This window comes from Aulonocara sp. 'chitande type north' Nkhata Bay, linkage group LG14, assembly GCF_057382095.1.
Source record: "Aulonocara sp. 'chitande type north' Nkhata Bay isolate Kocher_YH1m ecotype deep benthic linkage group LG14, A_spYH_male_GT1.1, whole genome shotgun sequence".
NCBI classification, from domain to species: domain Eukaryota; kingdom Metazoa; phylum Chordata; class Actinopteri; order Cichliformes; family Cichlidae; genus Aulonocara; species Aulonocara sp. 'chitande type north' Nkhata Bay.
Window position 1 is genome coordinate 14,156,230 of NC_141357.1, and position 144,179 is coordinate 14,300,408.

Below are 144,179 nucleotides of genomic sequence, written 5' to 3' on the forward strand. Positions count from 1 at the left end.
AGTTCTGTTGACCCACTGTAAGAGGCATCATTTAAGAAACACCAGGACCACTGAAGCTCATCACACTGATTAAGCAGGACTCATGATCTTTACCAGCAGCTCCCTCACAGGGAAATCTTCAGCACTCCTCTGTAGGCCCGCCCCAGGAGATGGATGAACCCAGCATTTCATGAACACTGTGATGGAGACCTTTGGTTTGTGTAATATTATAAATACTCGGATACTCCCCAGAGGCTCCAGTCTTTTACATAAAGATATTATATTCAGTCCTGTAGAAAGTTATATATTTAAAAATATATTATTCTCTCTGGTTACTCTGGTATGAATAACTCTGAATCACTTTATGGTAAATAACACACCATCTGCAAAAAACTGTGAAAGAATTCCAGATGACAAGTTTGTAGTTCAACATACAAGTGACGACCTTTGACCTTCATCAGGTTTTATTTAATTGTGTCAGAGAAACTCAAACGTGCTCTTCATGCAGCTGAGTACATCAAGCGTTTAAAACAGAAGCTTTGCAGGTCTGAGATTAGCAGCTCTGTGAAACACCAAACTGAGGTCCTGTTAATGCTAGTGACACAGTTACATGGATGATTAATCCTTTTATTTTTTTGTCCTTAACTTTATCAATAAAACAGCTGCAGCTTTCACTACAGCACATGTGGTACTTTAACCTTTGTACTGTTTTCATCAGTTCATTTTGCAGTTAACATGTGAACATGTTGGATGATCTGTCTGCTGTCATTGGGTGGTGCTGAGGTCTGAATCTGAGGGCAGCCCTTGTAATCACAAAGAGAACAGAACCATCAAACTTAAATATAAATTTTATCCCTCAAAGTTGAAATAAAGCTGATTCTTCTGTCCTCACACACTCAGGATCTGAAGTTCTTTTACATTTTTTCAGTATTACAGTACACTACAGTACTTTAATCCATAGTTCCTGATTAATGAGTTACTGAAGTACAAGCTTTTAAAAAAATGTTACTGTCTTTACAGATGTGGCAAGAGACTGAAAACATGCCGTTTTTTGCACATCTTTAATATTCAGCTCTGCACAGGAACTGAAGCAGGGTGCAGCCTGTTGCTTTTACAGTATAATACTTGTAATAAAAGTACAGTAACAGTAATTAGTGACTGAGTAGCCCGGAGCGTTTCTCTTGATTTCTTTAGTCAGGGTAAATTCATTCACCTGCACGGGTTAGCTAAACGAACCACCACAGCCGAGTGCTCATTTTAGCTAGCTAGGTCTCAGGACCTAGCTAAGGACGGTAGTTACAGATTAGCTTACAAACACGTTTAACTTACCGAAAAAGTGCAGCGGGGCCTCGGGTCCTTCTGTCGGGTAGTCCAGTTTACTGAAGAACACCTCAGGCTGTCAGGTTAAAACACTCGGTCGTGTTTTCGTAGAGTAAATGCTGGCCCTCCTCTCAGAGCCTACATTCTATCTGCTATTCCCGAACAGAGATACGCAAGTTTCTCCGTGACTGCAGCTGTCAGTCAAAGCTGTTATGATGACGTTTCACCCCAATTTAACATCACCGCGGTAGGAATTAGAATCAAACTTATGGGAAAGGAGACCCCTTTGGACATCAATCAGCATGATGAGAACTATTGAAAACAAAAGAAAGAATCTTTGGAAAAATATTATCTGAGGAGAATAAATTTATTTTAGTCGGACCCCGACTAACATGGAGGAGGCGGGGTTTATGACCTATACTGCAGCCAGACACCAGGGAGCGATAGAGACGTTTCAGCTTCATTTTTGGGGATATATACCAAGTATCAGACTGTTATAAAAATATTGTAAAATTGGACTGTTAACAAGGGAAACTTGCATTTGATTATTTTTTTTATTTTTATTTTTTACAAAAATCTATACAGGCTGAACTTTTGTAAAGCACATACAGAACCAGAAACACCTTGTCTCAGCAACATGTCAGCTAGTTTCTTGATGTTTAGATTTCCTTTGATCTCTTCTTCTTTGAGTTTGTTTGGCAGGCAGAGAAGATGAGTGAGTGAAGCTGTGGGTGTTTTATAAGGCTGAAGCTGCCAAAAGTAACTGTTCTACAAGTCTCTCTGTACTTGGCAAGATCACACACAAATATAGTATTACATGTATTATTACGTGCCGTATTACATCTTCTGAAGAAAACTGTATGCAAGAAAGCATAATTAGTTTTAACATATAAATATATTAGATAAAAGCAATTTACTGTATATGTAAAATTCCCTTTCTTCAGTTTAATCAAATATGTGTTTGTCCAAACCTACTTTCAAACTCTTTCATTTGCATTCCAACTACACACATGTAAAGTTTTGCTAATCTTTGCTTGTCTACCACATTAGCAAAATCATCCATAAAGGATTTCAAAAGTACTTCTCCCTACATTAGATGTCTTTAAGACCTGCATTTTGGCAGAATGACAGATTTCAGTCATAGAGTGAATACAATACCAGCCTTACAGTTGCAGTTAATGGTTATAACCATCATTCTCTATCACCAATGAAGATATGCTTTCATCTTTTTACAGGTGAGATGAAGGACAGGATCAACAGCACAGCCACACCTCCAGATGAATGATTTTTACAGGGAGTCATGTATGTTATTCCAGTAAAGGTATCTCAAGTGAATGGTGGTCTTTTGTAACAACCACTATAGGCAATGTGCATTCTTCGTATTACACTCATTTCAGATGTTTAAGTTTTGATTACACCAAATATTAACTCACACTGATTAACTGATTTCATGATGCATAAAACAAGCTTTATTTAAATTTAGCGTTATTTAATTTTGGGTGCCAAAATAGCGCTCTTTAGATATTATTGAAAACCTCATAGATGAAGAATTTTGATGTGAGATTAAGTATGCTAAGTATGCATGCTCAATTTAGGTTAGTATAACGATTATACTATCTTCTGGTATCTGACAACTAAACTGGGGAAACTGACAGAGCAGTCTAAGTCCTAAAGAGTATTTTATATGCACATACATAGGAGCCATAAATATACACAACACTTTCCTCCTCTCCTGAAGAAAACAGATATTAAATAATGAAACTCTGCTGATACTCCACAGAAGAGCAGTGTATCAGCAGTAAATAAATCTCAGCAGAGAACACAAACTTTTTCTGTATTTTTCAACTTTTCTAGTTTCTGTATAATATCCTTATATTCCACTGAACCTCAGGTCTCCTCAACTTTATAAAGTCACTAGCAGGTTTTATAGGACTGTATAAGACTTACAGGGAGAGGAAGGATATTCACACTTTGACCATTTTCATACTCGATACCAGCATCTGGTGATCTTTCCATCCAACCATCAGTCACACAAACATCCACACCAAGATAGCGGTTAATCATTATGCAGCAGTTAAAATAACTGTCACGCTGCACACTGACAGCTGCTGTCATACTCTTGTTTTATAAGCACGGGTGTCTACACGTGGACAAAACACCCCTGCTGTTTTAGAGAAATGGCACATATTAGCCTAAGATATGATGCAGCAGAAGCTTGGCTTGTGTGTGTGTGCATGTGCGTGTGCACACACTCATATATAGTTAAAGTCACACATATGGGTTGTTCTCCTCATTTACTTTGCTGTTTGTTCCCCCACAGGGGTGTAACATCTGTGCCATGCTTATGGGGGAAAACGGCATAATGGGAGCACTTAGATAGGCCACCTGCATATTACGGCTTGTGCGGCCATTTGTGGAATAACAGCTACAGACATATGCACGCCGACAATCACACAGTGAGAACAACCACAACACCACAGTCTAATTGCTTGATGACTTTGTCTCCCAGGAGGTTGAATAACTATATCAACATGGGCAGTTCTTTGTCATGCCACAATTTAGTGGGCCTGATTTCAGTGAGACAAACAAAACAAAACAATATAAAGATTTCTTTTCGATCACTAAAAACAAATGCGTTATCCCTTTGGCAAAGGAACACAACATAGTGTGGGTAAGGTAGATGTTTTGGGAAACACGGCACAGATTATCACAGTCAATTGCGTTTATTGTTTATTAGAAAAGTTTAGCAATTTTGACCAGGATTCATAATTTTTTCTATTTAATTAGCCTGTTGTAACTCAGCAGCACATGGGATCTATAAGACTGTTGCCACTATTTAACAAACAAGCTGAGTTGTATTGGAAAATTACATTATTGCTTTGTGCCATAGTTGACTTCAGCACCTTGGAGACATTCTAGTTATGCAACAGTGGGATTACTCAACAATGGAAAAAGACAGAGAAACTGTGGCACCAACAACATTATGAGTCCAATACATATAATTAGCTGTGTTGGTAAACTTTTATCTGCCTGCTATTGACACTTTTTTTCTTAAATGACAGTAGGGATAACATAACTACTGGAGTGAGTGTGACTCAGGAGGTAGCACAGGTCATCTAATAATCTGAAAGGTTGGTGGCTTGATGCCTGTCTGCTGCAGTGTGCATGCCAAATATCAAATGTAGTGCTAAGCAGAATAATAATGCACTATAATAATATTTTATTACAAAAAAGTAAAAATGGTACTTTGAAAGGTTTCTGTTGGGTTTTACCAACACTATCTTCCACCTGACTTAGGTATCACTAAGACTTTCATTTTAAATGCAAAAATCTAGGACAACAGGTTAATTATTGGTGCTGCTGTCTGAGTGCTCAGTACCATGTTTGCATGGACTGTGATTATATCGCACCTTTAAGCTACCAACTGAATGTAGGTACTTGTTAGGGAGGCAGACCCACATTAAAGTAAGCAAAGTGGTAAACTGTGGAGTCCTTAAGAGCTTCTGTGTCACAGGAGTTACGTTGAGTGTGAATGTATAAAGGTACTTGTTGAAAACATTAAAACAATGGTTATATTATAGTAAGCATAATGATGGTAAGTAGCAGGATCATAAAAAGGTGTTCACAAAGGCCACTCTGCACTCAGTGGAATATTATTTTTACCACCTGGTATTAATAATACCCAACACTACAACAAGGTATTTTGCCAATTGTACATATGCGTGTAAGAGTATGTTGTAATAGCATATACAAAATGCAACTGGCTATGAAGACTGAGAAAATTCATGACTGTTTAGAAAATCTCTCAATCTAAGAAACTCCACAGAAGGATTTTGACAAATGGAACCCTGCTAAGAAGAATCAACAACCACATCCACTCTCACAACAAAACTTAACAACATTCAACCCATGTGCACATACTACATGACAATATTTGGAGAGAGCTCATTTGGTAGAAGCAGAGATACAGAATTCAGTTAAGCTATTTGGCAGAAAGAAATCCGAATTTGATAAGAATTAGGACATGACTCCCAGGAATCTAGATGTTGGTGGTGGTGAATATGAAGATGGAAGCTAGAATGGAGCTCTGAGTGACTGGGATCAGGCAGAGATGCAGGGGAGGCAGGCAACTTTATAAAGTCACTAGCAGGCTGCCTGAAAGGAAGAATTACAGAAGGGCACTGAGATTTAAACTACGCAGAATGAAGGCTGATTGGCTCAGGAGGTAAGAAAAAGATTAGACTAGAGCACGGGTCGGCAAACCTGGGCACGTGTACCACAGCTGGCACACGAAGGGTTAACTGGCACAACATTAGCTGGACTGGCTATCTGGGCCGATGGTGATTTTTCGTTTTTATGGGCCGAAGATTTTTATTTATTTATTTTAAATTTAGTAACGGTATAAACAATGAAAGGTGGTGGATTGGCCAGATGCTGGCAGATGTGTAAAAATAACTCTGTTGTTTGGTGGTGACTATGGCGGAGCTTCCACAGAGGCCAGCAGGTGGATGAGGGAAAGAGGAGGCAGGAGGCAGAGACCCGAGGCAGCTGTCAGTCCGAGTGTCAGGTGAACTGAACTTCAGGTAAGAAGTTATGACCTGCAGTCTATCTGGGTCAGATATAAACCAAGTTTAGGTGGAGTTTATTTTTGTTGTGCTGACTTTTTACAATCAGTTACAATAACTTGTCCTGCTTACTAGCTAGCATGACAGAGTTTCTATACAGCTGGGTGGGTGCTGTGATGTTACTGATAGTGAACTTTATTTTATTCATAAGCTTAGTTAGTAGAGTTGCCAACCGCCCCTTAAAAAATGGAATGGTCCCGTATTCAGAGAAAATATGTGTTTTGTTTTGAGCTGAAAAGGAAAGCAGTTTATCCCTTACTTCAGCTAGAATGGAAAAAGACACAAAGCTGGAGATATTGTGCATCTTAAGCTGCACAGCTGTCTCTTCTTCTCTCATTCTCTCCCCCTCCCTCTCCTGTTGCTAGAGGAGATCATAAAACTGATCAATGATCAGCTGATCGGCTTTTCTCTCTTGTTTGTTTATCGCCCACTTTGCGCCAGAAAGAGGAAATGCTAAACAACAGCAGCACGTTTAAGCTTAATTAGCTGTTTGAAAAAACAGCGGCCGACAGCGCTGTAAACAACGGTAGACTTGTGTGTAACAAGCAAGCGAATAATGCAGAAAACAGATTTTTAGACGAGAAACTGTTCTTGAAGTACACAGAGAATGCGAGAGAGAGAGAGAGAGCTGTGCATGAAGTGTGGTGGAAGCAAAACAGCAAAGTAAGAGGGAATTCGTGACGATGTTTTTGTGAAGCGTAGTTTGGATCTTCTTTTGCTGCTGGTTCGGTCAATAATGTTTGGAGAGAGATAAAACTAACAGCTTTAGAATCAGCGCAAAAAGGGCGTAAACACAAAGCGCAGACCGGTGAAACATCGGAATCAGCGAGCTGTCGGCTTTCAGCCCCGACCGTGTCCGTGCCGTCGGGTGAGAAAGGCGACATCTAACTGATTCTGATCCGTCGGTGGGTCTGAGCTTTGTGTTTACATCTTTGTGCAGAATCTGTGTATCTGCTCTCATTTACTGTTTTAGCTGTTTGGTGGTTCTTGAAATTTTCTAAGGTTTAACCTGAGATTCTGGCGTTTCCGGCAAAATAAATTAATATTAAAAAAATCGAGTCAGGATTTTAATGAATCGATATCATGTTATCCAAGCCAGAATCGATTTTAATCGATAAATCGATTATCAAAACCCACCCCTATTTTCGAAGTAGCTGAAAACTGGTAACTGTGAAGGGGCGGGTCTAGCAAAGTTTTGCCAGGGGGCCAGGTAGGGCATTAACAGGGAAAGGGGGGCACAAAGAAATACCTTTCTTTCTTGTTCTCATTTAAAATGTCTAGCTTTTAATAAATAATTATCTGAAGCTTATAACCAAAGTTTTTATCTGATGTAAAATGTATAGAAATCATGCATATACCAACAAGACTGTACATCACTGTCACAACAGCATTTGTTTTCATTCAAAGGCTTTATGGCTTTTCCTATAATACCTGGTGGGCCGGTCCCTAGTCAAAATGCCCGGGTCGATTTTTTGTCCCAGTCCAGCTCTGGGCACGACACGCAGTGAATTAATCTAAGGAGGTGCATTAAAAAATAAATGGCCGGGCCAGCGGTGCACATCGCAAATTAGCTCGCATAGACACATTAGTTGTGCCGCTTCTTAATGACGGTTCAACTTGTAATTGGCTAAAAATCACTGAGAGGGATGTTGCTAGCTGGCAGTTTTTTCAAGCGATGTTGAAATTTCCACATTCCAACTCTTCAAATGCTTCAGGAGCTCTCCGCTCAGCGCAGCATCAGCACCGCGGAAATACACGGATACATCCATAGACTCGAGACAGAATTCACTATGCGTCTTCGGGACTTTCTGTCACGGTCCGCTGTGACGGACTGAGTGGAGAATGCGTGTAATGGACCCAGGTGCGTACACAAGTGAACAGACGGGAGTGCGCTTTAACAGAAGGCGAGCCTTTAATATAGCTGAAAACAAGGTGTGCAAATACAGCAGGGATGGCGTGGCTAAACAAAAACCTAAACTGGGAACAAACTATGGTGAGGCTATGGCTTGGAAGACACCAGACCAGGCATGGAAACACGGAGGGTGGGAACACAGACGACGCGACACAGACTGTAAGAAACACAGAGACTAAATACACATGAGGGATGATCAGGGGAAGTGGCCATACATGGGAACGCAGCTGACACACATGAACTTAACAACAGGACAGGAGGAGTGAGCTGAATACACTGACAGTGAATGCAGGCCTTCAAAGTAAAACAGGAAACATGAGACATGAACCGGGGAGACGTAGTACAGGGGGAGGTGACATAACTGACAGCATGAACTTGACAGTACAAGACACACAGACATAAACACATGAAGGGCAAGGGAGACGTAATGCAAGGGTAATATAATTACAAAAAGGACTGGACTACCTTAAAGAACCTAAGCAAACAATAAACATCAAAATAGGTTAAGCATAACACACTGGGTCACACGACCCAGGACCATGACACTTTCAGGTGTATGGACCAATGTATTCTTTTCTGATCAAACCAGAAAGCTTTAATGAGCAGCTGGATTTGTCTCGCATTAACTGGCTGGACACAGATGACATCGAAATGCAGCTGATTGAACTGAAAAGCTCGACTCTGTGGGGGTCAAAGTTTGCAGAACTATGAACGCAGCTGGAATCCACAGCTGTGCGTGTTCATGGAGCTTGCATTTTCACCTGCTGGACATCACTACCTGACAAGTTTAACTGCTTTCAGAACATTGCAGAGACCTTATTGACAGTTGGCTCTACATATCTGTGTGAGCAGATTTTCTCTCACACAAAGAGTGTCCTCAGGTAGCCGTCTGAATGCTGGACACTCGGAGACCTGTGTCTCTGAGTGGGAGACCAGAGATCACATTAACGTGTATCTCTGTATTAACAAACATGCCATATTGGCCCAGTTTATTTTTCTTATCATTGCTGTGAGGAGACAATAAATAGCATTTGGATTTTCTGTTGTACAGTTTATTTGCTGTTATGGAGTTCTTGTTATGAATAAAAAAAATGTCTTTTTTTGTTTCAAAATAGCTGAAAACTATTCGCTGATAGCTGCCAACATCTGCGAACAAATATAATTCGATAAAGTTGTTCTATATAGTGTGTAACTGTTAATATAGAGCGTTATTAAATTTATTGCTAATGCAATCATATGGCACATTGACTTCTGATGAAATTTTAGATGGCACTCATCATCAGAAAGGTTGCCTACCCCTGGACTAGAGCAATGACATCATCATTGAGTTTGTCAGTGTTGTAAGGAGTAAGCAATGTAAAGAATACACTAATAGGTAATTAAGTAAAGTTACCTCCAAATGTGGTGCCATGATAACTAATAAAAATACACAATAATACACAATAAAATAAAGAGGTGGTTTAAAAAAAAATAAAACTATGCCACAGAGTCAGTTAAATGTAGTTGTAGTGGTAAACTGTTCCACAGCTTTGGTGCCACAGACCGACAGAGGTTCTGTCCCTCTTAGTCTTTAGTACAAGGAACAACTAACAAAAACAGCTTTCTTGGTGTATAAGAAAGTAAATACAAGAATTTAAAAATGAATCCTAAATCTGTTGGGAGTACCTGTTAAGAGTACAAAATTGAACTGATGAGAACTCACTTGCTAGCAGCCAAACAGCCCGGAAAACAGGCAGATGAGTGATTAAAGATCTTGCTTGATGAACTTGTGCGATCAGTGCATGAAAACTCCATACAGCTCCTCGTCTGCTTTGTACTTTTTATATTGTCAGTACTGCCGTTGTTTCACTGCATAACACAGCAGCATGTGAACACAGCCATGGTTAGCAAGTACAATACAGAAGAAAACATCAAAGGAATACTGAAATAAAAATGTATAAATAAGTTAGATAAGAAATGGCACATTGTGCACATGAAAAAATACAAAACTTTATCCTCATGAAAAAGTAAATTAAAAAAAAAGATGTAACACACCAGTTACAGGAGTTTTTACATTTCAGCAACAGTCCATATGGTGTCATGCAATATATGTAACAGACAGTTTCTGGTATATGAAAGTGTTCCAGTTCTTCTGTTGATCATTATGCTCCTGGGGATGAGTTGAGTCATTGTATTAGAACAGCAAAATCAAATCAAATGAAGACTATAACAGCACACATTAAACAGAGAAAACATATTAGTCTGAGTGGTATATTATTTCGGTCAATTAATTTTAACTGGAATTTATTGTTGGTGAGAATACCTTATTATAGAAACATTATCAGAGAACTGATGCCGTATCTGAAACCGTATTACTGTGTTTATAATATTGAGACCTTGAGTGTTTTATTGTGTCCTGAGAAAACAGGTTGGCTGCGAAATATCAACAGCAAAATGTACAAGCACACACGTTCATATCTACACACGCACACAAGGTCTTGGTCGTCAGATATGCTGTACAGGTTTCCTTTCTAGACCCACAAGCAAACAAAAAGAAACACAGGTATACATGAACCCCATATATAACTTGGTTGGTTGGCAGCTCTCAATGTTGAGTGCCTAGTTTTAAAGTGACTGGATCGATACAGGGGAGTGAATTGCCAATTTCAGTTTGTTCTATTGAAATTGGCTGGCAGTGCATTCTTGAGGGAGAGCACCAGATATTGGCAGTGACAGAGTGGAATTGGATTTGTAAGGAGAGAAAGACCAAGAGGGAGCATAATGATCAACAGAAGAACTTGAACACTTTCATCCCCCAGCATGTACTACATGCAAGCTAAATATGCTCTTATGTATTTGCTGGACAGTTAAATTATGGCGACAGGGATAGAAGCCTCTCCTGCTTGAATGATTACACACAGAATGGCTCATTGCATTGTTTATTACCATCGAGCTCTATGTTGGAAGACTACTGTGCCACTACGTGATAAATACCTCATGTTCTTCCTCACTATTCTGCTTTGCAATGGTATAGAATAAATTTACTACTAAAGTATAACATGAAATGGCATAGATTATGTCTTGGATGTCACGTTTGGGATGAGCTAAATCAAGCAGCACTTGATCATGGAATAACTTTTCTTGGTCTCATGAATACGAGACCAGGGAAACTTCATAGTCATGAAATTATGTGGAAAGGAAGCCCCCTGTCAAAAACGGGACTGCATCTTAACAAGGAAAATCATGAAACTCATCAACAAGGAGTGCATCATACAACTCCTTAGGATAATACTTAGGAAGTGCTTTTATAATGCCAAGATAAAAATGAGCAATGCTGGCAACATGTAGCTCTCTTATTTCAAGTAGAGCTCTGTAGTATGTTGACATAATTCAGAAATTCTCATCCTCGAATGTAAATATCCACTTGCAGCCAGCTGTGGGGGGTTCTCCAAATTGAATTATTGGATTTGTTGACCCTTTATTTGCTAAACTGATATAACCTGAGAGTAATGTCCTCACATTTACACAAACAATTATTTCCCAATAAATTAAATTTTTTTACATAATATTCTATGTTCTAAAAGTTCCTAAAAAGTTTCTTCTTCCTGGTATAAAAATTCAGTTTTCTACTACCAACTGAGTGAATTTGAATCTGTACATGTGTTGACTACTGCGTTGAAGTGCTACAGCAACAATGGTGTAAAGATTGCTCTCTCTAAGTCACATCTTACGTAAACCATTGAAAATGCACAGTAATCTTTAGTTAAACTATAACCATACAAGCATAAACATGCAGACACACCCATACAGACTCCGTGACTGTGGTAAATGAATGATTTTAACACCCAGATGAGGGGATTTGGGGTTTCACTTCTTCTCTCAAACAGTGGAGACACAGCCCTGCACACACACAACCATTCATGGAACAGTAAAGGGGGCTGAGCCTCCTTGTCCATGTGCAACACTTCCACATCCTGTGGATTGAAAAGCTGTTATCTCTCTTGAACGGGGCACACTTTGCTCCAATCTCCAAAGAGAGCCAAGGTAAGATTACAGAGGCAGGCAGTTTCAGTCAAAAACTAATAACAATACCTTACAGTGTATATTACAGTCTTTTGATTGTACTGCACGAATTATGATTTTGCTGAATAATGATATATAAACAGAAAAGACAATTTTACATTCAAAGATCTTTCTTGTTATGACTACATACCTACAAGAAGCTGATGTTCAGTGGGAATTTTCTTCATTTTTTAACATTTTGTAGATTGTAGGCGCTTAAATTATATAATTATACTCACATTAATGTGGACAAAGAAAGACTGCATTAATGATTATGTTGGTTATATGAAGCTCTTTGCCAGTGGCATAAAAGCATAGTGTAAACTATATTGCGGTTCCATTGAACAGATATCTTATGAGGGTTCTTTGATGCTGATTTTCTTTTCTTTTTTTTTGTTGTTGTTGTTACGATGCACATCACATATGCAATTTTTATGCTAGTCTTAAACTTAATTACAGGTAGCTAACTGCCTCCTGGTCTGTCATTGAGTTTAATAAAAGTTCTATTTAAATATAATATTTTAAACTTGCTGTACTCAGGGAACCTCAAAAGTGCAGCTGTAAAACAGTGTTAGTTTCAGGATTTCTGTGTGTTGGAAGATTTAGTGAAACCTACTTTTATGTATTCAGTGGAAGCCAAAAGGAGGAGTAGAGAGCCTAAAGAATTTGTACTTTAAACATACACTATGTTTGTGTATTTTTTTCTCTGTGCCTTACATTGCATGTTTGCAGGTGCTTTTCAGTGTTTCTCTATAATGTGCAGCTGATTGCTAACACACAGGGGCATGCAGACATTTGGCTCTCTGTCTCTCTCTACGCCCTCACCTGCTCTTCACAGCACATTAAACAGGATAGCTATAAGCTTCTCACACACCCAAACAGACACATAGCCACACACACACACACACACACACACACACACACACACACACACACACACACACACACATCCAGATATTCACCTTGTTTTTGTCTACAAGAGTAGACTATACTGGAGTGAAGCCTAATTGCTTGAGCTGTATGTTGGGTGCCTTTGCAAAGAGTAGGCTAAGCCTGTTGGACAGCTTTCCTTTCCAGATTCTTTTTCAGTCTCACTCCACTCTCCTTCTCGTTTATAGTTTTATTTTATTGAATTTAATACCTATCCCACCTTTGTAAGACTTGTTGCCAAAAAATCAAGGTTAATGGAAGGAAAATGTATGTGTGTGTTAAATATGTTTTTATTTATTTTTATTTTTTTGCACGTCTGTGAGTGTGCCTCCTGCCAATGGGCATCATTACGCAGCTAAAGGTTTTTGTACCTCTGAGACCTTGCCTGTAGTAAACTTGCTATCATTAACGAGTGTTAATGATGCTGGCCTTTGTAATCACTGTGTACGTATGAATATTTTGTTCTTGTGCATTTTTTCTCTGTTAGATGGCAAAAAAACACTTCTCTAAGTTGGAGGTGATGTTAATGGTGATGTTTACGATTATGAGTGTTATATCAATCGCATTCATAGTTCTTTTTGCCACGGGACAATCTGGTGTGAAAGAAGGTAGGTGGACCACAGAGAAATACACATCTAAGTTTTAAGCAACATAAAATCACTTCCTCCTTTACTTTTCTTTTGCTCACATGATTATCATTTCTAAACCAGAGAATAATCTGCACACTAATGTCAGTTTGTAAAATTACAAGGTTTACCCTTTATAATTGTGACTTAGTTATATTGTTCTTTTCTCAGAAATTACAGATACATTTGTGCCAACATGTCCCAGCATGCCTCTGGGTGAGAGAGTAGATTGCTTCCCTGATTCTGGAGCATCACAGGTAAACTAATTTCCTAAAGTGTAAAGTGTATGTATGGGGATTTTGTTTATTTATTAATTTATGAATAATTAAATAAATAAATATTATTTACACAATTTAAGCATTTGCTATTGTGACAAAAATCACTTCTAATAGTAACAGTAATGACACTACAAATAATTATATTGGCAACAATACTCTTAACAGGAGATATGTCAGGAACGTGGCTGTTGTTGGAGTCCACGGGATGAGAGTAATGTTCCCTGGTGTTTCTTCCCAACCAACTATGGATATACTGTGGAATCACAGGAGACACCAAATTCTTATGGTAAAACCTTAAACCCCCTCTGTATTCTTTAATTCAGAGTCATGTGCTCACTAACTGATAAAAATATGCACATAAATAGAAAGAAGTCTGTATGTGCTTGGACTCAGTAGAATATTCAAAAACAGTCATGAATATATATATATATAAGCCCAGCCTGAGATTTGTATGTGTTGGGAATTGAACCAACACATAAAAATGAAAGCATTCCTTTTTTTTATCCATATCTAATTTAAAATGTAATACCATTTGGCAAAGGTATTGCTTAAGGATACTATGGAAATTAGTACAACAGAGCCAACTAAGTACTCTGTAACCTTTTATCATGGAGGTAAAAGAAGTTGGCAATACATATTGTTTAAATAAAGTCCAGTCTAAGTTCACCTGAAGATTTTAATGTGGTGCTACACCTGAATTGAACGACTGACCCTGACGAATGTTTGCTCACACAGTTTCTCTTTATAATAAAATATAACAAAACTGAATTGTTGTTTTGTTTTCATTTTTTAAACTTATGTTTCTTATGTAACTGATTTCTACATTATGTAAATATATTGTATTATGTGGATGATATATTAAACTTCTTGCCATCTTACTGTCATCTGTTTATTTTTGCAGCTATAAAGGCAAAACTGACAAGAATGGAATCTCCACCTCTATTTGGTCAACACATAAAGGAACTGGCAATTGACGCAGAAATGCAGACAAAGAATCGACTCAGATTTAAGGTGAACATTGACACCATTCTGGGTTTATATTCTTGTATGCATGTTTGCAGGGCCAGATTTTACAGCAAAGTAATAAATTATGAGATACACTATTCATTTCAGAAGCAGTTTAATCAAAGTATCTTTAATATAAAAGATCGTGGCTCAAGAGTTGGCAGTTCATCTTGTAATCGGAAGGTTGCCGTTTCGAGCCCCGGCTCGGACAGTCTCGGTCGTTGTGTCCTTGGGCAAGACACTTCACCCGTTGCCTACTGGTGGTGGTCAGAGGGCCCGGTGGCGCCAGTGTCCGGCAGCCTCGCCTCTGTCAGTGCGCCCCAGGGCAGCCGTGGCTACAATGTAGCTTGCCATGACCAGTGTGTGAATGTGTGTGTGAATGGGTGAATGACTGAATGTAGTGTAAAGCGCTTTGGGGTCCTTAGGGACTAAGTACAGCGCTATACAAATACAGGCCATTTACCATTTACCATAAAAGCTGTTGAGAATGAAGAATAGAAATATACACAACTGAGTATTACTGAGACAGCGAGAGTTCTGTCTAACTGCCTAAAATGACTGTTTCCTTTCCCTCAGATTTATGATCCCAACAATAAGAGGTTTGAAGTCCCCCATGAGCACATCCTTAGCCTCAACCCTACACCATCCAGTCCCATCAACAACACACTGCAGATCACACAGAAACCCTTTGGCCTTACTGTACGCAGAGAGGAGAACCAAAACGTTGTGTAAGTGCTCATTGTGTGTATATACCATGTATATTTGCTGTTTCAGATTGGATATACAAAAGATATCAGACTATTCAAACTGTGTGTATTCATTAAAAAAAACACGATTCACATGAAGGTAATTGTTATTATAATTTCTTATGTACTTTATACATTTTTTTTTATATACTATGGTTGCGCTAGTAAAGAGGGATGAGGGCATTTCTGAGTTAAAGCATGTATAGCAGCAGAGGATTGCGTAGTGTGGAGGAGATTTTCCATAATAATGCTAAGATGCCATGGTACTGAAATTTTAATATAAGATAAATTGACTTATTAAATATTTATTTAGAATTACAAGTATTACTTATCAGAACTGTCCCCTTAAACATTTGACACTGGAAATTCGGAACCACAGGTTATGTGCATCACTTGAAGCAGATGTGTAAGGAAGCCACAAAGGTGGTCTCAGCAGCACACCAACTCGCTGTCATGCAAAACTGGCAGGTGACACCATTCCATGTTACAAGACAGTTTCTCAAACAATAAGTCATTATTTTCGTGTTGATTCAGTGCATGCTTTGTTGGCCCTGTGTGACATTGCAGTGACAAACTCCTCCACAGAACACACAAACACAGATAAATAGAGCAAAACAACAATTGCATACATTAGTGCTAATGGTGTTTTGTACATCATTATTGGCTTTTATGGTGCATGACAAATTTCCCTACTAGGTAAATGTGGATTTATTTACAGGAAAAGTGAAAGCCAAAGCAACCTTTGAAAATGTTTAATTTATAGTAGGGGTGCAAATTGTGTGGATGTCATCGATATAGGTATCACTGCGGCTTATCAGTCTTCCTGGATGTAACGATAATGAAATTTACAACCAGGCGCCAGTCAATGCGCCCTTTGTAATAATAATTATTATTATCATTGGTGGGTAAAGGTTAAAAGGAGGTTTTTATCATTTCATTCAATGTAGGAAAATATATTTATTTTTAATAAATTCCATTGGTATAAAAAATAGCTTGTAGACAGAGGTCCACAATTATTTCATGAAAAAAATAGGATGTCCATTTTTCTGATTCAAACTCTCTACAGTGTACGGGGATTTCTTTGGTTGATTGCAAATGTTCAATACTTAGAATAATCTCTGTGCTCTAAAATACTGATAACGATAGTTTACACTCCTGTAGTTGATCTTTGCTCTTGGCAGAAAGTGGTGAAACAAAAGTTACACTGCCAATAGAGAATTCATATTGCTCAGACATGCCAACACATTTCAAAATGACAAAACATGTACAACAGTCATTTTATCTAATCCTTTGCTTTTAGTGTTTTGTCTTTTATTGGCTTTCTTTCATTGTTGAGTTATGTTTCTATAAGAAAAAAAAGAGTCAGTTAATTATTTTCTTCAACACTCTTTACTTACAAAAAACAAATAATGAAAGACAAAGTTAAAGTCACAGTTACATAAAATGAAAGCTGTTGGTTTGACCTGCTTTTAAAAGTTGCATTTATCTTTCTCAACACTGCACACAACTTTTAGTCACAGGCCTTTAAAATTATTTTCAAGATAAATTTTAAGATAAGCAGATGAAGATTATTTGTGATTTAGCAACCAAACTGATCCTTTTTGGCACTGTGGGTGAAGCATAGCTACAGAGACAACCATTGTGGGATTTTTAAGCACATGGAATGTTTACCAAGATCTAAATTGTTATAATGTAATTATAGTTTGATAAGAATATGAGAATAAGCAGGCCATGAACTGTAAAAAGTCCATAAAATACAGTGATAACAATATTTACATATTTACTTTTAAATCATAAAAATTGCAGGAGGTTACCCCAGGTATTTATTATGGCATTAAATTCCACTGACATCTGTTATTTATTTACTATATAGATAAATGGACAATGTTGCTCATAATCATTCTATTAAGCCTGTGTGCCTGTCATGTGGAAATGATCTTTTTGAACAGAATTAGGGTTAAGATGTTAAATGAAAATAATATCATATATTTACAGCATTTAAAACCTTTACTTGTAATATCTGACAGCTGTTTGAAAGTTCAGCAGGCTTGGTATTTCAGTAACCAGTGTATGTCTTGTTTTGAAGACTACAGAAATGTTACCCAGAGGGCTTATTACAGCTTGATGGGATGGCCTGTCTACTCGCTGTTTTTTTTTTCCTGCAACTCAATTTGTCAAAATGTCTCTGCTCCAGAAGCTCCAGAAGCTAGGTGAGGCTAGACTCTGAGTAGGCAGGACTTGGGAGAGGGTTGGTAGAATTTTAGTTAATGGTTGTCTTGATACAACACATTTTATTTCGCCTGTTTTTGGTTGTGTAGTGAAGGTGTTGTGTGGCCCTTGAGTGGTTAGCTTGTGTTTTGCGGGCCGTTATGAGTTTCATGGCCACTTTTGATATTGCTGGATTTATGGCAAAGCCGTCGCTTGCCCTGCTGGATGTTTGTAGGAAGAGGGATATGCATGAGGTGGCAACATATTACGGGATCAGTGTCTCCACTGGTCTACGCAAAGCGGAGCTGAAGGCCGCTCTGGTGTCTGGGCTGTTGGAGAAGGGGGTGGTTGTAATGCAAGAACCCCCGAGCACACCCAGTCTGGTTGGACTTAGTACCTACAGCGCCTCATGTTCCAGGCCAGGTCGTAGAACCTCCAGTGTCTACACCTGTGGGCCAATGACACTGCCCCATTTTGATCCGCTCTCCACCCAGTCATCGGAGGGTTCTAAGCAGGATGCTAGGCTCAGAGTCCGTCTGGCTCATCTCCAACTGGGAAAGGAGGAGCGTGAGTTCCAGCTGAAAAAGGAGTTAGAGCTTAGGCGTTTGGAGGCGGAGCTGGGTAGCGCTAGGGAGGTCGAGCTGAAGAAGGTGGAGTTGGAGGCGGAGACTAAGGTCAAGCTGCGACAGCTGGAACTCCAGCAGGCCTCCTCCCCTCCTGTGGCGGCCTTGCTGTCACAGACAGAGGTACAGTTTGATGTAGGCAGTAATAGTCATCTGGTCCCTGTGTTTCGTGACACTGAGGTGGAGGTTTACTTTGAATCATTTGAACGGATAGTGACAGCCTTGCGTTGGCCGCGGGATGCGTGGGCCATCCTGCTGCAGTGCAAGCTGGTGGGCAAGGCACAGGAAGTTTGTTCCTCGTTGTCCGCTGAGTGCAGTTTGGATTACGACAAACTGAAAAGTACTATCCTGTTAGCCTACGAACTAGTCCCCGAGGCTTATAGGCAGCGATTTCGGGAGTTGAAAAAGGTGCAGGGTCAATCCTTCCTGGATTTTGCAAGGGAAAAGAGTGTCCTCTTTGACCGATGGTGTATGGCCTGTAAAGCTGCAGACCTAGTTTCGGTATGGGAGTTAATTCTCATTGAGGAATTTAAAAACTGCATGTCCGAGCGGATGGCAGTACATCTGAACGAACAGAAGGTCTCCACGTTGCAGCAGGGCCGCGACACTGGCTGACGAGTTAAGCATGAGCGACGCGGCACCCTAGCGAAGGCTAGCGGTGCTAGTGGTGAGCAAGACACAAGGGGAGAGGTACCTGTGCCTCGTCCCAGGTAAGACCGGAAATGTTTTTACTGTTTTAAATCTGGCCATTTAATAGAGGACTGCGAGGCCTACAGACAGCCAGCCTCAACACCACGTAAGCCAAAAGGGATGGGGCTGTTTAAAATCGCTTCTCCTGTTAACAGGTGGACCTCAAAGCCAGGGGAGGACTAGAGTGTAGTCCAACAGATAGTGGTCCCGTCTAGTTTGCGTCAGCATGTGCTACAATTAGCCCATGATCATTCATGGTCAGGACATTTGGGGGTAACTAAAACGTATGACCGTATTCTGCAGCACTTCTTCTGGCCAGCAATGAAGGCAGATGTTACAAGGTATTGTAATACCTGTCGCTGGGTTTCGGGCAGGTTCACCCGGTAGAGGCAAAAGTCGAGGCTGTCCTCAGCTACCCAGCCCCAGCCACTAGGCGGGAGCTAAAGCGGTTCCTGGGCATGAGTGGATACTATCGCTGTTTTTGTAAGAACTTTGCGGTAGTTGTGGCCCCTTTGACAAAGCTATGTAGCCCCAAAATCGCTTTTGAGTGGTCAGGGGAATGCCAGCATGCATTTGAGTCTGCAAAATCTCTCCTTTGCAGCGCCCCGGTTCTGGCAGCCCCCAACTTCTCTCAGCCTTTCAAACTGGAAGTTGACGCCAGTGCCACCGGAGCTGGTGTGGTACTGTTACAGGACGACACAGAGGGTGTGTGTCACCCAGTCTGCTGCTATTCTACAAAGTTCAAGCGTCATCAGCTAAACTATTCCACCATAGAAAAAGAAGCTCTAGCGCTGCTGATGGCCTTGCAGCACTTCACTGTGTATGTGGGCTCTAGCTCCTTTCCAGTTACGTTGTATACAGATCACAATCCCTTTACATTCCTCCAACGTATGTACAACCACAACCAGCAACTAATGCGCTGGGCATTGCTGGTGCAGGATTATGATCTGGTTATCCAACACAAGAAAAGGACTGAGAATCTGGTGGCTGATGCACTCTCGCGCAGCGCATAGTGATGGGTTTGCTCTGTGTTTTGTATAGTGTGAATGTAAGGTCTAGGTGTGGAAAAGGCCTGCTGCGTGCGTGCGTGCGTGCGTGCGTGCAACTGGGCAGTGGTTTTGCTTAAATGACGGCAGCCTCCATTTCTTGGCCTGCCTGGTTATTCCTAATAGCAGCGTTGCTGTCTTATTCTATTGAAGCCTTATAGTTGTTTTCTTAGTTGAAGCGGTCGCCATCTCTTTGGGTTGGCCTGTCAGATTTGTCATTAAAGCAGCGTTGCTGTCTCTTTCTGTTGTTACTGCTTATATGATTATTGGGTTAATTAATTATAATAAAGATTTATTTTGTGTTAAACACCTCTGCCTGGCATCCTTTTCATTTCAACCCGGATCCAACTGTTACTGTCCCCCTCCCTCTTCGTCTAGCTTTCATGTGGGGACGTAACAGTCTCTGTCTCATTCCCACTCTCTTCTTGCTCCATCTCATGCTCATTTTCTTTATTTTTGTGTCTCACACAAATTCACTCTTATCTGCTCTCCCTTATTCCACATCCCAGTGCATCAGTGTGTCTCTTCACTTCCTACTTAACTTTACTTTTTTTCTGGTTTGACATTCAGGTTTGACACTAGAATGGCTCCAATTGTGTTTGAAGACCAGTACATACAGCTGTCTGCTAAGCTCCCATCCCATAATATTTATGGCCTGGGGGAGCATGTCCATAGGCAATATCGGCATGACACAAACTGGAGAACCTGGCCAATTTTCACAAGAGATGCTTTTCCTAATGGGGTAAACACAGCACACACACACACACAAACACAAAGAGACATATGTGCTTAAAATAAGGCCTGCTCAAATCAGGCCTGCTTAGTTGTGTGTGTGTGGCATGTTTACATGTGTGTCTTACATGTGCATTTGCCTTCGCAAAAGGCTTATAATTGAATGCCTTGTAAGCTGATTATGCCGTGTAGGCACCCCCTCAGTTTCAGTAAGTCTCCCACATGGTGGTCTCACAAGGCACCAATGCCCTATATTCATTTGTCTCCTCCTTTCTTCTCTACAGGGAACACATAACCTCTATGGACACTATCCCTTTTTCCTCTGTCTGGAAGATAATAGTGGGAAGTCATTTGGGGTGTTTCTCCTGAACAGCAATGCTATGGGTAAAGTTACGCTAACACAAATGCAAGAACACTTGTTGGTACTTGGATAAAAGCAAATACACATGGGTTCGAGCACGCAAACAAATGCACACGTACGCATAAAAAAACATTTGAGCAGCACTGTGTTTAAAAACTACAGAATGTATGTGCACAAGCACTCTCATACATACTGCCAAAAAAGTACAAACATATCGTATGTTTACACTGATACATGTAACATCGGGACAAGAAAATCATCTCTAAATGGTTCAAGGGCATACGAACCGCCAGTTAATCCTCATCCCCCAACACAAAAGGAGCTACTGTTGCATCAATCAAAGAATTGTGCTGACAAATCAAAGAGAATATTTCATGACTGCTTTATTCTGAGAAGGAGATGACTGAAAGCATTAGTGATTCCCACTGACATGTTTCTGTCGCTTATGCTTACAGTTGCTTCATGTAAGTTTTTTTAATATATTGATTTCCATAGAAATTGACGGATACGTCCTCCTTATACAATTGTGTTTAGGTCTAAAGTAATAATTCTCTGAAGAATTAAAACAACAAGAAAGTTGGTTTATCAAAACAGAGGACCGGTGGTACACAATGGTTTACAATCAATTTGGGGTTGTAATTTATTTTTAAACATAATACTGATACTTATACGTTTTGTCTCTGTGTTTTCACCAGATGTGACACTGCAGCCCGCCCCAGCTGTGACCTACAGGACAATTGGAGGGGTGCTTGACTTCTACATTTTCTTTGGTGACACACCAGAACAAGTGGTGCATGAATTCCTCGAGGTGATTTTCTAAATTCAGAAATATGTCTGGCAGGTTTTCTGGTTAATACTGTTGGGTGAAGTGGGTTTTGTGTTGCCTTGACGTGGTAATTACATTAAAAGTATTTCCAATCATGCTATTCAGCTCATTGGCAAGCCTGTCATTCCTGCCTACTGGTCACTGGGATTCCAGCTTTCTCGGTGGAACTATGGCAACCTCAGTATAGTCAAGGAAACAGTGGAGAGGAACCGTGCTGTGGATCTTCCATATGTAAGATTCTGTCTGCTTGGTTTTTATTCCTTATTTGTCTTTCATAAAATGCATATTTTAGAAAAACATTTTCTTCAGACTATCTAAAATTGCTGTCAGAGCTACTGCCGCCCCCTTAAACATCTGTGATTTTGTCCTTATGATATTTTGATAACATGTTGAACAACTTTGCTTACATATTTTACCTCCATTATATCACAATATCATGCATTGTATGTAATAAATGTAGGTTCCATTTACATACCACTGTTACTGACCATGTGGCCATGATGAACATTCTGGAAATGGAAAACATGTGACTTGGTGTCACTGACATCACCTAGCCTTTTACTTCTTCCTAGTTCTTTGTTTCTTCCTTAGAAAACATGCATTTTAAAACTCGAGTGTGTGAAATGTAGTGGCAATGCATGGTTTTTATAGAGAGGGAATCCTTTGACTACTACCACAATTGTAAAGCTTTCAGAGGTCGGGGAATGTGGGGAATCAATACTTCACCTTGTGCACCCCTTGTTAAATTTGAAGCACTCATGCACCACTGTGTGGTTCCGGAGGCAAGAGCCTTAACCACTACACTATCTGTGGAGACGTGATACGAAGGTGGAAACAGGAATTCGACAGACAGACACAATGATAGGGATGGCCTTTAACTTACACAGGGTAATCCAGCTTTCTGTCAAATAATGGCGAGTCTGCTGGGCTATATAGGTTCAATCCTGGGATCACTATTTTTCATACGTCACTGAATGTTAGTGGTGATCAAAGATCAATCAATCGACTTCCTTTCATTATCTCATTCACGCTGAACTGAATGCTAAAACTACTCCAGTGCCTATTCCTTTCTGAGACATTTGGTAAATATCAATTCTAGTTGGCATTTTCTTTGGAATGAGCCCTACTGCTTATCTTTGTCGAGCCATGAGAGGTAACTGCTAAGAGTCTTTTCGATACCGAGTCTTTTGCAATGCTGTACATTTTTGTCTTTAATTACTAAGGTAGACTCCTATCCATGTTCTTTATGTGTCCCAATAAAACATTTTAACTCTATCACAACTCAGCAGTGATGGCAACAGTCGAGGATGTCATTTGAACTCTGTTTTATCTAACGCTCAAATGCAAACAAATTTCCAACCCATCTCAATATTTCACTCTTATAATCTCCAATCTCTTTTTTCATATCCAAAGACATTAGGATGCAGCTGCTTTCTCTCCGGCTGTACTCAGGGACATGTTTGATAACCATTAGATAGACCACAGAGGGTATTATCACATTCTCCCTAATATGTCTGGAGCTGATTACCATTAGAGGAAGGATCTGGCAGAGCCTTCCAAACCATCTGCTCCATCGATATGAAGTAGATTTTGGCAGGCAACAGACAGAGAGCAAGCATAAAGTCACACCCTGGCAAAAAAGGAAGACTGTGTTAACATTGCTATTGTCCTCCCAAGGTTTAGCAGCACATTACCAAAGTTGTTTGCACTCACATTAGGTCTCCAAAAGTCCATCAGAGGTCTTTCTGTTAGTAAGACTCTATGCAAATGTTCAATATTTCTTTTGCTAGCTATGTTAAGATGAAAATATACAGTGTGAAAGACACATTTAAGTAATGCTGAAAATGATGATTCTTTTTAGCAGATGTGCCAAAATTAAGCCCAAAAAGAAAAAAAAACACGAGTGGGTACATTTAGGAGGCATTATGAGACATTTGGAATCTATTACACTGCAATCCAAGATGCAAATTTAATTTTAATAAATAGAAGCCATGCCAAAAGTTTTGTATTTCAAAAGAAGCTTTGAATATCTAATGCCCATTTCTAAAACTCATTTGAAATTAACTCACAAGGGTCAATGCATATATAAAACTTGGTAAATTAACTTCATATGCTATTAGATTTAGAGCTTTTTTTGAAAGACAAAGATTTTGGCTATGCTAGCCTATATAATTTCTGAAGTAAAAAAATGCATGCACATCACATACCAATGCAGCATTTTTCTTTACCCTATGCAGGACATTCAATATACTGACATAGACTACATGGAGGATAAAAAGGATTTCACCTATGACAAGGTGAAGTTTGCAGAACTTCCACAGTTTGCTGAATTCCTCCATGAGAAGGGGCAGAAATATATCCTTATCCTGGTAAGAAATACTTTGCTGTTCACAAAATAATTTGTGTAATGGACATGTTAACAAATATTACTACATGAACTTATTCTTGTATTACAAGCAATTTTGTGATATGAGTTCTGTATATAATGTGTGATGATACAATAATACAGTACACAGTAACATCTTTGTAACATCAGATACAACAAATAACAATTGAAACTCATGCCAATGGTGCTGTGTAATTTTTATGTATTTACTGATTTGTTTTCAACTTATATTATTATGACAGGATCCAGCAATAGCCACCAGTAAGAGGGTTGGGGATGCTCTGTATGAGTCCTATGACCGTGGAACTGCGAAAAATGCTTGGGTCACTGAATCAGATGGAGTGACTCCTCTAATAGGAGAGGTGAGCCACATTTGTGCACAAACCTAATTTAAATAATTACATGCACACAACAAACAAGAGGAAACTCACTTAAAAAGAAAATTACTTAATTAACTTTGAAACTTCAGCTGTGCTTTCAATCAAACTTAAACACAGGAATGAATGGGAACTATTTTCAAACAGTTTAGAGTCCGCTACTTTTAAGGCTTATGAAATTAGAGGTTATATATTAGCATATTCTTTCAGTTATCAAATTTGGCTTTTTAAGATAAAGCCTTTCAAACCTTTTAGCTGCTTAACCCAAAACATAAAAAAGCATAACAGATTTTGATCAAATCAGACAGTCAAACAGTTTGACTGGCATCCAAATGACTCATCATGGTCTGTTATTTATTTAACCTTGGGGGACTCATAAAGGGTTAACTAATAATAAAATTAACAAAACTATGTGAACTATAACTATATAAACTTTTATTTTACTATATAAACTTTTATGAACAATTTAAAACAGTTGTAAAAAATAAAGGACTTTATGCAGCCATGTGAAAAACTAAATATAAGCATCAGTAGATATACCAGTAGGGTTGTGTGTGGTATGGTTCCCACTATATAGATTCAGTCTGGTTTAATTCCTGAAAGGCACGCAATGATGCAAAATAATCGATACCCCCCCCCCCCCTAGAGGTAATGAATCTTTTTTGAAAATGTAAGCAGTACAAATATCTTTACTTCATCTACAGTTTGTAGCTCTGTTGACTAGTAGCTCCTTCCTGCTACTTATCCTCTTAATTTCTATTGAAGCAATAATAGCACACATAGCTCTTTACAGGACTGCTTATATTACTGACACAATCAGCTGATATTTGATGCAAGGTCACAGGTTTGTTCTCATGGAAAATAATTTTCCATAGAACAATCATAGAACATAAATATATTCATTGAGAGATCTTTTTCCCCGTTGAGAACATTTTTTAAAAAAGAGAGTGGAAGTGCAGAGTAAAATGTCTTGCTCAATACTTTCTTTAGTGTTGCTTTTGATTATGCACACAGCGAGACCCTGCCCCACTGTTAATAGTTTTTCCATCCTGTTTATAACAGGTCAAACATATGCATTGATTCTGCATTAGTGCTTAATCTTAAAAAGTTCTGCATCACCACATCACACATTAGCCATGGGTCTGTGCGTGTGTGTGTGTGTGTAGGCCTGTGTGTGAATGTGTAATGGCGAGAAATACAGAGAAAGGTAGAAAGAAAAGACCCATAGTCCCCGCGTTCATTTATATGCATCCAGCTGTGTGGGTTAAAAAAAACTTTTTTGTAATTTGTGGTTTGTTTCTGCACACAAGTGTGGCCATACTTGTGTGCAGTTTATTTACATATGCAGTTCTATGTATTCTCATTGTGAACATTCAAGTGTCTCTGCCAACAACCTCTGCTGTTGCTGCCTCTGTAATCAGGTAGGCACTGAAACAGACCTGGTATATATTCTGCTTTTAAAATAGAGAATAATTGCTGAGAAATATGTAGATAAAAGCTTTTCCTGGCACCCATGTTGGAGTGCCTGAGTAAAATCATAGCAGGACCTCATTCAAACAGGTGGACATTTCTGTTCATACCACAAAAGTAAAGCTAGATGAGAGTTAAAATAAAGGGCAGTGGGGAGAGCTAAAAGAAACCTATGTGGATTTAAAGGAAGGTTTAACTGTTGACAGAAACATGCACAGAGAAAGGGGTATGTGCAGACAGTCAGAGAAACACAAATAATGGATTAGATGAAAATGTAAAGGGAAACAGACTGGCTGTCTTACTGTGGCATGGTGACAGAGACATGCACAAGAAGCAAAGAGACAGAAGAGACAAAATAGATAGGTTATCAGATACAGACAAAAAAGGAGGGGGTAGACGATATGCGAGGTAGAAAGAGACTTTGGAAAGAAGGTAGGCAGAGGGACTGATACCGGTAGAAGAGAAGAGAGACAGGTGGATAACAACTTCGAGAGACAGACTGGCAGACAAAAGACCATAAAAACAGTAAAAGAAACAGTGAGATATGCAGCTACAAATGACAGCACATTCCATATCCTGTTGTCAGAATTACTACGCAGCTGGAGATGACAAAATCTGGCCTTGAAGGAAGGAAGGGCTCAAAAAAAGATGCAAGGGAAAGCATCTGCAAGGGACTATCAATGAGCTTTGACCTTGGATTTCTGACCATCTGCCAAAAACATCTGCCTATAAATCTTTGTGTTTGTGTGTGTGTGTGTGTGTGGGGGGGGGGGGGGGGGGGGGGTGTCTGTGTGCGTGTCTGCAAGCACATGAGCGTACATAAGTATGATTCATGTCTTTGCTGAAAACGAGGTTGTAATGTTATTGCCCATGGAAGTAAAGGTAAAAGATAGCTAGAGTGGAGCAACCTTGAGATTTAATATCTAGTGTGCTCTTCAAGAGTGTTCACATACAGAAATACAGCCACATACACACACACAAATATACACACACAAACGCACAAAAACTCTGTCTTTCTCAGTGGATTAATCATTTTTCTCAATACATGTCATTAAGGATGACTTCTAACACACAGTCACGTCTGGAGATTTCTATTGCATTATCGATTTCTCCTCTCCTTTCTACTCTTCCTCAACTCATTTGTCTCTTTATCCCTTTTCTCCTTAGCCATCTCTCTCTCATCAATCCCTCTTCTCCTGTATTTCATCTGTCCTCTATTTTCTGTCATTGCCACTTCCCTAAACTGGTCCTGCAACATCTACATAGGAACATTTATATTTTTCCTGCAGAGCTCATAATTTTGACTGATCGTGCCCTGTTATGTTGATTGGTGATGTTGTGTTATGTTGATATAGATTATTTTGCAGACTAAATTGCTGCTTTGTTTCAGACATGTTTCACATCCATATATGTTAAGTGCATAAAAAATGAGCACATAAATAAAAAAATTTGTACTTACACCTACACAGAACCAGAATTGTAAACTGTGAGTGATGATAACTAATGTAGACTAGTCAAGGTTTTTTTTCTCACATTCTCTCCCTCAAAGGTGTGGCCAGGAGAGGCTGTATTTCCAGATTACACCAGCCAAGCCTGCATAGATTGGTGGGTGGATGAGTATGAGCGATTCTACAGGGAGGTCAAACATGATGCACTGTGGATTGTAAGTCAGTTTTGAATACAGAAAACGGAGGTATGAATAGTTGTGGCCTGACCGAAAATTGTCAAAATGGCCAAGGGCCAAGAAAGAGCATTAATAATAAGAATTGTGTTAACTTAACAAACATGGAAAAAAATTTACTTCATAACCGTCTTTAAACAAAACAAGAGTCCTCTCACTGAAATCTACTGTATGTCCTTGCAGGACATGAATGAGGTCTCTAATTTCAAGCAAGGATCAGCAAAGGGCTGTGCTTCAAACAACCTCAACTACCCTCCATTCATTCCAAGTAAGAGATGTTGTTTTTTATCTTCTGAGCCATGATCATGCTAATCATTTGACGTACATGGCTGTTCTTATAGCTGTAAATTGTGGCTTTTAGAAGAAAAAAAAGAAAAAAAGAAATCCAGAAAAAGCTGGGCAGTCATTTAAAATGCAAACTGAATATTATGCTACTAAAATACCAAAGAAGAGGCCCTGAACTATAGAAATTATATTTCAATAAAGAGTAGAAAATGATTTACTATGGCAACTACAGGGAGAACAGAATTATTAGGCAAGTTGTATTTTTGAGGAATTTTATTATTGAACAACAACCATGTTCTCAATGAACCCAAAAAACTCATTAATATCAAAGCTGAATGTTTCTGGAAGTAGTTTTTAGTTTGTTTTTAGTTTTAGCCATTTTAGGGGGATATCTGTGTGTGCAGGTGACTATTACTGTGCATAATTATTAGGCAACTTAACAAAAAACAAATATATACCCATTTCAATTATTTATTTTTACCAGTGAAACCAATATAACATCTCCACATTCACAAATATACATTTCTGACATTCAAAAACAAAACAAAAACAAATCAGCGACCAATATAGCCACCTTTCTTTGCAAGGACACTCAAAAGCCTGCCATCCATGGATTCAGTCAGTGTTTTGATCTGTTCACCATCAACATTGCATGCAGCAGCAACCACAGCCTCCCAGACACTGTTCAGAGAGGTGTACTGTTTTCCCTCCTTGTAAATCTCACATTTGATGATGGACCACAGGTTCTCAATGGGGTTCAGATCAGGTGAACAAGGTGGCCATGTCATTAGTTTTTCTTCTTTTATACCCTTTCTTGCCAGCCACGCTGTGGAGTACTTGGACGCGTGTCATGGAGCATTGTCCTGCATGAAAATCATGTTTTTCTTGAAGGATGCAGACTTCTTCCTGTACCACTGCTTGAAGAAGGTGTCTTCCAGAAACTGGCAGTAGGACTGGGAGTTGAGCTTGACTCCATCCTCAACCCGAAAAGGCCCCACAAGCTCATCTTTGATGATACCAGCCCAAACCAGTACTCCACCTCCACCTTGCTGGTGTCTGAGTCGGACTGGGCCCATCCATCTGGCCCATCAAGACTCACTCTCATTTCATCAGTCCATAAAACCTTAGAAAAACCAGTCTTGAGATATTTCTTGGCCCAGTCTTGACGTTTCAGCTTGTGTGTCTTGTTCAGTGGTGGTCGTCTTTCAGCCTTTCTTACCTTGGCCATGTCTCTGAGTATTGCACACCTTGTGCTTTTGGGCACTCCAGTGATATTGCAGCTCTGAAATATGGCCAAACTGGTGGCAAGTGGCATCTTGGCAGCTGCACGCTTGACTTTTCTCAGTTCATGGGCAGTTATTTTGCGCCTTGGTTTTTCCACACGCTTCTTGCGACCCTGTTGACTATTTTGAATGAAACGCTTGATTGTTCGATGATCACGCTTCAGAAGCTTTGCAATTTTGAGACTGCTGCATCCCTCTGCAAGATATCTCACTATTTTTGACTTTTCTGAGCCTGTCAAGTCCTTCTTTTGACCCATTTTGGCAAAGGAAAGGAAGTTGCCTACTAATTATGCACACCTGATATAGGGTGTTGATGTCATTAGACCACACCCCTTCTCATTACAGAGATGCACATCACCTAATATGCTTACTACCAAGGCTTTCGAGCCTATACAGCTTGGAGTAAGACAACATGCATGAAGAGGATGATGTGGACAAAATACTAATTTGTCTAATAATTCTGCACTCCCTATAAACTCTGCAGTTATAATTAATTATAATAATTTTTAATTAGTAATCTATTAAATATTAGTATTATTATTAATTAAGTTAATTATTTATTTATTTTGTGGCTACCTAATTCAAAATGGGCACCTGTCAGTAAAAGATGCAAGTTTTAATGATTTTCATTTTTTCCCCATTTTCTGCCTTTTCTGTGAAAACTAGTCATACTGGTATGCATTTAATACAAAGAAACAAAGGATACCATAGAAATGCAGGTCATCGCCCAAATATTGTACACAACTTGATAAATTAGCTACACTAGCACACATAATAATAGAAAAGCCCTTTATTGTCATCGTACATGCACAGTGTATCCTAGATGGTTTTCTAGAAAACTCATCTAGAATCATAGATCCCTTAAGAAGAATTTTGAAAATGACTCTTCTGCCATGTCTTTTATTCTGACTGTGTCCCAGATAGGATGATCATAACTGGAAAAGGCACGCTCCCCTGATGCCATCCTTGTTATTGCCCTCCTCCTTAGTCATCTTCCTGCATTGCTCTCTTTTCTGTCATTTCCTCATTGCTCTGACATCCTATAGGAGTATACATCAATGTCTATCTCATTCTTTCTGTCCTTTTACTTCATCGCAACACCATCACTGTTTTTTCGTATTCTCTTCATGCCTCCTCACCCCTTGTTCCAGCTCTTCACTCCTTTATCTTTTCTCTCCCTCAGACATTCTCGACAACTTGATGTACAGTAAGACTCTGTGTATGGATGCCAAGCAGTCTTGGGGAAACCATTATGATGTCCACAGTCTGTACGGGTACTCTATGGTGCTGGCTAGTGAAAAGTGAGTACATCAATAATCAATGACAGGAAGAGTTCAGGTTGTGCTACGAAGGCCAACTTTCTGCCACCCATTCAGTATATTGAGACTCTGGGAAACTCAAAATACACAATGTAATATACATACTGGTGGTGGTCAGAGGGCCCGGTGGCACCTGTGTCCGGCAGCCTCGCCTCTGTCAGTGCGCCCCAGGGCAGCTGTGGCTACAATGTAGCTTGCTATCGCCAGTGTGTGAATGTGTGTGTGAATGGGTGAATGACTGAATGTAGTGTAAAGCGCTTTGGGGTCCTTAAGGACTAGAAAAGCGCTATACAAATGCAGGCCATTTACCATTACCATTTACATAATTTTCTAAATGAATAGTTGTAGAATCAGATGTTACTGACCCATTGTGCTAAAGTCCAGAGCAGTTGACTTGACTTCAATGTGTTAAATCCGAAAACTTGTTTTAATGAGTCTAGCTTCCAGTGTGTTTGAATGAATTTCTCATTGGAGTCTGGCGCTGAAACAGTTTAGTGACCCATTATGTGCACAAACTTAGAAAGGAGTATTAAATATATTGTCGGTGCCAGCAATCTGTTGAGGAGGGATAAAAAAGTGCTTCACCATACTCAGGTTTATTATTATTAATGTTTTATACTTGCTAACCAGTTAGCATTGGTTCATCTTATTTCCTTATCTGAATGCTGTTGAAGGGCTCCAATTCCATTGTCTTGAACTACAGTAGTCCTTGTTCTCAGCAACCTTGCTGAATTTGGCATAGATGTGTATGAGCCATTTTTTGGCCTACTGCAATTTCTTATTACAGTGGCCTCTGAGCCCATTGCTGATCCTCCAGAGAGCATAACAAGGCCTACCATCACTACCTGCAGTCCAACGCAATGCAGTGGGAGTTCTTCTTAGAGACAACATACTCAGCAAATCCCGGTAGCTCTGCAACCAAGTAAGCTAGCGCAATAATTTTTTTTGCATATGAAACTGGAGGAGTTGTACTTACATCTTATGCCATCAGCTTGTCCTAGGTCACAGTTTCCTTCCACATATAGCTTTGCAAAAACTGCATAAAAATCACTTGCAGCAACAAAAACATGATATTCCAGAAACAGCTTCGCCGATCCATCAGCTGTTTGTAACACTTCCTACGTCCATCAGCGCGAACTATCACATGACCGCATGACCTGCCCGAAACCGGAAGTGACGTCATTTTGCGGAAATGTAGTTTTTTACGATCGGGGCCTTATGAGCTTGTGTTTTACTTGTTATGTGTTTTAAAAAGTTATGTTTGACTTTATGACTTTTTGTGTCGTTTCTGGGATGCTTAAGACTCATATTGCACTGCTGGAAATAGTTTATTTTGATGCATATGCTGTTATTTTGCAAATTTGCACTATAATATTTATTTTCGTTTTTCCTGCAGTATATAAAAATTGGTGTATTTCAAAAATAAAACTATGAAGACACTCAAAATAAATTTCCTGTGGTGGGAAACTAGTTTGTGTAACTTTTTTGTATTTACAGTTTTGAGGGATAAGCCTCTTAAATTTCTCTAACTAGAAATATATGTTAAAAAAACAAAAACGATTTTCAATTTTTTTGTAGTTTATTGCACTTTTTGCAATTTATGTAATTATTATGCACCTAATGCAGACATATTATTAAAGTTTGGGCTATAATGGTTGTATTGATGTATAGCAACTTGAAATGCTCCCAAAAATGGCTCCACAGCATGTAAAAATATAATATAAGCTCTGGCGAACTTGGTTCTATGGTAGGTCTTAAAGGGTTAATGTTTAAACTCTGCTCATGTCAATTCTCCGAAGTTACATCACTACCCTCGTAACCACATTTACACTCGAAAGAAACAATCTGCCTATATATGGTAACACACACATACACAGACACAGCCCACTCAAGACCATGAAATACAAGCTCCCTGAAGTGAGCTTGCTGACGCACTGTTTTGGTATTAAAGCTAGCTCATCATTCTTTTGTCAGCTTTCCTACTCATTTCTTTTCTTCTTTCTTAGTCTACTAATTAAAATGTATTACTGGCAGGAGACACATTTTGTAAACATCATCAGGGCTTTATATTGTCGTGGAGATTGATAATGCTTCGATTTTGTTTGAATAAAATATTAATGTGTAGTGGTAAATCAATTCAATCTTTCTCTCTGATCATTTGTGTTTGTGCATATGCATGCGATATCTGTTTCTCCCTTGTGCTCTCTCTGGCTCTCTTTTTTGTCCCATTGTCCTTTTATCTTAATGACCCTGTATCATCTGCTTGTCTTCTTGTTAAATTCTCTGCCACAGAGCTCTGCAGCGTGTTTTTGGAGCAAACCGTACCCTGTTGCTGACCCGCTCCTCCTTTCCAGGTGTGGGAAAATATTCAGGTCACTGGCTGGGGGACAATGGTGCCAACTGGAATGACATAAAATGGGCTATCCCTGGCATGCTAGAGTTTGGCCTCTTTGGAATACCCTATGTGAGTAGCAAACATTCAGAGAAGGTCATGTAATGGTCATATAATTTTTAGAGATGGCACGATACCACTTTTTTATGTCCGATACCGATACCGATATCATAAATTTGGATATCTGCCGATACCGATATGAATCCGATATAGTGTTTTTTAATCAACAAAACTGTTTTTTTAAATATCTTGCTGCATTTTGTATAAGTTCATACTCAAGTTTAAAACAACAACTACACTAAAGCTATTCTGTTATACCTGTATGCAAAAAAAAATATTTCATAGTTCAGCAATACTGATCAATCTAATAAACTTAGACCTACACCATCCTCCCTATTCTGGTATTTTAAAGAGTACTTAGCATAAATATTAAGCAACCTAACTAATAGGGTTCCAACTCCCAGCAACAACAAAAATAAATAAATAAAAAATAGGGAACCACCCCTCACGCTCCACCTCATGATGCTTAATCGACGTAATCAACCTTAATTTGATGCAGTGTGAAAAAAAATGCACAGAAATCAATTATTTTTTTCAATATATTAAAATATTAAATAGATTCAACATCTTTCTTCAACAAAATTGCAGACTGCACAGATGGTACCTTCCCAAAGGAAAAAGTACTATAGCTTACTAGGGTATATTAGACTTAATAGTCACTATATACAGTAATTGACTTCTATTCATTTTACATCAAATTAAAACTTTGGCTGTCAGATAATTATTTATTAAAAGCTCGACATTTTAAATGAGAATAAGAAAGAAAAGTATGTCTTTGTGCCCCTTTTCCCTGTTCATGCCCTATCGGCCCCCCTGGCTAAACTTTGCTAGATCCGCCCCTGCACAGTTACCAGCGTCAGCTATGTAGAAAAAGATCCTCGAGTAGAAAGTAATATTAAATAAATTCTAACAACAGCTTATCGAGCTTAAACGTGCTGCTGTTGTTCAGCCGCTGGTTTCCTCTTTCTGGTGCAAAGTGGGCCAAAAACAAACAAGAGACAGGGACTCGCGACAGAAAAGCCGGTCAGCTGATCATTAAGCAGTTTCATGATTGAAGTAGCAGCAAGAGGAGGAAGTCGCTCCATATATCGCTTGTTAAGCTTAACGCAGGAATGCTTTACAAACATTCAGAGATGGACTTACACACTTGCTTTACTTCTCTCGGGATAACTTTGTCGGAGATGAAATGCCGGGTTGCTAGCGAAGCTCCAAATGCTATCCAGACCACTGACAGGTCCCCACGCCACAGCCGCTCTATCACGTGATGCATACTGCTCTGATGTGCTAACGTTCTGAGGTGAGTTACGGTGTGTTGCAAGTTTTGTGAGGCGCTTTCGTGATATTTAATGGATCGGATTACATTTTTTATTTTTCTCCGATATCCGATCCAGTAATTTAGGTCAGTATCGGACCGATACCGATACGTAATATCGGATCGGTCCATCTCTAATAATTTTTAAAATAGCTAAAATCATTTGATAAGACAAATAAATATGACCATTCAAGTTTTTATTTTCACTTCAGCAAAGCATTGAAGAATGAAAACATATATATCTATATCTATATCTATATATATCTATATATATATATATATATATATATCATTTGTACTCTACAGAAAGCTCCAGAACCAGGCATAGAACTTAATCTGTTTGTTAGCGTGTGTTTCTGGCACTTGGATGGTTCTCTCTTTTGCTTTTTTTAAAGAAGATTTAGTTGTCATTGGGATGTATGCTCCGTCATAATTTCAAACAGCAGACAAGAAGAAGTGTGTCTTGAATAAGATCCATTAAAATGTCTGCACCAACAGCAGTTTTCTTTCCTGGAACAACACCATGTTCAGAAAACACACTCCTAGCCAGTAACCGAGTGGACCTTGTACTTGCTTGTGTGTATCGCTAGTTTGCAGATTTCAAACAGCAGTAAGAAAACGACAGGGAGTCCAGTGCACATGCAAACACACACATGCACACTCCTCCAGCTGTGCACAGCAGGTAGTCATATATACATGCCAACTTCTCCTGCTGGGACTGTGTCAAGCAGATTTTGGGTTCCTCAGTAGACACACGCTCACACGAACGCAGAGAGAAAGACGGAAAGAAAGCAGGAGAAATAGGATTTGGATCGATTCCCTCCCATTGAGGCTGTTGTAAAATGTGGCCGGTAGTAAACAATAGAAAGCAAACAGTCTCTGCAGACTGGCCTTTGACTGAAGTCTCTTTCTTGGACTCCATGAAAGCAATTAATGTAAATAAAGATTACAACCCACATCTACTGTTTGCCAGTAAATCCTCACTAAATGGAGCCAGCATGAAGAGAGGCATTTTAGAAGATAAATATAAAGGCAGTTATCACACTGGTGCTACAAGAGATTTGTTAACCTTACAGTTGGACCATTTTTTAACCAGGCCATAATGAAACATTAGTAATCTAGAGATCTTTTGTTTTCAAGTTCAAGTTTTCTCAGAGTTTGTCAAATGTTATTCCAGTTTGATTTTTCCGATATAACAATATTAGGATGTTGTTAGAATTGAACCTGTAGGTTTTGGCTAAATGTCATTGTAAATGTTTTTCAGATTGGAGCTGACATCTGCGGTTTCTTTGATGACTCCACTGAGGAGTTGTGTCGTCGCTGGATGCAGGTCGGGGCTTTCTACCCCTTCAGTCGGAACCACAACGCTGAGGGGTACAAGGTACTCCCAGATTTATTATATTAGATTGTCAATCTATATATTACAACTTTGCTGTTTGGTGCAAAGTACTGCAGGGTATACACATTATTCTATAACATTGTATAGGTGCTATGAAATCCGAGCAGTTAAAAACTTTTTGTAGCCGTGGAGATTATCACCTCACTGGTGCAAGTACAGCTGAATCTGTGTTTAACACTGAGGATGCAAGCTGCTGAAAAACACAACATTTGAGTCTGAAATAAAATATTACTCACAATCTCAATGGTGCAATGAAATTTAAAGGAATTGATATTGATATACATAAAGTTATTGCAATATGGTGGATTCTCCACATCAGCTGCAGTATTGCACTGACTGCCTTTCTTAACTTTCTGACTGGACAATCGCTCTTCAAGAAGAGAGTCAGTATTCATTTTCAGTGACAATGATTTTCAACAGGTGGTAATATTAACAGAGTAAAAATTATGTTTATATTTAACAAGCAGGCTAAAACGTTAAATGTCACAGGTCAGATCAGTGGCTTAATGTCACTGAGAAACACAGGGAAGGCGCCTGCTGAGCCTAGAAGAGTGCTTATATTGCCACTGAGCTATTTATACAGATGAACACAAATGGCTTATGCGAAAAATCATTCTACACTATTGAATCGCATGAAAACTGATGCTCCCACAACATTTTCCGTTTGGGGTGGGGGTTGGTGATAGTACTTGCTTGAAGACAGGGACACGATGATGATGAATCTGATGTACAATTTCCACTAAACAAGACAGCTAAAGTGTGACCTTTGCTTTGCCCTAATCATGGCGCTCATCACATCCCATACAGATAGTCCAAACACACACACAGACACAAATGAGTTTTCATCAGACTGTCAGAGTTGCTGGAGGCATAAATGATTAGCCAGATGAGAGGACCACGGCCTGTAAGCAGCTAATCACCCTCACACTTACCACACTTACCACTGTCATCAAATTAACATCATACCTCTGTTTCTTTCTCTCACTTTTTCATTTATTTTTTTCTTTTGCTCTTTGTCTTTATAAACTGTACTTTTAGATTGCTCCAATGTAAAGGTAATTTTGTGGTTATTCATTATGATTAAGGTTAATGTGTATTTGCTCATGGTAATTTTCCACTTTCTCATCCCTCCTCTTTACTGCTTTATCGTCACTCACTTCCTTTAATTTCAGCGATTTTCTTTCCTTCTCTTGCTCAAACATATTCCCTCGTTCCCATTGTTTTTCAGTAACTAATGGACAAATATGTGTTTTATTTTCTCTATTATTTCTTGTTCATTAACACCATTCCCTTACTCCATCTTTCTGTCTCCAGCCTCAGGATCCAGCTGTATATGGTGCTGACTCAGCACTGGTCCGGAGTTCCAAACATTACCTGAACATACGTTATACACTTCTGCCTTACCTCTACACGCTATTCTACAAAGCCCACACTGCAGGAGAGACTGTTGTACGTCCTGTTCTGCATGAGTAAGTCCCATCTACTATTGAGTTAAGTCATTATGCTACCAATTCAAACAGCGACACAAATAAACTGCAGTTGCTTCGATTCACCTGTGGACATAACTCATAAACACCTATTCCTAACCACCAAAACCTTAAATCTTCCAAAAGTATTTCTCATGTACTTCATACTGTGTATTGCTGGAGACCTCAGTAAGTGCAGTACTAAACCGGGGCGTTCTGAGGAGTGGATGTCTTTTCATCTCAGCTAGGTCACTTTGGCATCATCTGACAGATCACAGATGATATTACACTGCTGTGACCTCCTAATGACCAGATCACACAACATAGTTGATAAATCAACCTCCAACGATGGTGACATCCATATTTGTTGATGTCCTTGTGATTCCTGTGACAGTGGGCACTGTGCTAGTTGCATACAAGCAAAGTAATTTATTCAATAATAGGGCATTTGTCTTGGTCACTACCATCATTCTGATGCCACAGAAGAGTGTGACATTATCATCTGCAAGGTCATAGGTGATGTCACAGTACCTCTGAAGGTGTATCTAGGAGCAAAGAGAAGACTAGCATCATGTTGTTTGGATAACTCCCTGGTTATCCAAACAACCTGATGCTATACTATACCATAACTCTGTCCACAAATACTCCCACCAAGACGGAAATAGACAGTATAAACAACTGTCAAGGCAGGCAAAAACAAAAATTCCTTGATTTCCTTTTTTTCCTAAAGAAAGAAAATGAGCAATTTTACATAGTGAAAAGCTCTGTTCCAAGTGCCTGAAAGCTAGTAGCTGAAACCTGGCAACCCTGGCCTATAAACTAAAAAGTGATGTCACTGGCAATGAATGAAAGGACAACATGCCAACAGAAACTAAGACCTTGGCAAGACAGCAATTCCAAATCGAGTGAATACACTCCTGTTTGAGTGGTTTTATTTTTAAAAAGCACAAGAAAAATTAAATGTTTTGGCAATCAGACAACTAGCAAACCACATGATAAACAGATAGCGAGAAGCACAAGGACCGTGTTGCAGTACAACTGTTCATCCCTTTCACCATTCAAAAAGACACCAAGGGCATTAACAAAACATAATGGCATCCAAGTGACAAGTTGTAAAGTATATGCATGACTCTACGAAAGAAAGAAACGGATTGGAGATTAGTAGCCACACAGCTTAAATGAGCCAGCCAGGGTAAAACATGGAAAATGTGATCTAGTAAGACATGAACTAATAAATTGGAAAAATCAAAGGGTGAACATTAATTTAATGTTAAGATAAAGTTTAGAATTGTAACAAAGCATAGACATCCTAAAGCTTTTCTAAACCATAAACTGGAAAATAAAATGTACGGTCTGTAGTTTAATTACATTTTGGCTGGACACAACATAATGACAAAGATGCCTAATTTAATATATATTCTTCCTTGCCCAAGGTTCTATTCTGACAGCGCAACCTGGACAGTAGATCGCCAGTTCCTCTGGGGAAAATACCTGCTCATCACACCTGTATTGGATCCAGTAAGTTAAAACACACAGAGAGAGACATATCAGAAACAGAATACATATACATATGAAGATACTTTGGTCAAAATGACATCATACACATTACTTAAAGAAATGTACATAGAAAATGGAGAAACATGTCTTGCAGCTGAACAGCTACTCACTCACACAGTCACACACACGCACACAGCGTGACCTCCACTGGGAAAACATGACATGGGATTTTCTTTGTTGCCCTCCCCTACTCTCATCCCTCTTTCTTCTCTCTTCCATACCCTCCCTCTTTTCTCTGAGCTCTAATGAGAGCACTGACCTCATTACGAGCAGATTAGAAGTGTAGATAGAGTGTGTACTCTTGTGTTTGTTTCAGTGTGTGTGTGTGTGTGTGTCTGTGCGCTTGGGTTTTGGTGTGTGCGTGTGTGTGTGTGTGTGTGTGTGTGTGTGTGTGTGTGTGTGCATGCGTGCAGCTGCCTGCATATGTAAATGTGTGTGCCTGTAGGCACATATGTATGTGTGCATATGCAGTGATTGCGGTCATGTCAAAGTGGCCTGAATAATAAGCAATTTAGTGCGGCCTCTCGTGAATTACAGAATAGTGGAAAGCGAATTGGATTCATTGTCGGGCTGAGGATGAAGTAACTTCAATCAGTGTAATTGTGAAAAAAGTTTCTAATACAAGAACTGTGTGTGTGTGTGGGGGGGGGGGCTTTGTGATGCTTTAGAGTTTACGTCTTACAGAGTATAGGGAAAGGAAAGGAAGAAGCATGAGGCAACTGTGCTGGATGTTATTTTTGTGAACCAAGACAAATGCACCTATTTGGGATGCCTTCACAGCCAGAGACACAATTCAACTGCTGTTGTGCAGTTGGAAACAGGATAGGATAAAAAGACATCCATTATCAGTGGGTGTGTTGGGGCATCAATTATGACTCACTGCTCATTTCCCTTCTCTTTAAAAGCAATGTGCTTTCCATCAAAGTGCCCTGATAATTGAACAGAGAGAAATGTTTAGAAGTCCTCCAAGGAGGGGAAAATATGACCTTCCTTGTGATGGTGAAGACATGCCCTTGAATAAATTTACAGTAGGTAAAGTTATTCAGGAGTTGGATTAAACATTTGCTTTACAATGTTGTCTTTGTCTGTAGGTGGCATTGGGAAGAACTGCAGGGTTACTTTGGGTAAATAGGGTCATCTTCCAGAGCCTGACCTATAGAGGTCATGCGTTTAAACGTACACGCTATACCAGCGGTCCCCAACCTTTTTTGCGCCACGGACCGGTTTATGCCCGACAATATTTTCATGGACCAGCCTTTAAGGTGTCGCAGATTAATACAAAAAAAAAACTATTACCGGTACCGAAAAAAAGAAAATTTATTCATAACATGCGTGAAAAGACCCAGGAAAACCGAGTAAACAATAAAAACGGCAACAAAATAACGCTGAAAACCGATAAAAACCCTGAAAACTATACATTTCACACCTGAGCCTCAACTGTGAGCCCGGTACCAAACGACTCACGGACCGGCACCGGTCCGAGGCCCGGGGGTTGGGGGCCACTGCTCTATACCCAAACGTATTTGCTTATCTGGCTTCATATGTATATGTATTTGAGTGATGTCGCATCTTAATCCATAGGGTTTAATATGATGTCGGCCCACCCTTTGCAGTTATAACAGCTTCAACTCTTCTGGGGGGGCTTTCCACAAGGTTTGAGAGCTTACCATTATTCCAGGAGAGCATTTGGGAGGTCAGACACTGATGTTGGAGGCCTGGTTCACAGTCTGTGCTCTAATTCATCCCAAAGGTGTTCTATTAGGTTGAGGTCAGGACTCTGTGGAGACCAGTCAAGATCTTCAACACCAAACCTGCTCATCTATGTCTTTATGGACCTTGCTTTGTGCAATGGTGAGCAATCATGTTGGCACAATGCAGTTAGACAAGTATTGGTCTCTGACAACCACCAAATCCAGACTCAGAAGTGTGACTCGTTACTCCAAAGAACACTTCTCAATGCGCCCTAGTCCAGTGGCAGCATGCTTTACACCACAGCATCTGATATGTTGCATGGCGCTTGGTGATATAAGGCTTGGCTGTAGCTGCTCAGCCATGGAAATCCATTCCACTGTTCTTTAGATCAGCGGTCCCCAACCTTTTTTGCGCCACGGACCGGTTTATGCCCGACAATATTTTCACAGACCGGCCTTTAAGGCGTTGCGGAAAAATACAACAAAATAAAACCAGTACCGGTAACGAAAAAAAGATTTATTCATAACACATGTGAAAAGACCCATGAAGACCGAGTTAAAGATAAAAACGATAACAAAATAACGCTGAAAACTGATAAACACCCTGAAAACCATACATTTCACACCTGAGCCTCAACTCTCGCGGCCCGGTACCAAATGACTCACGGACCGGTACCGGTCCGAGGCCCGGGAGTTGGGGACCGCTGCTTTAGATAATCTGAAGGCCACATGAAGTCTGGAGGTCGGTAGCGATTTACTCTACAGAAAGTTGGTGACCTCTGCACACTGTGCACCTCAGCATCTGTGATTCTACATGGCCTACCGCTTCATGGTTGAATTGCTGTAGTTCCCATTTGGTTCCACTTTGTTTTAAATCCATTAACAGTTGACTGTGTAATATTTTATAGTGAGTGAAATTTCACTACAGGACTTGCTGTACAGGTGGCATCCTTTCACAGTACGCTGGAATTTACTGAGCTTCTTAGAGCAACCCATCCTTTCACAAATATTTGTAGAGTTAGTCAGCATGCATAGGTGGCCACTTGTGGCCATGGAGGGGATTGGAGCACCTGAATTCAGTCATTTGGATGTGTAAGTGAAAACATTTGGCAATATAGTGTATGATCCTGACCAGTCTGCATAGTTATTTATGCATACATGGACATTAAAACTTTTGTACTATCATTTATGTAAGGTTATGACTTTTACAAAAGGGTCTAAATTTTCGTTTCACCATTTTGGAAAACAATGCCATGCAAATAATGTTCAGGTACAGAGCCCGGCGCCTTAATGGATGCCCCTGTTTCTGTCTGTTTAGACAAAAACAGTAAATTTTCTTTTACCATGAAAATTGTTTTCATGTGATTAATCAGCTTAAGAAGGGTTATATTGCAGTGTCGTCGAAGTGTTTTTGTCCTCTTGTATGCAATTTCAAAAGGATTCGGGTGGCAAGAGTATGCTCACTATATGTGACGGCTGTGTCATGCTCTGAAGGGCAATATAAAGAGATATCATCAAGGGTCAAAGGATGATCTTTAACAACCCTTGATATTCTACACTCACCTTTTTAACTATTCTCTACTATACTCTATCTGTTCTTTATTTATTCCTTTGTCTACTTGCCTATCCATTTCTCTAATGATGCTTTCTCCATCATGCAGATCAATCAATGCTTTAACCTTGATCTCTGTGATAAACTGAAGAGATCTCCTGCACTCTATCTCTGTCATCCCCTCTGGTCTTCATCCATACTTCTACTCTCATGCCCGTTTCTCCCTTTTTCTTTTCAGCTCATCCTTTCATCAAACGTTGGCTCCCTCGTCTCATCTGCATTCTCTTAATCAGCTGCTGTCTACTCACCCTTGTGATCCCATTTCATTTCATCCCACTTCTCTTTCACTCTGTGTGTCATACTCTCCCTCTCTTTCTCTCTCTCTCTCTGCTGCTCTCATTTAATTCAGCTGCCATCTGATCATTCTGCCAGCATGAATCTTTGGCTCACCTGATCAAATCTTACCTTATAGCTAACTGAGATTCAGTGCTCCAAATAAGGATACAGGCGTCGTGCTGTTTCCCTATCAAACGCAGTTAGCAACCATGCTAAGTCCTGCAGTCCCTTCCCGTTAGTCAGTGGTGTGAGTGATAGGAGCCGCGAGCAAATCCGACACCAGAAAACGAGGTATAGGGGGAGCATCCATTTCCCCAGGCTGTCATCCTACAGGCTGTGCAGCAGTTGTGGCTGGTGATTTACGTCAAAGTGTGAATCTGTGGCCCTTAAGGGGGTGTTAAGTCATTTAATTTGGTTAGCAGGCCATTATTTTTATATATTTGATCATATTTTAGTCTTTCTTCTTTTACTATGTCCTGTTTTTTTCTTTTACTTCTCAAATTTAATAATTTGGTGTTATTTGTCATTGTTTAAATATGCCTCGCCACTATTCTTCTTGTCCTCCTGAATCCCCTATTTCATGTTCCTAATGACAGACCTTAACAGTCCACAAAAAGGACAGCGTGAGAGAGACAGAGAGAGAGAGAGAGGAGGTGAGAGAGTAATTGGAAGGGAGATGCTTTTGCCATCAGTGCCTGTGACAGGCCTTGGCCTGTGCAGTTGTCACACTGTATTTCACAATATAGAATTTTTTTGAGAAGGACCTGTAGTTTGCGCTTTCTTTAGCTGTGCCCCCTGTGAATGTCTCTCTCTCTCTCCCTCTGTTCTGCACTGTCACAAAGAACAGGGAAGTGACAATGCTATCAAAGGCTTGGTGCTCGTCTATTGATTGCCCCCGTCTGTCCACCACCTTAAGCCATCAAAGGCTGTCACCTATCAGTTGTTGCTTGATGCCGTCTTTCCCATCGTCTCTTACATCATAGTATTGTAGACTGAAATGTCACAAGGCCTGTGTGGAAACTTTGTATTGGATGATAGGCAATTTAAGAACATGTTTACTTGATGGGGACATTTTATCTTCATTTTTACAATTAAGTTGCAGTTATATATAGCAGAAAGGGCTATCCTCACTTTATCCTCACTTTATTCGAGGCACTTTCTCTGGAGATGCAAATAGATAGTCATGCAAGTGTTGTGTTCTTGTGTTTTTTGTAGGGTGTGGATAAGGTGTCGGCATATCTACCTGATGCTCGGTGGTACGACTACGAGACGGTAAGGATATTTTTTCCTCATTGGAAATGTTTCCTCTAAAGTAGCACAACTATCTGTTAGATGTATGGGTCTGTAACTGTATTTGTAAATTAGCACAACTACTGCCTTTAATGGAGTTGTATACATTAATTTACACACTTGTAGAAACCACAATTCTTTAAATTCTTGCTGAAATGTTCACTTTACTTAATAGCAAAGGTAACTACCAGAGGCTTACTGGAGGTTGTCCAAGTTAAGTGCAAATTCATAAATTGCACTCTTTTTATGGTTTGATGGTCATAAAACTGTGTATAACCCACAATGCAGGAAAGCTGGGTTTTAACTTCAGACATCACAGTATAGGCAGTTTTTAAATCCCATTTAGGGAAGCAAAATAATAGAATATCTTCAATATAATACACTCTCAATCAAAAACAGCTTCCTTAAAAATCTCATTGAGCTGAATTAACATAATAAGCCTTGTAATCAAAATAAATCAGATAGATTTGGGGGGGGGGGGCTATCACTATCATGTTATATTTGTCACAAAAACATGTAAAGCACAACCTGTCACATGAAAGTTGATGCCTCAAGTTGTTGCTTGAGACTGAGAGACTAAAGTGATAAGACAGAGTAGGAATGAGGACAAAGAGTGTGAGAGGGGACAAGGAAGAAAAGAGAGAGACTATCTCCCTGACAGAGAGATAAAAGAGGTGTTAAGTTCCTTTGGGACCTTATTTAGCCGTCACAGTGGCGATGTAAAGCGCCCACTGATCAGATGAACGATTAGATTGGCTGTCTTACTGCCGGCCCCTTGTCCTGGTTGGTCCCCTGTGATTATCTGGGTAGGAGGATAGAAGGGTGGGGGAGCAATGATGTAGTGAAAATGACCATGAAAAACAAGTTACAGAGCAAAGAAATACTGGAGAAGCACTCGGATGAGAACAAAACAGATGGGATGGGAGTTGAATGAAAAGAAAGGGGAAAGGATGGCTAGCGCAATTACACAGAGATAGAGGAAAGCATAAACAATAGAGAGGATGAGAAAGAGGCAACAGAAATGAAAATTACAGTATGCAGAAAAGAGGAAGATTGCAAGACTAAGAGGAGAAAGAGAAGAGAGGGCTAGAGAAGACCTCCTTAAGGCAGACAGTGAGGGGGAGATAAGATCTGAAATTGCTTATAGATGCTCCACTAACTCTAGCCCACACACACGCCCATATTGTACTGCATAAAATGACACACACGCACACACAGAAACTGACACATGCACACCCGGACACACCCTCACATAGAGCTCAGTGGGAATGGAGGAAACAGGATAAAAAAAAAAGAATTAGAGCATCACAAGAGAAAAAACAGGACACGGTGAAGGAAGGAAGTAAAAAGGAGAAAAGGAAGAGATTTTTGTTGTTAAATAGTTTTAGGCTGCTCTGAGGATTTAGTCCTCAGGGGATCAAACAGCTGAGCTCTAACTGGACCAGAGATGAATGGAGGGACACGTTTAAAAAGAGAGAGACAGAGAGAAATGTGAAGTTTATCATTATAATATTTTGAAAGCCAGTTTAACATCCAGATTTCATAAGGCCTGTTGTCAAGGGTGAGACAGGAGAACACCCTCACAAAAGGCCCAGTGTTAGTTTGTTTCCAAATCAGTTGTCTTTTATAAATTACAGGGTGGTCACCTCATAATTGTTGCATGTGTTTACATACTCATTTGTGAATACCCCCCCCGCGCTCTGCTTATAGTATGAGACTAGAGTTTGATTAACAATTACTGATGATGACTAACTGATTTAAAAGATCGGTGAACTCTGATTAAATACGATGAAGTAAAAAGTGATTAAAATTACATACCCTACATATGTATGGTATAAAAATAATTATATTTTTTCAGTAAAAAGGAAAAACAGTCTGCATCGCATAGATTCTTTTGCCCACAAGAGGGAATTCAGTTAAATTAATATTTTATTCTGCTATCCTTCTGATCAGATGGAACAAGTGGGAGACCGCAAAAGGCATGTTGAAATGTACCTACCAGCAGAGAAGCTTGGATTACACATCAGGGGTGGAGCAATCCTCCCAACACAGAAGCCTAATGTCACCACAACATACAGGTACACACACACACACACACACACACACACACACACACACACACACACACACACACAGAGATTATCACAAACATGTACATAATGGCAAACGTTGTATTCTTACATTTGGTGCATTTGTTTTATTCATGTGAACGCTATTTGTAATTTTATGTGTGTTTATGTATATTTAACTAGTCGGCGTAATCCCATGGGTTTGATCATTGCTCTTGATGACCATGACAGCGCAGCTGGAGAGCTATTTTGGGATGACGGTGATTCCCGAGGTATTGTCTCCTTTTTTCTTTTTTTCTTTTTTTTTGTCTGTTTGCTAGTATGTTGTGTATTGCTATTACCACTGACTGGATTCTGGATACGTTTTTTTTTTCATCAAATGAAAGTTCTTATCTTTTTGAGTACAAAAAAAGGATATTAGCCAATCACTTTCAGTTAGCTCATACGTATCAACAAGCTGAAGCTGTTACACTTTGCTGTGTAACTATGCATCATTTGTGTTCAAGTGCTGTGACAAAGATAAAGCTCTGTGTGTGCTTCTCTTTACAGACACAGTTAAGAATAGCAACTACATCCACTACAAGTTCACTGTTACCCAGGTAACTTCCCACACAAGTTCATACATCCTTTCTTTCAAATTGAGCCAAAATATTTCTTTCAATCTGAGCTTAAGTCTAAAGTTCAAAACCACCCAAGAATTTTGACTTTTTCATTCCACTTTACCACTCATGGTTGACCAATGTTGGGATGCTAAAGTATTGCTGGATCAAACGTTTTTTATGCTTTAAACTGCACTGAGGACTAAATTGGATGTTTAATGTATACATTACGTTACATTACATTACTCTGGGGTGCATGGCACTAAACTTAGTGTGTGTTTTCAATTTGCAAATCTGGGATCATTTTTAGAAGGTCAAATTATGTGACTGTGTCATAATCATAGTCTGCTGTCTTGTAGGGAACACTGACGATGCAGGTGACCAACAATGGTTACAATGACCCAAACAACCTTAAGTTTGACAACATTATTATCCTTGGGGTACCTACTGTCCCCGCATCCGTCTCTGTGACTGATGTTGATGCTACAAACACTACTACAATATTAGATAACAACAATATAGACTACGATGGAGCCAAGAAGGTAAATACAAGCATGTTTCTAGACATAATTATGCAAAAAAAGAAGCAACCTTTGTTTTTTTTCTTGTTTGTGTTTGTCACACAGTCTTTATTTATAACACACGTGAATGTAGATTTTGTCAGACTATAGGTGATCTGCAGCAGCAGAAACCATTTTTTGAGTAAAAAAATCAAATATAGGAATAATAAAAAGAAAATCTCTAATCTAATATCGACAAACAAGCAACATATATGACAGATATATTTAGTGAGTAGTTAATGGAAACAATCAATATCAATATTATCAATCAATGAATTAATATAATAATAAGAAGAAGAAAGCACAGACTCTAGTATTGCATGACTGATGCAGAATGGATGACTTCTACAGCAGCCACACTTCTGTCATTTGTTTCAGTTTGACCAGGAATGAAACCATTATTGTTCACTTCAAGGTTAGCCTCTAAGTGTAACAAATGTTAACAATTTACATTGGGTGAAAATCATAAAAAAAAAAAAAACATCTGTGAGAGTGTGTGGGGGCATGTCATTACGAGAAAGAGAAAAAAAGAGTGAAAATGAACAACTAAGAGCAATGATTCTACAATAAGTGCCCAGGATTAGGAGCAAAAAGGCAAGAGTCTGTAAAGTGTTGAGAGACGCTTTAAGCAGTACTTTTTAGATTTGTTGTGTGTGTGTGTGTGTGTGTGTGTGTGTGTGTGTGTGTAAGTAACTGCATGTACATACACTATGTTACGTTCCCCTGGGGGGGGGGGGGGGGGGGGGGGTCTAGGCGTTAAGGGGGAAGCAACAAAAGTGACCGGGTCAGAAAAAGGAGTCAGGGAGGCAAAACAGTTAAATAAAACAGACGGACAAGCCGTTATCACCATAAAACACCAACAAAACACAAACAAAACTCAGGCGTTGGTCAAATAAAGCAAAAAGTCAAAAGGAAAGCGCAGCTCACTAGCTGGAAACCACACTACACAGCTCACTAGCTGGACAACACACTACACAGCTCACTAGCTGGAAACTACCGCAGAAACACTCAGCTCACTAGCTGTACCCACACAAAATGGCACTCTGGCCCAGAGCTCACCCTGCTCTGGGCTTAAATACCTTTAATTGCTGATGGGAGTCAGCTGTACAGGAGGGAAAGGTGGCATCTCAGGTAGGAGGTAGTGGGACACGCCCACACAGGCACCTTCAGGAGGAGGCCCTGCTAGGGCCGTAACAACTATCAAGTATATGTAGCTGTGGCAGTGTTTGTGTAAATCCTTGAGGTCTCCTTGGTCACGGGCACAACCTTACATTTATCACAAGACACTGAGTTGTAATAATTTTCTGCGTGTTAAAGGCATCTGTGCTGTTAAACCTAAATTCTGGTTTGTCATGTTCATCAGTCTCCTTTTGCCTAGTCTGACCAATGAACATAGCTCACAGCTGCTAAAGATCATTAGTTTCATACACACTAAAATATAAATCAATATTAAACAAGTCAGCCTGGAAGCTAAAATGTGTTTTATTTGATTACTTTATTTGATTTTTAAACAATTCATTCTTACTGTATGTTAGGGATGTTCTTGGTGACTAACTTGTTAGTGATGTAAAGAAGAGAAAAAAATAGACATAATAGACAAAAAATAGAAAAAAAAAAGTGTGGACACTTTGGCTAACTTTAGCAATGCTAGCAGCGGTGATGCTGTCCACATCCCGATGTGTCATAAAGATGACACAGTCACATCGCCAGGCAGATCTGGGCTTTGTTCTCAATGGCTTCTGTAATCCCTGCACAAACACTTTCCTTCCTTAAAATTTATCCAATCCACAGGTGCTGACCCTGCAGAACCTTGACTTGATCTTGGGGGAGACGTATGTGGTAGAGTGGAAAGTACTACGTATTAACTGTCATCCAGAGGACAATGCAGATCAGGCTAAGTGCGAGGCCAGAGGCTGTATCTGGGATGTAAGTAGCCTACTGAATTTCTCATGTCGTAGGCTAATATACACATATCATTTAATTTTTTCTATCAAATAGTTGGAATTCCGTGTTAAAGGTAAATGATGAAAAGTGCAAATGCTTTCATTATATGGCAAATACTACTATGCAGACCAGCAGAAATCCAAATGAAGCATATTTGGATAAACATTTTGCTTTCAAAACTGCAGTAAATGAGCATCATCAATGCCCAAACACTTACACTTACCCAGCTTCTTTGAAACCTGTTGCTGGCATCAAATTCAAAGTTAGCACATATTAGAAATGCAATGACAATATCTCAGTTTGAACATTTGATTTGTTGCCTTCCTAACAATTGACACTTAAACATAGCCTTTTGGTGATTTGATGGTGTCAGTCTTGAAACTTTATTTCATAGTGCTCCGTTATGTTTTCTTTTTTCCCTACATAGCCAATTGCCATTGAAGGTGCCCCAAATTGCATCTATCCAGAAAACTATGGTTACAATGTCACATCATTAAGGGAAAGTAATGAGGGGATGACAATTGATATCATTCGGAACACAAAGTACAGGAGCAGTGGCCGTCCACAGTCCCGTGATATTGACACACTCCGTGTTGACATTAAATATCACAGCAGTGACATGCTGCAATTCAAGGTGTGTGCCTATTTTTTTGTTTTGTTCACGTAGTGGGGCAATAATTGATTCATGATTGATGTGCATAAATTGATGCAATAACAATTCCTCCACATGCAGATCTATGACCCAAATGATGATCGCTATGAGGTACCAGTGGAGTTGTCGGTTCCTACAACTCCTGAGACTGAAGAGAGCAATAGGCTTTACAGGGTCGCTATTGTCAAGTACCCATTCGGCATCCAGATTATTAGGAATAGCACCGGGACTATAATGTGAGTATCCAAAAGTTTTAGGTATGTTGAGGCTTTTCTTTAATGGAATTTTTTTTTCATGTGTTAAAATGGGTTTTCAACACTTGTATTTATTTGTTAAATAAAGCATAAATAGATAAAGCATAGATAGATAGATCGATATTCTCAGTTTTTCTTAAATAATACTAAATTGTCCCACCAAGTAATAAAGTCAAAAATAGGTTAAAATTTCCATTTCAACTATTTCAACTAGAAACTCTTTTATCCTAAAAGATTAAAGTAACAATGCTGAGTCAAACCCTCTGGTGCAGTTACGCAGTCACATGAGATATGCTCAGGAAAGTTTCTCAGTCCATCAGTGCCTGAAGTTGTTTCCGCTTGTTCAGCATTCATGATGATCTCACATGAAGCAGCACAGGTTTGGAGTCTATTCAAAGAATATTTCAAAGCAAGGGTGACATTATTTTGTAGTTAAACCTCCAATGTTTTTTTTTGGAACCGTCAGCTGAAATTTTACTAATTAAAATTTATGTTGAAGGGGTGCCTGCAGTTGCCCATGGGTCTTTATGCCTATTTATTTAAACATAATGTGAATTACTACCTTTGACTACTCCTTACCTCAACCACCACACGCCTTCTCTTTTCTTTCTCTCGTCTCTCATTGGTTTAATTCCCTGTCTTTTCTCCTAGTTGGGATTCATCTGTGCCAGGTTTTACCTTCTCAGACATGTTCATCCAAGTGACAACTAGACTGCCATCTCATTATGTTTATGGTTTTGGGGAAACAGAGCATAAAACTTTTAAGCACGATCTAAACTATCATACCTGGGGTATGTTCTCCAAGGACCAGCCTCCTGGTGTAAGTATACCATAAACACGTAATGTTTGTTTCATTGTTTCATTGAAACCATTTTTATGCTTGCTATGACATATGTAAAAGTTATGCAGTGAGTCTCTTTAACCTCCTAAGACCCCAAATCTTCCACGGCATGCATTTTTAATTTCTCTTTGATATTTGGGCACATTGGGGAGCGATGAATGTAAAAACAAAGAATTACCAGATTTTTTTTTACCTTATTTTTGTTTTAAAAAAAATAAGAGCCACATATGAGGATATTCGTTCAAAATTTTGATAGAACAGTAGCAGTATAATGTCCTCGTAAGTGGATATCAGGCCCTTGTAGAGCAAAATTGAGTATTTTGGTCTAAATAACCCAAAATGTGATGTCCACATATGTGGACGCCAGGTCCTAGGGGGTTATATGACTTGTAGAAATTGTGAAGAGTAAACCACTTTCTAGACTATGTAAAGTTCTCTCTTTTTCTTATTAATGATATTTGTGTTTCTATTGACATGACCATTTGTCATCAGGTTTGTCATCACAATTTCAAGGTCAGTTAGGATATAGTTCACATCACCATTATCAAGGGTAATTTTTTTTTTTTTTTTTCTTTTTGGCCTGTCCCGTTTGGCTCTTTTGCCCTCAGAATTGTTGTCTAAAGGCAAAGAAAGATGCCCAACGGATTTACTTTACCAAACTGACCATCCCAGCCTTGCCGTAATGGTCCATTTGATTCACCTTTTATTGTTTATTTTAGTTTCACTTACTGAATACGGGACAGACTTGACTGGGGGAAAGAAGGGGAGAAAGAAAGAGGGAAAGAGAAACAGCTGAGAAGAGGGACGGGGGAGAAGGGCAAAAGACAAAAACCAACAGAACGGGCAGAGAAAAAAAAATGCATATATCAATCACCTGGGTCACCTGCTGAGAAAGAAAAAAGAAAGCAAGCAGAAGAGAACAAATAGAATAAACAACATCACAATGATATATGGGAATATGACAGTAAATACTAAATGTTAAACATTATTGTGCAGCACATAAGATCAACAGAACACAGTGTGCTTTGAGGTAGGAGCCAAAAAGGGTGTAGTTTGTGGGTGTGATCACCCGTGTGTACACCTGTGAGCATGGACGCGCTTGTTTTTTGTTTTTTAAAAGGTTCCTTCATGTAATAATCTGCTAGAGGGTGTGGGGGGGGCCACAGCCCCGTCCTCCAGGGCATGAAGCAGGTGTGGAGGAGATCAAAACTCCAGACATCCAGAGGCCCCCAGAACACAAGAGACCAAGGAAGACCAACAGAGGGGCAGCTGCGCCACTGTCCCGGAAAGAGCTGAGGAGAGTCCCAGATGAGGGCTCACTCAGCAGCCGCGGAGCAGAAGCCAGGGGGAGTTGCAGTGACGCGCCCGTGAGCTCCGCCGGCAGCCAGCTGCGCCTGAATGACCGAGCCCCAGGCCGAGAGGCCGGGGGCACCCCACCTCCGAAGTGGCCCGAGCGAGCCCCAGGCTCCAGGCCCCGATAAGCGGCCGCCAAGGAGTGAGCCGGTGTGTACCTGGATGCCCATCCCCGGACACAAAGAACCACCAACGCACCGATGTCTGAGGGGGTCCGCCACTGGCAGGGGAAGTGGTGGTGGGGGGAGATAGGCCTCCAAACCTTGGAGGGCCTGAGATGTCCCCAGAGAGGTGGCGCCTGACACCCAACCTGACATATAGACACAGACATACAGGCACACACAGACACAAACATCCATTCCCACCCTCATGCTCTCATATGCATTTACTCCACACTCAACCAACGTGGAGACAGACATAAAGAGACATTGTACACACGATCACACTCCCCAAGCGTACTCTACAAACCGGGTCTAGGTGCCCCCGCCCCTGGAGGGGGGAACTGCACCCAGACCCAGGTGGTGTTTCCCTTTTCCCTGCGGTGGGGGGAGGCAGACCGCCCCGACTCCGCAGCAGCAGGAAGGCTCCACACTCCAGACCGCAGTCGGACGGCCAACTCCTCCTCCTAGCCCCCCTGCTCCAGCAGGTTGCAGAGAATGGGGGTGAGAGAAGACTCCAAACCTCCCTCCACCCGCTCATTGTAGTGTTGATGCATGTGTGTTTTAAGGTGCATTTTAAAACAAACAACCATTATCAAGGGTAATTGCTGAGCTTTTAAGATTACACCACAGGGTTCAGATAACTGTTATGGGACTTCTTGGAGAGGAAGAAAATTTAAGTTGGGGAGGAGGCCAAATAATTTAAAGATGGATAATGAAACACTTAAAAAATAATAGCTGAATCCTTGGTATATCAGAGCTAAAATATACTGTGGAGAGGGCATCTTCAGTCATTAAGCATGTAGAAATCCAGAGTATTTGAAGGAAAGGTTTTGTAAGGCACCTGAAAAACTGGTTAACCCAAATTTTGCTTTATTTTGAAGAGTGTCCATGGTTGAACTATTAGAGTCCATGTAAATGTTTCCAGAATGAAAATCCGTGTCTGCACATTTGTTATGACAGAGTAGTCGAGAGAGACCACAAGGCTTCAACTCTGTTGTTAGTGAATTATCTAATGACCTTTCTCCCTCTTAAGCCACAGCCATCACACTATGTACCAGGGCCATAAGGACACACTCACACTTATCAAGAAGAGGCACACATCTAAACACAAGTGACACAAAGGCAGAGCAGGTCCTCAGCGACACTGTATTACAATTCAACAACTTCTTATGTACCAGAAGTGCAAGAGGCTGATAGAGTGTAACGTGCCCATGAGTCTCAGGATAGTGACATCTGAAAGTGGCAGATTCCCTGTCCCCCACCACCTTTCTGTCTGTCTTTGCCATGTCTGACTAGTTCTATTCTAATCTAAGCACTGAAGACAAGAGAACCTCTTGGATTTTTACTAAAGGAACACTAACTTGGCATTGAATAGTATGGTAGCAAACAAGCTACAGTCTTCTCATAATTAACTGGCTCCTTTACTTAGCATTCAAACTTTATATTTAAAACTTTTATTATGTGCACGTTAATTTACATAGAAGATAGCTGTAGGAATATGTTTCTCTTACTCACTCTGGGGAAAACTTCAGAATACAGAGAGTGCTGGGAGCAAGCCCATTATAGCTGGGTTGCTGTCATATCCATAAATAAAATTAGAAATGTACTGTCAGGTGAAAAGAAATGTGCTAAAAAAAACAAAGCTGTGCAGAACTCAGCATTAGCACAAACCACACAGGGAAATTCCTTAACCAGCATTCACCCATTTCACACTGTGAACTTGATACTTACTTTTTTTGTCTCTCTCCTACAGTACAAGATGAATTGCTATGGAGTCCATCCCTTCTATATGGGTCTTGAGAATACAGCTGATGCTCACGGTGTGCTGCTGCTAAACAGCAATGCTATGGGTGAGAGAAGCACACACACACACAGAGTCCCACGGAACTTGCGCATGAACACTATTGCCAGGTCATGCGTATACACAGATTTAAGTGCATCCATTCACTTTCACATGTACACACAGTCATGCTCAATTATGTATGCAAGTAAGCATTTAATAATTAATGATGAATTGCATCTTATAAGGTTTGAGAACAATTGCTTTGATATTTGCATAATGTAGTAAGCGCATCGCTGCCTCTGTATATTGTATTCATCCCATGAAACACAAATGGACATGCATCACACAAACTGTCCTCACATTTCTCATGAGGATAGTTATGCCTTCTGTGACATCGTGCTTGTAACCTATTGGATTATTAGACTGAATATTGTAGTCTAAATGTCTTCACTAAAAGTTTTTGTCGGCATTACTGTACACTGCTATTTATGCTAGTACACACTGTACCAAAATGAAATAAAATGTTTCGTTTGTTACTTTTGCATCTTCTCCCTCCTTTCTTGAATGCATGCTTTAAACACTAAAATATATAGTGGAAACACACACACACATACACACACACACCTAGGCTTCATGTAAATTTCTAAGTAACATATAAATTTTTAAGTAACAAAAATCTCTTTTATGCTTTGTTTGCAGATGTGACTTTACTGCCTAGTCCAGCTTTAACCTACCGAACTCTGGGAGGCATCCTGGATTTCTACGTGTTCATGGGTCCGACGCCTGAGATGGTGGTGCAGGAGTACACTCAAGTAAGTCTTCTTGGACTTGTGGTTTGTTTGTGCCTGTGTGCGCCTGTGTGTTTTGTGTCTGGCCCTGGGCCGCTGTTGATGGACTGCAGCAGCTGTGACTTCTTCGCTTCATTGCGCTCTCTCATTTAGCCAATCTAAACACACATATGCACACACACACACAGTGATACACACACACAGACACAAATAGTCAAACAAACACTTTATGGACACTGTCCCGTTTTCCTGCAAAACAACTTTTGCCTGTGCTTAACTGTTTTGGTTTCCTTGTTTGCTTTCTTCTGAACAGTTGATTGGACGACCTGTTCTACCTGCCTATTGGTCCCTTGGGTTCCAGCTCTGTCGCTATGGTTACGCGAATGACAAGGAAATAGAAACGCTATACACAGAAATGAAGACAGCTGGTATCCCCTATGTAAGTTCCTGGTGAAAGATTTTTTTTTTCGAGATGTCTGAAATCACCATAAGAACAGCACCAAACCAGCAAACTAAATGCAGTTCACAAAATATCATTCAAAGAAAGTTCGCACATGTATAGTTTTATATTTGTTTATATTAAACACTTTTTTTTATTTATTTAACATAACATGTGAGAAACAGAAAAAGTATGTTTGTAAGATCCTTCCAAAGGAACCAAGATAGGTTGACACGTAGAATTTTCCTCAGGAAATAAATTATGAAAATAATCTTATTATACACCAAAAAACACATACAAAATAATAACAAAAAAGCAGAAGAAGGAGAATAAATTAAGAAAGCTATTTAAAAAACTGATCTGTTCCAGATGTCCACTAAACAGTAGGCAAAATACCTACATCACTTGAATACTGCTAGCACTGTGGGTTTGCTACACCATAGTATCATTTTACCTCATTTTGGTCCCCTTACATACACTGATGTGGTTCTGTAATTTGGATTTATTGGTAAATATAACTTCTTTCCAATTACACAGTGCAACTTCAGTATGATTTAGTCCATCTTGAGTGTTTGACCTTTTTTCTCTCTTGAGAAATGGTTGGAGATTGCTACTTATCCTCTGAGACCATTACTAGACCGCGTTCGTTTGACAGTAGCGCTGCTGATTGAAGTTCTGCCTTCTTTATCTAGCAAATCCTTTATCTGTGGTGAAGATGCTTTTTTTGTTTCTTATAGAACAAACCTGCCTAATGCTTTGGATCCAAGTGATCCTGTTTCTTCAAAGAGTGCTTTGCCCCTTTCTCTACAGTCAAACTATTATGTTCTGACAATATTTGACATTATATTTTGAAATCTAAGACAATCCCATATTTATTTATTTAGATTGGTGAACAATAATTGTACGTTTCTTAACTTCTTTCTCTGATAAATTAAAAAATTCACCTGCCAACCAAACACCTCCTTCTGAGCAAGTGAAACAACTTAAGGAACTCTGTCTGCAGGACACAATGCTTATACTCTCTATAAAACATGTGGCTCAATTACATAGCAGTATATTTGTCTGCTTTTGTCTGATTTCATTCAGTCAGTGCAACTGCACAAGGAATTATTTCATTGGCTTCATCTGGACAAATGCAACCTGAAAGCTTATCCATTGTAGGTTGTATAGTGCAGAGCCATACACTCAGTGGAACAGACAGAACTAAACCCAACACAGTATCTATGTTTTTGCAGTATAATGATTGTATGTGGCCTGTAACTGAATTACATGAAATTGGGTTTTCGGGAGAAGAAAAATGGAGACGTGGACTTTGTGGATTACACTGGGTACATCCAGTTTAACCTAATCAAATGTGACCTATAATTTTATTTGAAATTCAATCAATTGTATGTTTCACAGCCTCTAGACATTTCCAGTTTGTACTACACATTTCCTCACAGTGAAAACTGAAGTGCATATTAGGGTAACATTTTGGCCAAAGATGTCCTATGAGGAAACAGGCCAGAACCGAATCCTCTTCATTATGCAGAACAGAACACAAGACTTTCCATCAATAATCAAGTGATCCCCAGAATATGCTTTCACAAAGCCCTAACCTGCAAGAAGCTGACACCAACCAAAAAGATTCCTGCATCATTAGGTGGAATGAAGGATTGCAGAAAATTCAGATACTTAAAAATGCTACACATCAGCTAGCTTTATACACGAGCCAGCTTTAATCTTCCACAGACATTTTAGGCAACCAAAGCAGATCAAGTGTTATTTTCATTGGAAGAAATGAGACCCAGAAACAAATAAAACTCTCACGTCTCCTACATCCCATGTGTAGCATGCATTATAAGAATAGAGCAGCCGATTTGACATATTTATCCGCTACAGCCCAGCATATGACACCTGTGTATGAAAAGTTATCAGTTGTTATTATCATTAATTATTAATTAATTATAATTGAAATGTGCAATCCACTTGTATTTTAATTTTTATTCCTATTTTTTATTCTATTTATCCCCTTCGTATATTTTATTTTATTTATATATGTCTCTGCATTTATGTGTATATATATATATATATATATATATATATATATATATATATATATATATATATATATATATATATATATATATATATATATATATAATATTCTGTAACTCTGTAACTTCTGTCGGTGCTGTGCTTTTGGAGACCGAATTTCCCAGAGGAACCCACCCGAGGGATTATCTTATCTTATCTTAATTATTATTATTATCATTTGTATCCAAAGTGTTTTAGCTGTTTAGAGGTTTAGTAAGAAATGTGTTTTTAAAAACAGCTTTAATTTAAACGTAATTGTATCTACTAACTCTGTACACAAAAATGAACATGCAACAAAATGTTAGTTTAAATTTTCTTTTAAGCTTCAATTGGCATCTTTTGCAGGATGTGCAGTATGCAGACATTGACTACATGGAGCGTCAGCTTAACTTTGTCCTGGACAAAGACTTTCAAGGACTGCCTGCCCTGGTTGATAGCATGAGAGACGAGGGCATGAGGTTCATCTTCATTCTGGTAATAAGATATTGAGATCTTTACATTGAAGTAAAGCTTAATCATTAGCAAACACAAGGCAGATGTAAATATAATAAAATAAAATTGATTGACTCTAATGTCAAATGTAGTGTAATTTCCATTTTATAAAGGATACATCTTACTGAAAATCTGCATTCTCTCATGTACTGAATACACAACACTTGTGCATTTCCAATTCCAGGATCCCGCCATCTCAGGTAATGAGACCCAGCCCTATCCAGCTTTTGAGAGAGGGATAGCAGCAGATGTTTTCATCAAATGGCCCCAAACCATCAGTGATGGCATTGTGTGGGGGAAGGTAAGAAGGAATGAATGTTCACAAAAAGTTAAACAATATATACTTCAGGATTTGCTGTGTTGAAAAAGAGAGATTGTGCATGTTGTGTAGCAATCATTTGTGCTATCATTATTTTTATTATATTTATATTATAACTGTTACAGGTGTGGCCTGATTATCCCAATGTCACTGTAGATGAAAGTCTGGACTGGGATACTCAAGTAGAGGTACAATATTTTCTGTATTCCATATATATGTGTGTGTATATATTTGTGTGTATGTGTAGAGAGACAGAGAGAGAGAGACATTAATCATTACTGGGCTCTTTCAGTTTTCATAATTTCATTTTCTTCTAATCTCCAGCTCTATAGGTCATACACCGCATTTCCAGACTTTTTCCGGAACCAAACGGCAGATTGGTGGCACACAGAAATTAAAGATTTCTATGAGAATACCATGAAGTTTGATGGTATTTGGATCGTGAGTGTCCTGAAATAGAAAATCCAATAAAGGCACCTTGTTTCTGTTTACCACTGATTCTACCTGATTTTCTTTTCAGTTCCATCATCTATACTTTATGTTTTTTTGAAGGACATGAATGAGCCTGCAAGTTTTGTCCATGGCACAGTTGGAGGAAAGTGTCTTGGTGATCCAGTTCTGGAAAATCCGCCATATATGCCACGTAAGACAGACTACAGTATTCGTTTACCATGAGAAATAATTAGGTTATTTAACAATATCAACATAAGCTGTGTGTGTGTGTGTGTGTGTGTGTGTGTGTGTGTGTGTGTGTGTGTGTGTGTGTGTGTGTGTGTGTGTGTGTGTGTGTGTGCATTTTGCAGCCTTGGAGTCAAAACATCTTGGTTTAAACCATAAGACTCTGTGTATGAACAGTGAACAGATACTCAGTGATGGAAGAAGAGTCAGACACTATGATGTCCATAGCCTCTACGGCTGGTCCCACTCCAAGCCTACCTATGAGTAAGTATATATGCATTTGTATGTGTGCCGTATGTGCCTGTTTGTGTGTGTGGTTTTATGTGTATTTTATATATGTGCTTTTGTGTATTGCTGTTTTCTTTCCTGCCAGCTTCAGAAGCTGCTATACGGTATTGTTTTATATATAACAAGTGCATTTTTCGCCTACAAAAACACAGTTCTTTTCATTTTATTTTAACATGAAAGCATAAGCTATCCATGTAACTCAACAAATATGAGAGCTGCTCAAGTTTTATGACATAATAATCACAACATCCAGGCCATTTCACCCGAGAAATGTAAATCATCCCAAAGAAATGCTGATGTTGATGATGAATCTAAATCAGAAACCCAGACATGGAAGGTAAAACACTGATATCTTAAAGCTAGAAAAGTATTTAAAAAGACACTACTAATTTACATGTAAATACATATTAGTCACCCAGCTTAATCATTTCCAGCGATTAAGAACCCCGGAATATACTTTCTATGTGTTTGGTTCACGAGCGACTTTTTGTCTTTAAATATATTATCACCCCCTGCTGGTAATGCAGCTTCTGCAGAGGCAAAGTGTGAAATCGACATGCAGAATTGGTGTTTCTATGACACGTTTTGTGATATTGGGTTGTTTATTTCCATATCCATTTATTTCCAAATTTCTGTGTCCTTCTTCTTTCCACAGTGCCCTTCTGGATGTGACAGGTAAAAGAGGCATAGTGGTCACCAGGTCCACCTACCCCTCTAGTGGAAAATGGGTTGGACATTGGCTTGGAGACAACAATTCTGGTTGGGATCAGCTTTACAAATCCATTATAGGTACATACAGATATAATTGTTTTCTTTAAGATAAAACTTGTTATTCATAATTAATGCTATTCAACAATAATTATTTGGGTCTTTTTTACTTAGAGAAAAAAGTGACAAAAAACCCAAAACAAAAGAAAAAATACAAATCCACAACTTTCCATATTCCTTTCTTCTACAGGTATGATGGAGTTCAGTCTGTTTGGCATCTCTTACGTAAGTATCATCATCTGTCCGGCTTTTGACAAGATGTAATCTTATTGAGCGATCTTGCCCTCGCTAAATAGATTACAGTAGCTTGAATTATGTTATTTTGTTTGCTTGACCCATTTGATCAGAGGACATTGTGAAATACAACGCGAAGCATGCGACTAGAAGCCCCACCTCACTAAAATTCCCATGTATTACTCCGTCAGGACATGTTATTAAATTAGCAGTCCTGAATGAATCGTACATTTTATATTCTTGTCCTGGCTCTCTCTGTCTTTACTTGTTTGCTTTTTTCTCTTTGCGCCTCCTCTCCCCTCGCATATTGTCTTTCTGTCTTTTCTCCCTTCTGTCCGTCCAATAATAGTTATAAACTGACACCTTATTGATTCTTAATTGAAGACTCATTTGCATGTGTCCAGCCCAGCTGCAAGGTTATACGATGGAAAGACATCTCAGAAACACGATGATTGCAAAATAAATAAACTAAAATACCATGACCCCAGTTCCTGTAGATCAGAAGTTCTTTGTAGATACACCTGCTCTTTGATACACATGTTTCTTCTTTCTGTCTATCTCCATCTCCTCACACACACATTGATAAACTCAGACTCTTTGTCTCTTTCAGACCGGGGCAGACATATGCGGGTTCTTTAATCCAGCTGAATATGAGATGTGTCTTCGTTGGTCACAGCTGGGTGCCTTCTATCCATACTCACGCAACCACAATGGCAAGGGTAACCCGGTGAGTGAATTAAAAATAAACTTTTGTAGACTCAAGAGAATATATAAAAAATGTTTATATATGGACTTGGTGTCTTTCTTACGGAAGAGGATTAGGGTCACAGAAAAAAAAAGTGTGTATGTTTTTTTTCCTTCTTTTCCAGAATTCTGAGGAAAAAAGTCAGAATTCTGACTTTAATCTCTGAATTTGGACTTTTTTTCTCAGAATTCTGGAAAAGAAGAAAAAGAAAGACGTACCCACTGTTTTTTTTTTGGAAGGCGCCCTAATCCTCTTCCGTACTTTCTTCCTCACGGTCTTTGTTTTTTTTTTTTAATCATACTTTTCGTTTCGTAAAGTGAAGTTATGCCCAGGAGTCCAGGAACAATTTTTTTTAAACCACTGAATAAAAGCACATAAAATGTCCTTAAACACACTTCAGAAGATACAGCATCGGCTACTTACATGAGTATATAAGAGCAAAAACAAGATTAAATGTCACCAGTGCAGTGTATATGTAAAATATAATGTTGTTGTAATGATTTAAATATACATTAATACATTTTTGTTCAACTTTTAAATTGCATTTGTAAAAATTAAATATCAATCATCTGGGGGAAAAAATATCAGCAATTCCACGAAAACTATGACATTGTATATCCAAAAGTAGTCATGTTTTTATATTCATGAAATCTTGTAACTTCCATTTGCCTAAGATTAAACTTTACAACATTCAGCTCCGAATGTTGGATGAAGGGTATATGAGCTGCTTCTTCTGGCCTTAAATGACACAAATCAAGGTGCTCACTACATCTGAATTCTCCTATAGCCAGCATGTGTTTGTGTTCTGAAAATATGGGGTCAAATTCTACTGATATATTACGAACACATACCAGCTTTTGTGCAAACTAAGTTACTTCCTATTTCCTTTGCCATCTCTTTCTTAATCTCTGTTTGACATACGTGCACACCCACACAAACACACAGAAGGATAGACCTGTTCGGCGGTGTTGTGTTGGTGGCATTCATTCAAGCGCTGACCTTTAAAAGCGTTGGAACACATCTGAGAAATCCAATAACGCCCGTCCGGAGATCGATCCCACCAGGCGAAATTTCTCTGCTCTACAGTCTGCAATACTAGACAGGACACAGTTGTGTATGTATATGTGGGCGTGTGTTTGTGTGTGTAGGTCAGTGCCTGTGCTTTTTAACAACATGGAGTGGGGATATAATTGAATTCTCAAGGTGATCTGGGCACCACTGCACACCACCTAACCTCCACACACACATGCACGCCATGATACCAATCGTTTAATAATGGGTTGCAAATGGATGTTTAAACATGGGTAAAACTGGCAGAAAAAAAGTACTCACACGGCAGGAGAGGGTAGCTCAAAATGACAATTTCAGAGGAAGCTGTGAAGTCAGAGAGAGAAAAAGTCAGAGGTATTAGGAGAGAACTGATGAGCATGCACACTGTGTATTTATAGCAACCTGGAGAAAAAAAACACACAAAAAAACAGAAGACCTGTCAGGGAAAATACTGACATGCAAAAAAAAAGAGAAGGAAGAGCTGAGGAAGTCATATGCTTTGAGAGAAAGCAAGACAAACTACAGATAAATCAGTGGCGATGTACACAAGATGACAATTGAGTAAGTTAAATGGCCTTGACACAGGCTAGTAATAATGATGTGAGAGGTGGGAAAAGATAAAAAAAAGAAAAGAAACTATTTACCACTTTTGAAGCACAAATCTGAAAAGGAATGTATTGAATGAGAGTAAAATGTGGCTTTTATCTAGCACAGCCAGATAAAAGCTATGCAATCATCAGGCAGTTAGTGACTGCAACATCTAGTCTGCTTAACAAGCCATTTGACAACGAAGTATGTAACAGCACAAACCAGACTGGAGGGTATCCAAGGTCAGAAACAGGGGAGACGGAAAGAGAGAGGAGAGTTTTTGCAGAGTCATTCCCAGAGCTCCGTCACGCCTAGTGTCTCTTTGCCCTCAGACAACTTTCAGTGTTGACCTCTAGATAATTTTCACCGCACTAGCAATATACTGCCGTGTCCACAGTGATATCAGAACAAAATTAATTAAACAAGAGACCTTCTCGACCAAGCCTTGCTTCAGCAGGGCAGTTATATTGGAGTCATGTATATTGTTATTCACCCAAAGGGACATATTACTCTTCATCTAAATATATTTTCTTTTTCTGATATGAGCTATGCAAAACAGAAACTCAGATGTTTATTAGATAAGGTGAGGGGGTAGATTCGAGACAGATAAAATGAAAAGAATGACCATATACTGAGGAGGATATAAGAATGGGTAATGCAGCCAAACAGATGGCATCTTTATTTTCTTTGAAGGAGCGAATGTCTTGCCTTTTTCCTTTTGCATTTTGCCACTATAAATTATATGAATTCATAGCATATGGACCCCACTTTTCTTGCACATCTCCATCAATCCCATCTCTCGCTTTCTATGAATGAAAATTCTACCTTGAAGGTTTTGCAGAAAGTGGTATAACTGTCAGGCCATGCAATATATGTGTGGTGTTTTAGATTGTATGAAACAAGTTTGGGGATATTTTATGTTGGTTATTGTAATTCTTATGTGCTTTTGTTTAAAATTGTTTGGCCTTTTTTTTTTTTTTTTTTTTTTTTTTTACGAATTGTGTTTCAATATTGGCATCCCCTAAATTCATTATCAGAGAGTTTGGGTGGCTTTAGGTACAAGTGTAAGAGCTTTAGAAAAAGATGACTGAACCATGTTTTTGAAATTGTTTCACCTTGCATCCTAGAGCCTTCTCCAGTTCTACAACCAAAAGGTGGAGAGTCCCAGGTATTTAAACCCAAACTAGGGTTTAAATATCTAGGACTGCTATTTGGTAACTGTTAACCTGAATATATTGTGATGATGTTTAGACAGATTAACACATGCTGATAAGCTTCTAAAGTACTTAGAGTAATATAATGTATACACATACATACACAGCACACTGTAACAGAGAGCAGGAAAACAGCATAAGAATCACCAACCAAACTAAGTTTCTTTATCTTTTTGAGTCTTCCAGTGCACGACCCAGACACACAGCCATATAAGCTTCTAGATAATCCAGACAGCAAAAATTCACACAACTGTGAAACACTGTAGCCAGTGATTGATGGGGTGCTGTGTCTCTTTGTCAATGTTTGCCAGTGGTTAACAACTCATTGCTGTACTAGATCAATAGGCTAATTCAACACTGCATTTGTGTTTTTAATTTCTTTCAAAAGGCGACGCATATCGACTTGCTAAGCGCAAAAACAATATATTTGTCTGTTTGCCGTAGACAAACATAGACACAGACAGTTACATTTAAGAAAATGAAAAAAAAAAATCAGATCAGATCCAACTTGATCCTAAAAGTTTATTAAAAAAGGGAAAAAAATCCCTTGAAAATTTGGTAAATGGTGATTGGTGTATTCATTCATGTGCTGTTAGGTTCTGTATTTAGTTACCACTGTCCAACAGTTTTTTAAAAAAAATACAAATTTTGTTAATATCATGTTTAATGGTTTGTTTGTTTTTCTTTTAGAGGCAAGATCCTGTTTCTTGGGATGCGGCATTCGCCACTGCAACCCGGGATGTTCTGAACATCCGTTACACCCTCCTGCCCTATCTATACACTCTGATGTTTGAGGCACATACGAAAGGAAGCACAGTGATCAGACCACTTTTACACGAGTAAGTGTAAACCGACAAAACACAAGGCTCTTATCTTTGATGATAATTTTTGGGGCGATTTAGCATTACATTTAGTCACTTTATCAAATAATTGAGCTATTACCAGCATGGATCTTTCATCCTGATCACTGGCAAGATGACCTGATTTTATACTACACTGCTTCTCATTAGAGAGCAGTGTGCAACGTAACATGAAGAAGTTTCTGAATTTAAAAAAAGGAAACTTTCTCTTTAGTGTACAACATGTTTTCAACCCCAGTATCTTTTAATGACTGATAACACAAGTTATATCATGTTTCTAAAAGAAGGCTTTCACAATTGGCTACAAATGCTAAGTTAAATGGGAGATAAAACTGACTTTAACTGAGTGTCCATGAATTTTGTAGTGAGGTAAGGTTGCTTTGAGAAATGGGCTCTTGAAAATAACTTGAACTGGTAAGAAAATTAGAGTTGTATTCCTTGCCACAACAGCTGCCTTTAAAAAACCCTCTGCACAAGGCAATGTGACTGTGTAGTGTAGAGGCCAAGCATAGATGACTGTGGCTGCACTTGGTAGCTCCCAAATGTGAATGTGTGAAATTGTTTGAAGAAGAAGACATATTTATTCATTTTAAGAGACTCTTATAAAGTCACAGATGGTATTTAAGGAGCTGGCACGGTGAGTCTGCAGGGTTAATTGGCTTGCATCTGCAAACCGTTGAATTCTGAATGAGTACTTGAATAGTCATCTGGGTTGAGGATGCATAAGAGAGCAGTGGTAACATTTCTTTCAGTCATGTTTAATGGCCTCTGTGGTTGTATGTTGTAGGTTTGTGGATGATAAAACTACATGGGAAATCTACAGACAGTTCCTGTGGGGACCTGCCCTGCTCATCAGCCCTGCACTGGACCCAGTATGGTGCAACATGTGCACACGTTTTGTATTGTTTTTATTTTTTTTATAGCTTTAAGGTTGGCTCTGATTTTCTTTAACTGATTTTTTTGACAGGGAGTCACAACTGTAAGAGGATATATTCCTAAAGACCGCTGGTATGACTTTCACACTGTAAGTACTTGTTCGTAACAACAGTAAAGTATTTAGTGTCAAAGTTCTTGCAGAATGCTGAGAACTAAAAGGTGCCTCTGTTTTACTGACTTAACAATTTTAACAGGCTAAAATAAAAACTACAACAAACATTCACCTGACAGTAAATACAGTATGACAACACCATCACGGAGCTAGAGCTTAGCCACTACAGAGAGCACCTTAATAACAAAAACCTACTCTGTGGGGCTAAGGGAGTCCCATCTGTTAAACAGCATTACAACCCCTTGTCACTATGCACACATACTAACACATTTCCACATATGCTAGTCTGTGCTTTTAGTCTCTACCCTACCGATGCAAAGGACCTGTTGAATTAAATTAATCAAAGATAATAACCTGTAGTATTTCTAGTACTTTAATAGTATGTAATTATTTCTTTCATCAGGCCAAACCTGTTGGAGTGTATGGCACAATGGTTGACATGCCAACACCCTTGAATCATATTAACCTTCACGTCAGAGGAGGATATATCTTACCCTGGCAGAAACCAGAGAACACTACATATTACAGGTAAGTGAGCATACATTATGACTGATACATCTTGAGAGTTTGCAGCTACAGGTCAGCATCCTGTGTGTTGTATGACTTGTGTGTGCACGCGCGCGTGTGTGTATGTGGGGCTTAGTGCCTGTGCAGAAATGCAGAACGGAGCATATATCACTTGTGTGTTTGAATGAGAATGAAAGAGAGAGAGACAGTCAGAGGGTGATGACTGTTCCAGCAGGAAAGAGGTCAGATGGATCCCCTCAGCAGGAATATATTTGTTCTCAGCAGCAGGTATAAATAGACATTGTCCTCTATTACAACAAATCTATTACAACCCTTTCTGCCCCTTTTGTTTTAGTCGGAAGAATCCTTTAGGACTGATCGTTGCCCTGAGTGATGCTGGAACTGCCAAGGGATCATTGTTCTGGGACGATGGTGAAGGAATAGGTAAGCAAAAGGTTACTTTTGAACACGTACAGCCACCAAAACAGCAAATACTGTATGTGTTCATGGAGTCATTATTCCTGAATAGTAAAATGACTCACTAATTTCGTTGTTCTCATGACAATGACAATAAAGTTTCTGATTCTGACTAGAACTACATTTTTTTTCTCTCTCTTGTTTCCTTTTGTTTTTTGTGGAGTGGCCATTAATAATAGCCATAAATAAGAGTTAGCATAAGAAATGCAATCACCAGACAGTTTTTTTCTAGGCATTAATAGTTTCACTGTCTAGTGAGGCTGTGCCAGGCCTGAAGTGGACCCAAATGCAGAAACTCGTGCACGGAAAAAGAAACTTTATTAGCAGCTTTTTCTAGCAAATAAAGCTGCTAAACTTTATTTAGTATAACTTACAGAAAACAAATTAAAAATCTAGAACATAAAACTATGAACAAAATTCTGGGACACTAGAAGCACGGAAAAACCAAAACCAGAAACACAGGGAGACTTACAACACATGAGGGGGTATGATACGACAAAGGAAAACACAGGGCTTAAATATACAAGGGACTAATGCAGGGATGAGAAACAGGAGGGAAATACAGCTAGGACTAATAAGACATAAGGAGACAACAGGGTGCAAAGGTAGATACACTGACATAGGACATGGGACTGTCAAAATAAAACAGGAAATGACATGAACATTGAACCAGGACACAAAACACAACACCAGGAACACAAGGCAGGCACAGAGACTAAAAATCACAGAGGTGCTAAAGAATAACTAAGGAACACGAAATACAAACGACTAAACCACAAAAAAGCCCACAAAATCCCAGAACATAGAATAAACAAAACCTGACTCCAGACCATGACATTCACATGAATATCATGGTACAGGAAGAGCAGTAGAACATTTTAGGTATTTGTATCACAGTTTCTAATCTTACTTACAACCCTGTAACCAGATACGTTTTCAAACAGGAAAATCCTTTTTTCATTCTTATCTTGAAATTTACATTTTCTGTTTTTTTTTATTTATGGGTTTAAATCACCTATTTCAAAAACTGATATCATTACCACAAAAGACAGAAGTGGATCAATGGCCAGAACTTGATGCTTTTTAGTGGACGAAAGCTGCTAAGTTGGTGTGCAAACAAAAGAGATCAAGCTTGTTGACGTTGTATGATAAGAATAACAGGCTTGCTGTTTAAATTACAAGATGTGCACTGATTAATGAAAGATACAGAACATTTTGGAAAATTAGAAAATCAGAATCCACTAATGGCTTTTCATCCCAGTGTGTGTTAAGCTCCTGCGCAGTTAGTTATTCAGTGAAAGTAATTCTGCTACTTTCACTGAATATGAAATTCAGTATGGATTTTATCAGAAAGACACAGTGAGCTACAACACGTCTATCTCTACTTCCTCGCTTATTCTCAGACATGCATATTTACACATACACGAACAGAATCAGTCTCAGAAGTGCTTCTGTGAGAAGATGCACTCGTCTGTGGACGGTCTGTTTGTGTTGGGACAAAGGAGAGAAAGGCAGATAGTAAGCAAGTGAGGAATGCATAGAAGGGGAGTGACAGAAACCATTACAGTAATTCCCTGTGTCACAGCCTAGAGATATGCTCTCCATCACTCCTCTTTTATCTGGTCCCTTGCTTCTCTCTTCTGCGTCTCCCTGTCTGTCTGCCATGTAGCCTTCCTATGTCTTGCTTGCTTGCTTTGCCTCTCAGCGTATCGCTTTCTTACCTGTACTATCTACTTTTCTGCTTGTTTCAGCTTCCGCATTTTTAAGTTTTACCTCAGAGGTTTTGCTATTCTCTCCGCTGTCTGTCAGGTCGGTCCAGCTGCAGCACTCATTGTGCTACTCTGTCATTCACTGGTGTTCTCTCGTGCATTCAACTGGTTTTACTTTCAAGCATTAATACCACCTATGTATATTTAAGTGGCATAGCCAACTGTTTATTTTACTTAATTGGGTTTTCTAAGGTGATTATTTACTTGCTCTTTAGGTAATATTAATATGAACTTAAACCTTGATCAACACAAATTTTTATGCATCCCTTATTTGTCGCTGCGTCGCTCATTGCATAGTCACATACTCCTTTGCATACCCTCCATGCCTCTGCTCTGAATGTAATTCACTCCTGTTTCTCTCCTCAGACACAGTGGAGAACAAAAAATATCTTCATGTCACATTTTCAGTGACGTCGGTGAGTTCAATGGCCAAATACAAGCCATACTTCTCCCCCCCCCCCCCCCCCCCCCCCCCATTATCATCATTATTACTATTAATGCAGCAAGACAAGCAGATCAGCTGATACCTTAGCATTTAAAAAGGCTGTGGTGGTGTGTGTGGCTGTGGTCAACATAATTTTGATCAGGTGCAAAGCTTTTGTTGTGCATGAACCCTAATCAGAATTCTGTGGCCTAAAATTAACATGCTTAGACAGAAGAGCCTGAAGTTGAGTGGATATGTTAATGCAGATTTCGGTGTGTTTCTGGCATTACAAATGATTTAATAATCCTGCCTTTTTAAGGCAACCTCTAATGTAGAACAAAACATTTTTTAGGGATTTATGTGGAAAGAAACTAACTAACTAACAGAAACAAACAAAAAAAATCCCAAATAATCAGACAAATAGTTCCCAAAGGTATTATGACAAACCTATTATCTACCTTGTATAAAACCTCTAACCAGTAAGTACATTGTCTCCAGGCTCACAAATCAGAATTATGTTGAAATGCAAACCTTGTGACTCACCACTCAATCCAGTTTTGAAGTGCATTTTAAACAGGTTTTCTGACTCTCTATTAGCTCTCATGTTTCTTGAGACTTTCTGTTTTAAAGTCTATATGCTGATGAACATGAACAGCTATATGCTTTCTGTTTGATTTCCTCTTGCTGGTTTGGGGAAATCAGAAAGGAACATGCAATACTCCAGAAAGGTCACATACAGTCCTTTAGTTTATACACTTTAAATACTTTGTCTACCTAAAGTCCAGGATCAACCAGGATCATGAAGGATAACAGAGTAAAGTCATGCAGGTGCAGGAAGAGCGTGTAAGGACTTATTCCTTGAATTTTGGTCTGAGACAACAGTGCCAACCCTGGCAACACCATGCCACCATGCATAAACAACTATCAAGCTTATTGAGTGAAGTGGATGAACGAGTTTTGTCCACTGACATGAAGACATTCTTAAATCAAAACATAACCCTAAAGGATGTGTTATCTATAAGGAACAAGATAGTAAAGGATTCACTTGTGATTCTAATGAAGTTTTACAAAATTGAATTCAAATTTGGCACCAGCAACAGAGTTGCCTCATTGGTGTCTTTTGGGGTAAATTTTAAAATATTGCTACTACGTAAGGATCATATCCTTCTGCAAAAGGTATTTAAGTTTGTTGAAAAAAAGAAAGAAAGGTGGCCTATGTGTTATGGCAAAGTTTGTTTGGTAACAACTTGATAGTAGTTCAGGTCGGACATGTTAAAAACTCCCGAATAGCTAGGACCAGTGGGAATAACCCAGCCACATTTGCCTCTTTGCCAGGCAAAAACCCAAAGGCACACATTAATACACACATCTAAACCCAAACACACACATATATGCAAAACCCTACAACATACACTTAAAGCTACCGTGGCCAAACATCTGTGGCTGTCCTCTGCCTACAATCAGGCTCAATTCAAAGCAATTTCACACAGCGATAAAACAGGCACTGCCTGACAGCCAAAGAGGGAGAGAGAGGAAGTATGTGTGTGTGTGTGTGTGTGTGTGTGTGTGTGTGCACGTATTTTGTGTGTGCACGCATGCGTATGTAAGTGACTGTGGGGATGTATGTATGTGCGAACAGGCAGATGTGAGAAGATGAGGATAAGTTGAGCAGAAGCAGCCTGGCAGATTAGCAGATCGTATGCCACTTTGGATGTCTATCTGAATGTAGGTGCGTATGTGTGTGTATTCGTATATGTGTGTTCTCTTAGCTCTGTATGAGTGTTGGACCTCAGTACAGCTAAAAGGAATCAGAGTAAACAACATTACCTGTTGGATATAAAACTATAGGACTAAAAATAGAACTATATAAGGAAGAGATTCAAATAGTAAATCTCACTCACTGAAAAGATGAACCAAAAAATAAACAATAATGCATGACTGGGTAAATTTCATGACTCAGCTTAAACATTTTTCCAGCAAAGTGAATATGAAGTTCATGATTGTTGTTATCTGTCCTGTCATGCAATTCCTATAACAATACATATATTCCCATAACACAACAAAATGACATTGTGTTTTGTACATATACATATATATGATTCCCCTTAACGCCTCCTCTTTGTCTTCATCACTTTCAATTTTAGAACACTTTGACCAATGATGTGGGAACATCTGGCCTGGATGCTGTAGATTATTTGAAGCTGGGTGTGGTGAGGATTTGGGGCGTGGGAACTGAGATCACAGAGGTTACCATAACTTTAAATGAAGGCCCTCAGCCACTAACCCCACAGCACAACCTTGAATCACAGGTCAGTACATTTCTGGAACACTTAATTCAATTATGGTTAATGCCAATGTCTAAATATTGTGTATATCCACATTAAAATAAAATTAATCAAGTATTATTCATTAAACTACAGATGACCGTATAAAACCTAAACTGCATATAGGAAATGGTCTATCACCACAAAAGCTCCTAACATAAATTAAATGTTGAAATGAATGTTGTGATGTTCAAAAATGAGCGTTGGTGCTCTGTAGGCAAGCCAGAGGTTCATGGTCAATAAAGTTCAGCCGCAGAAGGAGGGTGTGTACCAAAACATGACATGAAACACAGATTTTCTAAAGCCTTAAGATACTCAAAATAAAAGTATAAATAATAGCAATAAAATTCTCAGAATCCAAATACCCAAATTGTAAATAAGAAAGAAGAGTTTGGGTCATGTGTAAAGATCTAAAGCTGTTTTGCAGTGCTACATTGGTTTGAGGTGGGAAATGAAAAAAAGGAATTAACAGTCCAAGAGGATAGCATGTATTCCCTCTCCTCATTTGGCTTATGATAAAATATTCCTGTCAAGGTTGTGTACTGTACTCAGTGCACTTATCAGAAGCATGAAAATGATAGCAGCTCCATAAATAATGGTAGATGAAAAAGCTGTACATTTATACTGTTCTTGAGAAGATGGACAGGGAGAAGCCAGACGAGAGGGCAAGAATTGCAGATGAAGAAAGTCAGAATGACAGAGGACTCAGTGTTTGTGTGTGTTGGGGATGCAAGGATGGGTTACGAATACTGAAAAGACAGAAAGATGCTTCATCTGTAGAAAGAAGGGAAGGACAGGCAGTACTGGTGGAGAGAGGGAGAATGCATCACTGTAACTAGATGGAGGGAAAAAATAGAGGTGAAAGAGATAAACGTGAAGAATGAAGGATGTGTGGGGGTGGGGGAGAAAAAGGGCAGTGAGGAACAAGAGAAACGGAATAAGGATGACACAGTATGTGCATGGTAATAAGTAGTTTTTCAGCATGAGACAATCCATTTATCTTCTTAAGTATTGTCTGATGGGGTAACAACTTGAAAGAAATAGTAAGCAGCTGGTGCTGTGTCAGTTAAATACAGTGAGGTGGGAGAGCTATTTCTGTCTGGCACAGGACGAGATGTTTCATCCGGAAGACGTATAGGCCTGCTCTTACTGTCATGCACAAAACACGTCTCAGCGTCAGCTTGTTTAACTTTACTGGAAAGATGTACTGTGTATATATTAGAAAAACTGAATTATTAGCCTTTAGATCAGATCCAATTTATAGAACAGAACAGAAGGCAAGTGCTGTACATTCAACTCTTAAGTCCTGGATGATGTTTATTTAAAAAATAGTAAACGTGAGCCACCAATGAAGAAGTAAAACTGATGTTTCCTCTTGCTTTTACAGGAGCTGACCATAGATATTACTGATCTGAATGTGAATGTGCAACAGCCTTTTCAGTTAACATGGAAGACCAAGGCTTGAGTGCAGTATTTGTGTTCACTTGTAAAAAAAAAAAAAAAGATATCTTAAAATAAGGGTTCATTAATTTAAACAAAGATGTGAAGAATACATTTTGTTTTTGAACATGAAATGTGAAACCTCAGTGCCTCCCATCAACCTATAAAACCGAATAATGTTTTCCTTTTTACCGTTAGACTGTGCCTTTAAAACAAATGTTTGATTTACTCTAAATAACTTCAGAACTTTATTGTCATTCAATATCCCAAAATGTGTGATACCGTAGACAAAATAATGACTGCCAATCATGTCTATGGTAGGAATATTTTTTCTTGCAATCATGTATACATGCTGATTACTTTTAAGAAAATGAGAATAAGGTAATGTTAGGATCCAACTGCAATGAACTCTGTGCATCATATGCATGTCGTTCCTGCAAATAAGATATGAATAAATCAGTGAACTAAAAACTGTGTTTGGTCTTCTTCTCCAGTTGGTGTGGCTGTAGCTCAGGTGGCATTGAGGTTTTGTAGGTACTAAGAATTTAGTAATAGTAAATTAAGTTTCATTAACTCCAGTTTGTACTTTGCGCTTGTGTTATTGTCATTTAGTGCTGTGCTTTTGCCACTTGTATTTTTCACAGTAGATATGCGCAGACTTGTGCATGTATGGGTGTTTGTGTGGGTGTGCCAGCATCTATTTATAGCTCTCACCTGCAGCAAGCTGTCTACCTGTGCTTTGTCTCATCCCATTATTTTCCCATATAATGATACAGCCATCCATTATTCAGCCTGCAGTAAACCTAATGATGTCAATTTAGCCATGGGCACCTCAAATTGATTTCCACTCTAATCGCCACTCCACGGGAAGCAATGTGTTTGGGGGTTGCTGTAGAACGTTGTGTTTATGCGCTCATGTCCAAAAAGTTTAGAACTGTGATGAATCATTCTAAGCCCTGTGTTCAGGTTAGCTATTGTTTTGAAAAGAGAATTTTTACACTTTGACTGTGAAAACATCCTTACCTTCAGTGCCTCTGGGACTAATTGAGCTGATGATCTGAAGAGGCATTCTTCCTGGATTCATACTGAAGTCATTACTGGTGTAAGAAAGAGATAAAGACTGTAGACTGTGAATGAATTCGAAGTTTTGTATTCTTCACATTCCTGGTGGTTACTGGTTCCTTTTTTTACACATATATATTTTCTCTCTCATTTTGTCAAAGAAAGAAAGTTAATAATGAATTACCCCTGACACTACCATGTTTTGAATTTGTTGTGAATGAGACTTAAATGCTTTCTTTCTGTCAAACATTTGTAAAAATTGACAACAGCATTGGCTCAGATTTTTCTTTTCATCATTTCTGCTTTCCTGTAATTTCCAGCTCAATTTTGTTCTCATCATTCTGGTCAAATCTCTTGCCTGTCTTCTGTGAATCAATTAACCTCACTCCAGTTCCACATGGATGTAGCCCAAACTACATGTTTTGGAAGGGTGACTGGTTTGCAATTAGTTGGCCACCAAAGTTTTCTGCTCTGTACCACACAGAGGCTTGTCGAATCAGTGTAGGTTAGAAAGATTTGGGGTTTTTTGCTCAATGTTAAAATTTCTAATGCTCAGAAAAAATCACTGCTCTCGCTTTTCTTTTGTTTTAATATAATCCCCGTAGTCAACCCATGTCAAATACGGGTCTACTCAGTACTTTAAAGAAGTGTTCCTTAGGCTTGAACGTCTCTCTCTGGGCCTGACCCACTAGATAAACACGGCAGGTTTCCTGTTCTCAAATATGTCATCATCCCTCTGGCCCAATCATTTTTACCCATCTTCTGTCTGCCAATCAGCCTCTGTTCTGTGCTCTTTAAATCTCAGTGCTTAGTGCTGTATTTATGCAAGATACAATATACTCCAATAAAATCCTATTAGAATGTTCCAGATTCCTGAAATTTGAAAAAAAAGGGGGAAATCTGATATAAATTCAAAATACCTAAATTTATCTTTAAAAAAAGCTATTGAAAGAGAGCTGTAACATAAGAAAATGTGCATAATCATGTTCATTTATTCCTCATTGTTGGAGATAGTCGATACAGCTAACCACGAGCCTGCTATAAGAGCAGTTAGTTATCAAGGTAACTGCCAGCCAAGATTAGGCTTAAGGGTCCTAAAAATTATAGTTTGCCTGTGATAAATAGTTGGATTACATTCACATTCAGACTCAAGTCAGTAAGTCTGACAATATTAGATGCCCTTCAGAGAAAGTTTAGGTAACACTGCCAAAACAGCGGTGCTTACACTGCCAACAGAAAACTTCAGGATATCTTTGACAACTCACCTGAATATCACTGCCATCAGTCATAAGTGAGCTTCACTGACTTATCGACCCGTATTGGAGCCCTTTCACAAATTTCTACATCTTCCTCTGGAGTAAATAGACAACGAATACTTCAGACACCCACCATTTTGAGAGCTGAGGTAAACAGTGGACTGACAAGCTACACTTACTACAGATGAAAAGTTGGAAGTGACTCAGATAAAAACACTAAATATTTATTTGACACATATCTGGGATTTTTGTTGTTGTTGTGTTTTTTTTTAAATCCCTGAGTTATTTCTATATAAATATGGTGTGTAAAAAGTGTTTTCTTATTTTATACACAAACAGTAAAAGAAACTTGCTGGCTGTCTATGGGTGTATAGCAGGGCTCTCCAACTCCAGGCCTCGAGGGCCCGTGTCCTGCAGTTTTTAGATGTGTTCTTGATCCAACACAGCTGATTCAAAGGGCTAAATTACCTCCTCAGCATGTCTTGAAGTTCTGCAGAGGCCTGGTAATGAACTAATCTTTTGTGACCCAGGGCAAGATCTAAAACCTGCAGGACACCAGCCCTCGAGGCCTGGAGTTGGAGACCCCTGGTGTATAGGGTACAGAGGGCTAAATGTCAAGCAGATATTAGGTAAACAAAAAACTAGAGCTTATAGTATTTAATGAACCACGAGGATTTAAATTTAAGGATTTAGAAATTTAAAAAAAATCTACATACAAATAAATAAAATAATTAAAACGCACTGCAATAAAAATTAATCTTTAAAATGTATACAAAAAATATATACATAATATATATTTAGGATATTTTTAACAAAAAAAACATAAATAGCATTCTCCATCAGTGTTCAAATAATTCAATTCTAGTTCCAGATTGTCAAAACATGATTTTCGCATGATTTTTCTAAATTAATGAGGTCCAACGCTTCTTATGGATAGTTGTCTTTTTCTCTGACTTTCTAAAAGAGAAGCCATCTTAGCAGAAAGCATGCCTTCAAGTAAGTTGCAGTAACAGTAATGTGTCTTTGTTCCCGGGGTGAATGACAGATACAACAGAGGCACAGATGGGTGATGGGGGTGGGGAAATGAAACAACATAAAAGACAGAGAGAAAACACTGTGGCAAAATCAAAGTCTGTCAAATGTGACAGGCGCGTGGGTGCGTACACGTGTGCTATTAACATGTTAGCAAATGGTGTGAATTATATATTTCATATCTTTATGCATATGCCATATTTGAACTATTAAGAGCTCGGCAAAATCACCTGTGAGGTGTTACAAAACCAGTAATAATGAAAGTCAAATCCATGAGCACATTTCTGTGACAGTCACATCAGAAAAACAGCAAGGTGCGTAAAATGTCACCTGTCACAATAAATTCATATGCTAATTTTTCAGGACAAGCTGAATCTTGAAAATATGCATCATTTTAAAATTAGAAATAGTTCATCTCTCATGGATTCGCAACGCCTTCCCCCCACAATCATATACACAGGCCTTAAAATGCAAATATAGAATATAGACTTGACCTCGTCTCCCTTTCTTTCTTTCTTTCTTTCTTTTTTTTTCTCCCACACGGTTTTTTCTGTCATATTTTCATCTGATGAAGACAAATAGTTTAGAGACAATGAAGCAGAACCCTACTGAACCAGGTCCTTACAGCCAGGCTCACCATTTGACACACACAAGCACTCTCACTTACACACAAACACATAAAAATGTCACCTGTTTGACATGAGTAGTTTCACCCCTCACATTTGCTGATCTGTTGCTCATTTAGGGAAGTCATCTGCCCAGTGAGAGCTAACAGTGCAACTTTTATAGACGCATGAATGGTTCCTGACCCTGTCTGAAACACACAAGAAAACGCTTTCACAAAACCTTCTGTTGTAAATAAATAAATAAATAAGAGGGGGAAAATCAAAAAAGCAACTCTGGATAACAAAAACTGAAAGGGAATGGGGAGGTGGGTTTTAAGGTTGGGATGCAGGGGGTTGTGAAAACATTAAAAACTAATAAACATAATGAAAAAATTAAGTAATTTATGGTATTTGTTAGTGTAACATAGCTTGATTTTTATGCATGTTCTTCTAATAATCTATTATTGAGAAATATCTGGCTAAAATGCCATTTTTGTCTGTGATAAAAACTTTTAAGCTGGCAGTTTTAAAACTGAATGAAGAACCTGCATCACTTTTTTCCCACTTTTTCCACTTCGCTGATCATTTGAATGTAGGTACAAGTCACATTGAGAATATTGATATTTCACATGGACAGCCTGCTAGCAAGTTGTTGTAGCACTTCTAACACGATTGTCTGTATAAACCAAGTGCAACCAAATACGAAACAAGCAGAAGAGCTGCGTATTAAATATAGCTAATGCTTCCTTTGATGTTGTGCAGACACAAAGTAAACATGTTTGTTTTCTTGCTAGAACTGATTTGATTCCATTCACTGATTCTGATTGGCTTGTCAGGGCAAAAATGAGCTGTCCCATTTTATGGCACTGAAAGAGATTATGTTGAAGACAGACAAAAAAACAAGACCGAATGTGGAAACCTGTTTATATTTGCTGAAAAACCTGGTAGAAAATGTAATTCAGAGGCATTAGCGTTTCTTTTGTACTGGAATGTAAATTGTTTCGTTTTAGACCTACGAACAACATGGCCTGTCAGTCGCACTGTGCTGCAGACTGAAAAATCTGCTACAAAGCTACAACTGTTGAATTGGTTGTGACATTCATGGTATCCATAATGCTCTTCTGACATGTTTTTCCTCTGTTGAATCAGCATGTCAAACTTTGTATTTATTGTGAAACCATCTCCGACATGGATAGCCATAGAATTCCAGACAATGAATCCTTATGACTTTAAGCCTTTCTTAGATTCTGTCTTAGATTTTTTACATTCTTAGCCATAGAATTTAGCAACTAATGACATGCCTATCATTTCAGTAAACATGGAGGAAACACTATAGCATCAGCCAGCATCTCAAAATAATATTAATTCTGTAGCTGAATATTGTACATTGTACACGAGGAAAAATTATGTTGATTTAAACATATGTGTGACTAACTTTAATCAGTAAAGATAAAAATTTGATCCATAACATTGTTTGTTTTTTCCAACATAAAAACGAGGATTAATTTAAAAACATGACTGAAGGGACCTTTTCCTTCAAAAGGGACATTTAAAGATGAAGGATACAAACTGTGGAGAGCACTAGACAGCCATTTTGTTTAATATAAATAATAAATGTCATTAAAGCACATCTGTCCACACTTGTTCGCTTCCCCTTCAGGTATCATGGCAATCATAATTGCACCATTACCATCATCATCTTGATCACTATTGTCATTATTCTTAACATGTCTCATTCAAGAGAAAAAGCCCATTCCACTACCAAAAGACAAAGGACACTTTTCTTTAATTGTGGAATTTAATTAGGCATGAAACTAAGTATTAATATTATGTTGAATAAAATATGTGCATTATATAGTACTGTGCCACACCATTGCTATAAAAACATGTTGGGAAATATTGAATAATTTCTAGACAATGTTTTTTTTTTTTTTACTCTCCTTGTGTGTCTGTTTGCTTAGAAAGAACCTACTGATCAGTGGTGCACAAAGATCACTTTAAACCTAAGGTGGACACAAGAGTTCACTGTGTTAAGCTGAGAGAAACTAGAAGGTTAATTATGAGTCAGTGCAAACTGGAACAAAAATATTTCTCTCTTTTACTGGATAGAGCACTGAGAAGAAAAAAAATATTTATTTCTGCAGATAGTGGATTAAGCACCAAAGGATGGCCACATGCATGCAAATTTATAAATCACATCAAATGGCACAACCGCACACCCACACACTTACACACTCATATAAACATCCCTTACAAATCAAATCAAAACAAGGCAAACACAGAGGGGGAACCATTTTTGAACTAGCCAAACCATACATGCAGAAAAGGATTTAAATATCCTCGTGATTGCATCACTTCCGGTTCAACAGAGCTAGTCAAATGCCTCTGGTGGCCAAGTAATTCAGTGCAGTAAAGTGTGCACAAAAGCCTGCAAATTATCCAACTTGCATGATCACCAACAAACTCAAAGTGCAAGTTAAGATCACATGGTAGGGTATTCAAAGAAACAAAAGAAAAAAAAAACTCAATTGCCCTCAACACATGGGTATCATTCTATTTATCTATTTAGCAGCGCTTACGTAGCCATCGGCTAATAAAATAAGGACACCACAAAAGACGACCAATGAATGAATAAATAATCCATGTTCAAAATATACACTGTCAAGGCAGTGAAGTCTCCTCAAAGCTTATTCAGTTTATTCTGGGCGCTGCCATAGAGACGCAAGGACTGAAGAATCTAACTCTAGCTTCATTGTGGATTGCAATCACCAGCTTAAGGACACATACGTGAGTTACCTGCATACTTCACACACTTGTGTTGGCTCAATTAATGAATGTTTGTGGGAGAGACATGTTACATTCTCAGCACAAGAAGATGAATATAGCAAAAGATGGCAGTCATGCATGGTAGTAATTGCAAAGCTAAAAACAGGGATGTGTTTTTTTTAGATAGTTTACGAGTAAATGTTGCCATGACAACACGCATTGCCTGATTGACATTTAGAAAGGACATACTGGGATTACGCTCATCTTTGTGTGTGTGTGTGTGTGTGTGTGTTTGCATTTCAAAGCATCTGATTCTTTCAAATTTCAAGAAATCCAGAGCATTTCCATTTCTTAAAAAGCATACTTTTTTTGTAAATGTGATGCTTTTTGCATACAACTGATGACAGCAAACTTGAGAGTTCCTGAGAAAAAGAGATTACCATCACAGAACAATACAGCGGATGATGACAAATTGAGAGTGATCACTAAAAGTGGATAGGGGAAGATGAAAAAGGAGAGTAGAACACAAGAGAGGGATGATGAGCGATGGAGAGCACTGGCATGGTGAGGGATCAGGTCAGAAAGAATAAAGGATGGTTGATGATAGTCATGGAAATACAGAGTAGAAGGGATAGATGGTAGGAAACAGAAAGGGGGGGTGTCCTCTTGGTAGAATAGTTCTGATTGAGGTCAGTTTTCCTACCAGATGAGATACCACTTTAATCACCCTCTGCCTGTCTCATCACCATTGAGGGGATGGCCTCATCAGGGAAAGAAGAAAGACACTGCTTAGAGACAGACAGAGAGAACAAGACATATCAAGAGAAAGAGAAAATACAAACGGAGAAAAACATACAAAACATTAGTGCGATATGGAGAATAAGAGACTAGGGGCTGATTTCCAGAGAGAGAAGGGAAGTGAGAGAAAGAAAACATATACTGCATGAGTTACAATGCGAAAGTCGTTTCCAAAAGTTGAACTTACATTTAGTAGCTATTCACTAAATCTCTCAACATGAGGTTCAAAGAGATGTCGATGCAAGTGAACGAGGCCATTATTAAGCTGAAAAACCAAACAGGAGCAGTCTGGTACATAAAAGGCCCTGCACAGATCCAGAAAAAAGAAGGAAAAAAACACTCTTTGGACAGATAAAACTTGCTCTAGAAGGATGGGAAAATAAACACTGGAGAATGACAGGAACATGAGCTCTTCTTTTCATTTTCATACCACATGATCTGAGGCATGATGGGGTATATTTTATGACATTGGCATGTACTGGTATCATTGGTGTTTACTGATGATGTGTTTGCTGATAGAAGCAGTGGGATGAATTTTGAAGTGTACAGGGCTGTACTCTCTGCTCAGATTTAGCCAAAAATCTGTAAATCAGATTGAAAAGCACATCTCAGTGCACATGGACACTGATCTAAAGCATATTGCCTGAATTATACCAGAGTCAAACCTCTCTTTATTGCTTTAATTTAGATAGCTGGTCTGCAGTGTTGGCACATGGCATTGAAGAAAACAATGGAATGAATCAATCACGTCCCTAAATTTAATTTAGCACTTTCAGATAGATATCTACAGTAAGAACTTTTCCCTAGTGCTGTGTAGACCATTATGCTAAAATGGTCAAGCTAAAGAGAATTTTCAGGAAATATTGGTAAATGTTCAGTTTCTATGCCATATGTCAAGACAAGGTTGAGGGTGCCTTAACCGTTTTGGGGTTTTTTTCTCTTTTCCCCTGTCTCGGCCAAGTTTTGAGGATTGATTAGAAACATGAATGGGTTGGTGGTGTGTTGAGGGCTGCTTTGGATTATTATCCCCACAGTCACCCAGCTAGCTTGGCTTCCAGGCTGCTTGGGGATTTTTGCTGAGTTTTGAGACCCACGAGCTATGTCTATGTTTTAATAGTTTAGATCATGCCTATTCAACTACGAAGTTAGTTGGGCCAGATTTTCAAACCGAGGAATTTATCTGGGCCAGATATTTTTTTTGAAGCCAGTAAGCAGCAGATCATGATCAATTTCAAACCCACACAACTGTACTGAAAAACAAGTATTTTTTTTATTCCTATTCCCCTGTAAATCTGGTGACCTCTCACAAATGCACACCAAAAGGTCCATTTAAAAAAAAGGGAGCTATAACTAAACTATTTTTTGCACATTTGAAATAATAATAATAATAATAATAACAAAAAACATTTTGATAATTCCCTTTCAAATTAAAATAAATATTTTGCTGACCACTCACTTTTCCTGCCATGGATGGAGCCCCATCGTTCACAAGTATACAGACACGCTTCATATCCAGACCATTTTCCTCAAAAAGAGCTTAAATCTTCTCAAACATCATTTCGCCAGCTGTGTGTCCCTCTAACGGTAGTAAACCGAGCAATTTCCCATCCAAAAAACGGACATATACGCATAACTGTGCATTATCAGTTCTGTCTGTGATCTCCTGCTATAGACATTACATCAGTTTTCTTCAGGTCATCTAACAGCATTTCAAACTCGTCTGACGCCAGAACTTCAATTCTACAAATATTTGAACTGTCCTACAGGGGTAAGTTTTTAATAGCAGATGTCACACTCACTTTTCACCGCATCCACCACGGCCAGCATGCAGTATTTCATTGTTTCAGAATCTGTGAAAGGCCTTTTCTTCTTCGCCAAGAAGCAAACACGAAGGGAAGATGCTGCAGATCTCTCTTGGGCTGTACAGGACCCTCACCATGGTAGTACAACTCCGGTTGTAAGATTATTAAACTCGGTAAAATGAATAAGTATTTGTCAGTCCAGGCAGGGTTAAACCGACAGTTTTCATTGTCAATTTTGCGCTTTTGGAGTGAGAAAGACATGCTGTTGTCGCATCATATATTACGATGATTGTTTAATATGTTTACATCACGGTGCATTGTGGGTTAAATATTGCTAGGCTACTAGGAGTGTTGCATTCACAGTCTACACTACGCTGTAGGAATTTTAAATTTTTTTTAAATTAATTAATGAATTCATTTTTTGCGTTTTTCTGTGTTTCTGCCAGGACCACAGGCAGGGCCACTCGCAGGTTGCTTCTGGGCCGCATTTGGCCCGCGGGCCGCCATTTGAATAGGCTTGGTTTAGATAGAACTTAAATCAAGCTAGCAGACCTGAAAAGTTTGATGAATGAAAGCTATACCTACAATTTGCAAGTGATTAAACAGAATCAGTGCTTTGATAAGGCATGCATAGTTTATAATATAAAATTGATTGCTATGTAAGAGACTGCAAGTTATCAAGCTAGAGAGATCAGCTAGCAGAACACAACTCTTTGTTACAACAGACAGAACAGGAACAGGAAGTGATACAATAGCACATCAGAGCCAGCACCAAGTGGGAGAACCACCAAGTCTTACAGCCAGGCAGAATAATCAGCCTGTATGGAGACAAAGATAAAAATAAAGAAACAGGCAAACAGAGAGAGATCAGAGAAAAAGATGAATAGATAGGATTCTGGTTTCAGCATGAGGTTTCCCATCTGTCTGTAGCCAGAGTGACACCTGCTCAGCTTTGATTCAAAACTGCACACTGAGCTTTAACAGGAGGCACACATCATGAACAAAAAGAGCAGCGTGCACATATGTTTGTTCTCACATATGCCAACAAAAAAACTGAAAATCAGAGTTCACAAGGCCCTCAAAGATACAAAATTCTGAGAAAGCATAAAATATATGGAAACTATAAGAGAACAACACGTTTTCTTGGTGAGGATCGAATCCTATGGAAAGTAGAAACTTTAGAAACTATTGGGTAACTAGTAGTCTATGAATTATTTCCTTCCTTACTTAAAACGATGTAATGATTCCACCCAGCCTGTGGAAAGGGTTCGGAAGAAGGACAAAACATGTTTACAATCACAGGAGTCTTTCTTACACAATCACCCTCAAGGCGGAGAAATATATCACATTTGTTGAATAAATGAGGACTGATGGAAAACCTCTTTGCAATTCTCTTCATTTACAGCTTGTTTGGAATCAGCTTTCCTTTGGTATTAAGGGGATGATTATCTTGGGTGGGGAAAAAAAACCATCAGGAAAAGAGATCATCATGCCTGCTTATACACAAAAGACATGCATCCCTTAGTTTAGACATCATAAAGAAGTACTTGTCAAACAGAGGACTGTTCTACTTACTTGTTACACACATTTGCTTGGTCTGATCATCTCTTAGTTTCAATTGCTCTTCAGTAAGATTTATGCAATAAAACATGGATTTGAATAATCTGCACCATGCAGCTTCATTTTGTTATGATTCTGGCAATCATGTCAAAAAGACAGTTTTAAATGGACTCTGCACCTTTAAGAACACCCTTACTGCTTCCACAAGAATTAAGAGTCCAACAGCTAAAAGCTGACTGAAATTGGCTCATGGAACAGTAATTTTTTTGATACTAAGCACACCAAAAGATCTATAACACAATGGCTGATAAAGAACATGATGGCTGATAAAGAAAAGAAGTTGTTGCAATGACCCAGGTCCAGACCGCAACCCAATTCAATTTCTCTGGCAAGACCTTAAGAGAGCTACGCCTGTAAGGCGAGAGACTGATTTCTGAAAACACTTACCTACCTACGCTCCCATTCACATTCCTTGGCAAGTTTATTGGATATTGCTACAATATCCTACCTCATTATATATACCTCTGGTTGTTTGTAATAAATATTCTAAACGTATCATCTGTCTCTGGGTTTGCATCTGAGTCCATAAAACAGCAAATGGTGATTTTCTTTTTTCTCTTTTCTTTTTTTTTACACACAGGCAAGTTTTGTGTCAGTGACAGGGCCAGCAGAAAACATTTGGCTAGGGACCTACGGTGCCTTTTTAAGCAACCGAGGGACTCCTAGTGAAGTCTGGCAAGCTACCCTGCATGTTAAAAAATTATGCTAAAGGGTTACCTGGTGTGTTATAATGTGACGGTAATAGGTCCTGACCAAGTGTCTTTGGAAATGAGACAGCTCTCCTTTAAAAAAAAGACCAAAACCAACAATGTGTTAACCTCTCTCTCTGTGGCTCTTACCCCCAAGCCTATGAATTCTCACTGAAAAACATGCTTTAACTTTCAGTAAAGGCTAAGTTATTACTAAAGTTAAGTCCCGTATCCGTTAAAAATAATAGATTTGAATGTTTCCAGTCATGTGTTTCGTGCATTAGTGAGTAAATGTTAAATGGAATGGTACTAGAAAACTAGTTCATGCATTTATTACTTCTAGGCTGGAATACTGTAATTTGTTATTATCAGGATGTCCTAAAAACTCCCTGAAAAACCTTCAGTTAATCCAAAATGCAGCACCAAGAGTACTGACAGGGACTAGAAAGAGGGAGCATATTTATCCTAAATTTGCTTCGCTCTCAGACTGCAGGCCTACTTGTTGTTCCTACAGTATTTAAAAGTAGAATGGGAGGCAGAGCCTTCAGTTTTCAAGCCCCTCTTCTGTGGAACCAGCTTCCAGTTTGAATTCGGGAAACAGACACTATCTCTACTTTTTTTTGCTAAAGCATATAGTTAGGGCTGGATCAGGTGACCCTGAATCTTCCCTTAGTTATGCTGCGATAGGTGTAGGCTGGTGGGGGATGATTCGTTGAGCATTTCTTCCTCAGTCACCTTTCTCACTCACTATGTGTTGTACAAGTTTCAATCACACATTAATACAGTGCTTAAGCACTTTCTAACCTATCCGAACACATGGATAAACTAGGTAGAACTTGCCTGATATGTAGGAACATAGACTGGGTTTGTCAGAGTTCGATCCACTGCGTTTCCAACTAGGAGAAAGCCCACTCTGCTACTGGAGTCACAGTCACCCTATAGTGAGTATAAAGTCAGTTTATGAAGAATTGTGGCCAAATGTTTTGACAGAGTTTGTTTTTTCATGCATTTTGATGCTTCAGTTTTCATTTTGATTAATTTTTACACAATTCTATGATATAGTAAAAACAATGACAAAGATTCAAACACACACAAACAAAGAAAAAATGGGGCACAACTGCAAGGAACAAATCCACATGATGTTTTGACAGCTCATATTTGTTAGAATAATCCTTACTGTACTTAAGGTATCGCTAGTAGAACTTTGCTTTTACTCGGTTGGCTTTAAGACAAAGGATATCTCCATAAGTTAATGGATGACCACATGCATATCAATAACTTGATGAGTATGGAAAATGCTGTGTTTCTCTATATGACCGTTCATTCTGATTTAGAGTTTTTTCTTAGAGTATAAAACTTCATAAACCACTGAATGTCAAATATTTGTTTTAGTTTGATCCTAAAATCTCAAGGAAATATGTGTACCATTAAGTGAAATCAGTGCTATCAAAGAACTGGGAATACATGTGCACAGGTGTGTGCAGTGTGTGTAGTGTGAGCACTCTCAAGCTGTGTATACAGCTTGAGTGTGACCCTGGTTTAATGCTTGTGTCTGATGTCATCCCAGAGATATATTGGTTTGGGAGTAATCTAAGCCTCAACACATTAAGGGAGTGTAGCTTCACTGAAGGATTACTCTGCACAGCAGGAGCCTGCCTTTAAATGTGTTAGCATAATGCTGGAGACAGCTAGGAGTAGAGGAAGGAGGCAGACAAAGGATAAATAGAGCGAGAGAGTTTGTGAAAAGGAATAGAAAATCAGACAGGAACCCTACTGAACTGAAATGTTCAGTTCAGTAGGGTTCCTGTGTACTCACAAAATGTACTAAAGTCAGTTGTAATCTTGTCCATATAAAGAACAAGATTGTTATTGTAATACAGTGTAATATACAAAGTAGACATTTTGGGTGATTATTGCATTAGCCTTCTTGAGAAATACTGTCCAGCTTTAGCCTATAATTGTCTCACAATTAACCTAAGTAGAAAATTACATGGTGTGTTGTAATCTTGCTCTCTTTTAACTCTTCTGCACCTTCATTACTAAATTTTTGCAGTCATTAATTTTTGACTGGTGAGTACAAGTATTCATTCAGTTTATTGTGCTTGAAAAATTATTGTATTGGGAAAAATCTGAATGTTTTAAGATGTTTTTAACTGAAGCTGAATAACCATTGATAAGCATTTTGGAAACTTATTTCACCACTATCTACAGTATAAATAGCATTTATAAAATATCACAGCATTATGACACTGTGGTGTTTGAATCACCACAGTGTCATAATGTGTATTTTGTGTCTTTGGCTGACAATTTAGCATATCTGTTATATTTACATTAAAGCCTATTTTGCTTTATTTATGTGTCTGGCATTCATATGACTCATCATGCTTTCACCATCTGCCCAACATTTTTGATGTCTGCTTGCACAAATTAAGCTGGAAAATCTGGTGAACCCAGTTAGTGCTTTAGACTCGAGGAATGTCTATTGCTATATAAAGAATTAATTCGTTTTAGGGTAAAAAACGAACAAAAAAAATTATGACAAAGGGTTTTATATAATTGCGGATATCAAAGAAATTTTGAACATATATTACTGCACATTAAGATGGACAGGCTTCTGAATGTATGAATATGTCTTATTTGGATGAACCAGATAGGGTAAAATTCACTGGCAACAAGGTGGCAAATGTTCGTGTACATTAAGCATGAAGAATCACAGTGGATGTGACATATGTAATCTTATTTGAAATTTGGCCATGCATGCACCCGTGGTATATGCGAGAGAAATGAATGTGTGAATGTTGCTGTGTGTGGGAAGCAAGGGTAAACAGCTAAAGCAAATGCCAGTTTAGATTATGCATGAATAAGAGATGAAAATATAAAGCTGCATGTGATGGAATCTGTGCTTAACATGCATGTTTAGATGGATACATGTAATACGAAGAGCATCCATGTTTATTGGTTGCAAAAAGCAAAATCAGTTCTGGGTTCACCATTTTTGATTTTGTGGTTAAGAAGACGCCAGAAAGTGAGGGTGGCGTATTTGGACTCGTGTTGCTTTTGGTTTACACATTTTTTGACCTTTGAAAGTCATTTGAAAAATGTGCTACTTTGTTGAAAATACAGCATAGATATAAACAGGGTATGTGGACAGTGATGTTGACAATAAAGACGTCAGTCAAATATCTATCTATTCATATATGTGTGTGTGTATAAAAAAAAAACACCCAGCACGCCCCTGCGGGCGGTTTTTTATCCTTCAAGCTCGGGTCCTCTACCAGAGGCCTGGGAGCTTGAGGGTCCTGCGCAGTATCTTAGCTGTTCCCAGGACTGCGCTCTTCTGGACAGAGATCTCTGATGTTGTTCCCGGGATCTGCTGGAGCCACTCGCCTAGCTTGGGAGTCACCGCACCTAGTGCTCCGATTACCACGGGGACCACTGTTACCTTCACCCTCCACATCCTCTCGAGCTCTTCTCTGAGCCCTTGGTATTTCTCCAGCTTCTCGTGTTCCTTCTTCCTGATGTTGCTGTCATTTGGAACCGCTACATCGATCACTACGGCCGTCTTCTTCTGTTTGTCTACCACCACTATGTCCGGTTGGTTAGCCACCACCATTTTGTCCGTCTGTATCTGGAAGTCCCACAGGATCTTAGCTCGGTCATTCTCCACCACCCTTGGGGGCATCTCCCATTTTGACCTCGGGACTTCCAGGTTATACTCGGCACAGATGTTCCTGTACACTATGCCGGCCACTTGGTTATGGCGTTCCATGTATGCCTTGCCTGTTAGCATCTTGCACCCTGCTGTTATGTGCTGGATTGTCTCTGGGGCATCTTTATACAGCCTACACCTGGTGTCTTGCCTGGTGTGATAGACCCCAGCCTCTATGGATCTTGTACTCAGAGCTTGTTCTTGTGCTGCCATGATTAGTGCCTCTGTGCTGTCTTTCAGTCCAGCTTTGTCCAGCCACTGGTAGGATTTCTGGATATCAGCCACCCCCTCTATCTGCCGGTGGTACATACCGTGCAGGGGCCTGTCCTTCCATGATGGTTCCTCGTCTCCCTCCTCTTTCTTGGGTTTCTGCTGCCTGAGGTATTCACTGAGCACTCTGTCAGTTGGGGCCATCTTCCCAATGTATTCTTGGATGTTCGTTGTCTCATCCTGGACTGTGGTTCTGACACTCACCAGTCCCCGGCCCCCTTCCTTCCACTTAGCGTACAGCCTCAGGGTGCTGGACTTGGGGTGAAACCCTCCATGCATGGTAAGGAGCTTTCTTGTCTTTATGTCAGTGGCTTCTATCTCCTCCTTTGGCCAGCCTATTACCCCAGCAGGGTACCTGATCACGGGCAGGGCGTACGTGTTGATGGCCCGGATCTTGTTCTTACCATTCAGCTGACTCCTCAGGACTTGCCTGACCCTCTGCAGGTACTTGGTGGTTGCAGCTTTTCTAGCGGCCTCTTCATGGTTCCCATTCGCCTGCGGGATCCCCAGGTACTTGTAACTGTCCTCTACGTCTGCAATGTTGCCTTCTGGTAGTTCAATCCCCTCAGTTCTGACTACCTTCCCTCTCTTTGTTACCATCCGACTACACTTCTCCAGTCCAAACTACATTCCAATGTCATTGCTGTATAGCCTGGTAGTGTGGATCAGTGAATCGATGTCTCGTTCATTCTTGGCATACAGCTTGATGTCATCCATGTACAGGAGGTGGCTGACAACTGCTCCGTTCTGTAGTCGGTATCCGTAGCCAGTCTTGTTAATGATCTCACTGAGGGGGTTCAGGCCTATGCAGAACAGCAGTGGGGACAGAGCATCTCCTTGGTAGATCCCGCACTTGATGGTGACTTGTGCTATGGGCTTGGAGTTGGCCTCTAGATTTGTGCGCCACATCCCCATTGAGTTCCTGATGAAGGCTCTTAGGGTCCCATTGATCTTGTACAATTCTAGGCATTCCAGTATCCAGCTGTGGGGCATTGAGTCATAGGCCTTCTTGTAATCAATCCAGGCAGTGCACAGGTTGGTCAGTCTGGTCTTGCAGTCTCGGCTGACTGTTCTGTCTACCAGTAGCTGGTGTTTTGCGCCTCTGGTATTCTTGCCAATTCCTTTCTGTGTCCCGCTCATGTATTGACCCATGTGCCTGTTCATCTTAGCCGATATGATGCCTGACAGGAGCTTCCATGTAGTACTGAGGCAGGTTATTGGTCGGTAGTTGGAGGGGACCGGTCCCTTCTTGGGGTCCTTGGGGATCAGGACCGTCCGACCTTCGGTTAGCCATTTCGGGTGTCTCTCGTTAACTAGCAGCTGGTTCATTTGTGCTGCCAGACGCTCGTGGAGTGCAGTCAGCTTCTTCAGCCAGTAGGCGTGAACCATGTCGGGCCCTGGTGCTGTCCAACTCTTCATACTGGAGACCCTTTCTTGGATATCTGCCACTGTGATGGTTACTGGACCCTGTTCAGGGAGGTCGCTGTGGTCTGCCCTCAGATCCTCTAGCCACTGAGCATTGCCGTTATGGGTTGCATCCTTCTCCCATATGCTCTTCCAGTATTGCTCCGTCTCCTTGGTGGTGCTGTTCTCTTATTGTTCCCTTGCCACTGAGAGTACACCTTTGATGGTTCTGTGGAGAACAGCTGGTTTATTCTCCTGCCTTCTATCTCTCTGGTGTACCTCCTCAAGCGGCTGGCCAAGGCTGTGAGTCTTTGCTTGGCAGTTTCCAAGGCCTCAGGTATGGACAGCTTGCTGTATTTCTTAGGCACCTTATTTGTCGCACCTTTCAACTAACCTCCCTCCGTGCTACTTTGATCTTGCCCTCTAGCCTCCTTCTCCATGGAGGGTACTGCCCCTTGTCGCTGTTCAACTTGTAGCCAAGCATCTCACTGATCACTGTTGCCGTATTGTAGATCAGCTTGTTAGTGTCGGTAATCGTAGTTGTAGGTATTGTCCGTAGTGCTGCATTAACATCATCTAGCAGACCTTCTGAGGGAACTTCACGTAATCTTGGTAACCGGCTACGCGGGATCCAGGTTTCAAGCTTGGCCATGATCCTATTTTTCAGTCAGTTCCTCTCGCACTCAACGATCCTTCTCCTATCGCACTTGGGGCTATGTACCCAATCTCGGGTGGGGGTGATGATATCTCCCCCCTGACCTGGCGTCCTGACTCCTCCTTGCCGTAGCATTTGTGTTGTACCTCGTCAATCTCTAGCTGTGAGAGCAGTCCCTTCTTTCGAATGTTGGAACACTGAGCTACTAGTTGTTTCGCCGTCATTGTGGATGTTGGGTATTGAAGAATCCATAGGTCCCTCATCCTATTCATGTAGCCCCTTCCGCCGGGGTTACTTGCATAGTAGCATTCCAACAACGCCCTGTTTTCGTCTCTTGCCCACCGATGCCTTCTTGTTCCAGTAGCCCACCTGACGCGGACCTTGTTGATCCGGGCGACGTCCGAGCCGGCATGCCTTCATATTTATCTGTCTCGCTCATGTCTGCGGTAGGCTTGCTTAGCATAGGGGGTCTAGCCTTAGGACCCTTACTGGATACAGACGCCCCAGGAAGGAATCGAACTTGCGATCCTCTGTTCCAAAGGCGTGTAGTCTAACCACTACGCTATCCAGCTGCTAGCTATATATATATATATATATATATATATATATATATATATTAGGGGTGCAACGATATTCGTATCGATATTGAACCGTTCGATACAGTGCTTTCGGTTCGGTACGCATATGTATCGAACAATACAACATTTGTAATTTATTTTATCAATTTTCCTTCTGACGATGCTGTCTGTGTTGAGCGCTCAGTGAATCTGTGTTCGACTACTCCGCCTAGGCTGCACTGTCGAGCGCAGATCCACTGAGCGCTCAACACAGACAGCATAGTCAGAAGGAAGAGCGCAGGGCAAGCTAGCGAGACAGAAGTTAAGCTCTCCTTGCAACAGGCAAATTGAACGTCATTCAGATCTGGCGTTTGGAATTATTTTGGTTTTCATGTGACGTATGACCCTGAAGGTAAGCGAGTCATGGACTAAAGTAAAACAGTATGTTGAATGTGCCATGCAATGCTCAATTACATTGGTGTGAACTAGTGTGTTAGCGCAGTTAGCTCGTTAACGTGTTGGCCGTCTAGCCCCATGCACGGAGTGATCGGCGGTAGCTCGTTAACGGAGATTTGCCGTGTTGTGGCGTTAAGGTCATTTCAACGAGATTAACCTGAAAGCACTAGTGGGAACACAACGAATATGACTGCACATTTACGCCGACATCATCGTAGTGCAAAGACAAGTGGAAGTGGAAGTGGAAGACAAAAAAAAGCAAGCATGCTACTAACTTTAGCCGAGTCATTTAGACAGCTGTTAGCACATGATTCTCCCTATGCTGCTGAGAATATAGCCCAGAAGAAGCGGATAGTATAGCTTTTATTTTGGAAAGAGACATTTCTCTGTAATAAACTCTCTTTTCCAAAGATGAGTGATTCTTCAATCAGATACAGGGCTTGCAATATCGCTAGCCCGACGTCCCGGAGCTAGCGATTTTTTCAGTCGGGCTACCAAAATCTATTTCTTCCCTGCCCGTCGGGCTATTGTAGGAAAAATATATGTCAATGCTTTTGCATTCTTTCAGAAATGTAGCTGGGTAATTATGTCATTGGCATCGGTGAGCCACTGTCAATATGTGACATATTGAAATCGCGTTTGAATTTGCGCTTGTTTTTTTGCTTTCACTTTGCAATCGTGCGAACTGTGTATAGAGAGCGACAGCACTGATCTGTGAGTGATGATAATTTGTGCACCAATTCCTCTGACATCGTCTTATTAATCGTTAGCTTACTATGCAAACATGACAAGTGAAATCTCCCGCAGCTTAAACATGTGAGAGGTTGATCGCGCAGAGAATCGCTGAGCTTATGTGAGTGCGTGTGTAAAAGCATTTCAGTTCTGCTGAGCCAAATAAGACAGGTCAGGGTGAAGAAGTGACAGCCAAAGAAAAGCTTACCACAAAACGGAGAAGTTATGACAAATCAGACTATGAGGCAAAAAGAAAGTGCAGCTTTATGGTTTCATGGACAAAAGAATTTCTGTGGCTGCAATATGATGAGCTAAATAACCAGGGCTGCACATAAGTGGTCCGCAGGTGCGTATTCGCTGTCAAAATAAAAAACACGCACAAGGGTTAGGGTTAAATTTAAAAACTGTACTTTTGAGTTAAAATATATATTTATAATTTTAATAAATGACAAATTAAAAATGCATGAACATTTTTTTGTATCGAAAAAATATCGAACCGTGACACCAAAGTATCGAACCGAACCGAACCGTGAATTTTGTGTATCGTTGCACCCCTAATATATATATATATATACATACATATACTAGGGGTGCAACAATACTCGTGTTAATATTGAACCGTTCGATACAGTGCTTTTGGTTCGGTATGCATATGTATCGAACAATACAAAATTTTTAATTTATTTTATCAACTTTTCTTCTGACGATGCTGTCTGTGTTGAGAGCTCAGTGGATCTGCGCTCGACAGTGCCGCCTAGGCTGCACTGTCCAGCGCAGATCCACTGAGCGCAGCACAAGCTAGCAAGACAGAAGCTAAGCTCGTTGCAACATGGCAAATTGAACCTCCCCCACCCTCATTCAGATCTGGCATTTGGAACTATTTTGGTTTTCATGTGACGTATGACCCCGAAGGTAAGCGCGTCATGGACAAAAGTAAAACAGTATGTCGAATGTGCCACGCAAAGCTCAATTACATGGGTGGGAACTACTGAGTTAGTGCAGTTAGCTCGTTAACATGTTAGCCATCCAGCCCCACGCATGGGGCGATCCGCGGTAGCTCGTGAACGGAGATTTGCCGTGTTGTGGCTTTAACGTCATTTCAGATTAACGCTGACAGCACTAGTGGGAACAAAATGAATATGACTGCACATTTACGCCGACATCATCCTAGTGCAAAGACAAGTGGAAGCAGACAAAAACATCAAGCAGGCATGCTACAAACTTTACCCGAGTCATTTAGACAGCCGTTAGCACATGATTCTCCTTATGGGGACCTGATATGTTTAATATGCTGCTGAGAATATAGCCCAGAAGAAGCGTATAGTATAGCTTTTATTTTGGAAAGAGCCATTTCTGTCATAAACTCTCTTTTCCAAAGATGAGTGTTTTCTCAATCAGATTAATTTTTTTATCCCCTTGTTGTTTCAGCAACATTAAATTTAAAAACTGTACGTTTGAGTTAAAATATATATTTATAATTTTAATAAATGACAAATTAAAAAAGCCTGAACATTTTTTTGTATCGAAAAAATATCGAACCGTGACACCAAAGTATTGAACCGAACCAAACCGTGAATTTTGTAATGCATACTAATAGAGAATCACAGACATATTATTTTTAAATGGGAAGGGAAAAACAATACTAAAAAGTGCTTCATAGTTTGAAAAATGTGCCATAAAGCAGGGGACATCTGAATAGAAGTGTTTTCAAATAATTCAGCTCTGTCGAAAGTTTGAAGGGCATGATTCATAGAGAAGGCTGCTTTATTACAGAATCTGTTATATTAACTAGAAATGTGTGCGTAACAGCTGACCTGTGGGATGTAGGATGCAGCTCTTTCTAATAACAGATTCAGTGTGTCATGTGCATTATATGTTTGTTCCTGGCTTCCAAATAAGTCATCACTCATAGTGACAACTATGCATGCTTATGTTTGCTGTTACCTTATCCATGATGCTCTCAAAATGTTGCTCCTACAGTTATATGAATGTGCCCATGCTTTCAGTCGCAAAACTGACAACGTTCTACTTTGGTAAATACTGACAGTAGTCATTTTTTTGGCAAAAACAGCTCATGCTGAAAGACAGAACACTCTGTCAGAATAAGTGTCTCTTAAAATAAACCAAAAGTTACTTCTTATCATTAGCATTTCAGTGGGTGTTTTTGTCCACACTTAATGGGAGACCATTCAAACAGCTCTCTCGGTTCCCATAGTCGGACCATGATTTTCAAACATCAGCACAAATATGTGTGTCATGGTAAATAAACTGAATGTTTTCTCTTGAAAAAAGTTCTGCGTTTGGGTCCACTTCATACCCACCCGCCTTGACAGTATGGTGTCATTTTTCACATGTCTGGTCCTCTTTGAAGTAATCATGGACAGAAAACTTTTTAGCATAATCAAAATGATTGTTTAAAATAATTTATTTTCCTGAACTGTAGGACAGTTACAGTGAGCGATTATTGCTTTTTTACTCACAAATTTTACAATTCATTTTAAGATTATTAACAACACAGAAAGAAAGTGAAAGTGTCTTTTCAATTTTGTTTTCTTTATTGTTTTGTGAATGAAAATGTAATCATATCTTTTGCAAACTGAAGGTGGAGAAAAAAAAACTTTACGGCATCATGCTGACTTAAAATTAATTCCTGGATTATTTTACAAAAATCAATGGAATGATTGAAGAATGTCAAGTTAGACTATAGTTAGACAATCAGTTAAAGCAGACCAAGCCATGAGAGCATTTATGTTACCACTTACTGACAGGAATACTTGAGCCTCTGACACAAGATCCAGGTAATGGTTACAGTAAAGAGGTAGCAGATTGTCTAAAGCATTTAGAATGCGACAACAGCATTGACAAGTACAGATTATACTTCGTGAAGGCTTCATCAAATATATATTGTTGACCTAAGCTCTTTAAATAGGAAATACTTTGAATTATATATATATATCAATATTATCAGTTCTGTTATGTACAACATCTCCAGGTTTCTGGCTTTGGTCCACAACCCAATGGCAGAGGTAGCAAAAGTACAGGCATTCTGTACTTCAGTAGATGTACAGATACTTGTGTTAAAAACTCTTTCAAGGACATTTCTATCATTTATTTTTATGCACACGCCACTGAACATTTTGTTATATTAATATAGTACAAAAAATAATATTAGGATGTGAGAATACAAATGTTATTTGAATCTAAATTCTAATCCTAATACTTCAGATTCAATACGTGATAACTTAGACCACTGACAATGTCATTATCAATTTGTAAGACTTTGAGAAAACATGGTAGAATATTTAAATATGTTATTTACAGTTTTGGGTAAGTTACTTAGTACTTAAATTAGTAACTTAGTTACATTACTAGTTACTTCTATCAAAAGTAACTCAGTTACTTCAAGTTACTCGTTATTTTCAGAGTAACTAGTTACTAGGGAAAGTAACTTTGGTTTTACTCAGAATTCTCTTGTTAATGTGTTTCTTCCGTAACTGGATACCCAGCAAGATTGGCAGTCTTCTAGCTTGCTTACTTGCCACAAGTGCACTGTGCCACCTACCAATAGAAAGGAAAAAATAATGTGCACATTTCCACGAGAGAAATCCCACGCCTGATTCTATTCTAGCCTGCTTTTTACATCCAACACAAAAACTGCAGTCGTGGTGCTTTCGATTGTCCTCAGAACTCGGAAATTCTGCCTTCTGAATAGGAAGATGTAGGTAACACCAGACTGCAGCTGAGCTGCATACAGGGCTGGACTGGGACAAAAAAATCATCTTGGGCATTTTGACTAGAGACCGGCCCACCATTATAGGAAAAATCATAAAGCCTTTGAATGAAAATAAACACTGTTGTGACAGTGATGTACACTATTCTGATGGTATATATGTATCAATCTATCAATCGTTTGTTGCAAGACTCAGATAATTATTTTTTTTTAAAGTGAGACATTTTAAATGAGAATAAGAAAGTATTTCCTTGTGCCCCCCTTTCCCTTTTAATGCCCTACATGGACCCCTGGCAACACTTTCCTGTGAGGATAGTTTAATTGGAAAATCCAAATTGCCATTAGGTGTGAATGTGCGAGTGAATGTGAGTGCGAATGGTTGTCTGTCCCTGTGTGTTGGCCCTGCGACAGACTGACCTGTCCAGGGTGTACCCCGCCTCTCGCCCTATGACAGCTGGGATAGGCTCCAGCGCCCCCCGCGACCCTGAAAAGGAGAAGCGGAAGCGAGTGGATGGATGTAGCGAGTAAAAGTCAAAAGATGTCAGAAGAAAAATAACTCAAGTAAACTATGGATACCTAAGAATTCTACTTAAGTACAGTAACAACTTATTTGTACTTAGTTATTTCCCGCCTCTTCCCGTTGGTAGTTAGCACAAAACATCACATGCATAACACTGGATTTTGTGGAAAAGGTGAGGGACGATGTCACACAGAAACAACATTACCAGTGAATTCGTGGCTGTCACATAATTATGTTACATCTCTCTTCAAGTGTTCCACGTACTGAAGCACTGGAAGTAATTACAAAAAATTACAGGATGACCCCACCCTTAACAACAGCAAGTGTTACTGACCAAGTGTGTCCTTTCACTCTAAATATTTCACATCTAAGGGGCAGTACTAGAGACAGAAACATGGATACACAATATTTTTCCCTGTCGCCCATTCTAACTTGTACATAGAGAAAGTGGAAAACAGGGTTGTCATATTCTATGCTAAAACACCACTGATCGATTGGTTCAGGTATGTGGATGTGTAGGGTTTTTTATGAGAGAGAAGACAAATATGCTTAAATTATGAGTTTTCACAATCTATTATTAAACGGTTAGAATTTAAAAGTTGTTTCACATTGCACCATGGACCTCCTCTCTGTGGCTCAGAGACAAAAGGCTGCTGCACCCAGGCAGTAAACACTTTTTTATTGCATGTCTCAAAAACACACTGTTAACACGGTGGGTTGAAACTGCTTAGGGTGGCCTTAGGTCTGATGTTGGCTCACATTTCTTCTGCAACTTTCTGGGCATCTCCTTATTTGGAGACGCCACTTCACCCATCACCATAGCAACCACCTCTTGCCCACCGACTTGCATAAAGAGGTTGGAGAAAGAGAGCTTCTCCAACCTCAGAAATTTACGACCATGTTTACCTTCTGGTGACTTCAATAGTGAGACAGACCCTTCCCCTCAAATTCCTTAGAGAAGGGGGCTCATCTCTGTTTATGTCTGTTAGTATTTGAGTACAGGAATCTACTTCTAATACTACTCTACAATGCTTAACTTTGTGCAGTAAAGTATAAAACACAAATATGTGTGCTAATTATGAGATATTAGCCTTAAAGATAAAAATTAATCCCAACAGATGATACCTGGGTGATTATCAAACCTCAGGATGTACCATAATTCATCAATTACATTAATTCAGTACACAAACACACTGGGAGGGAATATATGAAAAATGACATGCTAAGATTCTGAGACAGTGAAAGTATCATCAGGAATGAGGGGCATTTGAAAGTTGATGTATACTGTGATATATAAACTAACGAAGGTCAGATCAGTGTTTAAGGTTTGGCTTTCATCATCCAGTGGAGCCCAAATTAGCTGTCATAAGGATACTGCAACACAGAGCAAACACCATCCCTACAGACACAACGGCCAACAAAGCAGGGGAACATTATATCAAAGAGGCCCTGAGTAAATGCATTTATCCCACCTGACAATTTCTCAAGCAGAGAAGACACCTGAGGAATGCTTCAGGTTATCCAAAAAAGAAGTAGGACAATTCATGTTTAAGCAAAAACCACTAGTGATTCCATATTTGTCAAGAATACTGGAACAGCTGATATGCATATTTTCATTATTTTCATCAAACATAGCTTTCAAACCCTAAAACACAAAATTGGTCCACCCGAAGGATCGTTGGGTGTTCACAGTTAAGTGCTAGGAAGATTGCCATGAATTATACATCGGGGTAATCAAAAAACAATTGGCTGAGTTGATGGCACAGAACAAAAAAGAGCAACTTCAGAGGCCAGGGCTCTGCAGTCTATTTGTACCTACAGGCCAGTGGCCACTCTCAGTGATACCAATGTACACATCCTGGACAGGGAGCATCTCACAATGCCGTGATTGCAGCCATTTCCCAATTCTGTGCGAATAGTGCTCATGGCCATCGACTAATGGTATGACAATTTGTATATCAATGACCATGAAACTAATCTTGTGGCTCATTGTTATGTGCTGGTACTGGGTGTGATCGTCATGCAACTGTACTGTTAATAAGGTTGGGGAAATCTGCAGTCAGTTGAGACTGAATGAGTCACTAGGATTTAAAGCTTCCCCACAAATAGTGCTATCGAACAGAAGTTAGCAGATTTAATCGGCTACACCTACCTGTGTTAGCACACTTGTCAATCAAATCAGCCATCTAAATTTAAGGCTTACTAGTATTACCCCATTAATGTGCTCTCACACACACACACACACACACACACACACACACACATACATACATACATACATACATACATACATACATACATACATATATATATATATATATATATATATATATATATATATATATATATATATATATATATATATATATATATATATATACTACTGTAAGATTGGGTGTTTTAATTTGGGAGTCACTAAGGGCTAATTTTCTTTTGGAAGCAGCCATCAGAAAAATGGAGTTTTTAACAGTTCACTGTGGCTGTCATTTATTTAAAGTCATTTTGAGATTCTTATTTTTTTAATCCCTTGCCTGACTTAAAGGGAATGACAGTTTATTATCTATTGTAGGATAAAGTTCTCACACAAGGATGCACCTGCCCACAAGCTGAGTGAGAGCTGTCCAAGGTCCTGAAAGTTAAGCTCCTTTCTTGGCATTGGCTGCATAATGAAGCTGCCGCTGGCCATGGTGCTAAAGTGGCTAGGTGCTCTGGTGCTCTTGTGTTTGTTTAGTGTGTGTACTTTGCAGCTTTTGTAACAGGTATGTGGCATTCCAGTGAATCAGGTCCCAACTACATTGGATTCAGCACTGCCAATCCCAAACAGCTTATCTCTCAAAGAGACTAAGAATAGAAAAAGAATAATCTCTCTCAAAGTAGGACTTTCCAGACATTTTCAAGCAGCAAACTGTGGATCTAAAACATACACAAAAATCCCCCATCTTCTTCTTTATACACACTTTGTCAGTGGCCCTTGATGAATTGGAGTTCACCCTTTGCCTGGTTAAAAGCCGCGTAAGCCTAATGATGACAGGCATCTGGGGAAGAGAGATAAAGACAAGATGTCCTCAGACTTCATGACCCTAAGAATTTCTTTCCTTTCATATGCCCCCTCTAATCACTACAGTTCCACTCAATCACCTTGTATAGGCATCACTCAGATCTTTGACAATAAATCTGGATAAATGGCAGGCTTGGCCTGTCCATTCATTTTCCTTTGGTATCCTATAGACATCTTCAGCTAGTGGAGAGAGGAAAACAAAATAAAAGATTTGCATCTGAATAATACAATAGCCTAGTGGGAGTTAGGAAGAAACAGTGTGGAGAGAAGTGGGAGGCAGATAGAGAGATGATTGACAGAGGGAGGAGAAAGATAAAAACAAAGAAAGAAGAGTAAGAGTTGAAAACAGGGTTGCAGGAAAGGGGGGTGGAAATAGATATAAGAGGGAATGTAGAAGAGGAATGAGGGGATATATAGGAGGCAGTCGAAAACCAGGATCACAGAATTGAAAATGCTGCGTAAAGATGCAAGACAAATCAAAGAAATAAGAGCAGAATGAGAAAGCAAGACCAATAGTGGAAGTGGGAAACAGAAAGAATTTGGTAGACAACAACTCTGTGCCACTTTTGGAAACAAGAACTGCAGAGCAGAGAAAGAACAGAGTGCAGTGCTATTCTCTTCTCCGACTATGTTGTCTTCTTTCATCATCGTAGCGTATTGTCATTCTTGATGTGCCTTCTTTTTTTGTGGTTGTTCAATTGTTTGTGGCTTTTCAATCACACCTGTTTCAATACCTTGCTCTCCTGTAACATTCCTTACCTCTTGGGATGTCTTTGACCTTTCTCACTCCACATTTCTCCTCTGTTTCTATGACCCTCTTCTTATCCTGCATTCCTGTATTGCTAATCATTTGTTGCACTGTTTTGTTTGCCAACTACTGCAGTGGCACCTAATATGACAAACCTATCAATGATGTATGTTGTCGGATCAGGGTTTGATTAATGCATTTCTGTGTCAGATAGTTTCTTATTATCTGTGCCTTTCTATTTTTTGTGACTCCTACTATATTGCCTGTTGTGTTTCATATGTCATATATGAATAATAATAGCAAACTCATTGTCTGATAATTCATATGGCCTACTGAAGCCTACTTTAAAAAAAAAGGAAAGAAATTAAGAAATTGTAACCTTACCTTGAGGAAGCTTTAAAAAAATGATTTCAGTGGCATTTCCACATTTACCATATATAAGACACAGAAGACATCTGCCTTCAATGGAGGCATCCTTAATGCTAAATCATATCTACAACCTTTGGAGCAACATGTGCTGCCATCCCCATGACGGATTCTTTAAAGGAAAAATCCTGCTCATTTCAACAACACAAAGTTAATCAAATCAGCTGTTCTACTTTCTATGACACTACATATGACAGGACGACACTGTACTACAAAAGTCCAGGTGCTACAATAGTCTCATTGCAGTCAAATATGCCATTATGTCAGTTTGCATTGGCTGATTTAAGTTATTCTCTGTTAGGTTGCAATTGTTAAATGTTGTCATTGTTTTACTTAAATTTGTAAACTGTGCCTTAAACTGCATGGTTAGATATTCTTCTGTTCCTCCCCTACACATCTATAATGCTGGAGGAGGTAAGTAGGTGTAGCTGTTTAACTGCAGACACATTCCATGTGAGATTCTGGTTTCCTTATCTTGTGAAGGATGTCCACTCCCAGCCATTTCGGGGCTCGCCTATGCTTGCATATGGTGAACCATTAAAGTTAAGCCATATACGGGTAATACAGGAAATGTGGTTAAACAGTTGTAAGCATATATTGTGTGGCAGGAAGTCATGTACACACACACATGACATGGCTGGTTCCGACCAGCCTCCCTTGCTAGTAAGTAAAACCCGGTTACGTTGTTGTCTTGCTTTCCTCATGGGTGATAAGGCTCTGAACTAGCGGGCCTACTGAAGTGCAGACCCAACATTCTCTTTAGGTGTGCGGGACTCCATTAACTTTAAACTTCATTTATTTATTTTTAAAATTTACGGGATACCACTGAACAATTTTGAAAAGTCTGACAGTCTCTTTTTCTTTCAGTCCTGTTTTGTGTTATCATTCACTAAATTAAGAGTTTAAAATGTTTGAAGTGTTGATTTCTATGCTAAAATATGATCAAAAGAAAGATGGGAAACAACCGGGGGGATGTAGAGTGAGGGGACATCTCACTGAATAATGCAATAATAGACACCATGGGCTTCTCGTTATCATTACCTATTTATTTATTTTCTCAGAAGAACAGTACATCCACTCCTCCTCTCAAGCAATTACTTTTAATTGGATAACCTTTTCGTTTGCTGAAGAGCACTATTTTTAACTTAGAAAGCACAAGGTGTTGAAGCGCCATGCTTTCCCTTAGGAATAGTGACTACATAGAAGGGTAGAATGAAGTGGAGAAAGTCTGTTAATATGGAAAGGAGATGCAAAATTGGGAGGGAGACAGGAAGAAGCACACACATCAAAAAGATTGAGATGCCTTGTTTAGGACGATTTCACATAGAAGGAAAAGTAAAATAGACTTTTGAAGGAAAGCAATAACAAATAGATCTTACCTCTTAATACATATGGACATGCTGAATTAATTATATATGAAGTATATATTGTATAGGGGACTTTGTTTCCTTGACAAAAAAGGAACCAAATGGGAATCTGGAGTCTGATAGAGTATTTATTAGTAGTAAGTCTTAATTAGGATTTGTCACAGTACAAGCAGTTCTGGGTTTTCTTACCTTTTATTTTCTCTCTCTCTCCTCTCTTGCTTTCTTTTTCTCAGATGGAGATTGGCTCCGTGGTTGCCCTAACTGTGGGCGGAGCCTTTCAGTTCCCTGGCTCCAGCAGTCACAACTGTTGCCAATTTCCTCATTAACCACGTTGTTTAAGGACTAGACTGAGCAACTTTGCTCCATGCATTTATTGTTGCTCTATTGGTGGTAATCAGGGCTTCTTGCTTTTTGAGCCTGTACTTACCTTTTCTAATCCTGTTTTCCTGCCTACTCCCAGTGAAACTTTCTATTTAGAGATAGCTGGATTTCTCCAAAAAAACATGCAAAATTACCAAGACTTTCACACATGTAACTACTTACTTGACTTCTAACCTGGACTCCTTCCTCAAAAGGGAAAAACTGTAAAACTAAAAATATCAATCTATCTAAAATACAGGTAAAGTTCAAAATCTATATGCATTCTTCACATTTGTCTGGTGGGCTGTATTTGAGTCTTTGCCAGGCTGATTCTGGCCCCTGGGCCTTATGTTTGGCACCCCTACACTTACCTGCATTCCCCTTTCTGGATATTTCCATCACCAATCCAGGCTCACTAGCCTGTTGTTTGAACCCACAACTGAGATTCCACTCAAAATTTTTTTTACATATTTTAAAAATCAGTAAGTTGTCATCTGTCTCCAGATCTGCTATTTGAAGCTTGTCAGTATCTGATGTTTAGTAGTTATCACTGCTGTCAATGTAATATTTATAGAGTAATTTTGAGCTTCAACGAACTTTGTACTGTCACATGTAAGGTTCAGTTTAATTCGCTTTTATATTAACTGTATGTAAATCAGAGCAGCAGTCACCTCAAGGAGCTTTATCTAGTAAGACAAAGACCCTACAATAATACTGAGAAAATGCCAAGAATCAGATGACCCTCTTTGAGCACGTACTTTCGTTAAACTCCCTTTTAGTGCAAAAAAGCCTCTTGCAGAACTAAACTCATGGAGGGGTGGTCATCTGCCATGACTAGTTTAGTGTGAGGGGAGTAAGACAAGACAACAGACGAGATGTGGCTAAGAGCCAGAGATTACTAATAATTAATGATTAAATGCAGTGAAAACAGAAAAACAAATTTGCTATAGTAGATTCTACATGTCAGACTAAAAAATGATTCTCATTTGATAAGGGACTTCCTGTGGAGAGGTCATCTGTGGTTCAGCTCTCCTCTTTTACTGAGACTTGCAAGAGAATTGCAAGACAGTGGAGGAAGCAATCCTTTTCCATTTCTCTGAGTTGAACACTAGATCAGGTGACTGACTTGACCATTAAAGAATATCCTTGAGAAACACTCCAGTTGCTTTTGCAGTTTGTTTTATGTTATTATCCATTTGTGCCTGAATCTGAGCAGAGCGTACAGCCCTGTACATTTTAGAATTAATTCAGCTGCTTTGATCGGTAGTCACAACATCAATAAACCCTAAAGACCTAAATATCTATTGGCAGCCTTACCAGAACATTAGCTCTGTTTAACAGATTGCGTGGTATCCTTCGGATTATAAACCATTCCTGGCCTTCTCTATATTTTGATTAAATATTGGAATGATGAGAATCTTAGTTTCAAGACACTAAAGATTTTCTTTTTTCTTGATTGTAGGCCCTGACAATGACAAGCTTTATCACTTGACAATGGATCTGCTTTTCAGGATGTCAGTTTTACTTTTTGGTCCCTGAATGATTTTAACTGAATTAAAGGTGGAAATGTGATGGTAAATCACATCTTAATTGTTTGGTTGAAAATCCATATTGGTCCTGTACAGAAGCAACATAAATTTTATCATAATGGAATATTTTTAATTTGACAATCACATAGACTTTTTTTCTTTCTCATGTCACTACATGAGAGTCATGATATTATTGTTAAACCAAAACAAATCTCAAATAAATAAATACATACATAAATAATAAATACATCTCTCCCAGTTAAGATTACAAATCGCTTCCTACATTATGTAGATGTACATCTACAGTGGTATGAAAAAATCTTTGCCCCCTGCTTGATTTGCTATTTTTTTTGTGGTTTTGTTACACAAATGCAGTTTTTTAAATGCAGGTGTTTATTATTAAGGGGGGGGAATAATCCAAACCTACCTGGCCCTGTGTGAAAAAGGGCGATCTTGATGATCCCCAAGACTTTTGGGAGAATACTCTGTGAGCTGATGAGACAAAAACTGAACGTTTTGGAAGGTGTCTGTCCCATTACATCTGACATAAAACTAACACAGCGCTTCAGATAAGGAACATCATACCAACAATAAAATATGATAAAAGTGTTTTTCACACCAGTGCATGTTTGTTTAGCATGAAATGTCATGTTGCCTTTCATAATGTTTGATTAAAGATAACAGCATCATTATAGACTTCCCTGATTTCTATTGTGCTCATCAAGCCACTCACTCAGGTTCACAGAAAGACAATGAAAGAGAGTCTTCAGGTACGCAATTAAATGTCAGCATCACTTCTTAATTTAAACAATAAAATTGTGTATACTTGGAAGGTTACACACAATAAACAGGGAACGGGGATGTATATGGCAATGGTAAAAAATATGTTTGTTCAGATGTGGCTCATCATCACTGGGTGTTTGTTTGTTTGTTTGGTGGGTTGGTGGGTGTTTTGTATTGTTTTGTTTCATTTTTGTTTGTTTTTTTATCGTGGCTTTTGGCCCCAATTTCAAAACTGTCCCAACTTTTTTAGACAAGTTACTTTCATCAAATTCAAAATGAGCTAATATTTTTCATGAAACAATAAAATGTAGCATTTGAAAACCAATTTTTGTTCTCTGGGTTTCAAATCAGAATGAATTCAGAATACTTTAATTTGTTGTTTTTACTCAGGTTTTCTCATTTTATGTATTCCTTTCTTCAACTCTGGCATTTTATCCTATTTTTGTTAATTGATTATTTTAGAAATACAGCACTTGGCTTCACTAGCATGTCTCTATGTTCTACTGTGAATGAAATATGGGTTTGTCAGATTTGCAAATCATTGCAGTCTATTGTTATTTGCATTTTACACTGTCTCCTGACTATCTTAGCATTGAATTTGTAAAATCAAACAAAAATAAAATACACTGCCTTCTCAGTTAATTGCCCATAATGTAACAAATCTGTATGTTACAAAGCATCTTTTTCATGTGAGATCACTTTTTTATCTATTTATTTTTTGACTGTATGCCATGCTGTATGTGGATTAAAGACTTCCTGTCTGATCACTCCCAGTGGGTGAGAGTAAGCTGCTAGATCTCCTCAGTCCTCAGTCTCAGCACTGGCTCCCCACAGAGCTGTGTGCTGAGCCCCCTACTCTTCACCCTCTACACCCACAACTGCACCACCACTCACTCCAGCAACAACGTCATCTAATTTGCCAATAACACCACCATAGTGGGGCTCACCTTAGGGGGCGATGAGTCTGCTTATCAGGATGAGGTGGAGCAGTTTTTCTGGGCGATGCAGGGATAACAACTTGATCCTTAAGATCCCCAATACCAAGGAGCTGATTATTAACTACAGGAGGAAGAAAACAGACATTCACCTTTTCATCAGTGGTGACTGTGTGGAGAGGGAACTTCTGGGTCCTGAACACACATGAGGACCTGGCCTTGGATTTAAAAACAGCAGCACTGGTAAAGAACGCACAGCAGCATCTTTGTTTCCTGAGGGTTCTCGGGGAGAACTACCTCACCCAAAAGCTTCTTGTGTCCTTCTATCACTGCTCCTTAGAGAGCACATTGACATACTGCATCTGTGTCTGGTTTGCCAGCTGCACAGGAGCAGAGAGGAAAGCACTCCAGAGCATTGCTACCACCACCCAGAAGATCACTGGATGCCCTCTTCCACCCCTGGAAGATCTTTACATTTCCCGCTGCCTCAAAAAAGCCCAGAGCATCCCGAAAGATCCATCTCACCACGGACACTTTCTGTTTCAACTGCTGCCCTCAGGCAGATGTTTCAGGACATTAAAAACAAGGACAAACAGATAAAAAAAAATAGCTTTCATCCAAAAACAAAAACTGTACTAAATGCTGTTAGAACTGTGGAGTTTTGTTCAGGGAATGAATCATGGAGTGAATGCCTATTAACCTATTGCCTGTTGCCTCATTTATTTTATTGTATACCTGTACATATCATGATGGTTTTTAATAAGCACACATTTTCATGAACAGTTTTTCTAACAATCTTTGATTTGATTTGATCATGTTCATATCACAGTTATTTTAGTAAAAACACTGATACCTAGCTAGGGCTGCCACAAACGATTATTTTGATAGTCAACTAGTCACCGATTATTTTTGCGATTAGTCGATTAATCAGATCATCATCCATCGGACGTAAAACGTACAGCTTATTGCACCAGCAGCATCTGCTCTTATATAACTATCATTAGCTTACAGCTTTAAGTGTTTAAGGTCTGTGCTAACTAAAAATAAAGACAAGATGATAGTTTATTAAATTTTAATGAAATTTGCAGATTGTTTCGGTGGAGTTGAGTAAACAGATTTACTAAGGAACAAATAAAATACTTAAAAAAGCCAAACAATAACATTTTGAAGTTATCTAAGTGACTTATGTATCATGTTTAACCTGAGTAGCGAAAGACGGCGGTGGGTTTGAAAACGATTAGCCGGGAGTCCGGTGTTCTCACGGCTTTAGTGAGCCTAGCCCCCGGCTAGCTATCGAGCTAGTGGGTAACGGACGTCTCCGAAAACGTCGGAGCGCTTTTGAAAATATGCGGTGTCTTGATAAACTGAGCAGATATTTGAGGTTTACACAGCTACATTCTCGCCTGAAAATATGTTAAACGTTTATTTTGTGACCCAGAAAGAATAATAAGAGTAATATTAAAACTAACTAGCTGCCGCCATTGTTGGAAACTGAGCTGGGCTGCGCTATGAATTCTGGGACACAGCTTCTTCTTCGTCGGGGTTTAACGGCAGCTAGCATCCTTGTAAATGCAGTGCTGCCATCTTCTGTTTCAGTCGGTTATTACACTCTTAAATCCTGCGTCTTTTGTGATCTTACAAAGCTTCAAACGACGCGTCGACTATTAAATCAGTTGTCGACGTTTTTAACAGTCGACGTAATCGTGACTAGTCGACTAATCGTGGCAGCTCTATACCTAGCCTTAAGGCAGGCTGGTGAAGCAGTATGTTGAAATTCCAGTGGATGTGGTTGTATGATGTGGGACCCCATCTGTATGTTTTACCTGGAAACAGGTAAAACATACATACATAACACTTTTATCATAATCAGAACACTACTACCATGATCATGTTTTAAAATGCACTGCATTTGTGCATTTTGAGCTCTTCCCATTGCTGTGTCTTTGGCACACTGTTGTACCTACATATTATTGTGCATGAAGTGTTTATATAGTTGGTAAATTATAATCTGGAGCTACAACAAGATGTATGATATATGCATTTAATTTGAAGAGTATTAAAATACTGTCATAATTTTCTTTCTACTAAACACTAAACGCTCACATAGCAATAAGTATCATGACCACTACATAATGGTTTCTTTAGACCTCTGTGTTCTTTCTCCCAAACAGGTTCAGATAACAAAACTTTTCCATAGCTAATATAACATAATGGGGTCATTGGTCTTCTCCTGTTGAGTTTCAGCAAGGCTAGATCGCATAAGAGGACTTGACCTCTCTTTAGATAACAACTTATGTTGTAATCAACCAAATATGAACTTATCTCTCGTCAGTTTTCTTCATTAAAAGCACACGAGTACAAAGCTGAAAATGAGTTTGTCTGGTGTGTGTATAAAGATTCTTTTATGTGCCTCAGTTCTTGACAGGCTGGCTTCCTAGGTTTAGCCAAGCTGTACTTTTTTGGCCTTTTTTCCAGTAATCTTCTCAAACTGCAAAACTGCATGCCATTGAATCAGACATACTACTTACTTTTCTGGACTGTGATGGTGAATTATGATATGAAAATTACCCCATCGCCATTTCCACTGTTTCCAAAAAGTCTGGCTTAAGCAATAAAAAAAAACTTTGCTGAAAACCTGGCAACATCTCTAAACAGGCACATTTCTGAGAGTTCATCTCATACCCTTGACTCTAGGGAATGATTTTAGGATGCTGCAGGGATCTAAAATTAGGCTCTCAGCCTAGTCAAATCAATCCTACTTTTTTTAAAAGCAAAACTCATCTTAACTGAGCCTAACATATGCCACCTGTCAGTAATACAAATACTGTGCTAATGATGCTAAATGGCCTGAAGCCAAAAAAGTAAACAAATATTAGCAGATCCATGTGTTCATAGACCTAGAATTTTCATACTAAAACACTATCAAAAACTTAAATTATTCCTTTTTACAGCAAGACATCACAAACCAACTCTACTAAACCAAAAGAAAAGAGGGTTTTTTGTTTGTTTCTAAATGAAGTACTGTTCTCTTTACTTGCAAAGTACTCAAGTACTTTCAGTGATACTACCCGAGTCATACTTATGACATAAACTGTTGATAAAAATATAAATAAAATGTATTCAGACCTGTGACTTTAGTTTTGGCATCTGAAATATTTGAATGTTTAACACTGTTGCTTTTTAAAATATGTTTGAGATAGGATGTTAACGTAAGGTTATTGCAACTGATATAATCTACATAAATTTGTTCACACTAAATTTATCGAAAGATTTTTGGAATTCTTTTAAGCGATAGGGGAATATAGGTATATTATTTAAAAACAAGCAAGAAAAGGAAGGGAAAGGAGAGAAAAACTTAGCATTTTTGTAATAAATCACTGGCACACCATTCATCAATGAACAGATAAAATTAAGACATAACTTATCATGCATGCATAAATAGTGTTGATATATTTATCAGATGAATGTGTGTGAAAGTAGATGTGTGTTTAATTCGATTCTTTAAGACAGTTGTGTTTTATAAAGGTTGTGCACCTGACTTCTTAAATGCATTATCTTCAACTAAGTCAGCAAAGCAGGTCACAGTGACATACTGCATGGTTGCATCCCCCCCCCCATTTTTTTCAAAATAATGTTCAATTTCAATATGAAAGGTCAGGGTAAACACTTACAAAAAGCATTGCTAATTAATGTGAACTGAAAATGTAGTGCATTAGAAAGATTAAGCTGAATAGAGATTAGATGTGTGCGAAACACTGTGCTTGTGTTTGTGCGTGCATGGATGTATGTATGTAGGTGTGCTTTTAGTGGGAGAGGGATTTTATTTCTGTAGTAAGTGATTGCTTAGTTGTGCAACTCTATAAGTGTCAGTGTGTTTATCCATTTGGGTGTCCATGCCTGTGTGTTTGCATGTCAGTGTGTGTAATTGGCCAAATTTGGTTTGCGCATTTCAACTCAGGGGAGGTAAGTTATTGGACTGACCTCTGTAGTGTGACAACAGTAGAGTCTGAGGCAGTCCAAAGGCCTGAACATTGGTAGCCACTGATGATCAAAGCACATTAAAGATTAAAGCAGTCGCTCATAACAAAGTCATTGGTATGTGGTTTGTGCATTGCTAGTTCCATTGAGGTTTATGGGGGTGCTGAATTGTTTGCTTATGGTCATGTTTGAGTGTGTGTGTCTTACTATTGTGTGATGTGTTATGTGTATGGAAATATGTAAGTGTAGCTGAATTCATAGTACCCACATTGAAAACCTCTTATGAAATTACTGTCATGTGTGAGTCTGTCTGTGCATGTTTTTAATATTTTTATTTTAACTTTGATTTTGCAGGACATTTGTGTACTAGGTATTGTTGTATGCTTTCAAAATAAGCTCTTAATATTTGTCAAAGTTTGGTGAGAGTGTTTGTTTTGTTCTTTTTCTTTCATTTTTATGATGAAAGTTTGAAGGCTGTGTCTGTATGATTGTGGATCATGAAGATGAGAATTTTGACAAACAGCACCCCTTTGTTAACTTAGAATTTGTCCCCTTGTCAACTTGTCAACCGCATCTTCACAGTTACTCGCGGCCTTTGTTAAAATTGAATCCAAAAGCTCATTTTGTGTATGAATGTGTGTTTTGTTAGCCAAGATGTGTGAGGTTTTATCCAAGTTTCTGTATTGTAAGCAAAATCTCTATGTGAGCAAGATATCTTAAGCAAATAACTAGAAAAGACCAAGTTTGCTGTGAGTAAAATATGAAAAGAAGGTAAAAGTCAAGATAAAATCTTTTTTTTTAAAAACCTACTTGACAATACATAAACAGTCATGGCCACTTTATTAGGGATACTTATTTGGCTCCGCATTAATACAAATGTCAAACCAGTCAATCACCTGACAGCATGTCAATACGTCTATGTATGCAAATGTGGTCAAGATGAAGTTCAAACCAAGCATGTGAATGGGGAAGGAAGGTGATTTAAGTGAGTATGGCATTGTTTTTGTGCCAGAGGGGCTGGTCTGATCTTCTGTTCTACTTGGATTTTCTACTACTACCAGACATCTGGGGGTTTGAGACTTCTGCCCAGTATCTTAGATGTTCCTAGGATTACATTTTTCTGGACAGGGAGCTCTGATGTTGTGCCTGAAATCTATTAGAGCAACTCTTCCGGTCTTGGGCTCCTAATGCTTCTGTTCTCACTAGAACCAATTTGGACTCCCCAGGATTGCTATATCTATCACAACTGTGGTCTTCTGCTCCTTGTCAGCCATAACTATGTTTGTGCTAGGATGTTCCAGATTATTTCAGCCACTTGTTTGTGACTCTCATTGTATGCAGTCCAGGCTTGCATCTTACATACTGCTACTTATTGGATAGTCTCCGGGGCACCTTTGCACAGATGCAACTTGGTTCTTGCTGGCCTGTGTTGCAACCAGTCAGCCACACTTATCCAGTCCAAATGATATGTCAATGTCATTGTTATAGATACGGGTGAAATGGATGAGTGAAATTATCTCTCGCACACTCCTGGCATATAGCTTGATGTCATCTAGGAGATAGGCGATGGTCACTCTACTTCTGAATTTATATCCTTATCCGCTATTAAGCTGGCTTAGGGGCTTTAGACATGTGCAGAACAGCAGCAGGGATAATGCATCTCTTTGGTATATTATGCACGATGGTGATTTTTGCCTTGGAGTTGGTGTTCACTGTGATCTTTCACAGTCCCATTGGTTCCTGATGAATGTTATTAGTATACTGTGAATTTTGGAAAGTGCCAAGCTCTCCATGCGTTCATGTGTGCATTTAAGTAGGTGTCCTTGTAGTCAATCCAACCGAGGCTCAGTTTGGTCTCCTGGTCTGGTGCTTTAGTCCTCTGGTATTACTTTCTGGGTTATATTCATGTATTGACTCATGTGCGTATACAGCTTCGTCACTGCCATGGGTGAGATGAGCTTATATACAGACACACATACACATATGTAAATATTAAAAAATTAAAAATGATGGTTTTTTTTTTAATGAATATCAGTAAAGGTCAACTGGTATGAGAATGTAAGAGATAGACAAAAACTTATTTCAAGAAACTATAAATTTAATTGAAAATTGGATCCCATTCATCAGGTTTAAATTTGTTGCTTCATTGATCTGACAGTACTTTTGACCTTAGTTAAGTTATGTTTGTCTGAAATACAATCACACAAATGATTTTATCAATGAACTATCCTGGGAGAAGTGTAAAAGAAAAAACATTATCTGCTTGGAGAGGCCAGTTTTGATTGGTTTCATGTACCATTCATATTAGAACTAGGCAGTTGAGCATGCTCATGTGTTTTTCTCAGTCTTTTTGTGTGCAACAGAGCATGAGAGAGAGGAAGATGCAGGCAGAAAAACTGACTCAGAGGATTGATTTCTGTATGAATGCAGAGGATTGATTTGCATGCTTGTCTTTAAAATGGCTTTGTGTAAAGTGTTTTGGCAAATCCATATCAAATCCATATCAGAGACCAAGATATTCCAGACTTAATTGTGCCTTATGTGTGGTCAGGTGTTTGAGATGTGTGTGTGTTTGTGTGGGCACTGAACTTCCTTTGGTCTCATTAGCCACCTGTCCTGACTAGACACATTTTCAGCTTTGCCTTTCTCTTTCTTTGCTTCTCTCCCTCCACACTCCTTTCTGAGCCCCTGATTGCAGGATTAAACATACACACACACATACAGACACACACACACACATGAAAAAAACAAAAAACCCAACTGATAGCACACACAAAGTCTCCAGAGTTCTATGCCAACAGACCTGTAACCGTCGGCAACTGCTCTTGTTTACGCTGGAGATGAATGTGACAGATCGTAGCTCAACTTGCCTAAATAGTTCCCCATACCCCCAGACAGGTGGTGTGCATATATTTGTGGTGTGTGTGTGTGTGTGTGTGTGTGTGTGTGTGTGTGTGTGTGTGTGTGTGTGTGTGTGTGTGTGTGTGTGTGGGTGGGTATGAGGGTAGTAGGTGGTTGTGGAGCATGTGTGGTGGCAAATATGTTTCAGCGATCCAGTGGCAGGTGGCACCATTTCATTTGTTTGTTTTTGCTCCCTCTATGCTCACCTCTATTCCCACTTGTTAATTGTCATCTCTCATTTCAGCTCCCTTTTGACTTCCCTTTGCCTCTTTCCCTTCTTCCACTGTTCCTTGTATCCGAGGAGGTGCTTTCCTTAATTTAAAAACAAAAATTGAGCTATGCAATTTTTAGAAAGCCAATATGTTTTTCTGGCACATGTTTAGAATTCATTTTGAGCAAAAATGTAAAGCTGGCCCCGATCCAGTCAATTTAATTGCTTAAAATTTCCCGAGAATGCACTTCAACCAGATCTCCGGACCACACACTCTCTCACCACTTTTAAATCACGTCTCAAAAGCCATCTATTCAGAATTGCATACATCTGATCTGTCTTAGTCCATTTTTGCCTTGCTCAGCTTTTATACTTGCTTTTTTACTTTTATGCTTGTGGTTTTTCTTGTTTGTTTGTTTTTTTACCCTGTCTAAATTTTATTTTGCCATGTTTATATTTTATTGTTACTATTGTTCTTGTGTTATTGTACGGTGACCTTGAGGGTCTTAAAGGTGCCTATAAATAAAATGTATTATTTTTATTTTTTTTTAGACGACCTTGTCATAGACTGTATCACCCTGTGAAACTTTGTTTTTGTCTTGTTCGTTTTGTTTAATTTGAGCATCCAGCAAATGGAATAAATGGACCAAACCATGGAAAACCATATGTGTGAATTAACAACAGAAATTAGATCAGCTATTAGAGAATGATTCAATGTAATTGTTTTCAGAGAGATACAGATACATCTCTCATATTTCTTTTTTTTTTTAAATCGTATTACGTTGATCATCCTTGCACTGTTTCTTCCATGTATTTACATGTGTTTCCTGAGAGAAACACATGTAAAACCCATACGGCACTGATTTGCAAATTTGCAAAAGGCTTTGCCTGTGTTTTTTATTAGCCTACTCACCACTTTTGCTTGTATGTGACCTGCTAATTTGTTTTTGCTAGTTTGTGTTTGTCATTATAGAAATTAAATGAGTGGGTCTCTTCATAAATGTATGCATGGTTAGCAGAAGATTAACTTTTTTATTCCCAACAGCACTTTTGCTCATCATTTTAAATTGCTCTGCTTCATAAATATGGCCCTTGGCCTGACTACATTGGAAAAACAAAACTTATTTATATAGGCCTAGCACAAAGAGTTGCCAGGCATTGTGTAGAGGCAAGGAAGAAGGAACCCAAACGCAGGACTGACAGGTAGGTGAGGTTTATTATAAGGAGTGGGTGAATGGACACTGACTGGCTGGACAACTGAATGGCGGACTGAACTGAGGGAACACACGGGAAGGACAACATAACATCAATGACACGACAGTGAACGAGTAGAAACAGAGGGCTTAAATACACAGACTGATGAGGATGATAATGAGAGACCGGTGAGCACACAGCTGAACATAATCTGGCTAATGACACAAGACGAACTGACACAGGAAAAGCAGGAAGTGAGCACATGGAAGTGGCAAAATAAACTGAACATGAACAAAACTGAAAACACTGGGTCACCGACGGCGGTCGAGATGAGACTGTTTCGGTGGGCGGCCACTGAGCAGGTCCGGTGGGCCGCCGCGAGGAAGACCAGATGACGTCCAGAACATGGCTGGCGCGACGACACGGCAGCCGCAGGACCAGGCGAAGCAGAAGCTGAGGCCAAGGCCTGACCAGGCGAGGCAGCGGCTGAGGCTGATGCCGGACCAGGCGGCGCGGAAGCCTCTGGCTGGAGACAGGCAGGGCCGGTAGGCGCGGAAGCCTCCCCATATGGAAAAGATATATATAAATCTTATACAGTTTTTATCTGTCTTGTATGAAACTTGTATGAAAAGCATACAAGAGTGAAAACACATATAAGATCCCTTGAAAAATTATATAATGAAACTTGTATGTTTTGTATACTTACTAAAAAAATATATGAAAGTAATGAGAAAGTGGCCACTTTCATGAGTAAATCATATATGTTTTTACTATTTCTTTTCCATATGGGTCTGGCTGGAGACAGGCTGGAGACAGGCAGGGCCGGTAGGCGCGGAAGCCTCTGGCTGGAGACAGGCAGGGCCGGTAGGCGCGGAAGCCTCTGGCTGGAGACAGGCAGGGCCGGTAGGCGTGGAAGCCTCTGGCTGAGGAGCAGCCGGGCCAGCGGGTGCGGAAACCCCTGGCTGAGGAGCAGGAGAGCTCACAGCTGGCTCTGGGTGCTGTGGCTGCAGGTCCGGGAACTAAACGGGATGGTGGACGGGCGACTGGGAGACAGGAGGCGACTGGACTACAGACTGGACAGGGGCAGACTGGAGGACAGGAGGAGACCAAACTAGAGTAGACTGGAGGGCAGGAGGAGACTGAACTACAGGGGACTGGAGGGCAGGTGAGTGAACTGACTGGACTGAGGAGACTAACGGATAAACAGAGGTCGGTGAGGCTAATGGCTGAGCTGAGGTTGGTACAGCTGATGGCTGAGCTATAGACTGAGCTAATGAGGGAGATAAAGCTACAGCCTGGGCTAGTAAAGCTGGTGCCTGAGCAGGGGACACTTCAGCCAGCCTAACCAGGGATAAAGCTAGTGCGTGAAAGGCTGGATCAGGTGGTGGATGAAGTGGTGGGCTGATGAGTAAGCAGGCTAGCTCTTCCGAGCCCCTGACGCATGAGGGCACTGGCTGGAGAGCCTCGGCTGGGCCTCTGGGATGGTCAGGTTGGATTCGGGCTGTCCTCAGCCTGGGTGCTGGGACAGGCACGGGAGGTGGCTGGACACCAGTCACCCCCACCTGAGAAACAGAAGCGGGTGTGGAGGTAGACTGGGTCGCAGCTGCCCTCCTCCTGGGAGCTGGCACTGGTGTGGGTGTAGACTGGGCCCTAGCCATCAGAGGAGGTGAAACGGCTGAAGGGGAAGGCCGAATCTGGGCCGCCGTGCTGGTGGGAAATGGCTGAGTAACGGGTGTGGAAATAGTGACGGGGTGTGTGTGTGTGTGTGTGTTACTGGCAGGTTTATTGGGGATTGTTCTGGTTTTTCTGCCACCACTATTTACAGTCTTTGGAGCAGAGCAGAAAAACTCTTCCCAGTCCATGTCCTCGTCTAGGAGGGAGACTCCCCATGAATCAGAAGTGAGTCTATTGTGCGTTTTAAGTGAATAATCAGATGGTGAGTGCGAAAAACAGTCACTGGAGCTCACCATTGGGAGTGGCTGAAAGTAGTCCGTTTTATGGCGGCGTGTGCGCCGCTTTCTCCGGGAAGAGGAAGCGGCCGGGGTAAACAGCAGAGCCTCTGGCGCGGTAGCCTCCGTTGAGCCGAGGTGGGAGGCGTAGCCGCTGTGCCGTGGCGATGGTGGAGGTCCGGCGAATGAGGCGGCGGGTGTGTGAGCGAGGAGCGGAGTGGCGAGAGAGGGAGCGGCCGAAGCGCGGCGTGAAACTCCCACACTCCGCGGCAGATGCTCCGGTGCATGGGAGGTAGCAGGTGGGTGAACGCGGCGTCTCCGAGGCCCGCCCAGAGCCAAGCGAGTACCCTCGAAGACGTGCTCTCGCTCCGCGAAGAGCCGCTGTCTCTCCTTGAGCTTTTCCGCCCACAAGGAGAGCGCTACCTCCTGCCGCTCGTAGAGGTCCGAGTCCGCTGGGTTCCAATCGTGTCTTCGTGGCACGGGTCGTGTCATTCTGTCAGGCGTTGTGTGGAGGCGAGGAAGAAGCAGTGGCGTGTCCAGCGGGGTGGCCTGGGGGGGCACAGGCCACCCCCCCAACCAGACTGGCCACCCCAGGTGCCACCCCAAAGGCAAAACAATAAAATTCAATCAAATATCAAATGTCCGATTATGTTTTCACGGTGACGCTCAGATATCCGAGTGTAAGTGAATGCAGCATCGCTTCTGCGCTATGCGCATCACGTTAGCAAAGGTAGGAGAGCCAAGCACGAAAGACGGCACTGCAGGAAACAATTTTTCGGTGAAAGAAAATGAGGACAGAATAAATGTCCCGGTAAGTAATATTAAGTTTGTTGAGTTTAGTAAACTTCGGTGAAATTAGAATACCAAGGAAAAAATAACACTTAAAGAATTATTGCAGCCGTCGAATATTTCAGACAGTATGCTACTGAGGGCAGCTAACATAAGAGTTATGAGTTATAAGATATAATCTAAGTCGTAACATTGCTGTATGGAGCTGCAGATTTGGTTGCAGGTTAACATAGCTGGACTGGCCATCGGGCATACCGGGCATATCCCCGGTGACTTATTTTTTATTTTTTTTTGTAATGGCATGAACAATGAGAGGTGGTGGATTGGCCAGATGCAGGTCGATGTGTAAAAATAACTCAGTTGTTTGGTGGTGGCTATGGCGGGGCTTCCACAGAGGCAACAGGTGGATGAGGGAAGGGGAGGCAGGAGGAGAGCCCCGAGGCAGCCGCCAGTCCGAGTGTCAGGTGAACTGAACTTCAGGTAAGAAGTTATGACCTGCAGTCTATCTGGGTCAGATATAAACCAAGTTTAGGTGGAGTTTATTTTCGTTGTGCTGACTTTTTACCCTCAGCTGCAATAACTCGTACTGCGTTCCAGCCAGCTTGACAGAGTTTTTATACAGCTGGGTGGGTGCTATGATGTTACTGATAGTGAACTTTATTTTATTCATAAGGTTAGTTAGTAGAGTTGCCAACGGCTCCTTAAAAAATGGAATGGTCCTTCATTCAGAGAAAATATTACGCGTTTCGTATTGAGCTGAGAAGAGACGCAGTTTGTCCCGGACTTTCGCTATAATGAAAAAGACACAAAGCTGGAGTTATTCTGTGTTTACGCTGCACAGCTGCCTCTTCTTCTCTCATTCTCTCCCCCTCCCTCTCCTGTTGCTACTTCAATCATGAAACTGATCAATGATCAGCTGATCGGCTTTTCTCTCTTGTTTATTTATCGCCCACTTTGCGCCAGAAAGAGGAAACCAGCGGATGTCGCGCTAAACAACAGCAGCACGTTTGATCAGCTGTTGTTAGAATTTATTTAATATTAATTTCTAGTATCAGCTGATGTTTGCTGGAGCCACAGCTGTAAACCTGCTGGTCATGATGTCGGTTTGGATGAGAGGGAAACATGAAGATGAAACCAGGAGATGTCCTTACTGAATCATCAGAGCTGAACAGGTGATGGAGAAACAGGTTTACCTTTTAGGTGACATGAGTGAGTTGAAGGGAAGTTATGAACTGTTTCTGAGAGAAAAATAACACCAGGATCCTTTTCTAAGTAGCTGACAGCTGGTAACTGTGCAGGGGTGGATCTAGGAAAGTTTTGCCAGGGGGGCCAGGTAGGACATTAACAGGGAAAGGTGGGGCACAAAGAAATACTTTTCTTTCTTATTCTCATTTCAAATATTTAGCTTTTATTAAATAATTATCTGAATCTTACAACCAAAGTTTTTATCTGACGTAAAATGTATAGAAATCATACATATACCAACAAGACTGTACATCACTGTCACAACAGCATTTGTTTTCATTCAAAGGCTTTATGGCTTTAATACCTGGTGGGTCGGTCTCTAGTCAAAATGCCTGATTTTCTGTCCCAGTCCAGCCCTGCAGGTTAATACTGGCAGTGTCACCATGCCAGCTGACTGTATTTCATCATCAGCCAGTGTTGTTCTTGATCAATATTACCAAAGTTTACCATAAGGCAGCATAGAAAGTATTTACTTGCTTTCAGGTTTCATTCAAATGTTAGTCTTTTCAGTTGTTTCCCCACTTTTTTCCTGTTTCAAAATCAAACACCAGTTTGTGAGAAGATTATCTTCTTTTTTTAACAGGCAGATAAAGTTTTACATTGGCATTGGCTAATTTGTCAATTGTTTGTTACAAATGTTCGTATTTTAATATTCAAAAATGTTTTTGCCCAAAACATATGTACACTATATGTCAGTAAAAATACTATGCAAATATTGATGTCCTTGACTGCTAAACACTGACTGATTGTATCTCTTGTACTTTATCAACACAGTATCTAAAAACTTTGCACCGTAGTGGTTAAAATCTCATTCTAATAAGAGTTAAAAGCGCATTCGGTTATTAGGTTTATAGGATTATTGAATTATGGTTAACGGTTGGTAGAATGTTTTTTTAAACATTATCTGCCAATTACATCTGCCACCCTTCTCCAAATCTGTGCCCCTACCTGGCCCCCCCAACAAAAATTTTCTAGACACGCCACTGGGAAGAAGGAACCCAAACGCAGGACTGGCAGGTAGGTGAGGTTTATTATAAGGAGTGGGTGAACGGACACTGACTGGCTGGACAACTGAATGGCGGACTGAACTGAGGGAACACACGGGAAGGACAACATAACATCAATGACACGACAGTGAACGAGTAGAAACAGAGGGCTTAAATACACAGACTGATGAGGATGATAATGAGAGACCGGTGAGCACACAGCTGAACATAATCTGGCTAATGACACAAGACGAACTGACACAGGAAAAGCAGGAAGTGAGCACATGGAAGTGGCAAAATAAACTGAACATGAACAAAACTGAAAACACTGGGTCACCGACCCAGGAACCCTGACAAGAGTAAAGAAATTTGTGTTTGTTTGTCTATTATTACTTTGTTGTAACAATGCTTTTAAGCAATAAATCTTAAACCATTGGAAAACATGTTTATCCACCTTAAATTGCTACACATTTGTAAGAAAAATGCATTTGTGGGATTAGAAATAAAACGGGGCAACCAAATGCCTAGAAAAACTAAGTGGTACTAAAAAGAAACAGCTGAAGAAATTAGGTTAATTGGTCAGAAACACGATGGGGTATAACAAGCGCATCTTAGAGAGTTTGAGTTTCTCAGAAGTAAAGATGAGCAGAGGTTCACCGGTGTGTAAGACACTGCATATCCAAATTGTGGAACAATTTCGGAATAAAATGTTAGCGAGGCTCAATGTTAAATTGCAAAGAATGCCTCCTCATCCACAGTGTGAGAGTGTATTTTTTTAAAATTTCTTTCAGAGAAGAAAAGGGATTTTTTCGTTAAGACGACGCTAAACCTTAAAGTGCAGCTATTACAGCATCGTGGCTGCATAGTAGAGTGTAATGACATGTCTGCAGTCCAGACCTTTCACCAATTAAAATCTATTGGTGCATCATGAAACAAAAGAAAAATGCAACAATGAAAAAGAGTGTGGAAAGCTAAAACTCTTTGTGAGACAAGCCCCAAAGGTTACGCAGTGCTACACCAAATTACTTTTTTTTCTTTTTTCTATGCAATTTCTACAACTTTACTGGGAGCAGATACAAATATCTAAAGGAAAAAAAATATATTCATCTGAAATACACTGAGAAAAAAAATCAAAGAATTTTTTTATTCAAAACCTTGGATACTTTAAAATCTTTATTGTATCATTATTTCAGAGTCACATATACAAAATAGAATAACGTTCTATAAATAAACATAACAAAAAATACAAGACTTTTATCAGGAAGGTTTTGATATATTTAGTATTTATTATACTTAAAATATTTCACTGGGGGTAATTTCATCTGTTTCTGTGCCAGTATATCAAAGAGACATTGGCATTACAAAGATCAAGTAAAAGTTTGTATGTTTACGGGCAAGTTTCGGTTTGTATGTGTGTGCAAGGCTGAAGGAGCAGGTTGTTTTCCAAGTTGTCAGTCCCAGATTCTCTGCATCTATTCTACCTATGAAATATTTACACCAATTACAATGAGACCTCATCAAGAATTTACAGGAAACCTTCAGATATCCGAGACTACTAGCAGCTGCAATAAATGAATAAGTATAGTATTACCAAATCATCATTTTTGAAGCATAAATAATGGAGGGGTTTTTATTATTATTTTATATTAAAAACTGCTTGGAAAATGTTGAAAAAAATCGATTCTCAATATGTGTCAAGAAAAAAGCCTACACATTTTAGGAATAAATCTGACAGCTCCAGACCCCCTACAAGTGTTCTTAAAAGCATAGTGCTATGTGCTTACCATTCATAATATGTAGCACACAATAAATTCAACATTTTTGCTACAGTCATGTAAAAAAGTGGATCTCATAGAGCAATATTTTGGACATATTTAGATAAGGATACACACTATTTCTTACTTAAAATGAGAAATAGTGCATTGCTGATAAAAGTGACAATGTGCATATAAAGTTTATACTCCCATATCTATACATTTAAGGGTTATCTGCCAGTGAACAGTAAACCTGTCTTATTTAAATCACTGAGATCTCAGATCTACTGTTTTATTTGCTATCAATGTGTGATGTTTCATCATGCTAAAAACTAAAAAATGTGTTTAAAGCCTTATGAACAAGGTTATTGCAAGTTATTTAAAATAAATCACTTTCCTCTCATCCTTCCTCTTTTGGCTCTTCCCATTAGGGGCCACAACAGAGTGTAATCTACTTCCATTTCACCCTGTGCCTAGTATAATATTCTGTCACACCACCCCTCTCCATGACCTCCTTCACTACATCCGTGAATCTTTTTTGTGGTCTTCCTCTTTTCCTTCTCTCTGGTAGCTCCACCTTCAACATCCTGTATTCAGTAAGTTCCCTATCCCTCCTCTGCACATGTCCAGACCTTCTCAACCTTGCCTCTTGAACTTTGTCTTCAAAACATACACAACCTGAGCTTTCCCTTTGATGTGCTCATTTCTAATCTTGTCCTTTCTGGTCACTCCAATGAAAACCTTAGCATGCTCAGCTCTGCCACCTCAGGCTCATCCAAACACATCCAGCTTCACCTTCTCTGCTTCTTGAACCTTCCTTCTGCTTACTCTTATTACTCTTATTCTCCAAAGCATGCCTCCACCTCTCCAGGTTGGTGCGGGGGTATCACCAGGTTCCCGTGCGCCCCGAAGACGTTCCTAAAACCGCTGTCATTACCCCCTTCGGCTTGTTCGAGTTTTTGCGCATGCCGTTTGGCCTGAAAGGTGCCGCCCAGACCTTTCAGCGGCTGATGGACTCCGTTTTGCGTGGGCTGCCGTTCGTTTTTGTTTATCTGGACGATATATTGGTGGCCAGCTGCTCAGCGAGCCAGCACGAGTCCCATCTGCGCCAGGTTTTCCAGCGTTTGGAAGCGCACGGCCTGATCATCAACCCTTCCAAGTGCCAGTTTGGGTTGCCTGTTCTGGATTTCCTCGGGCACCGCATTTCCGCTGAAGGTGTGGTTCCGTTGCCCGACAGAGTCCAGGCCGTTTCGGCTTTCCCGCGTCCCACGTCGGTTAAAGCGTTGCAGGAGTTCTTGGGGATGATAAATTTTTACAACCGCTTTCTCCCCAGAGCTGCCCACCTGCTACAGCCACTCTATGCTGCCTTAAAAGGTAAAACAGCCAAAGATCCGGTTGACTGGCTGCCTGAACGTTTTCCGCGCGTTTTCCGCAGCCAAGTCTGCGCTGGCTGACACCGCCCTGCTGGCCCACCCGCTTCCGTCGGCGGAGATCGCGTTGACCACCGACGCCTCGGATGTGGCAGTGGGCGGAGTGTTGGAACAGCGGGTTTCAGGTCTCTGGCAACCGCTCGCCTTTTTCAGTCATGCGCTCCGGGATGCTGAACGCAAGTACAGTGTTTTTGACAGGGAGTTGCTGGCCCTGCACCTCGCGACACGGCATTTTCGTTTTTTCCTCGAGGGTCGCAACTTTACTGCGTACGTTGACCACAAACCTTTGACGTTTGCGATGTCCAAGGTCTCTGACCCATGGAGCGCACGCCAGCAGCGCCAGTTGGCGGCCATTTCTGAGTTTACCACAGACATTCAGCATGTGGCTGGTAAGTCCAATCACGTCGCTGACTGTCTCTCACGTGTGTTGGTTTCTCCGGTGTATGTCGGCATCGACTACGCTGCCATGGCCGCCGAGCAACGTGCTGACCCGGACGTCCTTGCCCTTCAGTCAACAAAAACGGGCCTCGTGCTGGAGGACACCCCGGTGTGGGACGGCGGTCTGCACCTTCTTTGCGACGTTTCCACCGGCCGCCCCCGCCCGGTGGTTCCCCTTTCGTGGCGTCGTCGTGTTTTTGACTCGGTGCATGCCCTCTCTCATCCCGGCGTCCGGGCCTCGGTCAAGCTGGTCAGCGCCAGGTTTGTTTGGCCGGGCCTTCGCAAGACGGTGAAAGAATGGGCGGCAGTTTGTATCCCATGCCAACGCTCGAAAATCCACCGGCACACACAGGCACCCCTCGAACCTTTCCGTGTCCCGGGTAGGCGTTTCGATCACGTTCATGTGGACCTGGTTGGTCCCTTGCCGCAGTCACAGGGTTTCACGCACCTTTTGACTGTGGTGGACCGCACAACCAGGTGGCCGGAGGCGGTACCCCTGGCGTCCACGACAGCGGCGACGGTGGCCAGGGCATTTTTGTCAACGTGGGTTTCACGTTTCGGCCCCCCTGCTGACATTACCTCGGACAGGGGCCCCCAGTTTGTTTCCGAGCTTTGGTCTGCTATGGCTGACGGCCTGGGAGTCAAGGTCCACCGCACCACAGCATACCACCCGCAAGCTAATGGGATGTGCGAACGGTTTCACCGGTCACTTAAGGCCGCGCTCCGTGCTTCCTTGACAAGTGGCGACTGGGTCGACCGTCTTCCGTGGGTTTTGCTGGGTTTGCGTAGCGCGGTTAAAGAAGACCTCGGGGTTTCCCCGGCTGAACTGGTCCTCGGCCAGCCTCTCCGGGTCCCCGGGGAATTCTTACCTGAGAGCCCTCCCCCATGTTTCGATACCTCTTTGTTGCCTTTTCGCCCCCCAAGAAACTCATTTCCTGTTCCTGGTCCTGTGCACCACTGCCTGCCTGACACCTTTGTTCCGAGTTCATTGGACTCTGCTCGTTTCGTTTTCGTCAGGCACGATGCCCATAGGACTCCGCTGCGTCCACCATATGACGGGCCATACAGGGTTCTTAAACCAGGCAACAAACATTTCGTTTTGGACTTTGGCGGTCGGCTGGAAGTTGTCTCTGTTGACAGACTTAAGCCTGCACATGTTATGCAAGAGGATCAGGTGGTCCCGGCCCAGGCCCCTCGCCGCGGCCGCCCACCTGCCACCGGGCTGATGGATTCTGTTTTTTCCCCCAGGAGCGACCCAAAATCAACGGAGTCCGAGTCGTCTTCAGCTTTTTCTGACCGCCAGTGCCAGCCTCGCTCCCGGGCTGGGTTGCCCTCTGTCAGTTCCCCACCCCCCCAGTTCAGCCGCTCCGGCCGTTTGCTTAAGCCCCGGGTCCTGGACTAGTTCTGCTGGGTGTTCGGGGGGGGGCATGTGTGGTGGACCACTAGAGGGCTCCACTCACACCCAGTGTATAGGAAGTGTGTTCCTGTGTTTTGTGGCGCGATATGCGCAGTTGATGTTGGAGACGAATAAAGAAGGAGTGAGAACTGAGAGCTGTGTCGTTGATGCTTACCTCCACAACGTTACCTCAGTGTTCTGTTCAAATAAATGAAGTTTAACTTCATGGCTGGCACTGTTGGTCATGTTTTGTTTCACATGACTTTATTTAAACAGTATTATTTTAGCCACTGAGAGATGGTTGTTGTAACAAGACCTCTGTCAGGCTCTGTCAACCTCAATGCCGACATCAGTACTCTAGTCCAATAATCTTCTTGCCCACCTTCTCTGATCCAATCAGCCTCCACTCTGCATGGTATAAATCTGTGCTCACTGTGCTTCTTCCCTTCAGACATTCTCATTCTTGCAACCCACCTCTTCCTTCTCTCCACCTCACAGACACCTCAGTTAGTGCTCCATCCAAGCTTCAGATTTCATCTTTACCACTATGAGTGTCCAGACTCCAGAGAGCCTGTCCTAAATCGTTCTTCTGCTGGTATTTCTTTTTGAAATATATGTACATATATATATATATATATATATATATATATATGTATAAAGGAAAATTAGGAAAATGAGCATGAGAGCTGAATTTATTAGAGCTGAAAATCTAATAAATTCCGATTGAAAAAAAAGTGCCAGTTTGCAAAAGCAGATTCAAGGACTTGTTTTGTGGTTACATTGAGGAAAAACATGCTCTTTGCCAATAGTTTTTGTTTGACTACTCAGAGAAGGGAAGAGAAGTCAGTTTTCTATATGCCCTCTGGCAGAATGGTACAAATTACAAAAAACAACAACAGCAGTGGCGTCTTTTAAACTTGGAAGCAAAACTAGGCGGTAGACAAATATATATATATATATATATATATATATATACATATATATTTCGAAGATAAGGTCAAACATTTTAAATAGGAAATTTGGGTGAAGCAACAAACGGCGATAGATGTACAAAAGACGGAGAGAAAGGATTTAACGAGACAGAGAGAGTGTGCGGATAAAAGAAAGAAGAAGAGAGAGAACAGGAGAAGGAAGTGAGTGACAGAAAAGACTGGCAGCATAGTATGAAGAGTGAGGAGTTTAAGTGACAGCAGACCTGTAAAGCAATTCCTTTTTTGAATATAGAACAAGGTGACTTGTTATAAGCACTTGAGGTTTGTAGTTATTGTAACAGAGTTCACTGAGGCTTGCTTCCCATCTCAGCTATTTAGCTATTACAGAGATCTAAGCACTTTTACTTTGCTTTACTGTACTACACATCCCATATAGTATGTGTACTAACACACTGTGGCAGACAAACATCCTTCACATGCTCAAATGCTGCCTCAATCTTTGACACATAGCTGCACCTCAGCCAGGCAATGAGCTTTTCTATGTGTCCATTTGCACTGAACATTTATGACAGATGGAAGACACTTTGAAGAGCTTTTGGCCATTACACTTCCCAAAGGAGCAACTACCTGAAACGACAAATCACTCCTCTGTTCATTTCTCCTCCTCCCCCTGTTTCTTTCATTCTCCACAAGCTCCTGCCACAGCAGGGAAGAGATTTAACACAACACACCGCTGTAAATGACAACAACGTCAGACACATGAGAAGAACAAACTGGAGGAAGGGTGGATGGGAAGACAGAACTGCAAGGAGGATTTAGATATATTGACAGATGAGACAGAAAAAGCAAAACATACAGGAGCGAGGAAGAGCTCAAGCCAGAGATATGTACAATGGGTAGGAATTATGAAAGATGTAGGACTGAGCACAGCTTGGCACGAGTTGCAAAAAAACCAGTGGAGAGAGAAGCTTGGAGGAATCTATTATTATTATTATTATTATTATGTAAATTTGGACGTTCCACAAGAAAAAAAATCAATCGGTTTACAATAGGCAAATCAAGGCAGAGTCTTCTTGAGCCAGGTGATTCTTAAAGACTATTTGTGTGTGAGAGTATAATGATGTGAGAGCATGTGACAGGGAGAAGGCAATGGTTGAGAGGTGAAGATGGCCAAAGTGACAGAGACAGATAGAGATTTCAAAAGGCTACCGTTTCTTATCAGCAAAGGTCACTCAAGCAATTACGTGACACATTGATTTATATCCCCTGAGGCAAACACTCCCGCAAAAGCAAGCACAACACGCAAACACATGCATGCGTGCACACACACACACAAAGAACATAACATACACACACACAAACACAGTATCAATTTGCTGCCTACTTCTAATTATTATTGTTTTATGTGGAAGTCTTGTGGTTTGCTGAGATCATTAAGGTCTTAGCCACTGGTATGAGGCTGTTTCAAGTTTCTCCACTAGTGCCAGTCCAGTTCAACAAGCTATTACCTTCATTAAAAATAAACATCTCTCAGTCAGTCCTAATAACTATAGGCAAATCTTGGACCCCATGACAAGTATGTATTCTTTTTAAAAAACAAACAAACGGGAAAGTGGCATTCACACAAAAGTGTACATGTAGTCTCTATTCAATAATTCTTGTGAAAGACATGAGTGTAGACTTAGGACTGAACATGCAATAGCTAAACACTAGTTTAGGTGGTGGCACAGTGGTTAGAATGGTTTCCCCACATCATGGGTTCAAATCCACCATGTTGCAGGGCTTTACTGCGTGGAGTTTGTATGTTCTCCCCATGTTCCTCCTTTACTCCTGAGTTACTGGCATTAAGGTTAATTGGTGATTCTAAATTGTACATAGGCGTGAATGTGAGTAAGAAGAGTTGTCACTCTGTGTTGGCCCTGCAACGGGTTTGCAACCTGTCTGGAGTGTATCCCCACCACCACACACTGACACACCACACATGATCCTGAATTGGAAAAGTGGAAGAGAAATGATAGTTGGAGCCAGCTTACCCTCACATATCAAGTAATATAATACAATAATGGTATGGTGATATAATAATTACATAATTTCAAAAAATATAAACTAATGAGCAAAATGCTTCATCAAATAGCAGTCTTGAATTCGTCGAAATTCGAGACGGCATGTTTGTAGCCTTTACCCTGTGCCAGGGATTGGGGCAAAGCCACTTCTTGGTTGATTTAATTAAAATGCTACCAGAACCATATGTCAGTTTGTCTCTAATAGTATTAATTGTGACAGGGTAGCCTATTAAAATGCTGTACAGGCATTTAGCGATCTTAGTTCATGGTCCAGTTGCCATCATGCCTGAACTCTGATTTAACTCCACAGCCAGACCAGACATGTCCCTCTCAACTTTCACACACCAACTGTAATTAATAATTACATTTATTATAATTAAATAAAGCTAGTATTTTTTAATTCTATTCTGCTTATTATACACCTAGATGAGTGACTCAGGACAACTGCTGGCCAGATTTAAGTGATCCTTCATCGTCCGGCAGCCTCGCCTCTGTCAGTGCGCCCCAGGGTGGCTGTGGCTACAATGTAGCTTGCCATCACCAGTGTGTGAATGTGTGCGTGAATGGGTGGATGACTGGATATGTAAAGCGCTTTGGGGTCCTTAGGGACTAGTAAAGCGCTATATAAATACAGGCCATTTACCATTTTACCATCCTCAAATTATTGCTTCAAAATGCCAACCTTGTCATCCTGCACCATCAGGTCCATATGGCATCACAGGACAAAAATTCCAAATACTATCTTCTCCCAGATTTAATCAAGCAGTTTTCACATTTCTCTGCTGCCCTCCCAAGGGTAAAATGTGTGTACTCACTAGGAGGCAAAATAATTCTACGCTGCCACTAGAACAAAAGTAGCCTGTTATATGAATCTGCAAATAAACACACTCTAAAATGCACAGTAAAAACACATGCATTACCACATTTAAACAAATATTTGCCAAGTACAGAAATTCCTTGCATCTTGCTAATCTTACCTCCTGCTTTGACTACAGAAGAGATCAAAAATACAGCCAGGCTGGTGTATTATATGTTTGAAGTCCTGATTATGTGGCTATGAATATGAGGATGCATATCCAGCCAAAAGTTTTAATAAATATTGGTATTACCTGCTGTGAGCCTCAGTTTCCCAGGGCATTTATCCTAGGCATCAAATGCATAAATAGCACAAGGGAGACTTTAGACATACATGTATATTCACCAAAAACAAAATACCACCACATTTGTAGGTGAATGTAACATCATATGGAAATGTCCATGTACCACAGAGAACCAACACACATACACACACACGAGCATGTATCTGCACACTTCAGGTGACAGTGACAGAGCTTTAGAATGGATTTAATTGACTTGTGGAGAGGGCACTTTACTTTGAACTGATTCATTAGTCAAAAACAATGGACAATTAATTGAATTTAAGCTCCAAATGCAAATAGGTGAAAAAGCATTAACTGTCCATACTAAGCCTGCTCCTGCATGCACTCATTTGCAAAAGCTCAAAAAGATCTCTCAGTAATGTCGTAAATAGATGTAGTCACACTAAAAGGAGTTTTTTTTTAACTAGAGCACAATAAAATACAAAACATATATTAGAAAAGATGCAAGCATAAAGCAACAGAATTCAATAAACAGTATACAAGTAAGGTCTGGCCCGGATCTGGTATCAAGCCGGGACTGCTGGTTGACTTCTGGGTGGCTGCACACAACTTACACATGGCCCACATACCGCAAAGAATGATTGCCCTTTGGTGGCCCAGACCAGGTTTGCTAGAGGTAATCCACACATGGGCCAGCACAGGACCACCAGTGTGTCTGCAACTGGCCTTGTGCTGGCCCATGTGTGAGCTGATGTTATCAGGAAATGATCAGACAGGAGAGGGTTTTCAGGAAACACTGTTTCTATGCCATATGTTAAAACAAGATCTAGAGTGTGATTAAAGTGGTGGGTGGGTTCTTTTACATTTTGAGAGAAGCCAATTGAGTCTAATAACAGATTAAATGCCATGTTAAGGCTGTCAATTTTAGCATCTACATGGATGTTAAAATCACCCACGATAATTATTTTATCTGAGATGAGAACTAAATCAGATAAAAAGTCTGAGAAATCAGAGAGAAACTCTGTGTAAGGCCCAGGTGGACGATAGATGATAACAAGTAAGACTGGTTTCTGAGTTTTACAGCTGGGGTGGACAAGGTTAAGCATCAGGCTTTCAAATGAATTAAAACTCTGTCTTGGTCTTTCGTTAATTAATAGGCTGGTGTGAAAAATTGCTGCCACACCACCCCCTCGGCCTGTGCTTCGAGGTTTCTGGTAGTTAGAATGACTCGGGGGTGTTGATTCATTTACACTAATATAATCATCCTGCTGCAACCAGGTTTCTGTAAGGCAGAGTAAATCGATTTGTTGATCAATTATTAAGTCATGTACTAACAAGACTTGGAGGAGAGAGACCTAATATTTAATAATCCACATTTCACTGTTTTACTCTTTGGTTCAGATGTGGATACTGTATTGTTCTTTTAGTGATAAACTACAAATTTACCCTAAATTACTAAAATATCGATATTTTAATGTGAGAATCGATTCTAGATCGATCAGGATCGATCCGCACATCACTAGTGCGAAGCAGAGTCTCCAATTCAGTAATCCTGGCCTCCAGAGCTGCAAATAAGCTACATTTGTTACAAGTATCATTACTGCTAAAGGAGGCCGAGGAGTAACTAAACATCTGACACAATGAGCAGGAAAGTGCAGGAGGGACAGTTGAGGTAGCCATGGTGCTAACAAGTCGGCTACGAGCTAAGCTAAGCTAGCGAAATAGTACAGACACAGTGAGTGAATACTTTGGCTATAAATTAGGTAGTGAGTACACAGAAAGTGTGCTTCGGATGAAGCACGTGAAGATTATATTATCAAAAAACAATGTATTTAAAAGTTTTTAATTAAATTGCTAAGCAGATAAGCTACTCTGTGTACCACTGTGTATGAGCAGGAACAGGAAGTGATACTCTAACGCAGAGCGACCGAACAACAAGTGACAGCGCCTGTAGTAACATGCAATATGTGCAATGCTGTATACATCAATTCAACCACTATGTAATTGATTTAAAACTGATTTAAAATGAAGTGTTTAAAATGTATCTAAAACAAACAAACTAAAACGTCTTCCTGTTTTGCGTTCCATCACTTGCAGGTTTTCTGTCTAAAAATTCATTTCCGCTGCAGGTCAAAGAAACACATCAAATCACTCCATAAAATTGGATTCTAAGTTAAATTTGTTCTGTAAAATTACTGTTTTCCATCTCAGCTTGGTGGGTTTACTTACATTCCAAAGCTCCACCCACACATATCATATAATATCTCTTGAATGGAATTATTATTTAAAATAACATGTAAGTTAGAATGGCTGGTACCAGTACATGCCCATGCCCCCCCAAAAAATACCTGTTCACAGAAAATCAAAATGCAAAGAAGATATAGACTTAGTAGATAATATTGTCTCACAGATAGTATGCCTTTTGCTGCTGATTTAAGCACCAGGAAAACATTTGATTGTCTTCCAAGAAATATCATCTTGCCATGTGTGTGTGTCGGTTCTTTCAGTTCAGCAAGAAGTAATGACTAATAACATCATTTTGCAGCAATATGCATTCAAATGCAATTTGAAATATGAGAAAGAAAGAAATTATATTTAATGTATTAATCATAATGAAGAATGAACTAAATAAAGGCAGAGGAAGGCCTTGAATCACAATGCATGAGGACCTCATTTGTTTTATTTACCCAGCTGTAATTTTCATTGTTCTGTTTGTTTATGGACATTTCATTGATGGTTGTAATTAATTTTGAGGCCATGCATCAAATAAGGGCTTGCTGTCAATAACACCAAATCAATGTTCACTTGGGTATAAATTTGAAGAAGCGAGTTTATTGAAAAGCACTGACACATACAGATGTGTATACATACAGCAATATTCTACAAAGCTGTCAGTGAGCACTCCACTTTTATTTTGAAAAGCATAACTTTGACTTTAAGACACTGCGTTTGACATTAAGTTTCCATGTTTATTTCAGTTATTTTTTGAAGGCAGTCAGGCAGGATTAGTTTTGGAACCAGTTTATTTTATAAGCAAATTTGGGTTGAATCTGTGCCAATGTCAAATAGCTTATTCTGCTACTTACTCTTGTTTGGTGTTGTTTCTTTGATTGGAAGATGAAGTCTGAAGAAATAAGACATACTGGTAATTTAACAATTAATTTATTTAACAAAGGGCCTCGGTAGCATTTGGAAGAACCATACACAGCCACAACAGCCTGGCACCTCCTCCTCCTCATGCTGATAACCAGCTCGGTCACACGCTGCTGTGGGATGGCATCTCCTTCTTCAACCAGCATTTGTCACAAGTAAGCTAATGTGGTTGCTCGGGATTTAAATTGACAGCAATCTACAGGAGGAAAGGAAATTAGGATTCAAATGTAAATATGTATACATCAAGAAATTTATCCCATTTCTGCCACCAAACACTGTTTGATAAATTCCCCATCAGACAGCGGCTTGCTGTTTTTTGGAGTTTTGTGAGAAATCACAATACAACTGTGTTGCTTTTATTTTGATGGTAACAGCTGTTTGTTTCCTTTTGCATACCTGCATGTGTTCAAGCAAATGCAACTTCACTAAACATGTTTGAACTAATGTTCATGAAAGATGTAAGTTGGTTAACCCTAAAAGAATGCCAGCTCACAGTAATAAAAGAAAGAGTCATGCAAAGTGTGAGAGACATAGATTTCTAAATATTCTTATTGACTTCAGGTGAAGCCATGGGATCAGTTTGAAGAGAGCTGATTGTTGTGTTTAAAGATTACAGTTTGAACTGAAAAATACACGAACTGATGTAACTGAAGTGCAGACTTTCAGCTTTAATTTATCATCATTTTAAATATAAAGGATGTTTTTAATACTTCATCATAATCTTTCACAAACATAACCCCATCAGAAAACATCAACATGGCAATGAATGTGAACACAAAGAAAAGTTCTAAATGCAGTTAAGACAAAATTTTTAATTCTATAACTTACAGAAGGTGCTGAATTTGAACTTACCATCTACAGTACCTGCGGCCTTTCTGTTCCCCCTGTGTCTGCATAGGTTTTGTCTGTTGACTTAGGGTGGCTGTAGCTCAGGTGGCAGAGCAGGTCAGCTACTAATCAGAAGGTCGGTGGTTCGATCCCAGGCTGCCTCCTGGCTGCATGTCAAATATCCTTGGGCAAGATACTAACCCCATGTTTGCCTACTGGTGGTGGTCAGAGGGCCCGGTGGCGCCAGTGTCCGGCAGCCTCGCCTCTGTCAGTGCGCCCCAGGGCAGCTGTGGCTACAATGTAGCTTGCCATTGCCTGTGTGTGAATGGGTGAATGACTGAATGTAGTGTAAAGCGCTTTGGGGTCCTTAAGGACTAGAAAAGCGCTATACAAATGCAGGCCATTTAGGCTTCCTCCATCAGCTCAGAGACATAAAGTTGGTGAAATTAGGTTCATTGGTGATTTGTAAATTGGCCGAAGGTTTGAATGCTTGTCTGTCTCTCTGTGTTAGGTTGCCAGTCTGCTCCAGGGCTCCAGCAACACCCCCAGTACCCAGAATTGGATAAGCAGAAGAGATAACGATAGATAGGTATCGATATACAGTTTTAATATAGTTTTTGAACTATTATTTATTAATGGTATATTTTTAAACTATATTATTAAATGCTTTATATTTAAAAGAAAAGAATTATAGAACATTTTTATCATGTAAAAAAATAAAAATGTTATATTATTAGGAAATACTTTCCAGCAAACAATGCAACAGAATAAAGGTATAGCAGTGATTGTGTTTATTACAGCTGCCAGTCATCACTACAATTACTAGCAATAGGGAACTGCCTGCACACACCATGACACACACACACACACTGTGACACGCTCATAATCAGTCATGTGTAATTATGGTTTAGAAGGAAATATCGAGCAGTCGGTAACGTGTCTGCATTCTGAGAGTCACAGTATGACAGAATAATAACCATCATTAAGGTATAAAGACAGAGGCTTGTACTTCTAACAAATCTCACTTCCTCTGCCCATCATTAACTAACTGTTTGGGTGTGTATGTAAATGTGCATATTTGTATGTGCATTCCATGTTTTATTGCATATAAATTTCAGTGTAAGCCTGCAAATAGCAAGTAACACATTTTAAACCACTATTTCCAATAGACAGACTTAAAAACATAGGGATATAATTTCGCTTTCATTTAAAGGCTTTGCTGAAGTGTTTTCATGAAGTACAATATTAAGCTATGTTCATGTTGAGTTTCCTGGTAATACATATATGAGATGCCAAACATAGCATCAAACTATAAGTGGTTTGCTTGAGTCTACCTAGGATTCATAAGATGTGACCAGACTTCTTAACACGAGGCAATAATTTAGATAGACTCAATGGATATAGAGGCATTAGATAGTGGAGCTATTGTAATGGTCATTTCATGTAGGTGTGTTTAAGGTGTCAAGTGTGCCAGTCTCTGATGGCATAGGTACACATTTACATATAGTCTGGGAGAACTTTCAGAAATTCAACATCAACACACTAAACAGATGAAATCTTAGCATGCATATATACTCAGAAAACATTGAGATCTGTGTAAAATGTAAACAAAAAACAGTGTAATTGTTACCAATCTCATAAATACATGTTTTATTCACAATACAACATGGAAATCATATCCAGTGTTTAAGCTGAGAAAATGTACAATTTTAATGTTTTTGATGGTGATCATCTCTGCTGCTGTATTTCTGTACTATTTCTTACAAATGTAATTTTTCTTTTGATAAAAGTTGTTCTTGGGCTAGTCTGCCTCTTCTTCACAGCATGGTGCTCTCTGGCTGCTCCAATCTATCTCCAACTTAGTGAAGAAAAAAAAAGATTGTGAGGTCAGGGAGGTTGGTTGCATCTTGTTAAACATATCAACCAACACCAATCACACCACTTTCTTTCAAGTCAATTTGTTAAACCCCTTTTAATTCATAATTTAACCTCTATGACATTTAACAAGAACGGGTGAGTTGAGTGCGGCTTAATGCCAGTTTGTTGGCCTTTTGGCTAACAACAAGCTTGCCAACTACTTGTGATCAATCAGGTAATTCCTCACATATTGATAGATACAGTCAGAAAATCTCTGAACTTTATGTCAGATTAGCTGAAATGAGGGGTCAATAATGTATATAACAATAAAGTATTAAATAAACAATTTTGCTGAAGAAAATGACAAGATAATTAATCAGAATCAGAATCAGAATACTTTATTGATCCCTGGGGGAAATTATTTTTTGTTACAGTGCTCCATTTTAAACCAACATTAAGACAAGACAGACAATACGCTAACTAAGAATAGTACAATATATACATATATATACATACATACATACATAAGTCACTTATAAATAAATATTTGGAAAAGAAACATGTGTAGTTGTAGCAGCAAACAGTGTGTTAAGTGGATGCGTTGTACAGGGAGATGGCCACAGGCAGGAATGATTTCCTGTGTCGTTCAGTGGTGCTTTTCGGTAATCTCAGTCTCTCACTGAACGAGCTCCTGTGACTGACCAACATGTCATGGAGTGGGTGGGAGGTGTTATCCAACATTGTCTTTATCTTGGACAGCATCCGCCTCTCCGACACCACCTTGAGGGAGTCCAGCTCCATCCCCACAACATTGCTGGCCTTACGGATCAGTTTATTAAGTCTGTTGGCATCTGCGACCCTCAGCCTGCTCCCCCAGCATGCAACAGCATAGAGGATCGCACTGGCCACCACAGACTCATAGAAAATCCTCAGCATTTTCTGGCAGATGTTGAAGGACCTCAGTCGCCTCAAAAAATAGAGACGACTCTGGCCCTTCCTGTAAAGTGCTGTGGTGTTTTTAGCCCAGTCCAGTTTATTGTCAATGTGTACTCCAAGGTATTTATAGTCCTCCACAATGTCAACACTGACCCCCTGGATTGAAACAGGGGTCAAGTGTTTCCTGGTCTTCCTGAAGTCCACGATCAGTTCCTTGGTCTTTGCCACGTTGAGCTGCAGATGATTCTGCTCACACCACGTGACAAAGGAGTCGACCACAGCCCGGTACTCTGTCTCATCATCCCTGCTGATGCATCCAACCACCGCAGAGTCATCAGAAAACTTCTGAAGATGGCAGGTCTCTGTGCAGTGGCTGAAGTCTGTGGTGTAGAGGGTGAAGAGGAAGGGGGAGAGGACAGTCCCCTGTGGTGCCCCTGTGTTGCTAATCACCTTGTCAGACACACACTGTGGGAGACGTACATATTGTGGTCTTCCTGTCAGGTAATCAACAATCCAGGACACCAGAGAAGCATCCACCTAATTACTTTATTGTTGTGACGAATTGACAGTCTGGAATAGTTTACAAGAGAGATGTAGCCATAAGCAGACTGGAGAGCACACAACTTATGCTAGTCCAATGAATAAAAGTGGAGATGTGCACACACTGGACCAGAAAAGCATATCAATAACTTATTTGAAAACAAGAACATTGAAATCACAACAATGCAGCAGCCTGTTACACCTAATGCAAAAAGTCAGGAAGACAAAGCTCGTAAAAATAGTGGGGTTTGTGAAGGTAAAGCACAAGACTCAACTACTCAGACAGTCAAAGAACCTGAAGTTTTTCTAAATAAACATCTAAACAATGTAAACAAAGATAACTCAAAGACTTGGATAAATACAAATAAGGAACCGTAACATCTTGTGTTGACATCATGGAAATGTAAATGTGAAATCTGTCCACTTAAAGGAACATATAATTTAGGATTATTGTAATCAGTTTGAAAATTGTATCTCATGTATCAAGGAAATTCATGTTGCCAGAGTCAAAAATCTATTGAATTGACATGTATTACAAGGTTGTTTGAAATAAAAGAGCTACAGTATGAAGTTAATGGGAAAGTAATGTTCCAAAAAGCCTGGGGCAATGCAAACATCATACAGGATGTATCTGCCAAAGAGCTAAAACTGTGGAGAAATTGTGACAAGGAATTATGAGTATGTAACTGAATAAACTAAGTCTTTTTTTAAAATTGCGCTTATATATTTGTACTTAACTGATTATTTTTTAAATTATTTTTTTATGTGGTGAAATCTAGTTAAAAATGGTATTTGTAATAAGCATTTAACCTTCCTGCCTTCTTGGGACCTTTTTGTGCCACTGCTATGTGTTAAATGGCTGCCATTTCCACTGTGTTCAGTGGAATATAACCAAACTTGCCACAGGATAGTTTTTACCTGTCAATGTTAATATTCCAGTGTGAATTCCTTAAATCAGCCTAAAATGGCTGAGCAGCAGAAATCCCCACACCCATCACCCTGGGGACCATTTTCTGCCCATTGACTTCCATTATAAACGCTATTTTTCAACCCCAAATTATCATCATATGATTTTATTTTTTCTTCTTTTCTTGGATGTCAATGAAGACTCAGGGCCTTGAAGTTTTAATTTTTAAATTGCAAAAAAAATGCAAAAAAAATAATGGCAGGTCAAAATGTATGTTGGTGCCAATCTTTGGTCCATCTAAAGGCCTACTTATGACAATCACATATTACTTCAACTGGTTTTTTGTGGAAATATTTAGTTTCGTTTTTTGGTTTTTGGGGCTTATAACACAGGGCGCTCATGTAATAACACTGGGATTTGAAGGGTTAAAACAACGAAAATATAATTAAAACTTTACATGAATATTTCAGGGAGAAGTAGTTTTACAAGGTTGGCTAATTTAAAGTGGAATAAAATATGGATATATGGTCTTTTTATGGCGTGGCTGAGAATGGTCCCTAGGGTGATGGGTGTGAGTTTTTTAAAGGATGGCAGGAGGGTTAAGTTTTTGGCTACACCATTTTAGTCCTGAATTTGTGTTCTTCCCATTTAATAAAATCATTTTTGTCAATATTGTGATAACATTGTGTTGGCTGATGTTATTAAAAAACTGCAAACAATGACCAAAATTTAAAAACAGCAAAAAAAAAAAAAATCTTATCACTGTCATTTTCTAATTACTAAAATAATTGTGTTCTTTTTTCCCCCACACTGAAATATGATTAAAAATAAATGCATAAGATTCGGTATGTAATGATGCACACAATCAGACACTTTTCTGTGTATGCCACTTATTTGGTTATCTCTGCACATTTGTATGGAGATGTGTATGCAGTGGATAGGTTCTAGGTTCTAGGTTCTAGGTTCTTTTGTGAGTGTGAGTTTCCCTTTGTTGGACATGAAGGGTAATTGCAGCTTTTGTTGACTGTTGGAGGCAGGTGGTGAGCCATCTGGTGATGGCAGGTAAGAGAGAGGGATGGGGGGGCTCTGGGGATACAGGAGTGCTGAATGGTGGAAGAAGGGAGATATGCACCCCTCTATCAATCACACATGGATGCACAGCAGGTACAGGGGCAATGGGAGGGACAGGAGGATGGGGTAAGGACAGAGTAGAGAATGGGGGATATAAATAAAAGAGGTGTTTTGTTACTTTGAGCATTGTTTGATCAGTATATGTAGGCATGCTTGTGTGACAAAAAGAAAAAATATGTAACAAAAATGTAAAAGAAGCGACAACATGAAAAAAAAAACCCCAACAACAAAAGAAAAGAGAAGCGCACACACTATACTGGTAAAATCAAAGCAAACATACTGTAACTACACTTCTGTCACTAATATTTTGTAGAGTTGTAGCAGATATTTGTGAAAGCATTCAATTTTGTTAGCTAGAAACTTATGCCAATAAAATTAAATTATACTGCATGCTGTCAAGGTTACATTCTCTGTCCTGAGTAGGTGCAAAGGGCTTAACCCTTGCTGTGACACCTACATAACATCCCTCATTAAAAGGAAGTCTAATATTCACAACATAAAATGAGGGTTTTCGACCATGACTGATGGAAACTGTCTGTCACCGTGGCAACCAGGAATACAAACTTTAAAAGATGTGTTAAAACTTTATTTCAACCAAAACCATGACATTTTTGTAAACCTAACCCAGTTTTTAATGCCTAAACTCTATCCAGTAGCAACACAGTTTTAATCAACAACTGTAGCATTTTATTTTTCTTAATTAGAAAAAGAAAATTAAAGTGAATGAATTGTGTTATATGATAAGTTGTTTAAAGAAGTGGACCAATTTCATCGCCAATACATTTTAGAAGAAGCTATTAACACCTAATTGCACCTAATTTAAGGTTTTTTAAAAGCTACAGACCTTTTTTTTAAATTGACACCTTGCAATGCAACTGAACATATATGGGTAAATACTGTTCACAATCAGGAAACTGCTTCCAACTGTGAGGATGTGAGAGCAAGTAAAACTAGTGTTTAAATAGAATATAATTAGCCATTGATCTCAGACTACTATGAAATATGCATACAAGACACTGAGCACATGAAAGCTTAAGTTTGCAGATAGTAACAGTTATTTTGATTTTTTTTAAAGAATTTGTTCTGTAGTTATTTGTACAATTAGATCCAAAAATGAGGAAAAGCTCAATTGATATTTTGAATTTTTTGTGAAAATTGGTATATATTTTATGTACATATGGATTTGTGTCTTTTGGAGTTGTCAGAACACTAGAATTTCCAACTCGATTCCAAACTTAAGGCCGTTTTTGATGCCACAAGGAAGATTTTGACCTCATTTTGAAACAACAGAAATAATGCGGAATCTCGTAAAGGTTAACGTTTTAATTTTCAACTAAATGCATTTTGAATTAGATTTAACAAAATAAGTATGATATAAGATTAAATTTAGAGATTTTATTATTTTAGTAAATTATTTAGATTTTTTATTTTTTTTTTTGCAAATCATGAAGGTAAAATATATTTTAGAACCTACCATTAAATCAAGGGTACAAAAAACAACACAATATCTAACATCAAATTATTGTAGAAGAAGACCACCATGACGTACTTACAAATGAACTTTGGATAAGGCATGGTATTAGTTGTGCTAAACTAAAGAGGATATTTTTAAAAAGTGGTAATTATGAAAGATTGAACAGGTAATTGCCTTCATTTTAAAGTTGATCACGCACATAGGTACAGCAAAATAAGAAACACGTTTTAATAAACTATTGTAAAGGAAGAAAAGTTCATGTTTTTCACCTCAAATCTGAAACATCTCTGATGTAGCTGCTCTGTTCTAGCTTTCACTTTTTAGAATAGAATAGCTCTTTATTGTTATTGTTAGAAAAACAATGAAAGGCAGTTTGGCATCTCTCCATGTGTGTGAAGTACACGATGGCATAGGTATTTACACAATAACACAGACAAATTTACATTTACACAAGAAAGATATGTACAAGTTATACACACACCTGCATACATACAGACACAGTGGGGCAAAAAAGTATTTAGTCAGCCACCGATTGTGCAAGTTCCCCCACTTAAAATGATGACAGAGGTCAGTAATTTGCACCAGAGGTACACTTCAACTGTGAGAGACAGAATGTGAAAAAAAAATCCATGAATCCACATGGTAGGATTTGTAAAGAATTTATTCGTAAATTAGGGTGGAAAATAAGTATTTGGTCAATAACAAAAATACAACTCAATACTTTGTAACATAACCTTTGTTGGCAATAACAGAGGTCAAACGTTTACTATAGGTCTTTACCAGGTTTGCACACACAGTAGCTGGTATTTTGGCCCATTCCTCCATGCAGATCTTCTCGAGAGCAGTGATGTCTTGGGGCTGTCGCCGAGCAACACGGACTTTCAACTCCCGCCACAGATTTTCTATGGGGTTGAGGTCTGGAGACTGGCTAGGCCACTCCAGGACTTTCAAATGCTTCTTATGGAGCCACTCCTTTGTTGCCCGGGCGGTGTGTTTTGGATCATTGTCATGTTGGAAGACCCAGCCTCGTTTCATCTTCAAAGTTCTCACTGATGGAAGGAGGTTTTGGCTCAAAATCTCACGATACATGGCCCCATTCATTCTGTCCTTAACACGGATCAGTCGTCCTGTCCCCTTGGCAGAAAAACAGCCCCATAGCATGATGTTTCCACCCCCATGCTTCACAGTAGGTATGATGTTCTTGGGATGCAACTCAGTATTCTTCTCCCTCCAAACACGACGAGTTGAGTTTTTACCAAAAAGTTCTACTTTGGTTTCATCTGACCACATGACATTCTCCCAATCCTCTGCTGTATCATCCATGTGCTCTCTGGCAAACTTCAGACGGGCCTGGACATGCACTGGCTTCAGCAGCGGAACACGTCTGGCACTGCGGGATTTGATTCCCTGCCGTTGTAGTGTGTTACTGATGGTGACCTTTGTTACTTTGGTCCCAGCTCTCTGCAGGTCATTCACCAGGTCCCCCCGTGTGGTTCTGGGATCTTTGCTCACCGTTCTCATGATCATTTTGACCCCACGGGATGAGATCTTGCGTGGAGCCCCAGATCGAGGGAGATTATCAGTGGTCTTGTATGTCTTCCATTTTCTGATGATTGCTCCCACAGTTGATTTTTTCACACCAAGCTGCTTGCCTATTGTAGATTCACTCTTCCCAGTCTGGTGCAGGTCTACAATATTTTTCCTGGTGTCCTTCGAAAGCTCTTTGGTCTTGGCCATGGCGGAGTTTGGAGTCTGATTGTTTGAGGCTGTGGACAGGTGTCTTTTATACAGATGATGAGTTCAAACAGGTGCCATTCATACAGGTAACGAGTGGGGGACAGAAAAGCTTCTTACAGAAGACGTTACAGGTCTGTGAGAGCCAGAGATTTTCCTTGTTTGAGGTGACCAAATACTTATTTTCCACCCTAATTTACGAATAAATTCTTTACAAATCCTACCATGTGGATTCATGGATTTTTTTTTCCACATTCTGTCTCTCACAGTTGAAGTGTACCTCTGGTGCAAATTACTGAGCTCTGTCATCATTTTAAGTGGGGGAACTTGCACAATCGGTTGCTGACTAAATACTTTTTTGCCCCACTGTAAACCAATGTATACATACACGCACATACATACATATATGCATGCGTACATACGCACACATATTTCCACATACACGCTTACATATATATATACACACACATACATGCCATCTGACGAGCAGGTGCATTGTGAGGTTTTTATTTGCTCAGATTAGTTCTCCACACTCTGGACTCCCTGTGCAGTTCAGCTATGGTTTCTCCGCTCCTTTGCAAAGCCAGGAACCCACCCATAATCCACTCGAAAATGTGCCCGACATCCACTCTGCCACAGGTCAATCTTCCATGCATGACCCATTCAACCTGCATTCATTTTTCATCTTTCATCTAACTGCAGTATACCAGCCACTACATTAATGATAACAGCTGGCTAATGTGGCTATCGGGTAACTGATAAAAGTTATATCCCTAATGTTAACATGTGGACCAGACAGATTAACATTTCTGATAACTATTTAATACTTCGGTTTTGGAACAGGAGCTTTACTAACCTCTTGAAATTCCTCCTAAAATGTTCAGTGTTATGAATCTTAACTACTTGAGCTGTTGGTGAGAAGAGGTGCTGTGTGAACTTATGTGTGAACTGGAGGAGGCAAAGATGACACTGTTTGGTATGAATACTGCTGCAAATGAAAATCTTAAATTGATATCAAATTGATCATTTTTTTGACAACCCCTATGTGCATCCATGTATAAGAATCTTATTTTATAGGTATCTCAACACTGTGCTTTTGTAAAGCAGGGTCGTCTTAAATGGATTTAAAGTGTGTACATTGTAAGAGCCTTCAAAATCCCACATAAAATGAATGTCATTTTCCAAATTGAGTGAGGTGTCACCAGTGAGGCATGTGTTGACACCAGAGATTATTTCTGGCTTTATGCAAATGCAGCCTTGAGATGTTTGGGTATTAGTGGTATTTTACTCCTCCTGAACTTTGCATAGCATGTCTTTGATTGGCAGGACATTTATGAATAAATATGCATACAAATTGTGTCTTTGAACTGATAGACAGGTGATGTAGAGGGAGGGGACAGGTGGATAAATTGAATGTGGGGAAGGAAATAAAGAAATGAAGAATGCTATTAATGCAACTGCCATTGAAGTTTGCAGTACAACACTTACAAGTTGTGGATATATTGTTGCACTGTCAATTTAACATTGGTTGATATTAACAAGCAGTATTTTCATAGTTTATATAACATATATTTTCAGGCTTTAATTGCCTGAAATCGCCACACATGCATCAAGTATATCCAAGTCTTTGAAAAGTTAAGTTAATAAATTCTGTAGCTTTGATCTGTCATGTGGTATCTGTATAACAGACAGCTCCCATATGTATAGCCTGAAAGTTATATACTTGTAGCTTCAATACAGCGGTCCCATGGTACAGATGAGAAAGACAAGACAAGCCCTATGGAAAAAGCTTTGACACAATCATCATTAAGCAGCTGGTCTGCTGCATGAATGCCTCTACATACATATCTGCCTTCCCCTTTTGTCTTCCACTTGGTTTCAGTCATGGAGCTTAGCTGTCTATACAGTATGTATAAGACATTTATAAGAAAACAATGCATAAGTAAAAACTTGGATTCAGTATTTTCATTTTTGCAGGTTTTAAATGTGCTGTATGTCGGGGGCGGGCTGGGAGAGGGGGGGTAAACCTTTAATGAGTTCATTTCAATATTTCGTCAATGGAGGAGATGTCTTTATTCAAAGAAATATCCTCTGAACCAACAGTGAATGAGGGTCTGGTGTGACATTAATGGTTTCCAGGGTTTTTATTAGTTGTTAGCATTATTTTTTTTAAATCGTTTTTATCATCAACTCGGTTTCCCTGGATCTTTTCCTGTCTGTTATGAATAAATCTTCTTTTTTTGGTACCATTACTGGCTTTATTTTGTTGTATTTATCCATGATACTTTAAAGGCCGGTCCGTGAAAATATTGTCGGACAAAAAACAGTGGCGCAAAAAAGGTTGGGGACCTCTGGCTCCCCAGCTGGGTCTAGACTGGGTCTAGAGAGTATTTTAAATTCAGGGAATTTAAAATAGAAAGTAGCTCGTCCACAGAAGGACTGGTAGCTCCCCTTACGATAAGGGTTCAGATCGCGCGAACAGGTGTGGGATTAGAGCTCTGGGTAGCTCCCCAACTGGGTCTAGACTGGGTCTAGAGAGTATTTTAAATTCAGGGAATTTAAAATAGAAATTAGCTCGTCCACAGAAGGACTGGTAGCTCCCCTTACGATAAGGGTTTAGATCGCGCGAACAGGTGTGAAATGTGTGTGTTTAGTTAGTTTGTTTGTTTGCTTGTTTTAATCAATTTTAAATCATGCTTTTTATTTGTTTTTGTTTCTAATGTCTCTGTAAAGCACTTTGAATCACCTTGTTGTTAAATTGTGCTATACAAATAAATTTGCCTTGCCTTGCCTCTAGACTCAGGCTCCCAGCATTTATGTGGTTAAAATGAAATATGTTTGTACTGACCAGAGATAACCAACTGTTTACAACTATACGTCTGTGAATGGAAATTATGTAATGACTACCAAGTAGGATGTACTTTCTGCTGCAGCTTGGGAGACTGAAAGTTTACTTTAGAGTTTTGATTTAATTCTTAAACAACATAGAGTTTTAAACCTGTGAAAATGAAATTAAATGTGAAAATTGGTTTGTAACATGTACTTACTTGCAAGGTACACACACTAACATATAACCACATTCAATCCAAAAGAATAGAAATAGAATGAATTGGGGTTGATGGTGGCAGCCTGTGTATATGTAGCTGTCACACAGTGTTAGTGTTAGCACTGGGGTCAAGCGTAGCCAGAATGAGCTCTGACTTCCTCTGAGTTAACACCAGCTCATTAGTCAAGTAGAGCAGGGCAGTCACACCTCAACACACACACTAATTCCCTCTGTCTCTTTCTCTTCCCTCGTCCCCTGTCTGTTTTCTTTAGTCTACTTGTTGGTCTGTCTCTCTCTTACTCTCTCTCTCCCTTGCTGTCACTCTCTGTCTCTCTCTTACCAAGTGGAAGTAATGCACTAAGTACTTAGAATTACTTAAATGAGATGGAAACTGAAAGGACCAGAATTATATGAGTACTCATACAGCACTTAATGTCCATTTAACCCATTCCATGTCTTTCAGAAAAAGCCTTGAGCTATGCAACGGCGCAAATGTGTATTATTTGTATACCATCATTTAGCACTTTTTTTTCCCAGCATGATGCATTTATCCTTGGTTGCTATGGACAATTAATTACTGCAAACGATTTGTAATCATCACAGGTCATAAACTAATGTTTGGCTGTTCCAATTTCTTTAAATATGGGTAAGAAATCCAATTTCTTAAAGGAAATTATAGCCTTGTTATTAAGTTTAAAAACACGGACCCTTTGTGATTATCAGAGCTCTATCATTATGCTTCCATAATGTACCTTCATCAACATGAAGGAGAATGTGTAGTTTTTTTCTT

The 144,179-nt window shown here is 39.6% G+C and overlaps 1 protein-coding gene across 1 annotated transcript; it reads left to right on the plus strand.

Moving 5' to 3' along the window:
- Positions 1-13,073: 13,073 nt before the first annotated feature.
- On the plus strand, positions 13,074-73,052 carry si (sucrase-isomaltase). The gene is made up of 47 exons (XM_086261097.1): positions 13,074-13,415; positions 13,605-13,690; positions 13,877-13,997; positions 14,613-14,722; positions 15,293-15,444; positions 20,600-20,771; positions 21,046-21,145; positions 21,818-21,930; positions 22,054-22,179; positions 24,186-24,317; positions 24,577-24,696; positions 27,731-27,844; positions 28,046-28,130; positions 30,614-30,731; positions 33,042-33,213; positions 35,778-35,894; positions 37,227-37,381; positions 38,812-38,896; positions 43,730-43,786; positions 45,758-45,882; positions 46,057-46,145; positions 46,423-46,472; positions 46,832-47,014; positions 48,824-48,958; positions 49,404-49,610; positions 49,710-49,864; positions 50,534-50,702; positions 53,991-54,087; positions 54,720-54,832; positions 55,122-55,247; positions 57,669-57,797; positions 58,000-58,116; positions 58,260-58,322; positions 58,459-58,575; positions 58,687-58,777; positions 58,938-59,076; positions 59,756-59,889; positions 60,059-60,093; positions 60,713-60,829; positions 64,390-64,538; positions 65,347-65,431; positions 65,527-65,583; positions 66,011-66,135; positions 66,470-66,558; positions 68,727-68,776; positions 70,929-71,093; positions 72,496-73,052. The coding sequence occupies exons 1-47, from the start codon at positions 13,295-13,297 to the stop codon at positions 72,571-72,573; spliced, it is 5,445 nt and encodes a 1,814-aa protein (XP_086117223.1). The 5' UTR covers positions 13,074-13,294; the 3' UTR covers positions 72,574-73,052.
- The last annotated feature ends 71,127 nt before the right edge of the window (positions 73,053-144,179 follow it).

What these genes read in the sequence shown, in the direction of transcription:
- si (XM_086261097.1), top strand. Translation starts at nt 13,295, where the DNA reads ATGGCAAAAAAACACTTCTCTAAGTTGGAGGTGATGTTAATGGTGATG. An exon ending in GAGGAGAACCAAAACGTTGT is followed by an intron (nt 15,445 to 20,599) that starts GTAAGTGCTCAT and finishes TTTGACATTCAG; the next exon opens with GTTTGACACTAGAATGGCTC. An exon ending in TCAGCCCTGCACTGGACCCA is followed by an intron (nt 65,432 to 65,526) that starts GTATGGTGCAAC and finishes TTTTTTTGACAG; the next exon opens with GGAGTCACAACTGTAAGAGG.